Below are 109,936 nucleotides of genomic sequence, written 5' to 3'. Positions count from 1 at the left end.
CCATTATTAAGTGATTTTTGTTGTCATGTAACATTGCCGTTGCCGTAGATGAGGAGCTTTCTTTTTTTTTTTTTGGTCTTGGTCAATCATTCTCCTATTCGTTGTTATGATCGTTGTTATGATGTTCCGTATTCAAATAGCGGAGATTCACGAAGAAGTATTGCGCTATTTACCAGTGAGTGGTATCAAATCCTAGGCGCGGAATATAATCTCAAAGTACTCCAAAGACATAAAAATTGCAAATCAAGAAGGTGGTAAGACCCTTGCAAAATTCCCCAACAGCATAGAGCTTTCCAAGCTCGGAGCCGGTCAAGATCCAAACAACAAGGAGCACAAATTATTTATGAGACGTTACTTAGTGTATGTGCTGTGTGTAAAAGAAAGTAAAAAGAGACAGAGACACAGGAAGATTCTCAGAAACTTAAATTACACACAAACAACTTATTAATTAAAAACAAAGAGTTTGTAGTTATTCGTTCAGGTACAATCACTGGTAGCAGCACTCAGAGAGACTCTTGCAAATTAAGTAATACGCACACAGTACAAAGAGATATAAGAGCAGTCTTAACATTTTCAACTTTTATTTTTAACTGCTAAGGGAATCTAAAAAATGTTCCAAAAACTTTGGAGAGTACAGATAACAAAAAGTTTGGTGCCTGCAAGAATACATAGGCGCTGTATTCTAGCTTTAACCCTTAGGAAAATTTTGTAACTTTTTTCTTTCAAATATTTTTTTAACGTTGGAGTCAACTAATCTCTTGCTTTAAATACATTAGCGGTACCATGCAAATCACCAACTTTCTTTTAGAGCACTGCAGCTGGTTCTGTTCCATGCTTACAAATTTGGTTTCAACTTGGAGAATTTGAAAAGGAGCGGTTTCTTGAAACACAGAAAAAATTTTAAAGCTATAAAGAAAAGGAGAACTGGGTTCTGCTCAGATTTAGAGTGTCCATGGTGTTTAGCTTCTTGTTTCGATTATTCTAGTTTGCGTTCACACGAGAGAAAGCTTGATATTTTGAGAAAAAAATGTCTGGGGTTGGATCAGAATGCTTTCGTTGGAGACTGCTAGCTGCAGCTTTCATTGGTTTACTTGTTGTAGCTTCAGTATCTGTTTCAGCCCAATCAAATTTGAAACCTGAAGCCACAAGTAAAAATAAAAATGACCATGTTGAGCCAAATATTGTGATCAAAGTATCTGCTCCTAAAAGTCGATCAGGCTACAAACATGTTTGGCCGGTAAGTTCAGTCTAATACTATCATTTAATAATAGGTGTACGTATCCTTCCCTTTTTTTTTTTTTTTTTGTATGTGTGTGTTCGTTTCTCTGTTGTGACATGGACTATATAATAGATACTTTATGAAATTGGATTGACAGGATATAAAATTTGGCTGGAGAATTGTGGTGGGTACCATAATTGGATTCTTTGGGACGGCATGTGGAAGTGTAGGAGGTGTTGGTGGGGGTGGCATATTTGTTCCTATGCTTAATCTGATTGTTGGATTTGATGCAAAATCATCGGCAGCAGTATCAAAATGTAAGTGAAACAAACCCTTCTGTTGCGGATACAATCTTCGTTTTTTAAGATAATCGTAAACTTACTCTCAGAATGATTTTAACTCTCACGTTGTGTAATTTTTTTTTTTTTTTTTTACCCTCTCGTCTGAGCAGGTATGATCACTGGTGGTGCAGTTTCTGCAGTTGTCTACAATCTAAGGCAAAGGCATCCTACACTTGATATTCCCGTTATCGACTATGACCTTGCGCTTCTATTTCAACCTTTGTTGGTTCTGGGAATCAGTATTGGAGTTGCTTTCAATGTGATTTTTGCTGATTGGATGATCACAGTTTTGCTAATAGTTCTATTCCTGGGTATGTTCTGTTTGAGTGGCACTATTGTTTTTCCAGTGTTCATTTTGCACGAATATTTTGATAGGACTTTGGTGAAATGCAGTGTTGTCAACTAGGGCATTCTTGAAAGGAGTTGAAACTTGGAAAAAGGAAACCATAACAAAAAGGGTAATATTCCATGCTCATTGTCTTTAGTGACATAATTTATATTCCGTTTGTTGATTTCTAGTGAATTATTTTATGTATAATTTGTAACTTGTCTTTTTTGTGATTCTCCAGGAGGCTGCTAAACAATTAGAATTAATAGGTTTGGAGATTTTCAGTTTTTCTATCTTCCTTTGTTTTGCAAACTGATTATTTCCCAAATTAATTTAATTTAATTTAATTTAAGTATTAGGAAATGGGTATCAAACAGAAGAATGCAAATGCGATCCTGAGTATTTAAGTAATGGCACAACTCCAGAAGAAACCAGGGAACCTAAAAAATCAAAGGTAAGGGTACTTGTAAAGCCTGCAATTTTTCCATGATAAAATATTTTTAACACCAATATCTGTAACTTTATCAGGTCTCAATTATTGAGAATATTTATTGGAAAGAATTTGGACTTCTTGTTGCAGTCTGGGCTATAATCCTCGCATTGCAGATTGCTAAGGTAATTATCTGCTTAATTTTTTGTTTATTTTTCCTTCATTTGATGTATACACTTGAGGTAAACAGTAACTGATGAAGCTCCTGTATGTTTTGGACACAGAATTATACGACAACATGCTCAGTGCTATACTGGGTATTGAACCTTTTACAGGTACATCCACAACTGAAAAATTGAATAAAAAGATCTGTGATTGTTCATAAATTAGGATTAACATTTGCATTTTTCTCGTCTTTCAGATCCCAGTAGCCGGAGGAGTAAGTGCATACGAGGCAGTTGCCCTGTACAAAGGGCGGCGAAAGATAGCATCGAAGGGAGATGAAGGCACGAAATGGAGAGCATCCCAGCTTGTGTTTTATTGTGCTTGCGGTATAACGGCTGGTATGGTTGGTGGACTACTCGGGCTTGGTGGAGGATTCATTTTAGGCCCTCTTTTCTTGGAGCTCGGTATCCCTCCTCAGGTTCATAATTTTTAAACTCCGCAATGTTTGAGATATTATTATTCAAAGCATGCCGTCAACTTAAGCTTACGCATCCATGCCCGATTAACTTGTCAAGGCCGTCCATGCAGGTTTCTAGCGCCACAGCCCTCTTTGCCATAACATTTTCCTCATCAATGTCCGTTGTAGAGTACTATCTTTTGAAGCGTTTCCCAGTACCTTACGGTAGCCTACTAGCCAAGTATCAATTAAACGTAAAATGTTTTTGACCATGCTTCGAATTCAGACTACATGTGTATTTATCATTCTTTAATGATTACACAGCTCTCTACTTCTTTGCCCTGTCCATCATTGCTGCCTTTGTAGGGCAGCACGTGGTGAAAAAGCTGATCAAAATACTAGGCAGAGCTTCTATAATCATTTTCACTCTGTCCTTCATAATCTTTGTGAGTGCATTATCACTAGGTATGCGATCTCGTTCCTCATTCATTCAGTTACTGCGATTTCTCGCCGTGGATTATGAAATTAAAATTTAAGAACATTTAAACTGATGAATGGTTTTGCTTCTTTCAAACAGGTGGCGTAGGCTTAGCGAAAATGATCAAAAGGATTGAACACAAGGAGTACATGGGATTCGACAACATTTGTTATACATAAAGGTCACAAAATTGAAGGACTGACATCTAGGGGTGAAGTATTGGGTGCAAATGTTACTTGTTTGGACTAGTCATACGTAAATAATTTCTTTGGTGAAACAAAGGATTGTATGCTTGTATTTATCTATTGATTCACTACCTATTCAAACGAATTAAAGAAAATAAAATCACAATAGCTAGCGAATTGATGAAAGCCTTTCCTTTAATCTAGAACAATCTTTAATTCATTTTCCAATTGATCAGCGTTACCATCATGAGCCAAAGTGTAGACAAGGGAGAATGAAGAGTGAGATCCTGAAATCATATGTATTTTATACAAATCAACATCTGGAGTTGATCAGATTCATTTTCGGGGACGTGCATGCACACATTCGTGAATGTAAAATAGAATATGCAGTTATTTGAGTCTCCATATATACTTTAGAAATTTTAATAGTTTAGAGAAAGAGATAAATTATGGTTCAAGTTGGATCAGAACGACGTTGATTTGGATTAATAACAGCACTTTTAATTGGAATAATTTTGTACTTTCAGTGCTTCTTTCAGCTGAACTAAATATTTGAAACAAGAAGCTAAAGAAACTCAAGATGGAACGGGAAAAAGTTAAGCCCCGGACAGTGCCTTCTTTTTTCTATCTAGCAAATGAAATTTGGCCGGGAAATTTCACAGTGTTGCTAATAGTTCTGGCGCTAGGTATTATGGCTTAAATTGTAATTTTCTTTTCTTTTGTGTCTGTTGGATAAATTATTGTTTTGCTTTAACAACTAAGGCATTGAATTCAAGCTTGGAAAATGGAAACCTTCACAATGAAATTTAGTATCTCTTGTTGAATGTGATGAACTAATACTTAATCTGTAATAATGATTGTTAATGGGCTGATTATAAGTAAGAAATCACTTGATACATAAACTTTAACTAATTATAAGTAAGGCCCAACAATAGCATTTAAAGTAAGATTCCATTTAGTATAATTTTTTAAATAAAACTTATTTAGATAGAGCTTTTATTTTAAAAAAATAATTATTTGGTTATCAATAAGTGCTTTTATAAAAACTTATAAAATTACTTTAATAGATAATTTTTTTTTAAATTGTGATATAAAAGAAATTAGATAAGATTGTCAAATGAATAAAATATGTTTTATAATTTTAATATTTTGAAAAACAAATTCAATCTCTACTCACAAAAGTACAAAATTTGAGTTTTTTCTAGTAGAAACACAATAGTTTAGTTAATTTTTGAAAGATCAACTAAAAAAATAACCAAACAACAAGAAAATTTTTGAAAAAAGTATATGAGATTATATTAGCACTTATAACCATTAAATAAGTAATGCCAAACAAATTATAAGTCTACAATAAAGATTTATCTTTTACTAACTTCTTTTACAAAGAGATGGAGATTCACATTTTTAAAATGCGCAGACACGAGCAACATTTGCATTTGAAGGTTTTTAGAATTGAAAGATTTGTGGGTTTATTCTTTTCTTTGAAGAAAATATTACAGAACTCTGTACGCGATTCTTTATATTATTTTTGGTAACTAGTTGTTGCAATGAAACGATACAAGTTACAACAATAAATCTTTTAGTGAAAACCATCACTTTTATTCCAAGAATATTGACATTGTATCATCGAGAATCAATAATTAAATATGCGGAATCGTACCTAAATCCATAATGCTTAATTTCTCTTTAAAGTTGTATGCTTAGCATTCCAAATTAGCATGTTATCTTAGATAATCCTTTAAACTTTCTCTTTGTACTCTCCCTGATGATGGGATATCATAACATAATAAAATGGTATGTGTGACTTGAGGACCATAACCACTTATATGGATAACTTTTCTTGTTATCTTCAGGTATTCCTTTTTCAACCCAACATAAAAATACAAATTATCTTTATGTATCTACGCATTAAAGACCCATGTACCCTAATAGATATATTAAAATCCAAATTACTGAAAACTTTAATAGATCTTTTTTAATTGAGCTTAACATTATTTGACAATTCGTAACACATAATTATTTACGTATAAGCCTAGTATTGGATTAAGGATCCAACAATACATTTCAAAAAGAGTCAACACACATGGCTTGAAGTCTTTCTTCCGTTGCCCAAAAAATAGATAAATAAACAGTTAATTCAACATGACACACATTTGTTCACCAATCGCTTGTCTTAATTTGTATAAAGAATTTTAGTTGTCAAATGCAATTTGTCATAGGATTTGGAACTGATTCTACTTCTGGATAACTTTAAGCTGCATGTCACCAAATGTGGTATATCTTATGGTTTGGAACAAGTTCATAAAGCAAAATTTTCTTTTTTGTAGCTTGATTCGAGTTTAGTATTAATTTTTAGAGAACAAAATTTTCTTGATATGTTTGTATTAACCGGTTTAGTTGATTAAGGCTTTTGGATTCGCATCTCGGTTACATTAGAATTAGATATGAGTAAGGGGAATGGTGCTTTGCTTCGGGGAAATTGTTTGATCTAAAGCTTAACAAATAGGTGAAGGGTCCAATTATAGTGTATCCGGTCGCTAGTTCCACCTAATGCATGTTGCAGCAATTCAAGTGTGTGTGACATCTCAATTTTTTGTTTATTTGTTAGTGTGTGTTGCAGCATCCTAAGTGGTTGTAGTTTGTTTGATTGGCAAAACTTTCTAGGTGGTGCAGGAGGATTCGGGTTCAACCATGAAGTCGGGATACTATGTTAGAGAAATCACTTGATATATAAACTTTAGCTAATTATACGCTAAGGCCCAACAATAGCATTTAAAGTGAGGTTATATTTAGTATAACTTTTTAAATAGAACATATTTAGGTAGAACTTTTATTAAAAGAAATTTATTTATTTGGTTACAAAGAGTGCTTTTATTAAAAATTATAAAATTACTTTGATAGGCAAATTTTTTAAAGTTATGTTATAAAATGAATGAAATAAGACTGTCAAATAAATAAAAGATATTTTAAATTTTTAATATTTTGAAAAAGATTTTCAATTTCTACTCACAGAGGCCCAAGTTTTGAGTTTTTCCTAGTGGAAGCACAAAAGTTTATTTAGGTTTTTAAAGTTCTGCTAAAAAATAATTAAACAAGAAGAAATTTTTTAAAAAGCTTATGAGATTATATTAGCACTTATAACCACTAAATAAGATATACCAAACAAATTATAAGTCTTAACAGTTTCGTTGAATAGGCGAGACATGAAAATGAAGCAGACCCAACTTTTTTCAATGTGTATAAACTTGAAAAAAAAAAATGTACCAGTTTTGTTTGATCTTTTTTTACATGTTTGCATGACATAGATGAGGAGCGTCTCTTCCAAGTCTTAATGAAGCATTTTCCTTAAGAAAACGATTAGCCAAGAGAAACTGAAAGTTTCTACTTTTATTTTCACTGATGAGAATATGACGCAGCATAGAAGCGATATTAAATGTCGTTTTAGCATACGGGGACTCTCCCTAAGGAGAAAATATTTCAATTGAGAAAATATTGAATATTATTGATGAGAAGCTTGTGTACAAAAACAAACGTAACAAGCCTATTTATACTAGTTGGAATTATCCTCCTAAAAAACTTATAACTCCTTTTAAGAAAAGAAATATGACTTAAATAAACAAAATATAAAGCAAATCCTAATCAAAATAGAATTACAAATATTACTCAAATAAACTTAATAAAACAAGCTAAATCATAATAAAATACTAAATATTAGATTGACTCAAATACTATAATTTCTAATATATTCTATCCTATATACTTCCTACACCAAAATATACCTAGCTGTAGACGGTGAAACCAAGATAAAAAAGGATACATTGAATCACTACTAGGCGTATTAACTGTGTGTAAAAGAAAGCTTTAAACTTGCTAAAGCTGCTGGCTTCGAACCACGAAAAATGACTCAAGCATACATAAAGAACTAATATTTTCCGGTTTTAATGTTTCTACTGATTTCATTGTTTTATAAAGTACTAGTATGCAAAGGCAGTCCCTTTCTATACCTAGAATTGAGGGCTGATATTACATCACATTTCATTAAAAAAGGAAGCTGTAACAAACTATCAGGACAGTTGTCTCATTGTTCATGAATCATCATCATTCATCAATCCTTATCAACAAAGTGACCAGAGCTTTTGCTCCATAGAGCCAATCGGACCATGAATCCCGACCTTTAATCCATTTGCTACCCAAGGACTGTTCTTCATTCACTAAAGGCTCTGTAGAATTTCGAATAAGGGTGTTACCACCAGGAGTGCTTAACTGAGGCATTTCGTCGAACATTCAGTCAAATGCATCAAACACCTCCGCATTTTAACTATGCACACAAAACAACTAATAAACATAGAGTTTCATCTGTTCAGGTATAATTTTTTTCAACAGTCAGAAAGATTCTTCGAAATTAAACCCACACAGTACAAAGATGTACAGGGGCAGTCTAAAAAGTCTTCATTTTTCAACTTATATTTTCTAAAAATTTTAACAAAGATTCAAAAAATATAACGAAAAACTTGGTGACTGTGAGAGAATATATGCACGTATTCTTGCTTTACGTACAAAATTTTGTAGTTCCCTTTGCATTTTTAAAATGATTTAAGGTGGTGTCAAATCGTCTCCGCTTTAAATACAGCATGCAATCGCCAAGTCTCTTTTAGAATACTACAGCTTGTTCCGTTCCATACGTACAGATTCGGTTTCTGCAAACACAAAAAATTTTAAGCTATAAAGAACTGGATTCTGTTCAAATTCTTAGTGTTCACGGTGTTTAGCTCCTAGTTATGACAATTCTGGTTTGTGTTCATACTAGAGAAAGCTTGACATTTTGAGAAAAAAATGTCTGGGGTCGGATCAGAATGGTGTCGGTGGAGATTGCTAGCGTCAACTTTCATTGGTTTACTTGTTGTAGCTTTATTGTCTGTTTCAGCGCAATCAAGTTTGAAACATGAAGCTACAACTGAAAGTAAAAATGACCAAGCTGATCCTAATCATGTAATCAAAATATCTTCTCCTAAAAGTCGATCAAGCTACAAACACATTTGGCCAGTAAGTTCAATATATTGCTATATCACTTTACTGTCGAAGTAGCATTTTTTCTTTTCTGTAAGTTGTGACATGGTCTACATAATTGACACTTCATGAAACTGGATTGATAGGATATAAAATTTGGCTGGAAAATTGTGGTGGGTGCCATAATTGGATTCTTTGGAGCAGCATGTTGGAGTGTAGGAGGTGACGGTGGCGGTGGCATTTTTCTTCCTATGCTTAATCTGATTGTTGGATTTGATGCCAAATCATCAGTAGCACTAGCAAGATGTGAGTGAAATAAACCCTTGTGTGAGAATGATTTTAGCTCTCACTTGTAAATTCATTTTGATTTAATTTCGGATCACCCCCTCATGAATTAATTATCTTCAAATCACCCCTTATAAAAATTTCAGTTTATCCCCATTTTTGTTAAGAAGACAAAAAAAAATTTCATCAATCAGCCCTCATGTTTCCCTTATTTTCTGAATAAAAATGAGGATAACTTAGGGTTTTCAAAAGTAATGGGAGTAATTTGAAAATAGTCAATTTAAGAGGGGTGATCTAAAATTACCCATTCTTTTTTTTTTTTTTTTTCTGTATCTGAGCAGGTATGATCACTGGTGTTGCGGCTTCTACATTTGTCTACAATCTAAGGCAAAGGCATCCTACACTTGATATACCCATTATCGACTATGACCTTGCACTTTTATTTCAACCAATGTTGGTTCTGGGAATCAGTATTGGAGTTGCCTTCAATGTGATTTTTGCTGATTGGATGATCACAATTTTGCTAATAGTTCTATTAATAGGTATGTTCTTTCTTATTTGCACTCTTTTTTATTCTTCTGTTTGATTAGGTGTCTTGATAAGGCTTTGGTGAAATGCAGTCATGTCAACTAAGGCATTCTTGAAAGGAGTCGAAAGTTGGAAAAAGGAAACCATAACGAAACGGGTAAATTTCTGTACTTAAGTGTCAAATTATTTGAACTCATTTTTGTCTAATTCAGTTAAACATTCTTTGGTATATTTTCTGTGCTTGTTTTTTGTTGTCCAGGAGGCTGCTAGATGCTTAGAATTAAATGGTGAGTTGATAGATGCTCAGCTTTTTTATCTTCATTTTCTTTAATTTTCAAATTCCTTGTGCCCCAAGCCAACTTAATTTGTGAATCTGAAAATGGGAATGGAGCAGAAGAATTCAAATTTGAACCTGAGTCTTTAAGTAATGACACAACTCCGGAAAAAACTGAGGAACCTAGAAAATCAGAGGTAAGAACACTTGCAAAGCATGCAATGTTTCCATGATCAAACATTTTTAATGACTTGTACCTGTAACTCTTTCAGGTCTCAATTATGCAGAATATTTACTGGAAAGAACTTGGACTTCTTGTTGCAGTGTGGGCTGTAGTCCTTGCGTTGCAGATTGCTAAGGTAACTGTCTGCTTTGTCTTTATTTTTCTTCATTGGATGCAACTCATGAAATTCCTGTATGTTTTGGCCACAGAATTACGAAGTCACCTGTTCAGTGGTATACTGGGTATTAAACTTTTTACAGGTACCATCACAATAGAATTAAATTGAAAAGAAGAATTTGCTCATTTATCGAGATCATTATTTGCGTTTTTCTTTTCTTGCCTTTCAGATCCCTGTTGCTGGAGCAGTGAGTGCATACGAGGCAATAGCCCTGTACAAAGGGCGTCGAAAGATTGCATCAAAGGGAGATGCACGCACAAAATGGAGGGCACACCAGCTTGTGCTTTATTGTGCTTGTGGTATAATGGCTGGGGTGGTTGGTGGACTACTTGGTCTTGGTGGAGGTTTCATTTTAAGCCCTCTTTTCTTGGAGCTCGGAATCCCTCCTCAGGTTCACAATTCTTACTCCCTGAAAGAAAGCTGAAGAAGTTGTTTGAAGCATACCATCAACATGAGCTTACGCATCCATGCCCGCGTAACTTATTCAGTGTTCCATGCAGGTTTCAAGTGCCACAGCCATCTTTGTCATGACATTTGCCTCATCAATATCTGTTGATGCGAGATTCTGGTTCTCCTCGGCCTACGACCAGGATCTCTGCTCGATCAACTTCACCACGACCAGGAGGTCTCCGCGTAAGGCTTCTTCCCCGGAGGTTCCTGCGCACACAGACAAGTCAGAGTACGCCGGTTGTTTTCTCGGCGCAAACCCTCCGACGCTCAAGTCAGATATGAAGGTTCGGGGAACGCTTGCCACAAATCTTATGGCTCTTAGATTGTTTTCTCTCTTTTAGAATCAAAATTGCTAACCCTTTTACCTTCGTTGGCTACCTTTTTATAGGCTTCCTCTGAATCCCAGTTTTCCGCTTTTTTCGAGACGGTCTGGGGCTCTGACTGCTGCGTTATGGGCAAACGGGGGATCTTGCGTGTTACGCCATGGTTCAAGGGAAAGCGTGGCTGTCGTGGTTCTGTGAGATCTTGCGTGTTACGCCACGGTTCAGGGGAAAGCGTGGCTGTCGTGGTCCTGTGAGACCTTGCGTGTTACGCCACGGTTCAGGGGAAAGCGTGGCTGTCGTGCCTAGATTCTCGGGCTGGAGAGCATGTCTTGCCAACTGCCGTCGACCGGGTCTCCTCGCCTATCGACCTCTAGCCGGAATGGCCGTATACCTCTTATAGGGAATTGGCCTCGCGGATGACAACATCGTGGACGAGCAGGATATTTCTGCTCCTGTTCCTCCGCGCACCAGGCTTTTACGGAACACACCGGTTCGCAGGACTCTGCCATCAGATATCTGCTCGTCATATCTGCTCGTCATTCCTGGTCTCGTCGACGTATTTCTCCCAAACAGTATCTCTCCCAAACACCGGTCCCCCAGTTTCTGGTGTTGGGTAATGTAGTGGACCAGCAGTGGAAACTCGACGGTTTTTGCTCGCGTGGGACTGGAAAAGGCTGCCAAGAGTCGTGTCGCATTTAATTGCGGATGCGGTGATGTGGCAGAAATCTACCCCTCCATTTGAATTTCAAACCTACGGTTGCGAGATTCTCGGAATATGCGTCATTAAATGCTGGCAGCCCAAGAGTTTGCTTCTCAGTAAGAAAACCCAAAATCTTCAAACACGAACTCGTCATTTTCTCCATTCTTGTCTCTCCGGCGAATGAACCTCGGCATCAAAGCTGTCATCCCTGTCTCTCTCTGACCGAGTCCCTGCTTCAGGTATTTCTTCTATTTTCTCGGTATTGGTTAGTTGTAGGTAATTTCCTTTCTCTCTGCTTTGCTTGAGGTTGTAGTTGGCGGTGGTGTTTTGGTTAGAACTTAGGATATGTCGAAGGGTAAGGAGAAGGTCGTTGAGGTTGGTGAGGACGAACTAGGTTTTTTGCCTAGTCTGCCCGCTGATTCTGCTTTTGACCCCGGGGCCCCCTTAGAACCCACTAGGTCTAGTGTCGGGACTAGCGCTAGGAGGATGTCCCCCCAAACGACCTCCACGAGCGGAAGTAGTGGTGAAGAGGGATCTTCTGGCTCTGGAGGCACCTTGAGTGAGAAGGGGGAAGGTGATTCTGGTGAGGTGTCTCCATCTGGAACATCACGACCAGAAGAACGGGGTACAGTAGGAGGTAGAGCCTTGTCGCGTGATTATGCCATTGATTACATGTCGTGTACGACCACGTTTGACGAGCTCAATGACTTCCGACTTAGGTATAGTATTCCTGGTGAGATACCTCTTAAGATCCCAGGAAAGAAGGATACACCTAGCCGGCCTCCTAGGGGATACGTTACCCTGTATCTGGAGAGCTTTAAGTATGGGCTGAGGTGTCCCTTGCAGCCTTACTTTGCCCGGATACTTAACGGGCTAAATCTGGCTCCTGGTCAGCTGAACCCCAACGGGTGGAGAGTGCTCTCTGGTCTGTTCATATTGTGGGACAGATGTTGCCAAAGCGAGCCCACGGTTGATGAGGTGAAGCACCTGTACCAGCTGAAGAGCAGCCCTAAAGATGCCGGCTGGTACTACTTCCAATCTGGTACCAAGAGCAGGAAACCCATAACTGATCTTCCAACTGGTGGTGGTGGGACTTGGAAGAGGAAATTCTTTTTTGCTGGGGGTCCCTGGGGTCAAGTTGCACAAATAGACGGAAAGGATTGTCGCGTCCCACCCCGTTTCACGGTCCCAGGTTGCCTACTCGCTTTAGATGTCTTGTATCCATAATTGTTCTTGCTGTATTGGTTTGTCTCTAACCAAGTGTCTGTTTGTGCTGTAGTTTCCTGGGGTGTTCATTTCCCGCTCCGACCTGGTCAGCTTAAACGGGTCGAGGCTGTACTGGCCAATTCCTGCTCGAGCCGAGAACTGCTATCTACATACAACTTCCTCGAGTCTCGGTTGATACTTCCTGGCCATAAGATGGAGGACGCAGTGATTGGAGCTCTGACCAGGAAACGCTCTCGGCCTCCAACAACCGATAGGGACCAGGACAAAGATGCTCCCGCTGCGAAGCGAAAGAACATCGTGCAGCAGGTTCCTCCCTTGCAGGCTCTCCCTCCTGCCTCTGCTAAAGTCGGGGAATCCAGTGGAGCAGCCACTGATCCTGCTTCCTCTTCTCCACCTGTTGTGCCTCGGTCTCGCTTACCCGACAGCCGACCAGAACACTTGGTTCCCTATCTCAATGAGTTATCTAAACTCGTGAGCAAGAAGGACCTGGAGGGCTTTGACGGTTGTACCCTGGACGAGCTGGTGGGAGCCATGCAGTATAGCGCTTTCCATCTCAGCTGCATGGCCACCTACTATAAGGCCAAGGTTGGCCGTTACGACAGGAAGATGAAGGAGGACATTCAATCGGCGACGACCAGAGCTGACGTTGCCGAGAAAAAAGCGGGGGAGCTAAACGTTGAGAACCTCAAGCTGATAGAGCAAGAGTCTCTTGCTCAAGCAAAAGCCATTACCCTCGAGGAGGAGCTGACCAAGGTTAAGGAGGATCTCCAAGGGCAGAGGGCTATGTATGAGGCTCAGCTCGAATCTCTCCGCGATTCCCACCGAGCTCATGTAGAGAACTTGGAGAGGGAGACCGACAACCAGTACGACCAGGGACTTCGGCATTCCTATCGTTGTATCATGGCCGTCCTCGGGAAGCAACACCCTGATCTGAAGATGGATGACCTTACAGCTGGTGTTGCTCAACATATGGACGAGGAGGCGGCCAAGGAAGATGCCGAAGGGGTAGAGCCGATCGTGATTGAGGAGGGAGACTCTCCTCCTCGTGCAGTCCCTGCTGATGTTGGCGAGGCGAGCGCCCCTCTGGATGCAACTGGTGATACTCCTCCTGCACCTGAGGAGGTCCAGCCAACCGACGCTGCTGGGCTTACTGATCCACGACCTTCCTGATATGTTTCTTGTATTGTAATGAACAATGTTTGTGAAGATTATCTGCTTTGTTAATTATTAACAAATTAATAGAAATGTTTTTGATTACTCTCTTGTGTGGTAATTACGAGAGCCTGCTCGTCTTCGTCTGGTCGAGCTGGCTATGGCTTGGTATATGGTTTTGCCACCTGCCTTAGAAAATTTTCCGATGTTCGGGATTCTGCTCGCCTTTACGCGGTCGAGCAGATCCCGCCATGCTTGGCTTCTGTCTCGCCATAAGACAGGCTTTGAGACTCGGTGAGCCTTTGCGTGCCTTGAGTTTTTCGAGGATTGGGATTCTGCTGCCTTCTCGTGGCCGAGCAGATCCTGGCACGCTTGGCTTCTGTCTCGCCATAAGGCAGGCTTTGAGACTCGGTGAGCCTTTGCGTGCCTTGGATTTTTCGAGGATTGGGATTCTGCTGCCTTCTCGTGGCCGAGCAGATCCTGGCACGCTTGGCTTCTGTCTCGCCATAAGACAGGCTTTGAGACTGGGTGAGCCTTTGCGTGCCTTGGATTTTTCGAGGATTGGGATTCTGCTGCCTTCTCGTGGCCGAGCAGATCCTGGCACGCTTGGCTTCTGTCTCGCCATAAGACAGGCTTTGAGACTCGGTGAGCCTTTGCGTGCCTTGGATTTTTCGAGGATTGGGATTCTGCTGCCTTCTCGTGGCCGAGCAGATCCTGGCACGCTTGGCTTCTGTCTCGCCATAAGACAGGCTTTGAGACTCGGTGAGCCTTTGCGTGCCTTGGATTTTTCGAGGATTGGGATTCTGCTGCCTTCTCGTGGCCGAGCAGATCCTGGCACGCTTGGCTTCTGTCTCGCCATAAGACAGGCTTTGAGACTTGGTGAGCCTTTGCGTGCCTTTGATTTTTCTTACAGTTTCAAGTTCCATCAATTGCAGGTTTTGATTTTACATGAACTTCCTTTGACAATAAGGGTGAAAGATAAACGGTAATGAACATGAGCGAAAATAGCTTTCACATGTGTACAAATCTTACTGGAAGTATTTCCGGAGGTGTGCTGCGTTCCATGGGCGTTTCACCTCGTGGCCGTCTGCGCGAACCAGCTTGTAAGCTCCGGGTCCCGCTATCTGCTTGACTCTATATGGCCCTTCCCAATTCGGTCCCAGCACTCCTTGAGTCGAATCTTTGGTGCTCTGATTCACTCTTCTCAGTACCCAGTCTCCGACCCTGAATTGCCGTATGTTCACCTTCTGGTTGTAATACCGAGCAACCCTCTGTTGGTAAATGCCTGATCGCTTGGCTGCTTGCTCCCTCCTCTCCGTTAGCAGATTAAGATTCAAACATATCTGCTCGTCGTTCTCCTGCTCATTGAAATGATTTGTCCGGTGTGTGGTCGTTCCTATCTCAGCCGGCACGACCGCTTTATGTCCGAAAGCCAAAGCGAAAGGTGTCTCCCCAGTTGCGGTTTTGTGGGTTGTTCTGTATGCCCATAGCACACCTGGCAGCTCGTCAACCCACGCACCCTTTTTTGCTCCGAGCCTGGTTTTCAAAAGCCTCTTGATGGTCTTGTTGGCTGCTTCTACTTGTCCATTCGATTGAGGGTGAGCAGGCGAGCAATACTTCAGCTCTATCCCGAGGTTCTGGCAGAAATCCCTGAAGCTGTGATTATCGAACTGCCTGCCATTATCCGTTACCAAGGCATAAGGGATCCCGTATCGACAGACCAGGTTTCTCCACACGAAGTCTGTTGTTTTCTTCTCTGTGATCCTGCTAAGGGCCTCTACCTCTATCCACTTCGTGAAGTAATCTATAGCAACTATTGCATGTGTTGCTGCTCCTCGTCCCTTTGGCAATGGGCCGATCAGATCAATTCCCCATCGAGCAAATGGCCAAGGGGAGGCCATAGAGGTGAGCTTCTATGGGGGCTGGTTAGAGAAATTTACAAAACTCTGGCAGCTTACACAACTCCTGGTCTTCTCTTGCGCATCCCGGTGCATTGTCGGCCAGAAATATCCCTGCCTTAGAACCTTGTGGGCCAGGGACCTCCCGCCAGAATGATTTCCGCAAATTCCTTCATGTACTTCTCTCAGTACGTAATCCGCGTCGTCCTCATCCAAACACCGAAGGAACGGTAGTGTGTATCCTCGCCGATACAATACCCCATCAATCATCGTGTATCTCGAGGCCTGGGCTCTAATCTTCCGAGCTCGCAGCTTATCTGGTGGTAATGCCCCGTCTCTAAGGTATGAAACTATCGGGTCCCTCCACGAGCATTTTTGTTCTATCCGCAGCACCCCCAAATTCTGCTCGATACTTGGGCCGGACTTCACCTCCAGAGGGACCGACTTTGGCATTTTTGGGTCGGCTACTGCTGCCATCCTAGCCAAAATGTCTGCTCGACTATTCTGCTCCCTGGGGATTTGTATCACCTCCACTGCCTCGAATTTCCCCATCATCTGCTTGACTATCTTCAGGTACTGCTTCATCTTCTCCTCTCTTGGTTGGAATCTTTCATTGACATGATTCGCCACCAGCTGGGAATTAGTTCTGATCTTAACTCTGTCTGCCTTCACGGCCTGAGCCAATTCCAGACCTGCTATCAAGGCTTCATACTCTGCCTGGTTATTTGTGGCTGCAAATTCCAATTTTACAGCATAAGAGATCTCCTCCCCCTCTGGGCCTTCCAAGACAATCCCTGCTCCTGAACCCCGCTCCCCTGACGACCCATCCACAGACATCTGCCATACTTGAGTTTCGTCACTGCCTATAACTGCATCTTGTTGATCTAAGCATACTTCGGGCTCTGTGAACTCAGCTACGAAATCGGCCATTGCTTGGGCCTTTATCGCTGCGCGGGGTTTATAGTCTATGTCGAACTCGCTCAGCTCTACAGCCCACTTGACGAGCCGACCAGAGGCATCTGGCTTGTGCAGAGTTTGACGCAATGGCTGGTTTGTTATTACCGAGACTGGGAATGCTTGAAAATATGGCCTCAACTTCCGAGCAGCAACCACAAGGGCAAGTGCCCATTTCTCCAACAGTGGGTATCTGGTCTCAGCGTCGATGAGGGCCTTGCTGGTGTAGTATATCGGATACTGAACTCCTTCTTCCTCTCTCACCAGAACAGAACTGGCGGCCCGATCCGATACCGCCAAATACAGATATAACTTGTCCCCCTCCCTCGGTGTGGACAGCAGCGGAGCTTGTTGCAAGTATTGTTTCAAGTTCTGGAAGGCTTCCTCGCATTCTGGGGTCCATTCTGTTTTCTTTCCCCTCCTTATCACTTGAAAGAATGGCTGACACTTATCTGTAGCCTTGGATATGAATCTGCTCAACGCCGCCAACCTCCCCGTGAGGCTCTGCATCTCCTTCAGGTTTCGAGGAGACTTCATCTGCACAACCGCCTGGATTTTCTCGGGATTCGCTTCAATCCCCCTATGGCTCACCATGAATCCAAGGAATTTCCCTGACTCGACCCCAAAAGCACACTTCTCCGGGTTGAGCTTCATCTTATACTTCCTCAAAAGCTCGAATGTCTCCTCGAGGTGTCTGACATGTTCCTCCGGGATTTTGGACTTGGTGATCATGTCATCCACGTACACCTCCATGGTTCTCCCAATCAACGGCTTAAAGACTTTGTTCACCAGCCTTTGATAGGTGGCCCCAGCATTTTTGAGACCGAATGGCATTACCCTGTAACAGAACAAACCTTGGTTAGTGATGAAAGCCGTGCTCTCCTCATCCTGCTCGTGCATGGGGATCTGGTTGTATCCCGAGAACGCGTCCATGAAGCTAAGCAGACCGTGCCCAGCCGTTGAGTCTACTAACTGATCGATCTTGGGCAAAGGGAAGCTGTCTTTCGGGCACGCCTTATTGAGGTCTGTGAAATCCACACACATCCTCCACTTGCCGTTTGCCTTCTTTACCAACACTACATTCGATATCCACTCAGGGTAACTGACTTCCCGAATGAACCCTGCTCCCAGGAGCTTCTCCACCTCGCCATTTATAGCCTCATACCTCTCCTGGTTGAAGCACCTCCTCTTCTGCCTTACTGCCCGAGCACCTTTCTTTATTGCCAACTTATGACATGCTACCTCAGGGTCAATCCCTGGCATGTCTTCATGTGTCCAAGCAAACACATCAGCATGAGCCTGTAAGCATTTCACCAACTCCTGCTTTCGCTCTCCCTTAAGTCTCGACCCGATTCTGATCGTCTTTCCCGGGTTCTCTGGCCCCAGGCTTACGGTTTCCAGATCCTCTACAGGTTCTTGTCTGCCGTTCTTGTTTTCCACTCGGGTATCGAGGGATGTTATCTGCATTGCTTCCCTTGCTGCCGAGGAGTAGCAGCTTCTCGCGATCCTCTGGTCTCCTCGTACCACTCCTACTACCCCATTCACCCGGTACTTCAGAGCCAGATAATGGTTGGACAACACCGCTTTGCTCATCCTTAAAAATGGCCGACCTAGGATTATTTGGTAAGGACCTTCCTCATCCACTACGACAAAGTCCAGCATTATTGTCCTTTCTGTCGGGGAACTCCCAATTATGATAGGCAGTTCGACCACGCCCAGCGGGACCAGCTTCCCTCCTCCGAACCCCTTCAAGGAGGTGTTGGTGTATTCCAACTTCCGGTCGGCTATTCCCATCTCTTCCAGGGTTGACTTGAATAACACATCAACTGAGCTCCCTGTATCAATCAATATCCGGTCAAATTTCTTGCTGGCAACAGTAGCCTTGATGACTAAAGCATCCTCGTGGGGGTATAGAACCCCTTTCTCATCCTCATCCGTCCACATGATTGGCACTTGCCTGACCCTTGCTCGTTTGGCTGTTGGGGTGTTGAAGAGTATCTATTTACTGGTCATGGCGTACCTAGCATAATTTTTTATGGATCTGTTGGAATCTCCGGCCAATGTTGGGCCCCCAGCTATCACCCTTACTGCGGGCTGCTCGCGCCTCAGGTCTCTATCACTCTGCTCTCCTTCACCTGCTGTGGCCACCGTCAGGAAAGTCCCATCCACAAACTCGTCCAGGTACCAATTTCTCACCAGATCTTCGACCTGTGTCTTGAGATCTCTACACTCTGCTGTGGTATGGCCATGGGTGCCATGGAACTTACAATAACGTCCTCTATCCCTCCTGTTGGGTAGCTTTGTTATTGGTGTGGGGAGGTGCAGCAGCCCTCGATCCTTTATGGCCTCGTACACCTCATCCAGGGACATCTTCAAGGAAGTGTACCGCCCATAGTCCTGGTCCTGGTCGATCAGGTGCACTGCTCTTTCTCTGTTTGCCCCGCTCTGAGTCGGGGGCGGTGGAAGCACTTCTGGTCTGCTCGCTCTGCTACCGTGGGAATATCGATGAAGACCAGCAGATGTCGAATCATGCCTTCTCCAAGGCTCCCTAGCTGGGGAACGAGGAGGTTGCGCCCTGCTGCGCTGATACTGTGATGGCCTCTGATGAGGCTGGTAAGCAGTTACCCGACCTCCTGCTCCACTACCGGAGGCCTGGTGGTCCCTCCTCCTAATCGGTCCATTCCCCGGTAATGCTTTCTTCTCTTTCCTCCCCGACCCTTCTAACTGGTCTGTCTTAATCCGTGCAGCCTTCTCCTCTTCAATCTCGATGTCTCTTTTAGCCTGCTCGTATGCGGCTGCGTACGTTTGAATGGTTGGGCTTCTCAAATTGTACCACAGCCTTCCTATCTTCACCCCGTCTTTCAACCCCCTTAACGCCTGAGGGTGGTTGAAGGCTCCCAAATCGAGGACAGCCCGATGAAACCTCTTGATGAATTCCCGAAGGGTTTCTTGCTCCCCCTGTTTCATGCTTTTCAGCTCCATCATGTCATCCTCTGGTGCCATTGCCCCACTAAACTGCTCGGCGAATTCCTAGCACATCTGCTCGAAGGTTTTAACGCTGCCCCGAGGAAGTTTCCTGTACCATTCTCGTGCACGTCCCTCAAGGGATAATGGGAACACCCTGCACCTTTGGGATTGAGATAATCCTTGTACCCCAGTTATGTCGTTGAAGCGCTCTATGTGCACCAGCGGGTCAGTTCTTCCCGAGTATCTGAGGTCTGGGAGGCGGAAATCTCTCGGAATAACCGCCCTCATGATCTCTGCTGCGAGCGGTGATTCTCCGTCCAGCATTATCCTCCAACCAGGGGCCCTGTTCCTTCCTTGCATGTCGTCAATTACCTGCGCTAGTCTGCGCACTTCCTCCTCCAGCTGCCCTGCACGACCAGGGTCACGTGCAACAACTTGATCCCGCTCTTGCTCTACATCATGCAAGTGTTGCCTCAACTCTGTTTCCTCCGCATTCACCACCCCGTCGGCCTCGTCCGAAATCTGTCTTGCCGGGGACTGCTCTCTTTCTCTATGGAATTCTCCCCGCAGAGGCACGTTACTTCTCTCACCACCATATCCCCCGGTGGTTTGACTTCTCCTCGCACTATCGGGACCCTGTGCCACTCCTCCGCCTCTCACCCTTCCCTCTTGGGTTACCCTTCGCTCCCTCCGCAGCTCATACAGGATGGTTGTCAAGGTCTCCATCTGTTTTTCCATCCGTTCCATCCGGTCGAACATGACTTTTTCCCGTGCTTCACTGACTATCTCCCTCAGCGCCACGGGGTCGTGAAGCCTCCTATCGCCTCCTTGTGCACTACTTCCTCCTGTCTCCATTGCTTTTCACTTGCTTCACCCCTCTTCTTGCTATCAACAGAAGCTTTTTGCTCTGGTCCCCACAGACGGCGCCAAAATGTTGATGCGAGATTCTGGTTCTCCTCGGCCTACGACCAGGATCTCTGCTCGATCAACTTCACCACGACCAGGAGGTCTCCGCGTAAGGCTTCTTCCTCGGAGGTTCCTGCGCACACAGACAAGTCAGAGTACGCCGGTTGTTTTCCCGGCGCAAACCCTCCGACGCTCAAGTCAGATATGAAGGTTCGGGGAACGCTTGCCACAAATCTTATGGCTCTTAGATTGTTTTCTCTCTTTTAGAATCAAAATTGCTAACCCTTTTACCTTCGTTGGCTACCTTTTTATAGGCTTCCTCTGAATCCCAGTTTTCCGCTTTTTTCGAGACAGTCTGGGGCTCTGACTGCTGCGTTATGGGCAAACAGGGGATCTTGCGTGTTACGCCATGGTTCAAGGGAAAGCGTGGCTGTCGTGGTTCTGTGAGATCTTGCGTGTTACGCCACGGTTCAGGGGAAAGCGTGGCTGTCGTGGTCCTGTGAGACCTTGCGTGTTACGCCACGGTTCAGGGGAAAGCATGGCTGTCGTGCCTAGATTCTCGGGCTGGAGAGCATGTCTTGCCAACTGCCGTCGACCGGGTCTCCTCGCCTATCGACCTCTAGCCGGAATGGCCGTATACCTCTTATAGGGAATTGGCCTCGCGGATGACAACATCGTGGACGAGCAGGATATTTCTGCTCCTGTTCCTCCGCGCACCAGGCTTTTACGGAACACACCGGTTCGCAGGACTCTGCCATCAGATATCTGCTCGTCATATCTGCTCGTCATTCCTGGTCTCGTCGACGTATTTCTCCCAAACAGTATCTCTCCCAAACAATATCCATTGTAGAGTATTACCTTTTGAAGGGTTTTCCAGTACCTTACGGTAGCTTATTACCCAAGTATCAATTTAGTGTAAAATTCTTATGGCAAAGCTTCAAATTTGGATTATTTATTGATCATTTTTGAGTGATTTCACAGCTATCTACTTCTTTGCCGTGGCGACCATTGCTGCAATTGTAGGACAATATGTGGTACGAAAGTTAATCAATATATTCGCCAGAGCTTCTATAATCATTTTCACTCTGTCCTTCACAATCTTTGTGAGTGCATTAACACTAGGTATGCTGCTCATAATTCATGCACTTATTGCAATTTCTAGCAATGGATTATGAAATTTCTATTATGAACATTTAAACTGCCGAATGATTTTGCTTTTTAAAAAAACAGGTGGTGTAGGCTTAGCAAAAGTGATAAAAAGGATTGAACACAAGGAGTACATGGGATTCGACAGCATTTGTTCATATACATAAATTAAGGTTACAAATTGAAGTTACTAACAACATTTATGGGGGTTTGGGATTGTAGTAGTTGATGAAATAAGCTATTTTTTCTTTGTAGATGAAATAAGCTATTTTTTCGTAGATGAAATAAGCTACCAATTAAAAAAGCAATTCAGTATTTGGTAAATTATATTATTGCGTTTGCTATGAATTTGAAAAGAAGAGTATATTCTTTTGGTAAATTTTATTACGAAAGTGTTGTTTTATAATATAATTATCAAAATAGATATAATTTTAAATTGTCTTTTATTAGTATATTAGAGTTTGTGAAAATGTAAAACACAATTATTTTTTGTTGAAATATTAAGGTTATAATAGGAACTTTAAAAATGTGTGGTGGTTCGTTTAATAAACTGCATATAAAAAGTAATTTCTTACCTATTTTTAAAAACTACTGTGACAATGAAAAAAAAAAACTTATCAAATAAGTATTTTTTTTAAGAAATTCATAAACACCATTTTTGTTAAAACTTAAGAAATAAGTTGTTTACATCATTTCAATCTGCAATCTTGTATTCAGATCTTACTTGCTATGGCAAGTTACATAATGATGGAACAAGGAAATTTTACATGTATTTATTTGTTGATTTGTTATCTATTTAAAGGAAAAAGGAATCATATTACAAATATTGATGAACGACTTTAATCAAGAACGATTTATCTTGAATTCAATCCCCTGGTAATTAATAATCCAAGCGTGAAAAACTGCTTTTAATTATCTCAAGAAAGATACCAAGAGACTCAAAGGTTACATAGACTCACTCAGATCAAAGGTCACTTCCGTGAACTCTATACTGAGAATTTGCAGTGCCTTGGGTAGTTAATTAATTTCTTCTTTAGATAAATTTGATATGTTGTTGCAGCTGAAAATTAGAGAAAATTTAAATTTTGATATTTTTTGGAATTGAAAAAGTAATTTTCAAATGCAAAAACTATATTTTTGCAATTAAGACAGTATTTATTAAAACAAATTACTCAATATCAATATTTTTCCTTTTTTATTTTTTAACTAAGAGTATTATCGTAGTCAATAACGTATAAGTAAAGAAAGCATAAATTTTAGCGGAGACATATATAAGAGCACATATAGTCTGAGTAATTCTAAAAAATATGAGGACCAACCAAGCATTTGGCTCAAGTCCTAGAAACTGAAAGAGCATTAACCCTTAATTAGCCTCGCCGTCACTGCGGTAGGCCATACCAAGGCTTGGCTTATTGCCATAACCGTCATGAGCCACCAATGTTGACAAGAAAGAATGACCAGTGAGATCCTAAAATCATATGTATTTTTGTACATAATATTCTGAAACTTCTGTTCATGCATAATATCGTAAAATCATATATATATTTTACATAATATTCTGAAAGTAAACATGATTAAGACTACCTACCCATATATAAGGCCGGTCATTTGATATATTAGGAAGAGCTTTTCGAATTATCTTCATTGATCTTAGTTAGCGGAGAATCACTAGGTATGTAAAAACTTGGGGTCTGTCTTCACTGCATTTTCTTTCATAAAACTGGGATCACACGACAAGATTGTTTCCAAGGCCTTTCAGAGACTGAAAATGGAAATTGCTCACGTTTTTTTATCAATGAACTCTTCTTTCTTATCAAACAGGTGGGGTAGGCATGGCAAACATGATTGAAAAGATTGAGCAAAATGATTTGTCGATATTTTTTATATGAACTTTAGTCCTGGAATGTTTCCAGAATCCAGTTGCACTGACCATAAGTATACAACTTCACAACAATCAAATAGAGATTCCAACTTCATCAAGTACAGATGCAGTCAAGAAACGTAATGAAATAGTATTTTCTTTCTGTTTTCTTTAATGCTAAGCAATATAGCTCAAAGAGTATACATATAAATGAGGTTACAAGGGAGCCAAAATCCTACTATTAAAGTAAAGAAAATCCGAATTTGTTTTTATTCAGCATCACTGCTGGCAGTAGTTATAACTCGTATCTCTAAGAATTGGATACCTAATAATGCAAGCAGATTCAAAGTACCGGAAGCATTTGAATTTTGAAAACAGATCTTCCAGGATTTTTACTAATAATATACTAATAAACTGATTCACATTGTTTCCCTGCTTCATCTCCTTCTGCTTGGTTTGCCTTTCTTTTTTTCTCTTTTTTTTTCCTTTTTCCTTTTTCTGTTAAAAGTTTCAATATTCCAAATCACTATAAGATCTATAATTCATCTTTGGGAGCTTGATCCTTTTCTTTCAATTGTTCATCTTTTGGGGATTGATCTTTTTCTTTCAATTGTTCCTTGATAAATGCTGCTATGTTCTTTGAGCTGGACCTTGCTGAAACTTTGATCTGTCCAGAAAATGAAAGTCTTACATTAGAAAGATAAGAGTACATATTAGACAAAATAAATGAATAGGCATATATTATTAGACAATTACCGGATTTGCTTTATCACCAGCTGGGTAGAATAGAAGTGTTGGGTACTCTTCAACCTGCAATGACATATAACGACAATTCATAAGCTATCATCATTCTTTATGAACTATAATGAGGTCTAAAACGTTTCTCAATTGAGCTCCAATTTCTAAAAACTAAATATTGTCAGAAACATATCCTTTTTCTTTTCTCTTTTGTAAATATTCTGAAATGTATAACAAAATTGCAAGAAGATTCTGGGGACTAAGTTTCTGAAACACACACCTGCAGTTTTGGATGCTCATTTGCAGAAGCATCTATCTTTGCAATGACTAGATTGTCCAAACCCTTGAAGTGCTTAGCCAGCTTTTCGATTTGCTTGCTAGTTGTCTCACATCTGACACACCATGGTGTATATACCTATTTTGCATCGATTGAAACAAGGTATTTCACCAAAGTGCATAAAATTCCAACAGATCAGAAGTCCGATTACATGCATCAAAGCAAGAGTACTAATGCAGACAAATGAGATCCATTGTTCAACAAGATAAAGGAGAAGCAATATCCTCTATTACTTATGATTCCACTTTTATGGAGATTGTGGCATGCATGCTTCAGCACTCTGACCAGTCATTGGATCATGTTTTGAGGTTTATCAAACAACACAATACTTTACATATATTAGAACAATGACAAATGGTGCACTTGAATGATTTCATCTTCTGTTCAATAGGCACACCTAAATACAGTATAATGAGTATGATTATCGAATAGCTTAAACAAGATCTTATCACCATTTAAACATAAAAAAGAGCTATATGCAGACAGAAAGAACATATGCAAACCTCTAGAAGAACATCCTTGTGACTGTTCAAAACCAAGTCGTCAAATGTCTTTCCCACAACAATCTGCACGTTTGCGTTTGTCTGCAAGTTTGACACTCATCAATAAATTTGACATTTTAAATGAAAAAAAATTAAAGAATTGAAAAAGATGTCAGGTTGAACATTTTTTGAAATCCGAGATTGAAAAATAAAATATAAATTTAGATAATACAAACAGGATCCCAAGTGCTCATCCAACGAGTAAGAAATATCGCACTCACGTTATCTGGTATTGGCTGTGATTTCAAGTAAGGCGTCAGAGTACCATGCAGAAGCCTTGAGCAAAACTCCTAAAAATATCATTTCAGACAAAGTAATTAGCCTATGTAGATGTTTCAGAAAAGTACACACCAAACAGATGAGAAATTTACTTCTATGTTGCTTGGCGTGAGATCTGACTCCAACAAAAACTTTGAAATGGCTTTGTTATCAAAGGCAGTCACCTATCAGACAGACAAGAAGCTATCAGTTTACAGCTTCAGTTAAAGGATACTCAAAAGACAGCTAATAGTCAATATTGAAATCTAACCACAGTGTTCTTTGATTCTTCAAGCCCAAATAAAGTTAAAAATGGCTTCGCCAGGTCTTCATCTGCGATATCTACTGCTGTAAACATGATCTGCACCAAGATAATAACATTATCAGAATATAATTGCAAAAGATTATGGTTTTCTTTAGTAGCTTCAACAATTCTAAAACTAAATACCTTTCCCTTGAAATTTCTTGCTATATCTTCAAGTGGCTCAAGAAGACTCTTTAAATCATCAGCTTTTGCAAAGACATAAACCTGGATCACAAGCTTTACCTCGTTAGCATGCAAGTACAGTTAATGATCAATGCAAGTATAGCTTATGATCAACACAATCTTGGCAAGGCAAGAAATCAACTTAAGTTGTTACAGACGGGACTAACAAAAGGCAAAAATGGTGAATTATCTTTCCACAGAATTATGAGTGCTGTAATGTTGAAGCTCCCTCTCCATTAAGCAGTTTAATTCCTTGTTTAACTCATAATCTTATTTGGGAAAAGGTCCAAAGAATAATATTTGTGTAAAGAAATAAAACAAGATAAAAGCTTAAACGAAAAATAATAAGTTGGAATTATTGCAACCTGAAGTTTGATAGGGCTGGAGTGAACACTGGCAGAATTTATATCAGTCAGTTTGGTAACTAATGGAAACTTGTTGTAGTTCAAAAACTGCAATATTTTGTCCATTATGAAGGTCTCTTCTGCAAAACCAAACAAATTTATTTTTCATTAACTCAGGAAATTCTTGCTCATACTGTATGGAAACAAGAAAACAACTAAGGTTGAATGAATTTTAAATTTATGTTGTCTAAAAATTTTTCAAAGTTTGGTTTCAAATTAACAATATTATATAAGATATGATACTGATGAAATTTCTTAGTTAACAAGCTGACCACATTTGGTAAATGCAATAAAAACAGCCACTCCCTTGAAGCATTTGCTAACAAAGCATAAGTTTTAACAAGATGCGAAAGTAGTAACCAATCAAAAAGTATTTCAGGGCAAACCAATATGCCAACAACAGAAATATTATTGTAAAATCACCAACTCACCATATCCAGTGTATCTATCTGGCTCACTTTTAACAATTCCAAGGAAGTGGTCGGTAGATTTGATATCAGGGTACAGGACTTTGGCAACCTCAAAGTTGCTTGTTTCAACAAACTGGATTTCATTATCTGCAGCTGCTGTTTTTACAAATTCTTCATAATCGGATCCCTGAGAATATTTGTGTGTCATGTAAAATGAACACCAGTACATAAGCAAATGCAGCTGAAACATATCTTATTTAAAACGATCTTGACTATTTATTTTAAAACATTAGCGACACAAAACAATTTGTATGACAAGCTGAAAGATGAGAAAGTAGCCATGAAGTTCCTAAACTATATAAACTGACCATGAAATTGTTATAGGATGTGAGATAATGCTCATATCACTATCACATTTTTTTTTGTTTGGCTACATTATCACTTCAAAAGTGGGCAAGATATTATTCAGAATGACAAGCTCACTACTAGTCTACCACTTGAAGGAATCTGAACCGCATGATCAACCAAACAATTGGTAATCCAAAACATATTACCTAAGCAACAGAGAAAAAAAGAGAGAGAGACTTCACATCTAGACAAATTTCAATTCGCAGAGTGCTTTCAAAAATGTTCAATTGCTACATTTGACTTCATATACAATTATAAAAGCAAAGCAGCCAATTCTTGGTCCAACCAGTTTTGCCAGTAAGAATTACTTAAATCTGGGTCTGCATCACTTGAAACAAGCCAAGTTTGACCAGAATGTTAGAATACACCAAATAATATTAGCTTTGTTGTGTTACCATCCACAGGGTGTACCGTCTTTATCATCAACACCCTAAACTTAGAAGCAGAAAATATCAATTTAGCTAAATTAGGGGATACCTGTCGAGAAGCTAGGCAATGACCCAGCTTCATTAATCAAAATAAATTCCATCTCTATGATTCGTAACTGTATTCATCTGAGCAACATATTAAAATTAATTGGATGCAATCATTTTATTCTGCATGATTTTCCTCTGAAACCAAGTACAGACACCCTTTGGATTAAAAACAGCATTAGCAAAAAGAACTTGTACAAAAGTAGTAGTCTGATTCCAAATCAGGATCTAGAATTTCACGAATACTATGAGCAAACACAAAAAATAATCCAAAGCCACATACCTCAAATTTCTTAAACATGCCGAGAACAAAAGTTTGGTACTTCTTGAGAAATTCTTCTGCCTCATTCACAGTGTTTGTTCTCATAACAGGAGCACCAGTCTTTTTCCTAGCCCATACCACAATATCTTGCCTGATTCCGCACAACCCATTTAACAAGTTAACACACATATTAAGGTTTTAGTAGCACTACCCACTTATTTCTAAAATCAAACTATTACAATCATACAAAAAAGGAGGGCACGTATACTTTGGTCAAGTAAAGGTGCTGCTCAAATTTAGACAATTAAGCATAAATTCACAAAGAAAACAACCCAAAAATTACATCTTTATGTTATTTAAGGCCCTAGACAACATTTGTAGGAAAAAAGAAGTTATAAACGGACAACAAAATAGAACAAAAAAAAATCAATAAGCAGAACTTACGCAGAAAATCCACCGGTGTAAGCCTGAGCGGTGCCATTGACGAAAAAGAGCAAAGTAGGGAACCCTTTGATCTCAAGTGCAGCAGCAGCCTTGGGGTATCTATCAGCGTCAAGCTTAGCCATCAAAATAGGACATTTCAATTCCTTAAGCAAAGTAGCAGCCTCAGCAAACTGAGGCATGAGCTCAGCACTCCTTGGACACCAAGGGGCATATCCAAGAACCAGAACAAACTCATTCCCTTCAGTAACCTTTTTCCAATTCTCTGTGTTCAACTCAACAACTATCCTCTGTGCCCTTGACAGCACCTGTGCCTCAGAGAATTTCGAGTCCGCATCATCCACTTGAGAATCTTGTTCATGTTCTTGCTCTTCTTGATCAATTGCTAGTAACTCATCAAGTTCATTATCCACGTCATCGTTATCATTACCATTTTCAGTGTCAAGATCAGAGGCAATGGCAATGGTGGTGGTGGTGAAGAATGAGATGAGTAGAAGGAGAGAGAGGGTGAAAAGGATGAATCTTGAAGTGGGTTTTGCGGGAAACATGGAAACCGAGTGATTTTGATTTCTGGGTACTTGAGAATATGCAGTGAGATTCAATAAGAGATCTGGACTTGTGAGGGTTTTGCGTGAAAAGATTTTTAACTAAAACAATGCGAAATGAAGATACAAGGGGAGCTGTCGACAGTCAAAGAAACTACTAAAGTTATGGACGTGCACCCCTTTGGTCCTCTTTTTTATTCTTGTTTTATTTATATTTATTTTTTTTCCAAAAGAAATACTAATTCCAATGATCCAAAACTTTCGCTTTTTATTTTTTTTTATTTTTTATTTTTTTGGGTCAAATATCCGATTTTACCAATTAAAGAAGATAGTGTGGTATAATTTTATTGAGATTAAATTTTCATGACTTTTATTAAATTAATTTATTTTTGCCATAGAATGTTAATGTTTACTATATTTCCATTTTTGCTAGCCTGCTTGTCTTAGTAAGCCCGAGTTACCATATGAAACACAATTTTATATGAGAAGAGACAATAAAATATTTAGTTGACTTATTTAAACGCTTACTTTAAGATTTAATGCACACACGGAACCTCATTGGGTTTGGAATGCAGCAGCAAGAAAGATGGACTCTAAGCAACAAGCATAGAATTATACACAATCTCCTCTGTTGATTTACATTCTTGGCAAACATTATTTCACTTCCATGATCCTTTCAAAAGACTAAACATATCGTACGTGCAACATAGCTTTGCATATTGCTTGCGTGAACCTTAAAAGGACTATGAATACATCTCATTTTTCCTTATGAAGTGGAAGAAACCCAGGCCGCAATCCAGAAAATACAATAACAGGAAAAACATGAGCAACTTATACAAAACTCAACACTTCATCAACCAACATTCGGTCTGATCAGTCATATGTGCATGCATTCTTCTTGAACTTGATGGGCTTAGTGCTGAGAATGTCGATGACTAAAGGGCAGGTAATTTGCTTCTTGTGTGTTGTCTTCACCAGCTTTCCCACAGCTTCTCCTCTTGATCGGATTCCAAACTTCAGTGTCGACGGAACTTCACCTCCGGTTGGAGTAATTGTCAAACCTGATCCTGCCCCGTAGAGTGGAACCTTGTTACCTTGCAAGTTCACCGACACAGTTCGGTGACTTTTCCTTGGCTGATAATATTTCTTCAACTGCAAGTCATCACAAGTTGCAGCGTTGCAAGATGATTAGGGCTTTTGCTTGTTAGCATTGAGAAGTTTAATACGACCGAAAAAACTAACATTTTTCGTTGTTGTTGACATGTTTGAGACCAGAGTTCTCACCTGCCCAGTTGCAATAACAATCTCTGAGTAGACGACATCGATAGGCGTGGAGCTGACATGAATGCCAAATATTGTAGCAGGGTTGTACACGCTTATCTTCAATGAGCCATTCATTGTTAGCATCTTTGTTGGAACTCCAGTGGAGTCTGAACCCTCACCGACATAGAAGTTGTGCATTGATAAGCTCTGCAAAGATCAAATGTCCTTTAGGCAGCCAGAAAAAATTCAGAATGCATATGATATGAACCTAAAATTTGATTACAGACATGAGCTTTTGTTACAATTAATCTCATCTCTTAGCCAATCCAATTGCCTCATTTTAGCTACAAAACACAGTGGCAGCTTCATTATAGAATTTTGAGATTATTCCACTACAAAATCCGTTTATTAGCCTTGCGCATTTTAACTACATAAAACCAAACAGAATTAAAATTCCTTCTGTATTAAAATCATTCCTTGATTACTCATGCTTCAACTTTTCACCCACCAAAGTTATTTATTTTTAATTTTTGTTTTTGTGAGCATAGCATGACTAGAAAAAATCACCTAGAAGGTTTTATGAGTTAAACTAACCTGAGTTAAATATAACAAAAAAACAAAATTAGATACCAAAAACAAGAGAAATTAAGGAACTAAATTAGCATACCTTGACAGTAATCTCTGCCTTGACAGTGTCAAGATCAGAGGCAATTGCAATGGTGGTGGTGGTGAAGAATGAGATGAGTAGAAGGAGAGAGAGGGTGAAAAGGATGAATCTTGAAGTGGGTTTTGCGGGAAACATGGAAACCGAGTGATTTTGATTTCTGGGTACTTGAGAATATGCAGTGAGATTCAATAAGAGATCTGGACTTGTGAGGGTTTTGCGTGAAAAGATTTTTAACTAAAACAATGCGAAATGAAGATACAAGGGGAGCTGTCGACAGTCAAAGAAACTACTAAAGTTATGGACGTGCACCCCTTTGGTCCTCTTTTTTATTCTTGTTTTATTTATATTTATTTTTTTTCCAAAAGAAATACTAATTCCAATGATCCAAAACTTTCGCTTTTTATTTTTTTTTATTTTTTATTTTTTTGGGTCAAATATCCGATTTTACCAATTAAAGAAGATAGTGTGGTATAATTTTATTGAGATTAAATTTTCATGACTTTTATTAAATTAATTTATTTTTTTCATAGAATGTTAATGTTTACTATATTTCCATTTTTGCTAGCCTCCTTGTCTTAGTAAGCCCGAGTTACCATATGAAACACAATTTTATATGGGAAGAGACAATAAAATATTTTGACTTATTTAAAAGCTTACTTTAAGATTTAATGCTCACACGGAACCTCATTGGGTTTGGAATGCAGCGGCAAGAAAGATGGAGCTAAGCAACAAGCATAGAATTATACACAATCTCCTCTGTTGATTTACATTCTTGGCAAACATTATTTCACTTCCATGATCCTTTCAAAAGACTAAACATATCGTACGTGCAACATAGCTTTGCATATTGCTTGCGTGAACCTTAAAAGGACTATGAATACATCTCATTTTTCCTTATGAAGTGGAAGAAACCCAGGCCGCAATCCAGAAAATACAATAACAGGAAAAACATGAGCAACTTATACACAACTCAACACTTCATCAACCAACATTCGGTCTGATCAGTCATATGTGCATGCATTCTTCTTGAACTTGATGGGCTTAGTGCTGAGAATGTCTATGACTAAAGGGCAGGTGATTTGCTTCTTGTGTGTTGTCTTCACCAGCTTTCCCACAACTTCTCCTCTTGATCGGATTCCAAACTTCAGTGTCGAAGGAACTTCACCTCCGGTTGGAGAAATTGTTAAACCTGATCCTGCCCCATAGAGTGGAACCTTGTTACTTTGCAAGTTCACCGACACAGTTCGGTGACTTTTCCTTGGCTGATAATATTTCTTCAACTGCAAGTCATCACAAGTTGCAGCGTTGCAAGATGATTAGGGCTTTTGCTTGTTAGCATTGAGAAGTTTAATACGACCGAAAAAACTAACATTTTTCGTTGTTGTTGACATGTTTGAGACCAGAGTTCTCACCTGCCCAGTTGCAATAACAATCTCTGAGTAGACGACATCGATAGGCGTGGAGCTGACATGAATGCCAAATATTGTAGCAGGGTTGTACACGCTTATCTTCAATGAGCCATTCATTGTTAGCATCTTTGTTGGAACTCCAGTGGAGTCTGAACCCTCACCGACATAAAAGTTGTGCATTGATAAGCTCTGCAAAGATCACATGTCCTTTAGGCAGCCAGAAAAAATTCAGAATGCATATGCTGTGAACCTAAAATTTGATTACAGCCATAAGCTTTTGTTACGATCTCATCTCTTAGCTAATCCAATTGCCTCATTTTAGTTACAAAACACAATGGCAGCTTCATTCTAAAATTTTGAGATTATTCCACTGCAAAATCCGTTTATTAGCCTTGCGCATTCTAACTGCATAAAACCAAACAGAATTAAAATTCCTTCTGTACTAAAAATCATTCCTTGATTACTCATGCTTCAACTTTTCACCCACCAAAGTTATTTATTTTTAATTTTTGTTTTTGTGAGCATAGCATGACTAGAAAAAATCACCTAGAAGGTTTTATGAGTTAAACTAACCTGAGTTAAATATAACAAAAAAACAAAATTAGATACCAAAAACAAGAGAAATTAAGGAACTAAATTAGCATACCTTGACAGTAATCTCTGCCTTGAAAGGCCTGCTGGCACCCCAAATAATCAAGCAAAAAACAGTAAACAAAAGCACAAAACTGAAAAGAGCAATAAAGGCCTGAAACCTTCTTACAAAGCCCTTATCTTCAAACTCATCATATTTTCCTTCTTCCAATATCACATTACACTCAGGCCACCCTTTATCGTTCCTTTTTCTCGTCCCTTTCCTCCCAGAAGACGACCGGAAAATGCCTGAAAACCTGCTGGCAGAAGAGTTTCTGGAGTGCCTGCCGAAAGACGGATGTGAAGGCGACTCCATGGGGCTTGGTTGCAATGAGGATGACTTGTCCCCATCCTGAGAATCCCTTGAAGGGCTTTGCACATAGTACACAGGACGTTTTGGTGACCTTGAGGGTGATGATGGTGCCAAGCTTGTGATGTCAGACTCAGATTTTGCTGATAGCATCATTTTTGTTGAAATTTGTGCGGCAAATGCCAAAAGCTGAACAAATTATGCTACGCAGTTGACTGAATCCTACACTTTTGAGTGAACTCCTGAGCTGAAGGTCAAACTTCTGTAAACTTTTTACTTGAAAGAGACCAACAAGGACTTGAAAACAGAGCTCAATAGGGTGTGTTCAGTAGCGAGGAGTGAGTGAATACTGTTTTCCGACTTATAGTAGTTCAATTTCAAGTGAAGAAGAATGAAAAAGATGGAAGCACAAACGGAATTTTGCTTGCTCTGTTTCCTCTGTTGTAGGAAAACAGAGTGTGAGAGACATTCAGTGAGGTTGTTTTGTTGTCAAGGACAATGGGATAAAAACAATGCATGTTAAGCTTTTGTAGAGCAACAAAAATGGAGTTCACAGAAATCGGGGGAAATAACATCAGTATCCGTATTTTTCTTAGATTCTTAAATAACAATATCGTTTATCCATATATGACAAACAGGTCCCAAACTATTATTTTCTTTACTACTGTCATCCAGTCAAATGCCTAGTTAAATGATCTTAGTTTGAAGTAATTCTATTATATCATGCTTGAAATGTTGTAGTTTATTTTGAGCTAAATTTAGATATGTTTTAAGTTATTTCACTAAATTTAAGTAAAATTTTGACTCAAAATTTAGGTTGATAAGTGAAACTAAATTTTAAAACTCAAATCTTAATATTTATGAGTATTTCATATATTAATGATTTGATTAATTTCTTTTAGATAGGTCTAAATGTATTCAGTGTTAAGTACATACTCCTAAAATATTACAGCAGAAATTCAATATCTGAGGGAAATGTTATCATTTCATTATGGATCGAGGACCTATTTGTTATAAGTGTAAATTTAGTACCATAGTGAGAGAACATCAAAAGAATCGGGTGTAAATAATATTTCCCGAAAAGTAGTTGTGGGCTTGCGCTCGACTCGAGCCTAAACCCAGACCTTAGGTTTGGGATCAAGTGTCGGCAGCGTAAGAACTAAGAACGTGATTTAAATTCGGTTCAACTTTTGTCACGTAAGCACTATTATAATTTATACGGGTGTGTGCTTGTATTTTTATTTGTTATAAAAAAAAAAAAAAAAAGAGTAAGCAAAGTTTGAATTAATTTGTTTAGCCTTTTACATATATATATAATTGGTTAAAAAAAGTTACTTAAAAGTTACTATATAAAAGTAGTTATAATACGGACATATATATATATACACACACACACACACACATGAAAATATTTCTCCAGTAAGCATCAAGAAACTATTTGAAATTCTTTTTTATGATAAGGTAATTTTGATATTTTAAAGTATTTTAGGAAATATTAAAATGATATATTTGTATTGCTTGTTTGGTACTAGTGGAGTTTTGAAAACACTACCTACCTTAGAATTGTTATTTGGTTCTCTATTTTTTTTTTTCAAATCATTGTCGAATTCTTGTGAATAATTATGCCAAATGACAACCAACCCTATAGTATTTTTATTAATTATTATTAGCAAGTGGGTATAAATATCATTATCTTCCATCACTAATTGGAGAACAGTTGAAACTTGTTCTCAAAGAACCTTGAACCACCAGAATTATACATGTATTTTTGGATTTTCCTTATGACATCGTTGTCATATTTCTGGATTCATGAAAGCATTTCTTGACAGATTTAGCAAGTTTCAAGTTGATCAGTTGATATATAATTGCCTATATATTTATCTTGCTTCAAGATGTAGCCCTTTTAAATGTAAGGTATATTGAATAAATGAATATTTTCATGTAATTTCCGAAACAATGTAAATTAATACTCAATATCATAAATTCAAAATTCACAAGTATCTTTTCTTTTTATGTTTTGCTAATCACCCAAAAAATCGATATAAATTTTATTTGATATTAAGGTGTTAGGTACTGCTAATAACGTGTAGTCAATATAATTTTTAAATTAAATTAATTTTTAAATCATAATAATTAATATTTACTAAATAATTTAATATTATAACTCTTAACTTACAATTGCAAATTAGAATAACGAGAAAAGGCATGTACACCAAGAACTAGAGAAAAAGAAAAAGGAAATGCACACAAACAAACATTTCAAAGTAGGTTTTGTGGGGTTCAATTAAATGGAGCTCTGGTTGAAGAAGACAAACAGAGATGGTGGAAAGACAGGAGAAGTGGACCATATGTTGGTCCATTTAAGAGGCAGCTAGACAAATCTATTAATAATTTCTCTTCCTGTACTAATTAAATTTATTTATTTTTATTTTTTAAATTTCAGTATATGGACCATTTTTCCCATTCCTTTTCGTGGGAACTGACAAATTTAATTTATGAATATTGTTTGGTGAATTTCTTCAGATTGACTAACCATGTTGATGGGGACTACACAACTTCACCAGTTAAGAGTGTGCTCCCTATAACTCGAGGCACGCCTCTCTCACTCTTTTATAATGGTCTAAAAAGATGGTAGTAATTTGCTTTGAATTAATGCCTTGTCTGTAGAAAACTTTGGATTGAAATTAATTTTGTTTTTTGTTTTTTTAATATTACATTACAATGCAAAATCCACTAAAAATAAATAAATAGAAGGGCTTATTCTAAAATTAAAAGAAATTTTACTCCCACAATCAAATAAAAAGTACTTTTGAATTTTTATGATACCAACCACCATGCCAATGAGTAATTAACACTCCATATGGTTAAGATTATCGTATCTTACACCGTTAATGAAAAATATTTAATATATTTATTCCTAAGAATTTGATTTTCCCACACTAGATGGATATATAAACAAATCATTGTTTAGAGTTTATTTTTCCCAGTAAATAGCTATTAGGAAATAATAATAACTTGTACTATCAAAGTCAACTAAGATGCCAAAATTGAGAAAAATTTCTCCCTTAATAATATTGTAATATGATAGTAGATTTCCCCTTTTTAATGGGTTAAATTTCGAATTATTCTCAATAAGCACCTATGTTATGCTATCATTGTACATTTGTATGCACCTAGACTTCTGGAATTAAGAATTTCGATTGCAACGCCATCATATTGTAATTTAACAATAGATCCTCCCTATTTTTAATATTTGTATATTGACTTAATTTTTTAGAAAACTTTAGATAGATGTATTCTTTAAAAGTTGACATGGAAGTGAGGGATGGCAATGGTACCCACAAATCCACCCAAATCCCCTCCTTCCAAAATCCGTCCGCTGCCGATAATTTTACGGATTGTTGGCGAGTTCGATATTAGAAATTGAAACCCACACGACATTATGGATGGGTTTGATATTAACTAAATATCTTATAGATACCTACATGGATATCCACCAAACTTGTAACTTTTTTTCCCAAATATTTTTAATGTAATTTTAATTAAAAAATAATTAAATCTAAAAATATATAAATTAAATAAATGTAAAGTGCAAACACGTTAAGTGTGGTGTGTGCAAGTTGTAACTCATAACTTAACTTAAAATAAGCCCACACTATTTTCTTTTCATCTGCGAGCAGCTGCTGCAAAACCTAGCTATCCAAACTATTTTCCTTTAACCCATGAGCAACAGCCACACACCCATTTCCCTTTCACCCACGAGGAGCAGCCACACACACCCATTTCCCTTTCACCTGTGAGCCGCAACCGCACACCCATGAGTTTTTGATGGCATCTGTGATTCTTTTTATGGATTTATATATTTCTTACTTAAATTTGAGAATTTGTATTGAATTGATGTTGAAATTTTAATTTTTTATTTATATTGATTAAATTTAGAATTGAGTGTGTTATATGAAATTTTAGCTTATTGATATAAATTTACATATTGAATATTTATGATTTTAAATGTAAAAACCCGCAAAAAATCCATTGAATACTATTGCGGGTTTGGTTATTATCAAAACCACAACAGGTGGTTTTCTTAAAAAATTAAAACCCGCAATGGGTGCAAGTTTGGTAATTTAAATTATCATGACCCAATCCATACTTGACAAGATATTATCCGCTTTGGGCCACACCATTTTATTTTTTTGTGCCCATACACTCCAAAACGCGTCTTGTCAATTAAGATGTGGATTCTTTTAAATTCAGCATCTCTTCTGTGCTTTGCCAATGTGGGATTCGTATAGAGTGTTACATACACTCCCCTTAAGGACTGAGCGTCCTCCCTGAGGTTTACCCCACCATCGCTCAAAAGGACACGCAGAGCCACTCTAATACCATCTGTTATGACCAAACCCAGACATAACAAGATATTGTCAGCTTTGGGCCTTAACAAAACCCGTACGGTTTTGTTTACGACCCGCTCATACACCCCAAAACATGTCTTGTCAATTAAGGTGTGAACCACCCCTTATAAACCCAACATTTCTCCCGTGCTTTGTTGATATGAGATTCGTCTAGGGTGTTACATAAATTTTGTGATGGTGCGCCGGCGGTGCCCATTACCATCCTTACATGAACTCAAACATCGGGACGCGGACGTAACAGGGAATTTAATTCTGGCCGGGCTAAAAGAAAAATTCGATAGTATATCTCATGTATCAATGTTGCATTAAATGTAGGACAAAATGAGTCTTGGTCATTATGATAAGAATTTGGACATCATGCAGCCTATGTGTATTTATAACAATATATATTTGCAGTGAAAGATTTTACCTGATTAGCTTTTAAATAGTTTTATTTAGATAGTAACTCGATTTCGAATTCGAATCGTAGAGGCTAAAATATTAATTTGGATTTTGTCAATCCTCGTAAACTACCTTTTAAATAGTATATTTAGTTAAGACTTAGTTACTTATACATTCTTTTCCAATAATCACCAAACTTTAATTTTTTATTCATCAGGAGGTGATTAGAAATTCAAATCACATAATTTATACACTCCACCAAGAAATCTGGGATTCATTTTAACAATTTGGTGACCTTAGGTTAAAGTAACTGCCACTTTTTACTTGGTTGCTTGGATTATGTCTTCAAGATTAAGATTGAAACCCCATTGTGTTCTGACCAAATCAGAATAATTTTGCCTTGTTCTAGTGTTCTGTGTACATTTATGTAGTTACAATTGCAGTTTTATTTCTAGGAAATATATTGTCGGTTATGTTTGTGAAGGAAATTAATCACAATGCCGGGATTCTAACATTTCATATATCTGGTTAGAGCCTTTTGTCTTGTAGTATTTCGTATTTTAAACAGTGCGATAAAAGTGATGATCATATCATTTTCATGAAATCTCGTTGATATTTTGGCTTTAAGATTGAAAAAAAAAAATCTCAAAAGAGATTTTTTTGTTAAAAAGCAAAGTTCAACGAATGCGAAAAGCATGATGCTGATGCTTCACAAAAAGCAAAAAGCAAAATGGCAAAATATCTAATTTATTTAAATTTATCCCCCAAATGACAAGAATTACAATATCAGACAATGAGTCTACCAAAGCAAAAAAGGTTTTCTTCATTTTTGTTTTTGGCCCAATGAGCAAAAAAAATCATATTTAGCTGGATAATTCTTTTTTTTTTCCTTCAAAATGGATGGTTTAAATCTCACTGATTGGAAATCCAAGTTTCAAATCTCGTCAAAAGAAAAATATTTTTGTTACTGTTTTGTCACTTTTCCCTATAAAAGGATAATCTTAAGAAATAAAAAATGATATCCTCACAATGATTCGGTTAAAGAAAGCAATGAACTACAGGCCCCGACATATTTGGAGCTCCTCCTCATCATTCGTCTTTATCTTTTACCATCTTTATCTATCCCCATTACCCCCATAAGGGCATAACTGATAACTCAAGCAAAGAGGTTTCAAGAGAAAAAAAAAAAAAGAAACACAAAAAAGTAAAAGCAGCTAAATATTAAATTGAAAAAGTCAGAAAAAAATGATGTATGTGCTACTGGCTCATTTGTATGACTCAAGTCACCACTTATATTCGGACTATAAAGAGGCTTCTGGGGTTTGAAGTCTTTGCTTTTTTCAGCACACGAGATTGAGAGTTTTAACTCTTTTCTGGGTTCTCTGAAGATACGAACCAACTTAGTTCATATATCTACATATATCAAACTAAGTTTTGGTTTTGTTTTTTAGAGTTCAAGAGGAGATGCTGGAAGGCAAAGCTTTGATTGAAGATACAGATATGCCAGTGAAGATGCAGTTGTATGCCATGGCTTCTGCTTCTCAAGCTCTTGATGTTTATGATGTTTTTGATTGCAAATCCATTGCTGCCCACATAAAAAAGGTACTGCCTTTCCCTTCTCTCAACACTCCAAGAAATGATTTTATTCTCTTGTTTCTTGTTTACTTTGGAGCCGAATGTTTTATGTTTATGGAATTTGGCAGGAGTTTGACAAAAGATATGGGGGAGGGTGGCAATGTGTGGTGGGATCAAATTTCGGTTGTTTCTTTACACATACTGAGGGGACATTCATTTATTTTCAATTGGAGACTCTCAAGTTTCTCATCTTCAAAGGTTCTTCTTCTCCTCCTCCCACCAGTCATTGATGCCAAGTCCATTTGTTTGTAGGCAGAAGTTCTTGGAAGAGAACAAGTGAACACTACAAGAGGGAGACACAAGGGCATGGGGCGCATGGGTTGTCGTTTTTCTGTTTGTTTTTTTGGTATTTTCCTATGCGATTTAGAGCCTTGTAACCGGGAATGTAAAAAAATGCCTATCTTGTGTAAAGAAGACGATAGCTTAATTGGTCCTGTTTGTCCACTTCTGTTTCAATATATTCTCATTTGCACCATCTTCATCACTTCATTGACTTCATGGGTGGTTTAAGATTAAGAGCTCTAATGAAATGAAAAGATAATGTGGAATGAATTATTAAAAACTATTAATAATATTGAAACTGTTAACGCTAATTAGGAAAGGATGTCGTATATTTCTTAATATAACCTTGGACACTTACCCCACTGCATTCATATCCCTTAAATTGGGTTGAGGCATTTAAAGGCGCAAGATCATTCCTGACCAATCATGTTTGGCAAATCCAACAAATTATACCATATGAATGAAAGCCAGGGAACCAACAGAGACTAATGCTAATTTAAGATGGGGGGAATCAAATGAAGAGTATAAATCAAGGGGAGGAAAAAAAAATGTTAAAATAACTAATTTGGTGCTATTCCAAAATCCATGTTCATATTCCTTACAGGGATGCTCAAGTCATTATGACATGCTAACTACCAGCTATGATTAAGAATAAAATCAACTTTTCAGGACTCATGGAAATTGTTCAAAGAATACTGATCAAAATCTCAACAGTCCATACAATTTGGTTAGCAGAATATTGATCTCTTTAATTTGAAAAATCAATACTCCAATTTCACTTGCCTTCTTCACAAAATCATATGACTGGAGTCAACAAGGGCTTGTTACTAAAATGTGCCACCAAGTTTTCGATTACAAGGTCCGCCATTGCCTTGCTGGTTTCCTCTGTATCACTTCCCACATGTGGCAAGAGGACTACATTATTAAGGCCTAGCATTTGTTCAGGAACTTCAGGCTCATTTTCATATACATCGAGCCCAGCTCCAGCCAATCTTCCTTCAAGCAATGCAGATACCAGCTCCGGTTCATCTATATGTGCACCTCGTCCAATGTTGATGAGAATGCCACTGGGACCTAATGCATCAATGACTTTGCGATTGACAATGTGGTGAGTTTCCTCTGTTAGAGAGCAAGCCACAATGAGGATTTGACAATTGGAGGCTAAGTCAATAATGTTTGTGTAGTATTTATAATTTGCATGTGATTTCTCCGACCTGGAGTGATAACTAATTGGGCAACCAAAAGCTTCTACTCTCTTTGCAATTGCTGTTCCAATCCTGCCCAGCCCAACAATGCCGACAGATTTACCACTGAACTGAAGGAGAAAACAACAGATAAGGTAATTAAATTTCAGAAGCAAAAACAGATGGAAATATTAAATGAGAAAATAGTAAATTCATGAAACACATCAACAATCCAGATATATTTAGCATGCCCTTTATACCTACAATTGAAATCTCCCTACCCAAGCTAAGGTAATCAACTATGAACTATGGAGAGATGTCATTCTCCCTCCACCATATTTACTCCAATATTGCTAAAATCACCTGAAAAGGCACCACAAATCAATTCAACTTGTCTCTTCGCTGAATCTATCTTGAAACTGTTTGGATTGGCAATAAATCGCTTTCCATCTCATTCATAATCTATGCTTATCGGCGCACTGGGCTCTCCTGAGACTTAGAAGACCTACGTATTTATGATCTAATATATGCAAAATGGAGATTCATAAACTTGATCTTCAATGGTACTCAACCCCAAACTAAGATGAAAAACAGTTCAACTTCCTAAATCCAGTGATTAAACAGTTTGTTACAAAATAAAACACAGAACAATACAAAGAAGAAGATACAGTAGCATTGTGCCGTACTATACAAATCAAATCAATCCAGAACTATCACACTATCAATCGAAATTTGCATGCAGAAAAGACAAATTCATGAACCAGAAGCAAATTGTACCTAGTTAGGAATGATATCAAAATCAAATCCAATGAAAATGAAAACTTTCCTAATTCATTCTCATAAACTGTCACTAAATACAAACCAAAGCTCAAAAACAAAAGAACCCAGATGACAAACCTTAGAACCCAATTCGAAGTGACCATTTTTCCACTTGCCAGACTTAACAAACTCATCAAACTCACAAACCCTTCTCAGAACAGCCAAAACCAATCCAACAGCCAAGTCTGCCACGTCATCAGTCAACACATCAGGAGTGTTAGTAACTCTAACAGCCTTGTCTTTACACTTGTCCAAGTCAATCTTGTCCAATCCCACACTGTAACTTGCCACTATCTCCAAGGTGGGAAGTGAATCTATCAGCTCTGCATCAGCCCCACATTTTGTGTCACCTACCACAGCTCTGATGGCACTTGAATTCTCTTGGAAAAATTTGTTTTTGCAAGATTGAGTCCAGAGTTTAAAGAGAGTGAAGCGGGCTGCGAGTTCTTGTTCGAGGTAATTTGACATTGGAGTCGTCATAAGAACACCTATTTTCTCCATTTTTCCAGTGATTTTTCCGTTTGAATTTCCCTTGAAATAGGAGTCGTGAAGGCAAAATGGAGGGAAAATTACAGACAGATCCTTAACCTTAGGTGTAAATACAATTAGTTGTGCACATGCTTGAATTGTGACAGTTAAATACCCCTTGTGAGAATTAAAAAAACATTTAGGATGAGATTTTGGCACTGTCTATTATAATGAGTATTATAATAAGTACAGGCAAGTAAAAGTTGCGGGATAAGATTTAAAAGGTTTCTTAAATCTTAGTTACAAAATAAGTAAAAATTATTGTTTCTTTAAGTATATTCTCTCATTTATTGAATTCTTATCGTACATTTATTTACTCTTACATAATTAATTGAGAGGTACACATAACACATAGATAAAAATTTAACGAGAGCACTCAAAAATTTAACGGGATAAGCATTGAATTCTTATAAGTCAATGCTTATGGTTTACCAACCATTTCGGCTGTTCCATAAATAACCCAATAACAGATGGCTATGCCTAAACGTATAATGTCTTTTGGAAAAATTCTAAGATCTTCTAAAATTTTCCCTTGTTAAGACCTATTATTTTTAATGATTCACATTTGATTGAAGAAAGAAAGCCTATGCAGTCGCCTACTCAATTTGATAATGACACATTCAATAATATAAATCATTAAAGTTCATGAAAGCATAAAATGATAACAAGATTAAGCTTGCAGGATGTTTCATGTAATATTATCAAACCACCGGCGTTAATAATGGTTTCTTCCCAAAGTGAGCCTGCAAGTTTCCAACAACAAGATCAGCCATGGCCTTGCGAGTTTCTACTGTTGCACTGGCTACATGAGGCAACAGCACTACATTTTCAAGGCCAATAAGCTCTTCAGGCACATCAGGCTCATGTTCAAACACATCAAGTCCAGCGCCACCTAATCTTCCTTGAAGCAATGCAGACACCAGCTCATGTTCATCAACCAGAAGGCCTCTGCCAATGTTGATAAGCACACCTTTTGGGCCTAATGCATTAATGACTTGTCGATTTACGATGTGTTGAGTTTCTTCTGTTAAGGAACATGCAACAACCAGGATCTGGCAGTTTGAAGCCAAGTCAATGAGGTTTGGATAGTATTTGTAGTTTAAGTTTGGTTTCTCAGTTCTGGAGTTGTAGCCGATAATGCAGTCAAATGCTTCTGCTCTCTTGGCAATTGCCGTGCCTATTCTGCCCATCCCAAGAATGCCAACTGATTTTCCAGTGAACTGATCATATGCAGGCAAAAGAAAGAATTAGTGTAAAAAATAGATAGGAAGCAAATTGGAACGGATGACAAGAACCCCAATTAGAGAACTATGTGTACTAGAGCTTCATAGAAGCTTATTCAAAGTTGGAAAAAAGCTGCACAACGAGATTACAATATTTGACTTAGCACAAACACTTATACAGATCGGCAGTTAAATTTTTTCTGAAATTCACTCATTCATGTTAACAAATAAAATGAGACACACTCAACCTTCAATGATATATTTCAAATGCTAATAAAGAAACAGAAACTAAAAACCTTAGTAGTCAACTTGAACTCTCCCTTCTTCCACTCCCCACTTCTGACATATCTATCACTCTCACAAATCCTCCTCAACACAGCCAATATCAACCCGATGGCTAAGTCTGCTACATCATCAGTCAACACATCAGGAGTGTTAGCAACTCTAATACCCTTCTCTTTACACCTAGCCAAGTCAATTTTGTCCAAACCTACACTGCAAGTCGCCACAATCTCTAGTTTAGGTAAGGATTCAATCAGTTCTGCATCTGCCCCAGCTGCAGCACTACCAACGACAGCTTGAATGGAATCTTTATGAGTGTTGATGAACTGTTCCTTGTCTTCAAAGTGCCATAACTTGAACACCTTGAAGCTTTTTTCAATTTCTTGTTCAAGATAATTTGATACTGGGCAGACCATAAGGACAATGATGTTGTTGCTGTTGTTGTCCATGTTGTTGTCCATAAGGACACCTTGAAGCTTTTTTCGATTTCTTGTTCAAGATAATTTGATAATGGGCAGACCATAAGGACACTGATGTTATTGCTTTTGTGAGAGTGAAGATTGAAGCTGATTCTCAGAGGAGTTTTAAGCGGTGGAAGAGGACATGTGTCTCTTGTTTTGTATTATTCTGCATGGTTTGCTTGTCTTGTTGTGAAAGTTTCATTTATCTCTTAGCGGCAAAAATAGGAGAAAATAAGTCACAGTAACTAGCAAATTTGCAGATAAGACAATCTGCAAGAGGAGAGGGGAATGAGGGTTTTGTACTGGAGTGTTCAATTAACAATATCAATTCATACAGCTTTATTTAAGAAGTGCTTGCTCCAAATATATTCCCGAATGCACTCCAAAAGTTGCAATCATACTACAGGAGTCAACAATGGTTTATTCAGAAAGCATGCCTCCAAGTTCTCAATCACAATATCAGCCGTGGCTTTGCGACTTTCCTCAGTGCCGCTTGCTGCATGAGGCAAAAGCACTACATTTTCGAGGCCAAAAAGCTCCTCAGGTACTTGTGGCTCATGTTCAAATACATCAAGTCCAGCACCAGCTAGTCCTTCTTCAAGCAATGCAGAGACCAATTCAGATTCATCGACAAGAGCTCCTCTTCCGATGTTGATGAGAAAACCCTTTGGACCCAGTGCATTGATGATTAAGGGGTCGATGATTTGGTAAGTTTCATCGTTTAAGGGACAAGAAACAACCAGATTTTGCAGTTTGAAGCCAGTTCAAGAAGACTTGTATTTGGTGTTTGGTATTTCTGCTCCGGAACGGTAACTGATGAAGCAGCCAAATGCTTCAGCTCTCTTTGCAACTGCCATGCCTATTCTTCCTAAACCAATGATGCCTACTGATCTTCCAGAAATCTAAAAGAAAGTAAAAGAAGAGCAGGCTGTTATATAACAATTATATAACAATTACATTGTTATGGTTGTCTTGGAGTTTGAATCTAATCTGATAAGAAGTGTATATATATATACACACACACTCTCAGCATTTACCATCTGTACATTTGAATTGCAAACCCAGGAGAAAATGTACCCAAAGACAGGTAATTAATCAAGAAAGAAGGCCACACACCTTAGTAGTCAACTTATATCCCATTTCTCCATCTTCACTCCTCACAAACCAGTCACACTCGCAACCTTCTCAACACTGCAAGCATCAACCCAATGGCTGCATCAGCTACATCATCTGTCAACACATCAGGGGTGTTGGTGACCTGAATTCCCTTCTCCTTGCACTTAACCAAATCAATCTTGTCCAACCCCGCGCTGCAAGTAGCCACAATCTCCAGTTTAGGCAATGAATCTATCAGTTCTGCATCTGCACCGACCGCTGTTGCATGCCACAGCTCGGATGAAGTCGTTATAATCATTGAAAAACTTTCTTTTGTCCTCAAAGGTCCATAACTTGAAGAGCTTGAAGTGCTTCTTGAGTTTTTCTTCAAGGTATGTGTTCATGGGAGAGGTCATAAGAACACCTTTAGAATCCATTTTGTTCCTTCAATTTTTCACTTTATTGTTTTGGTAGATTGGTAGTTGATGTGTAAACATCTTCTCTGCTGATTGTTGCAAATCAATATTTTTGGAGAGGAAAGAAGGTTGATTTAACCCTATAGTTCTTTAAAATTCACACTCCGAAACAAGAAAAAGTTGGTAGATAAGATTACTACTTTTTTAGCTTAGTGTATATCTTCACTAATCACGACTGCATATCCTTGAGTTGTTTTTTTCCATCCTTTTATCTCCGGATTAACCATACCTCCTGACCATTAAGGTTAGATTCTGAGCTTATTTTGTGTCCATTTGAGATTAGTTTTATGAGGTTAAAAGTGTTTTTAAAAAGTTAAAATTAATTTTAGTGTTTGAAATTTTTTTTAAAAATAATTTTTACTAAAATTATTTCATGCCACAATAAATTTTATCAAATATTTAACTTTTTTTAATAAATAATATTTAACTAATTCTACTCACAACTACTTAGTTCAATAGTACAACTAACATCAATCATTTTAGAAGTATCCGTGATGTCAAATCAACATCATATGCAACTGCTGCAATTTAAGAATTTAATTAAAACATGTTGCTGAAGATCTTAAAGTAATTGGCTAAGGCTTCGGGACAAATTGTACCAGGGCCTTAAAACAATGTTCTTTAGATAAAACATACTTAAGTAGCAGCAGCAGGATGGAGCCTTCAATCGGTCTTAAACTTGCATCTTTCATGAAACAATCAAACTACTGGAGTAAGCAGCGGTTTGTTCAGAAAATGAGCTTCCAAATTCCCAAGTACAAGGTCAGCCATGGTTTTGCGGGTTTCCACTGTGCCACTTCCTACATGTGGCATAAGGACCACATTTTCTAGACCAAAGAGCTCCTCAGGTACATGAGGCTCATTTTCAAACACATCGAGCCCAGCTCCGCCTAAACGGCCTTCAACCAGTGCAGACAACAGTTCACGTTCATCCACGTGAGGACCCCTCCCAATGTTGATGAGAACACCTTTTGGTCCCAAAGCATCAATGACTTCACGATTAATGATATGGCGGGTCTCTTCCGTTAGTGGGCATGCAACGACCAGAATGTGACAGTTGGAGGCCAACTCAACTACACTAGGGTAGTATTTGTATTTCAAATTTGGTTTCTCTGTTCTAGAGTAGTAGTTGATTGGGCAGCTAAATGCTTCAGCTCTCTTAGCAACTGCCATGCCAATTCTTCCTAGCCCAATAATGCCAACTGTTTTTCCAGTGAACTAAAAGAAATAAAAAACAATAAATTGCTATTAATGAAATTCAAGAGGCAAAACAATGACACAGAACTCATAGGTGGTGGTCATTAATCCAGAGAAATCTGACGTATTCAGAAAAGCATCACAAATCACAAAACAATTAAAGGCCAAATAACATGCAGATATGAAACTCCCCCCAGTGCTCTTAATCATACTAGGTATTCAGCAGATAAACTGATATGAAGTAATAAAAATAAAAAGATGAGAACCTAATTACGCACTGAATATTGTCTTTATTCATACATTCATGAAAACAATTAGGCTTTCATTGATATGGCAGAGAGGAGGGATTTCTCAAGGGGAAAGGAAATGAAGACAAGGCAATACATGATCTATTTTTTATGGTGTGGGGTGGGAGGGGGGGGGAGGGGGGGGCGACGGCGCTACAGTCCAGCATGACAATGAAGATTTATTAAGCACCAAGTTTATCACATAGTTGACAAGCAAAACTGCTCTCGCTGAACATGAGTTGACCTCTTAATTCATCAAATCAGGAAGCTGATAGAAGTTAATTGGAGCAAAGACAGCCTTGCACACATGAAGTGCAAAGTCCTGTAATGGTCAAGGTAAAAGTACATATAAAACAATGGCCGAAAAAATTCTAATAACTCCCATAATCATAAGAAACACGCTTTTTCTCGGTTTCCCTGTAGCTATAACAATCAAATTCATACAAATCTTAACTCCATGTCTTAGTCCTAGCTTAACTCAAAACAAACATATCTAAACTTTCCAACACCAGCTGCTTAGTAGCCAGAGTAATACTCATTCGGCAAATATCACCCTCAATTCAGATACCCAATCAAAAATAAAAAACAATCAGTAGGTCTGTACTACGCATGGCAAGTCTAAACCCTCAAGTACATCCATAAGACAATTCCCCTTCCCTAGAGCTGCTTTCACATGCATAACATAAAATACATGGATCCTCAAAACAAAAGTACGTGCAATGTTTCAAATAAAGCCTTAACATCAGTAACATTCAAAAAAACAGAACCCATAAACAATATAAAACGGAAACTTTCTCAATTAGTACCCAAGGAAATCCCATTAAGTTCTTTCACTTTTCTGGGTATAACAATTAAAGTCTCAAGCTATTTCTCAAGTACCATATACATTAGTATTCTCACAGTCCATGGCTATACCCAAAATGTTAATCACACACAATGGTAGAGCCCAGTGTCAGATCCACCACTGAGGTTTTGTACCCTCTGCAAACGAGTAAACCATTTGAGTGTACAAGTGGAGTATGAGAATAGAAGAACTCCATCTTAAAGGATAACATCACTTAATGAAAAACCAACCCTTCACCGAAAATACAACATAAATCACACAAATCAACTCTAAAGAAGGGGAAAAAATAAGAGAAACAACTAAGCAAAACATTCTGATACAAATTAGTGCTTAAAAACTGAAATCAACACCACTATCTCATCACGATATAAACACCACCATCGTCTCAAATTTGCAAGTCTTCCAAACAAATTTTGTCAAGCTATTTAGTCAAAATCTACATAGGTACACAATCTAACACACAAAATTTATGGTACTAACTTTCAGACTGCAGAAATTTTAAACGGTGAGTGATAAATGTTTTTTCATCCAGCAGCATCAAAGAGACACAAATTGTTAGACCAATAGTCAGGCAATTTCAACCACCAATTCATGGAAATCCAACACGCAGGCACCCAAAATATATATATATACATACACAAAACAACAACAACAACCACATATTTTTACAATCAGTGAACAAAATATACACGAACCTTAGTGGTCAGCTTATAATCCCCCTTCTTCCACTTCCCACTTCTGACATACCTATCGCTCTCACACAACCTCCTCAACACAGCCAACATCAACCCAATGGCCAAATCGGCCACGTCATCAGTCAACACATCAGGGGTGTTAGTAACTCTAACGCCCTTTTCTTTGCACTTGGCCACGTCAACCTTGTCCAATCCCACACTAAAACTCGATACAATCTCAAGCTTAGGTAAAGCATCAATCAGTTCAGCGTCAGCACCGGCCGTCGCGTTCCCGACAACCGCACGTATGTTGTTTTGTTGTGCTTTTAGGAACTGGGTTTTGTCTGAAACCGTCCAGAACTTGAAAAGATTGAATCTTCTCTCGAGTTCCTGCTCTAAGTACGTGTTCATGGGACAGGCCATCAAGACACCGATTGACTCCATTCAACTGAAATCACAAAATGAACCCACGTTGGATTTTCCTCAAGGTTAATGGGTTTTGTTGGATTCTCTTAAAGGATGGTGATAATCAATTGAAGCGTTGTGTTGCCTTTTTTTTTTTATGATTTCCTAATTAAGAGCATAGTTTTTTTATTTTGCATCAAATAGGACCCTAACTCAACTCTTTACCCATTTAACTTTGGTAAATGTGGATCCTTTTGATACAAATTTTAAAATTGTGGCATTCCTTGAAAAATTGAAATACTTCAGGGACTCAATTTATTACCAAATTTAACATGTTCCGTTCTCTTTGTGTCCTATATTTTTGGAGATTTTTGGATTGGTTGATGGACGGTGGTGCTTTCTGTGCTCCGAGCGGAAGAAAGCGATATTCCCACGCATACTCTCTTACTGTACAAGCACTACGGCGTCGTTTTCTGATACCCAAAAAGTTTTTTTTTAGAAACTTATTAACTCAAGATCCTAAAAATATTGTATAATTCTTTATATTTTGAAAAATGTCTAGAGATACTACTACAATTAAATGTATAATATTCTTGTCCTTATTTTTCTATACGTTTATAATAATACATTGGCAACAATATGCTTATTATGCTTAATGACATTAACAAAAAAAGGTTAATTTATTAAATTAAAGATTAAATAAATTTTCTATTATTGAACACTAAATTTAAAATAAATTTATTATTATTATTAGGGTTAGTTTGGTAATTAAAATTTTTTATAGACAATTTTTAGTAAGACTGCAAGATATTACCTGGAATTTTAAGTTGATTGGTATTAATTAATTTATAAATAAGTATCAAAAAGACTGTTATAGGAGATGGAAAAATACTAGTTCTTTTATATTGATAATTATTGATCAACTTACTAATTTACTTTTATATTAATTAATTTTCTCAAGATTCTAGCAAGTTATTATTGTTGTAATAGTAAAAAAAAAAAAAGATAAAAGCATGACATATTTAACGGTAAAAATGTTTTGAGACAACTTTTAAAATATATGAATTAAATTGATACTTAATTAAAAAAATATATAGAGAAATGGTATGCTTGAGCTTGACTAATCGTGCTTTCTCAAGTGTAAGGGTAATGATAACATTGATAGGTCCATCAATGGACCCTCATTGATATCCAACTTTAGCTGAAAAAGAGATGAGATCGGGCAAACTTGATTTTAGCTGAAAAAGGAGTTTGCCCAACGTGGCAATAAATTTATATTTTGTGGCTTAAAATTGATGGCATTGGTTGTTTTAACAGACAGGATTGAGAAATGCAACCTACACTTGACCTCCGACAATCTTTTTCTGCTCAATCGGTAACTGTTTTGAAGGTCCGTTTTTGTAAAGTGGATTTGAAGCAGCCCTCAGATACATCCATAAGTTCACAATCTTTGAAAAAACTAAGTCTGCGCAAAGTCTGTATAAGTGAAACGAAAGTCCAAAAGCTTACTGGTGACTGCCCTTCACCGGAAGATTTGGCCTTTTCTCACTGTTGGGATTTGAAGTTTTTGTGCGTCTCTAAAGCTCGCTAACTGAAGATAATGAAGATCGCTACATCATTAGGTGGATTTCAAAGTGTCAAAATTGTTCGAGCTTTGTATTTGATTTTCTTCTGCATTTGACTTATTTTGTTTCATTGATTCTTTATTTATGTATTTTGTGTTATTCCTCCATTCAGGTCTCTAGTGGCATATTTCCTTCCAAAACTCGAACTATCTGCTCGGAATAGTAGTTGCGAAAGGTTTATAGGGCACCATAGGGTGCAAGATCTTACACTTCAATTCCGAATATAATTATGGCTTTATTTGAATGGTAAATTGGAATCTCTCACTTTGTCAAAATATTTGTAACTAGCAACTTGCAAGCATAATGTCAAACAATTACAACAGAGAATTAAGCTACTCATTAAGGCGTTGGTATTCAAAATCAATAGGGCTGAGGCAATTCCTTTACAAAGTCCTTGAGTCAACTGAGAAACGGAATTTACTTGTAACTAGTACTTGGTGTTGGTGGAATTACCAGCCTCATTCATGATCGACGCCCTAATGACATACACAGAGAAGTAAATATGGTTAAAACATTTACAGCTCCCACGTAAATAAGGAGTTGCGCGGCAGCTATAAAATGAGAATCTAATAGAATATAGAATAATGACATACAAATAAAAACTAATCTTAAGAAAAAGACAGAATAAATTGGGTTAGTAAATAATACCACTACAAAATCTCTTAATATAAGACCTGATCCAAGAAAAGCTCTAAATTTATTATATTAAAATACGAGATAAATGAATCGAAATTTTTTTCATGATCATATTGAACTGTCTATGAAAAATTATTTATAAGACAAATATTAATCTATGTCAACGACTATATATGATCCCCAAAATAAAAATATTGATCATAATTTTAACCATTAAATTTAGAAAACCTAAATTTTAGATTTTGTTTCCCACAAAAATTATGTTCCCTATATCAAGATTCAAGAGCCGGCTTACTAACCAATATTCTAACTTCTCCCATAGATAGAATGGGTTAATATGAAAGAAAAATGGTAGAAAGTCAGTAAGTCATGATATTGCTTCCCTGTCCATCCTGGATTTTTGCTGCTTTGACTTTCCAAATCAAACTACCACCGTCCATTTATCGCATTCTCAAATTTTCAAATGGTAAAATAACATCATAGTTCCTGTATTTTCTTGGTTTATCAAATAAGGACACAGGATATTCAATTATGTCAAACGAATTGCTAACCTTATCCAAATGACTGAAATACCCTCTAATATCAAGCAAATGCCAAAAATTTGAGATGGCCAAAATCAATATTGTAAAAGGGTAATTTGGTAATTTAAGAAAAACTGTGGACCTATTTGAATAAATGAGAAAATATATCATCGATTGAGAAATTACAAACAAGGGGGGGGGGTTTGAGTATTACATCCCCATTTTTGGAATAAAAAACAGAAACCATATTTCCACTTTTGCCCTTTTTTCTTTGTTTATTCTCCTTAACCCAACTCATATCGTAGAACATGCACCCCACGTTCCCTTAACGCGCACACTCGCACACAAAAGAAAAAAAAAACTAAAACAAAAAACTTCTCAAAATTTGTCAAAATCACTACATCATTAACCAAAAAACACATTTCTGAAAAATCATTTGCAAGCCGATCTTCTCCCCCTTTCTTTCTTTCTTTTTTTTTTTCTCTCTTTCATTTGTTCCATTAATAACAGAGTGTAATTTGCAACATTATTTGCATGCATTAATTAGCTGCCATTGGTGTTGTTTCTTGTTCGTTTGTGCGGAACCCTTTTGGTGTGGGTAACAACAAAAGAAGAAAACATCGAAAATGGTTCGTGCATTGGAGCTAGAACAAGAGAATTATAGGTCAAGGTTGTTTCATTTCAAAGGGCTGCATGATACAGGAAGGCATGCAAAGAGTTTGAGCATCGAGAGTGCGGGTAAATTAGGTGATGCAGCATCTTTTGATGAGGCGCCACCCACGTATAGAAGTCAGGGGCCTAGAAGTGATCACCCCATGGAGAAGCAGCAAATTGGAAGTGCTTTTGGTCGAAACATGATTCCTAGGTCTCCGCTGACCAAGGATGATGCCACGGCACAAACCCATGAAAGACTACAACAGGGTAATTAAAATAATTAGATCATGATCACTGTGTTATGTAAATGTGACATGAAAAATCTTTGTAACGTGTTACCTGTGTGAGTGTGACTTTGAACAGATATGGAACAAATGAAGGAAAGATTTGCGAAACTGCTTTTGGGAGAAGACATGTCTGGTGGAGGAAAGGGAGTTTCATCTGCTTTGGCACTGTCAAATGCCATTACAAATCTTGCAGCTTCTGTATTCAGTGAGCAAGCGCGTTTAGAGCCAATGTCAGCTGAGACAAAGGCAAGATGGAGAAAAGAAATTGATTGGCTTTTATCTGTGACTGATCACATTGTTGAATTTGTTCCTTCTCAGCAGAAATCCAAGGATGGAACAAATATGGAGGTAACAATTAATTAATCTGTCTCTGGTTTGTAAAATTTCTTTGTTTCCTTTTCTCTGGAATCAAATTTTCACAGAGAGGTTCGTGTTTGTTTGATTGAAAAGATCATGGTGACGCGACAAAGAACTGATCTTCACATGAATATCCCTGCATTGCGGAAGCTTGATGCAATGCTTGTTGTAAGTATAGTCATTTCTCATTCAGATTGTTGATTTCTGCATACAATTGACTGTTGTTCAATGGATATCACAAAAGAAAAATGTCCTTTAACGATGTCTTTTTTCCCCCCCTCTGATATATAGGAGTGTCTAGAAAATTTTAAGGACCAATCCGAGTTCTATTATGTTTCAAAAGATGCACCTGACTCAGAAAAAGGAAACACCAAGAGAAGTGATGAGAAATGGTGGCTGCCTACGCCTAAAGTTCCCCCAAATGGTCTGTCTGACATGGCAAGAAAATTCCTGCAGTACCAGAAGGATTGTGTAAACCAAGTGCTTAAAGCAGCCATGGCTATAAATGCTCAAGTTCTTTCCGAAATGGAGATCCCAGAGAATTACATAGAAACTTTGCCCAAGGTAAGAAGAAGCCTAATTAAACTGTTGCTTACAAATTCTTGTCTGTGACCAATTTCCTCACTGTTTTTTATGGTTGTTTGCTAGAATGGGAGGGCAAGCCTTGGGGACGCAATCTACAGGAGTATAACTGTTGAATACTTTAATCCTGACCAGTTCCTATCGACAATGGACTTATCATCAGAGCACAAAATCTTGGACCTAAAGAACAGAATTGAGGCTTCCATAGTGATCTGGAGGAGAAAGATGAACCAAAAAGACGGAAAATCAGCTTGGGGTTCAGCTGTAAGCTTGGAGAAGAGAGAACAGTTTGAAGAGAGAGCAGAGACCATCTTACTCATTCTCAAACAATGGTACCCTGGAATCCCTCAATCTTCTCTAGACATCAGCAAAATCCAATTCAACAAGGTAAATATGTTTGTTTCCTTTTTAGTAATTGGCTATACATTATGTGATGTTCTAAGGACTTATTTAACGATTTGTTCCCGGCTTTAACAGGATATTGGGCAGGCGGTTCTGGAAAGTTATTCAAGAATACTTGAAAGTTTGGCCTTCACAGTCCTGTCGCGAATTGAAGATGTACTCTATGCTGATTTTGCCACTCAAAATCCATCACAAGCAGCACTGATGAGAAATTCTTTGAGGTGTACCTCTTTTTCAGCAACAGACAGGTTAATTACTCCCTTGGATGAGACAGAAAGGCCGAGCTCAGTGGAGGGAATGACACTACTGGATTTTATGGGTTGGGGTTTAGGTTCAGATCAAGCTGAGAATGAAGGGAAGAAGGAACCAGAAGAGGTTGCTGATGAACCAGTGAAAGATGACGAAAAGTTTACAACACCAAAAGGTCCAAAACTTACTCACATTGTGACCAGCAAGAGGGTTTCTTACCTAGAAAGCTTAGGCGGTCTACGAAGCCCCACTGCCCGGCATTAAGTAACAACTGTAGGGAAGAAGGCAAAATATCAAAAAACAGACAAACGGAAACCAGAAAAAGAGGGGCTAATATAAAAGAAAACACAAAACAAAGAGAGAAAGCCAGACCTGCGAATGTAAATTTCCATATGCACATAAATACGCAGAGTCCTTTTAGTTGTGTGATTAATTGTCTCTTTTCTCACAATCTTCCTTACTTTTGTAAATAGGGAAAAACGAGTAAATTCACCGTGTTTCAAGCATTCCAGATTTGATTTCTGTCATTACAAGTAATTGCTTTCTAGTTCATAGCTACTGAAATGTGATTTTTTAATGGCATTTTGCAACAAATTGTGATTGCGTTTAAGAGTTGACATTCTTTTTTTTCATTATATTATTATAATCATGCCAATATTGCTATGGCTCAAGGCGTCCAAGGCACCAATTCATCAAATCTAAATAGTAAGCTATTGAAATTATCGCCAAAATCGGAAGCTCAGAAACCATCTAAGTCCAGCAAGGGTAAACTCGGATGTAGGAAACATCTGTAATTACATGATAGCGGGAATAAATCATAACTAAACAACAAAGTTTGATACTCAAGTAGTCATGCGCATGAATTTTCAATTGAAGCAAATATATTGGCATTAATAACAAAGGAAGTCTTAAGTAGGATGTTGGACAAACCTACAGGTTTACAATAACAAGAAGATACATACAATGAAAAGTTAAAAATAGGAGGATTGAAAACTAATTTAGATCTTGCCACGTGGTCCGAGCTTTGGTGGAAGTTGAGGGCCCTTCTTGATTGGGAGAATGTCACCACTAGCTGTAGCACTGAAGTAAGCAAGGGTTGAACCTCCTCCCAATATCAAGAACTTGAGCAATAATCCTCTCTTGGTGAATGGAGCTGCAAATGTCTCAAAGAACTTGCTCTGCAATTTCAATGTATACATATACTATAAGTTACCCTTCAACATTATAAAAGTTCTACATCGTAGGACACAACTAAATTTTACGGCAAAGAGATGAATCTTGCAAGACTTAACTTGAGATTAACTAACTCATGGATAACTGGTATACAGAGACATTGTGCATTCCTTTACAAACTTAGCTCTTTTTCGTTTTTCATTTTTCTGGTACATGGATGTATGCTGAAATCGTAACGTCATACTATTTTTCTGCTTCTATTACTATTGAATGTTCATACTAAAAATAGTGGAACAAAGCTTTCATAGCTCAGAGCACCCGTTTAGTAAGCGGGAGGTCTTGAGTTCGACTCTCAATGAAAGCAATCGCAATGTTTTCAATTATTTATGAATGATTCAATGATTTTTATGTATGCTCAATGATCCAATGAAGTTCACAGGATAGATATTGTTGAACTTATAGTATATCATAGCTCATATTTATTGCAAGAACGTAGAAAATTTTCAGCTACTCGAATATTTGTTTATTCAACACACTATCATTCGAGTTTTTGTCAACACAATGGCAATATGCAATTGATTTTGTTATTAAACAAACCTGAAGAGAGTTGTACGGTGAAGGAGCATCTGATCCGTACAAGTCCCACTGGCCCGTAGTGTTGCCCAAATCCTCCAAATCAAAGTACACACTCTTATCACCATACTTAGCCACTACAGCACCAGCCCTGCGTCATACCAAATTGAGCATATATAACTAACAATTTAACTACATAAGCAAAGCTTGAAGGCAATTCATTAAGAAAAATATATACTTGAAGCTTTTGGGTCTCAAATTCTGGCGAGTTGGCTTGACGGTGAGCTTAGTTCCAGCAAGAGAGCTGCCTCCAAGGCCTTTGATGGTGACTGGTTGCACAGCAGCTATGGTTGCAAGAGATGCCATGGCCTTGGTTTGTTGTAAATTCTTGACTTGCTTACTTGAAGCTGATTAAGTTAGCCGGAGAGTGACTGTAATGTTGTATGCATATTTGGTTTTTTGAACTTCTGCATGGATGTCAGCGGGACACGTGGCGAACCGGGTTTTGTTTTGAGAGATATGGAATCCCATTTAGGCGGTGACATGTGGACGAGAGCTGGATAAGCCTATCCTTCTTCGATATTCTAACAAATTGTTGCGGTTCAGTGACGTTTTCTGAAATGTCCCACTTGGATATATAAAATGTCTCAGGAGAAAAGTAAAATCACTAGCGAGAATAGTAAAATAACAATAAAAATAAAAGAAACCTTTTAGACTTTTAGACGATCTTTTGAGCTGGTCTGGTTAAATGTATTGAGCTGGACTTAAGATATTGGATTAAAGTGATATTGCTAATACTTACATTCAAAACAAAATGACAATAAGTCAGAGTATATCTTTAGTATTCAAGGTTTATCCATTTTCAATTATATTGATCATTAATTAATTAAGATGTGGATTCATTATTTAAAATACGAATATTTATATAAATAATGTGAAATGTGAGAAAAATAGTGAAGAGAAATACCGAAGTGGCTAATCACAATAATTGACAAATACAAGACTTTCAATACACAACATGAAGTGTTCAGCCAAGGCAACTAGGTAAGTTTCTAACTGTTAATAAATCTGCAATCTCTCCTAATCTCTCCCTTTCCTCCTACTAAAACCTTGTAATTTGACAGCTTCAAAAACCCAGATGAGAACCTATCAAAGAAGTGTTGTGTGTTCTGTCCAAATGCAGTCACATAAGGCTGTGTTCTGGGATCTTTGGCAATCTCAGAATCAATCTTCAGTAACCCTCTTCCACTTTGAATGTCAATGAAGTATTGATTATCAAAATATAAAGTAGTAGCATCATTTTGGGCAAATGATATATCAGATAACGTAGGATTGCTGCAAATCATCTCCAGCATTCCTGAAAATGCTAGTGACAATGTATCATCCTTTATCGGCCACAGCCTGTTTTGGAAGTTCCGGCAATGGCTTACGCCTAGAGTGTGAGATCCTGGAAACACATAACAAGAGTTAGAAAAATGTAACATATTAACATAACATATCCGATGGCCATGCCATCTTCCAATTTGGCTCCATACTGCATGTTTATTGTCAGTCTCTCTCATAAACCTCTGCATCTTTTAAAATCTGGACCAACAATCCAATGTACAACGTATTGCGAAAAGGGGAAATAAATTTTTTTTAAAATGCACACATTATTAGCATTTGGAAGAAAGGTGAATTTTATTTTTAGTACAAGTTGTGTACCCATGAGTGCAACTCCATCTTCCAAACTAATGTTCTTCTGAAGGAAAACCCAGTGAATTCGCTGACAGAAATATCGTAAGTCGGAAGCTGATTATCGGCTCTCTCCTTCTTTCCCGAAACGGCATCTCTTCTTCCAGTTAAAACCTCTATGTATGGCCCTCCAGACTGGAAAGTGGAAACAAAAAAGTTTCTTGAGTACAAATATAAGTTCATAGAATTTTTTTCAAAGTTTCCTTGTCTTTCAAGAAACTGATGTAGCTCACCAGGTATACAGCATCCCTTGCAGCTAACTGGATAAAATCAGCACAAGAAACTGTTTCAGGACAAATTGTTTCAAGGGAACTCTTTATCTCATTGATAATATCAACCTTCCGGATTCCGAAATTCTTGTCCGATAATGTTTCTGTTGTAATCCCGTTTGAGTTTCCGAGAAGAATTGATCCATCACAACCCTGTAGTAAAATGTAACAAACATAAGCAAAGCTTGGAAACCAAAGATCATATAAATATATTACTTGTGAGACAAGAAAAAAAAAATTTACATCGACTTGACAATCATGAAAATCCAGTCTAAGAATGGCAGCAGCAGAAGAAATATCACTCAGCATATTTCTTTTCATCTCCTCTTTTACTGGCATTTCTGCACTAGGGCAACTCTTTTTATAAAAGTGAAGCACAAGTACCCCATTTCCACCTGCAAACAAGCAGCAAGAACCCCACAAAATCAACACCATTGTCAATTCTCTTAATCCCATTTTCATTTTTCAAAAATCACAAAGAATTATAAGGAGAAAATTTTTGTTTTTTAAGTAAATTTTTATCACATGGGAATGCCAAGTTCATTTAAATAATGGACTTGTTTCATAGTTCAGGAATCTAATGACATTTAATGAGCGTGAAGTTGAATGTTGGTGGGAATGTTGCATCGGAAAATTGGAAAACGTTGTTGGCTAGTAAATTTTTGTTTCTTCTTCTGAGTAATTGAAACTGTTAAAAGCTTTTTTATGTAGCATTTGATGCAAAAAAAAAAAAAAGACTAACTTAGAGTCTATAAAACAAGAAAACAAACAAATCCCCATCATTATAATAATTAGGACACTAAAAGTGGAAAATGATTTTGAATATCATTCAAGCATTTAAGTGTGGGGTACTTTTGGAGTCAGACAAATTTAATTCCCACCTCCAAAATAATTTAGACAAGATTTTATGGGAACAAAGAAGCCTATGATGTCTTTCCTTCTATATCAAAATTTCACTGTGTGTGGGTATGGGTTATCTGGCGATTTTATTGTTTTGAATGAAAAAGCATTTATGAAAGGAAGAGGTTGCTGAATTTGGCCAACTCTTTGAATGTTGAAGATTGTTTTGTGATGCGCTAATCCATGCTATGTGATGTGAATGTTTTAAGAGCAAAATTTAAGCTTATAATAGATAATTTCCACTTTAACCAATAAGTGCGTACATCAACTGGTATAAAATTGTTATAACTTAACCAACATTCTCAATTTGAGATTTGGGAATGCAACTGCATTAAATACTTGTTGGGAGAGGTTTGCCATGCTAGTGGTCCTACTTGACTCGAATCTAGATTAGTCGAAAGCTAATATGATTTTCGGATACCAAATGGTTTAATACATTGAAAAAAAGATAATTCTCACTTTAATCTTTTTTTTTTCTTGTCTTTTTCTTTCTCCATTTATATGAACAATCAGCATGCATGTTTAAGGCCACTAAAGCCTTTGCTGAGTGGTGGGTTTGAGTCCCCCATATGAGGGTTTTAAAAAAAAAAAGGTTCTCTGAAAAATATGTGTAAGGATAAATATATCTTTTTAAGTATTAGTGTGGAAGTTTAGAGTTAGAAGTCTTGCCTTTAATTAACCTAAATTTTTAGGTATGTTTGATAGGCTCTTGTAATGTACTATAAATATATAAATTCAGACTTTCCATTAATCGTATAGTGTAATATCTCTATATATTGTACAAATTAAGATAAATACACATTTAAGATTTAAATTTTTTTGTTAGCATAAAATAAAAATGAAAATTTCTACGAAAGAAAATGAAAATATGTTACATCACACCATAGCTTTCGTCCAAGTCGGCCAAGCCGGTCTAGGCCCAAAATTAAATGTGGCCCAATCTACAAAATGAACTGAAAGAACAGAAATTGGAAGCACTTTTAAATGAGAAAATAAGTGTAGGCCTTTCCACACCCCCTTCTAAATTTCTTATCAAATCCCTCCTCAATTAAAACTACATAAATAACTAAAAATAAATTTTCTTTTTTTCATTTTAATTGAAAATTTTATTAAAAATTAAATAAATTATTCTTTTAAAAATTTCTTACATCCACCCTATTGTATATTAGTTTTTTTTTTAGGATGAAATTTAAAGATAAGACAAGTGATTTCAATTTATGAATTAATATTTTATAGATTAAAATAGAATATTTTAGGAAATTGAATTTAAAAGGGTGTGATAAGGATTTTTTAGGACTGTTAAAACTCCATTCAATTAAAGAAAAGAAACAAAAAAAAAAAAAATGCAATTGCAAGAGCAACAAAATCAGTTTCTCTGAATTATCTTTCATTCTTATCTTCAAAGCCCACGATGTCCGTCATCACCTCATCACTTCACTCTCTGAAACTCTCATCTCCCAAATCTCGCTTCCTCAATGGCTCCACTCCTCTTACTCGCCTCTCAAAACCCACTTCCACTCCGCAAAATCTCCCCTATGCTTCGTTTCCTCAAATCAAGGCCATGAAAAAAATGCAGGGCAGAGTTGTTTGTGCATCAAGCGACAAGACAGTTGCTGTTGAAGTTGTGCGTTTAGACCCACATCCAAAGTACAAAAGAAGAATCAGAAAGAAGAAGAAGTATCAAGCTCATGACCCTGAGAATCAATTCCAAGTTGGTGACCTTGTTCAGCTTGAAAAGTCCAGGCCCATTAGCAAGACTAAATCTTTTATTGCTGTGGCCATGCCCCCAAGGAATGCGAGCAAGAAAGCGGCTGGTGAGAGTAGTAATGCCGGTAATAATGAGCTTGGGATCCCTTTAGAGAGTGAGCAACAACTGGAGGCTTAGCTGCTTTTGTTGTTCATTTCTTGTGATTTTGTAATGCTTTAATACTGGTTAAGATGTTAATTTTTATTTGATGGCTATGAAGTATGAAATGTGTTTATTTTAACTTGATGGGTGTGAATTTGATTAAATTGTGGTTATTTGTGTTTGTTTGAACTTTCTTTGAATTGGGTTTTTCGTCAATTTTTAAGCAAATGAGGGTTCAGCTGGCTTAGTTTGAGGTCTTTGGATGGTGGATTGTTAAATTGAATATGCTAATAGTGTTTGATGTTGAGTTTTTGTGGTAATTTTTGAATGTCAATGCATAGACATGTTGCTTTGAAATGGTGTGGGTTGTAAGGTTTTCACTATCATCTATCAGAAAAAGAAAAGAAAAGAAAAAGTGAATATGTTGTGGCTGAAAGTATCAAATGGTGGTTGAAATGATGTTTTACATTTTTAAATATATTCTATTGCTTCAACATAGCTATGGAATGAATTTCTCTGATTGGTGGTAAAAATGGGAGTTAGCTTTGGTAGAATTGAAGTGTTGTTTGCTTGGTTTTGCAATGTGTATGAATTTCTTAGAATTAGATCTCTGCTAAAAGCTGTGTGTCATTGTTCAGATTTGGCAATTGCCATGGTCATTGCACGAAATTTAGATTGCTGGCTGATAAATACTTTTTCCTTGAGCATGCATTAATGATACCACGAAACTTACTTGTAAACTTAGCCATCCGTTAATAATACCAGGAAACTTATTTTCAAACTTAGTCATCCATGATGCTTATGGATTAAACTCCTATTGATGTTGTCCTGACTTGAGAAGTGTACCTAAGATGTGTACTTTTAGTTGCAATAATATGTAGTTGATGGCCTTTGGAATGCAAGACTTTTCTTTTGATTGGCTCCTGCTGTAATTAACTGGTTGAGGTTTTGCCTATAATATGATATCATTACAAACAAATTCCACATTATAGAACACAGAAGTGTTTAATTGAGATGGGGAATCTAGAAGTCTTGAAAAACATGCCTAAGGTTCAGGATGATTCTGATTTTTATTCAGCATTTCAGTATAAACTGCTAGAATTATTGATAACAAAGGGAAAGTGAATAGATTAGATAGTGATTCTTAAGATATTATTTTTAACATAAAGATAAAGACTGGATGGTGCTCATCGTTGTAGCATCATGCCTAGTTTTAGCAAAGCTTCCTTGTGATGGTTGATTAGTGGATGAGAAAGTCAACATAAATGTCAACATAATGTCAACTCTCATTTAGGATTCTGATGTCTCTGTGCTGTATAATTTGTTTCTTTGCTTACTATCCATTGAGCTTTGAAGTTAGATAACACCATTTTTGGGAAGTGACATGATGAGGTGAGACAGCTACTTCACCATGAATCTACCTGAAACACCACTAGCATGGTGATATAGTTAGATTTGATTCTGGAGCTATATCTTGTATTCACACAATATATTATGGATAGCCTTTATGATTTTGATGCGCTTCTTTCCAGTACTATTTGATTCTATGTTCTCTGTTTTTTATAGCACTTATGGATATGGCAATTCTATACACAATGATATTTCACTTTCCTAGAGTTATACAAGGTTTTGAACCACATCTATCTCAAACTCTTCTCTCCAAATTGGCAATTACAAATTCTCCTGAACATACCAGCCTTCCATTCTAATCAACAAACAAATGAAAACAAGCTCGCATAATAACATCTGATCTACTAGAACTAGTAAAAATTAATTTGAATGCCTATGAGTTTTAAAACTAATGTGTTTTTTTACCTAGTTTATAGAGTTTAGCAATCAAGCATCTTCACATTGCAAGCTTGTCTTAATATTTCGCAATGTGCATGATATAAGTGTGTTAACAGAGTCCACAGATTCCATGGTCAGCTTTGCTGCAGGAGAGTTATTAGTTAGGATTTGGAATGCTATACTAAGCAAAGATCCTCCTTCTGTGATCTTCTCCTCTTGCCTAGATGTGATTACTAGTGGTCTTGACTCGAGTCCGTCGGGCAAGATTGAGAACCCGGATGGCAATATGGCAATGTTGCTTGAGTCACATCCGGTAATCACAGACTGCATACCGGTAATATCTACTGGAGCATAGACCACCATGGATTCATAAGCATTTGTGTAACTATCTTGCAGCAACCACATGCTGTTCTCTTTTGATTTCATTGTCTGAAATTGAGAACTCAGTTTAGGTTAGAACCAGAGATAAATATGAATAAGTAGAGAAATGATATGATTTAAGTTTGTATTTCTTTCTGCTGGAAATATTTAGCTCAACCTGAATATTTACTGCATTGCCTCGGTCTTGCCCTTTAGCCAAGTTTGCAATTGTCTGTACGGGACCTCCATTTGACATGATATCCCACTATGATTAACCCAGCAAAAATTACCAAAATATTATCATTTATAAACATTAAACTATAGTTAGATTGTCTACCTTAGTGCTATAGTAAATTGATGATGATTATACCTCATTTCGATGAGCTTCGTCTCTTAGGAAATCAAATAGGACATTAGGAGATACAGGCAACCACACAGAAGAAACTGCACACAAAATCACTCCAAGGGGTTCTCCAGGATCATTCAAGTTCTTCCTAGAAGAAACCCTTATGTCCTCTCCTGTTTTGCTTGTGACCTTATTCCATACGTGATAGCTAGAGGCACCGATAGCACGACAAAAGCTCCACGTCATCCTCTGCGCCAACTTCAGAATGCTTTTTCTACCAGCCAGTGTTGCAACGCCTAATGTTATCAATCAAAGCACAGGTGTCGTTTCTATCTTGTTATTAAGAGAAAATATGTCAATGCAAAATATGAAGAAAAATTCTCGCTTACCACTAGAATCCTTTGTAGGAACATTTGTGGCCATGAAGAAGACAAGGCGTTCACATTGGAGCTGCAATGTTGTCATCCAATGCCTTGCACCAAAAGCTAAACCACTGTTAACAATACTGCGATACATGGTGTGCACTGTACCTTTCTGGCATTCCAGGTGCTCTACCCAGGTCACCTGAAGATTATTATTAAACCACTGTCACAATCTTGATTTTACAACACAAAATTGTATGCACGGCTCCAATAATTTCGCCTCTGCAATTTTTTTTCCTTTCATTTTTGAGTTATTTTCCAAATGCCTGACCAAAATTCAATCATCATAAGCAATTTTATGGTTCATTTCATATGATTCCACAGTCCTGTTGAAGCTCTAGGAATACAATGTGACAATATGCAAATTGCAATACCTTGCAATGGCCATTTGATTTATCTTCAACGATGCAACCAGACGGCCGCTTTCTGCACTTAGCAAGAGATGCATCGATGTTTTCTTCAACCTTGTCGATTGAGACATCGACAATTGCCCATTGTTCAGCGCTTAGCTGCTTGCAATACCGAACAAAATAAACTTCTCTTGTTGGCACCATAGGGGTAAGCATTTGAAGCTCCGCAAACATCTGCTAGCAGCAAATACAACGCGTACGAATGTAAAATGTGTACTTTAAATTATCTGTATCAATTTCGACATTCATTTTGAAAAGTGGTTTTTCTTTTTCTTTCCTTTTTTTTTTTAACATTCCTCAGAATATGTACTTTTACTTTCAGTAAATACTTTTAAATACTTGAATTGAATAAAAAAGTTATTTTCTAAAGTGCTTTCAGTAAAAATTAGAGGAATGCCCCCACTTTATCTCATATTCATGCTTTCTGAAAGTGCTTTCTGAAAAATACTGCTGTAGTTCTCCTGAAAGTAGGAAAGCGACTCTTCTTCTTTTATGAGATTCTCTCACAGTAACCTATGGATTCTGATATCATTAAAAATAAGAATAAAAAATATAACACTCTTTAACTCGTAATCAACTCACCAATTGCACTGCACCATTTCTATTAGGACCTTCACCGCCGCAAATTACATCAACTGTTGCTGCCTTCGAAATTAAGCATGGAAACATTGCCTTCCATTGATTCTACAGAATCCAAACAAGATTTATTAACATCACCACATAAAAAAAAAAAAATTGCTAATTTAAATTCGCACGTGACAAAATTTTATTACATTATCATGTGAACGTGTGGGACAATGAAAGTACTAGGGGATTCTTACCACATCCATGAAACTTTGAACAAGCTTAGGAAGATCAACAAACACAACTCCAGCGTCTCTTGAGGCTTCAATGGATCTGTTAGACTTCCCATTGCTTGAATTCTCAGCAGAAAATTCTTTAACATACTCATCATAATTAAGAATTTCTCTACCAGTCTCCAAACTTCGAATCCAAAGGGGACCACCGGCAGTAGCCATCTTCTTTAACTCCTCCATTCCTTGATTAACAAGCTCCATGATTCTGGATTTATCGATCCCGAAAATCCCAGTGTAAAAATCTAAAGAGCTTCTGTTTTCTTGATCATTTCCAGCTGAACATGAGCTTGTTGATGTTGCCCCTGGCGGGCATTTCCCCACAGCCGCTCTTAGCTTTTCTACCTATACATATACACACACGTTCATATAATTTTAATAAACGATGTGAGTCGTGTGACAATGGGTTAATAGCGCCATAACTTTATGTATTCATATATTTTACCTCGGCTTTGAGCCTAGCATTTTCGATTCGTAATTGTTGTTCTTCAGTTGTCATGGAAGTGTCTCTGCTGGTTGTGGCCATGCCACAATTAGGGCAACAAGCTTTATTAATGGCCTCTCTCATGGCTTTGTTCTCTTCTCGGAGTTTCTCTATTTCTGATTTCAATAATGAATTTTCATGGCGCTCTTGAATTGTCTGTGATGCAGTTAATTTGTTTAATTCCATTGTACACAGTTAACTATTAATTTGCAAGGAATAGCGCTCACAAGCTTATGATTAAAAATATTAAATTAATTACCTTGATTTGTGTTCGACGATTTTGGAACCAAAACTTGACTTGCCTAGGGGCAAGGCCTAATTGCTTGCTCAATTGCTGCCTTTGTTTCTCATCCGGATGTGGTGACTCTTTAAAAAGCCTGCGATATTTGAGCATTCTTGTTACTTCGATTCACAAGCAGTTAATGAGAAACAAAAGTTTGTTTAGTATATAATAATTAACAAGATCCAAAGCATGATGATGGTGTTAAACAAATTAATTAATGCATGCAAGTTGAATATACATCACTTGAAAGTCATAAAAAGACGATATTGCTTTACATCCACGTTTGTTTTCTATACCATTTACGCACAAAACATAGTAAAAAGAAAGATATATGATAAAGTAAGATCGCGCAATCTTGAGTTCTTAGCTTTAACTTTATAATCTTGTTTCTTTTTCATTAACCATGTCACTAACATTAAAGTTTACATGAATTTCATGCAAATTATAAACAAGTCGTTTTTAACAAGGTACGTAAAAGAATTGAAAATTAAAAGCTAGATACACGTACGCCTCCATTTCTCTAATCTGCTCGGCTGTGTGACGATGGTACTTCTTTCTTTTCTTCTTCTTGTTCTTGCTATCACCATCACCATCACCATCACCATCATCATCATCACCATCACCGCCTCCATCAAAGTCGGCATCTGATCTTGATCTTGTGTGGCCAGAGTTTTCGCTACTAATCTCCACCGTTGTCTCTTCTCTTTTTGATCCTCCTCCGGCTCCTCCACTGCCTTCATATCCTTCCTCCACTTCATTATTCGCAGCGGCGCTGGCGCCTGCGCCCCGGAATATTCCAGCCTAAGAAAATTAATAATCAATAATTCATCAATAACAAAACAAACCCCCATCAAGTGAAGAAAAAAAGAGATAGCAGAAAGCAAATAACAGGAAAAAAGAAATAATAATAATTAGATTAATTAGGGTATTCGGAGTTACAAGGCTTAGGGAGAGAGCAGGAGAGGCAAAGAAGTCTTTGGTGCGAGAAGTGGGTGGGTTGTTAGACATGTCGACGACGCCCATGGCAATGAGAAATTCTGTAATTCTCTTGAAGGGGTTGCTGAAATGGTTGTTTTAAGGAGCAAAAATGGTGATGAAATTGAAGAGAGATAGAGAGAGGGAGAGAGAGAAAGAAAGAAGGAGATGTGGGGTATGCTTTGATTTAAGGATATAAAAACAAAACTAAAATGAAGTCTAAGAACACACTAAAAGAAAAGAAATTGTGTGTGTGTGTGTGTGAGAGAGAGAGAGAGAGAGAGAGAGAGAGAATGTGTTTGCTTATTTTTTTCTTTCTATTGAGAAAAATTAAAAAGAAAAAAAGGCTGTTGGGAGTTGACTGGTAGATATTCTGAGTGGAAATGTGAGGACTCAACTAACTTTTGAAGCAGTTGATTCTTGTTTTCCAACGGTATTTTCAGTTTGTTTATTTTCATTGGTGAATGATATGATGGCTTTTGTTGCTAGCTAGGCTTCGCGGCTCGATCAAGTCATTTCACTTCAAACACTACTACATACTACTCTGTATTTGTTTTCTTTCTTTTTAAAAAAAAAAGAAAAAGAAAAAAGAAAATAATTAGCAATGTATTGATATGATCTACTGCCACTGAAAACCTAAATAATCGTACTTATAACCATGTAATAGTTTGGAGGTAAAGTTTAATGTCAGTCGATTAAGGATGGTTTCAAGAAAGTGTATGTGTTGGCTGTAGATGATAATATGTGGTCATGATTTCTTAATTATCATAGTCTGGCCAAGATTTGGTTTACATTAGTTTTGCATTTTTATCAAAACCTTCCTTAATTAATTTCCTCAAAACTTTTCGTAGCGAAATCGCATTTTAGTTGAATAAAGATTTGGTTAATTGATAATAGTTGGTGAATGTGAGGTGGTGAAGTTAATATTTTTTAGTTTAACTAATTGTACAACATAAAAATCTATTTGCGGATACAATTTCCTCAGCAAAAAAGCTACCAAAAGATATCTACCTTATGTTCTTAGTTTAAATTTAAAGAATTAGCAAATATTTTTTTATTACATCTACATCTTATTCTTTTACAATTTCTAATTTTCTATAATAAATATCTTGTTATCTCCCTTATTCTTTTGAAATATCATTCTTAGGCAGTCACAAAATAAATCACCTTTTTCTTATTAAAATATTATGTCAAATAAATAATTAATTATTATGGGATTTTAGAAGATAAATAGTAAAACATAAAATTTAATAATAAGAAAAAGTTGATAATCTCCCTTAAATTAAATTACTTTTAAGATTTTTTTTTTTTAATAATAATTTGGCGTACAACATGTGATACAACATGAAGAGTCATTATTATTAAGCTATATTTGGTTTTAGGGGGACAACCTAGCATTGATAGGGGCGGCTTTGGGGTATTAAAGAAAGTGCAAGCTTTCATGACTTTCATGCCCAAGAATTATAACATGTAGCAGCAGCCATAGGAACTCGATTTTCTTTGACTTTATAGCTTTAAATCACCATGTTTATTAATTAATCTAAAACGTAGCTTTGGTCCAAATTTTTTTACTCAAAAGATATTCTGAAAGTTGAACTATTTTTCCTCGTTACTGTAATATTCACACCTAATGGTCTTAATATTTTCTTAAGCAATTTCATTGCAATTGGATGTTAATATATACTAAAACTCTAAAATGTTAAAAATTCTACCTTTTAATAAGTGATAAAATGAATCAATCAAAATCACAATATTCATGTATCGATTTTTCTTGCCTTTATTGATTACTAAAAGAATCGATCAAAATGATGAAATTTAACTAAAAGAATTTATCAAAATGATGAAATTCAACATGTGCATCACTTTATTTTATGATATAACAATCTTAATTTTTTTAAAATGATGAGAAATTCCAATAAAGCTCTTTCGATTACCATATAGTTAATATTTTTTCAAATTTTCGAGAACACATATATATATATATATCTAAGACTCATACCACATTTGTTTGCTGTTAATTTTCCATCAACTTAAATAGATTCTCTTGAATTAATTATATTTTTATATAACATTCTACCTTAACAAGAGTAAAACATTTTTGACATATGTACCCAAAAAAAAATAAAACTCATCTTGTACAAATAATGAATTCGTAAATTTTTACTTTTTAATATATTTCATGGGTTAGATATATGTAAATATATGTTAAATATTAACACGTACATTGCATTTAGATCTTAAATATGTTTTAGATTTGTGTGAGTCAAGACTCAAAATCATCGAAATCAACACGACCTCACTTATCGTATTAGACATTAGTATTTACTAAAATTATATCACTAACAAAATTTAAGCAATTGCCCAAATTACAATGGATATTAAAGAAAAAAAATTAACAAAAGAAGGGGGAAAAAAAACTAATTGGATAAATGACTTGGCTTAGCCAAGCCACATAAGAATGAGCCAATTAGTCAACGTTATAGATAATGTGTGAGGAGGCCACATGGTAATATGTGACTGTAAGGGCTACGCTGGCTGCAGTTGTTTTATTACTATTAAATTGCTTGGTGTCTTTATATCATTTAAAGGTTTGAATGAAGTGAATGCAATTAATGAATTTGCATCCAAACTTTCCCATAAAAAAACGTTTTTTTCCTCCACTGTCTATCCAACAATGATCGGTCAATTCTTTAATCCTGTAATCTTTAGACTTCTAAGAAAATAACATCATTATTTTCATTATATTTTATTCCTCAACAGTTGCATCAAATATATGGCAACCAAACTTGTATTATAAACTAATTAGCAAATCTTTAGTTTCTTAGTTATTAATTTTTAATTGAATGTTGTATCGGTTCTTGAAAATTAATGGTGAAATGAAAAAAAAAAATCAGTAGCTAATTTTTTTTCTCTAATTTTCTTATTTTTTTTTGAGGATTTATTGTTATTATATTCTAATTTATTAACAACTAAAGTACTAAACATTAACATATATTACTCGAATAAAAAATTTATAATAAGACAGGATCTTAATTCATATATATAATAAGATTTATTGATTACTACTAATGCTCAAAACAGGATGAAGGAAGAAATTTATAAATATGTACAATGATACCATTTGAGCCATCTCTATCCACATTTAAAGTTTTGGTGGCATCTAAGTTATAATTAATGGCATCTGCACTTCAAACATTGTATGAATCATTGTTTTTGTTTTTCACATTTCAAATGTTGATTTCTATATAAATGGTAGTTGGGAACGGTAGATAATATGAAGCAATCACATGGTTTTGTGATAATATATGAAGGAATCACAAACCAGAAGGGAAAAAAAAAAAAAAAAAGAGAGAGAGAGAGAGAGATGAATTTATTGATTTGAGGTTGCTTTTCGAATTCTTCTCATACTCATTATCTCTATCTCTACTTTATCTTTTCTTTTATCAACATTTTATGCAACCGTTTTGGTTCATAGACAAACGAGAAATTAACATAAGAAATCTTAGTTACAAGCAATTACCAGGCAAGAGGGTATCTTGCTTTCTTTATTTTCAAGTCATTAATTACGTACTTTAGAGGTTTCTTATGAAGCAAGTTTTAATAAATATGAGATGGAAAGAGAAGAAAAGAGAAGAAAATGGCATTTCATGGTGGGGAAGGTTAGAAAAGTTGGGAAATTTTTTGATAAATTTAATCGGGGAAAAGAAAACATAGAATGATGATGCATTAGAAAGGCTACAAAAGAAAGAAGAAAAGCTTACAAATAAAAGGAGAAAAAAGAGAGGGGCCAGCAAGAACAATTGGCCGCTTTCCTAAATCTGGTCTTCATTGAAAGTTGACAAAACAATTAAAGAAATTAATGACCAAAGATATCCATTTTGGGAGTCCGTAGAATTTGAATATAGTGCTAGATTTAAGTTGTGCTAGCTTATTTTCTAAGCATTTTGTGGGACGCATTTATTTAAAGTTAATGTATAATTAAGATTTTATTAAATATATATATATATATTTGTTTCGAATAATAATTACTAATCACAATTTCATGAAATCGGAGTCTACAGTGATAACAAATAGGTAAATAAATAAATGGCAGTTTAAAATAAGTTTCAGCAAAGGTAATCTGATCGAGAAAAACAAATTAGCACTTATTGTGCAGCTGTGTTCATCACTGATATTACCTTCCATTACTGGTAACAAAAGTAAGAACTCGTACGCATAAACATAAATTAATACCTTCTAAAATTGTAATTTTCATCGACCTATTAGGACTAGAAGAAAGACGACGTATAATAATTAGAATTCGTTCTCCAAGTTAATCTACAAGTTCTGAAACATAGCGTGACACGACATGATACGCCATCCAAATATCACATTCATAACAAATTGAAAAAAAGAAAAAATATCGACTCTTTATGGTATATCGGTGTTTATTAATATAATTAATCAAGTCAAATAAGGATGCTATGACATAAAAACTGAGGAGTACAGATCAATGACAGTCTGTTATTAATTTTGGCATCACTGAAATGAAGCATGAAAAATGAAACCTATGAAAATGATAGAATTGATTGGAGGGGTTGCATGCTAATTGCTAGCTAGCTGGCGGCCTGGTGAATTCGAATAGTTAAATTAAATCTATCCAACTTTGAGAGAAAGTTAGATGTTGAAGAGTAGATAAGAAACCATATTATATATACCGTACTGGACATGGTAGTTTAGGAAGACAGATGGGGGGAAAAAAAAATATACGCAACCCAAAAGAAGAAAATAATTCCAAGGCATGCAAAAATTGAGTAGGTTTACAAGGAAAATGTAATAATAAATGCTGAAGAATTTTTTTTTTTTTTTTTAATGTACATTTTTCACGCCACTCATTCATCAATACTGTAAACCCCATTTGCTTTGCATGGAGGTCCTGTAACTTTCAGAATATGGAATAAAATAATTTGCCACCTCTCTCTGTCTGTTCGTAGATCGTAGTAATTGAAACTTGTTAAAGGAAAAGAAAGTCGGAATCTCTCTCTCTCTCTGTCTCTTCATGGCTTTTAACATTTTACAAACTTCAAGATTTCCATTAATTAAGAGATTAGGTATCAAGTAAGAGATATTGAAAGTTGATGATTATGAAATGAATTTATTATTGGGACAATTCAAATCCATTTAGGTAAATCAATAATCATCTACAGGAAAAATCATTTAAAAGTTTGTTTTAAATGAGATTTGGATTGGAACAATTATTTACAATATTGAACTGTGAACCGTCCGCGACGCGAAGAAATAATTTAATTATAAGAAAAAGTATAATTAATTGACACACAAGGACTGCCGTTTCCCGGTTGGCTAAAACCAAAATATTGGAGGCAGGCAGCTGCATGCAATATTTCTAAGAGGTAAATGATAGGCCAAAGCTGAAAATTTAACATCGGATGTTTAAACAATCGAAATATATATATATATATATATAATGATGACAAAGTCCATTGTAAGTTTTGTCTTGTTTTTGTTCAAAAATCATTTTCCCGATAAAATAAATACAGGCATGTAAACTTGACTCTTTTTTTTTTGTCAGTATATATATACATGTTCCAATTACCAAGCAATATACGAAAAGTTTTCATATAAACGAGTGATTTTAGAAAGTAAAATGATTATAGGTAGCTAATATCTGAAAGCAAACCATTACTCTATCAAACAAGTTGTATATTATTAATAACACTATTTTAAAGTTTCTCTGTTATTTTCTAAGTTAGAAGGAAGATGTATGAATAAATTTATACAAACTTATTGAGGAAATGGGCTATTTGTCTTTTGTTTTAAACTTTCAAACACTTGAATTTTGTAAATATTTGTACGATACTTTTAGCTAAATCGATAAGAAAAAAAAATATTTCTCATTTTTATTTGAATCAAAGTGAAAAAAAAAATGTGGTTCACTTCAACCAAGTTTAATTAAATCCAATCATATTAAGATAGCGCGTACAATAATAATAACAACAACAATAGCACAAATATTTAAAAATTTATATTATAAAACTTATCAATATTGAACCCCAACCCTCTTTTTCATAAAAATTATAAAATAAATTGGTTGGACATAAAAATTTTACTTTTATTTTTAAATTTTTTTACAATTAATTTGAATAAATAGCAAGAAAGAAGAAAGAGCGTGTTATTATATATATATAAAAACAAAAAAAAAACAAACAAACAACTACCAGCCTTCAACTAACACATAAAATTCATGATCTATCATTCCATCACATTCACGCATTAATTAAGAAGAAATGCCAATTGGGTCGTTACAAGTAAATTGGTATACACCTTACATAAATTAATTAAATTGCAATAAATAAGCAGCAGCTACTTCTTTCGTACGGGCAATTCGGTTTAGTGAAAGAAGAAGTGATCAATATTCAAAAGGAAAAATATTTTATGGAGAAATGAAAAGGCTGTACTTTGGAAATTTACTATCTTATACAGGCAATTTGAAAGTGGATATATATAAAAATGACACTAAACAAACTAAAATAATGAAAGTCACAAGCCATTATATATACATATACTTTTAAAGTAATAAAAAATTAGCATCATCTTATTCCGTGTTAGATTAGATCGAGTAACTCAACAGTATATTAAAGAGGGTTATTTTTCGCCACCCCCCGTATGTTTCGACAATTATTACCGTGCACCCACTTGTTTCAACAATAATTACCGTGCACCCATTCCGTTAAATTCTGCCGTTTAATTTAACGATTGTGACAATTATTTTGGTGAAAGACGATTTTGTCCACAATTTGAATTTCAAATTATTAAGTTACAAAAATGGCATCAATCACTGATAGTGTGCTCATTGAATTGGCAAACATCCTCTGAAAAACTGGGGTTGCAGGCAAAGGATAATAGCCAAAAATTCAATTATAATATACAGATAGAGTATGAAATAGAAAAAAAAAAGTAATTTATAAGCCTAATGTGTCAATGTGTCATCCCCATTCACATAAGAAAAGTTTGATTTGCGAGCGAGACCAGTAGAAAGGCACAAAACTTGGTAAGGGATGGGCAACAACAAAAAGCTCCAATCTTGCGCCACAAACAGCACTACCAATTAGGTTTGCAGCAGTAGGCATCACGCATGCATCACAATAATCTCAATGTCCCTAAAATTTCACAACATCATCGATAGCATATGAGCAAGTCCAGCTCATATAAAGTGATATGGACCTAGAGAGCATTATCTAATAAATACAGTTTGGATCCACTGGAGTCTGCATGTAGAACCATGGCTTCTATGTCTACAATAGTAAAAAGGCAGATCCAGAACAAGTATATGCTCATGTCAAGTAATCAATACTACTTGGGCATTTAAAAAATTAAATATTCATCACTAAACGAAGATGACGAATCAATTATTGAGACATAAGATGGAAGCAATCAATTTCTGTACATTATTGACATTAATTACCAAATAGAGCATGGCCGAACAATTTCAACACAGGAAACACATAAAACCGGGAAAACTCATGACCAACCTCATAAAATCCCACATAAATATCACTTGCATGCATGTAATCTAACATGTATAGAGTAATTCTTCAACAAAAAAATCCATATGAACAACATAAAAAACTCACCTCAGTGCGTGCAGACTGAAGCTGCAAAACCCACTCCCACCCTCTTTCACAACACAATGAGCTGTGTAATCCTCAAGCTTCTTGAAAAACGAGCATGTGGTAGGTAACGGATCAAGAAATTGGCGCGAAATTGTCTCCAACACGCAACCTCCATTTTGCTTCAATTTTTGCTTTTAGAGAGTACATTTTGCAAAGATAAAGCTGTTTTTTTTTTTTTTTTTGAAATGACAAGGTAGTTCTCTTCCTTCTCAGTTCTCACTGTTCTCTTTTTTCTATGCAATAGCTTTGACTTAATTTTTTATTTGTTTATTACGCAATGTCTATTTTACCCTTATCTAGTTAAATTAAATGGCATAATTTAATAGAATGGGTGCGCGGTGATCATTGTTGAAACAAGTGGGTGCACGATAATATTTGTCAAAACATATGGGGGGTAGCAAAAATTAACCTTATTAAAGATAAGTCTAAACTTTCTGACTAACGCAACGCGTATTATCTTGAAATGACTAACGCAACACGTATTATTTTGAAATGACTAACACAACGCGTATTAGCTTGAAAATTTGATACATTGTATGGTATTACGAAATCTTGTATTTGAAAATTGACCTCGGATGAGGTAAATATAAGATGCAATTAAGTTTCAAGGATAAATAAGAAAAGACAATTTGAATTTAATTATATGAAAGAAAATGTCAACATTAGCGGTGAGTTTAATATAGCTTAATTACTAGTTATGATGTAATTTAACTTATTATGGGATTTGAATTTAGTTTACGTGTCATATGTCTTTTTTTTTTTTTTATGAAAGAGAATTTCATTAAACAAGAGAGTCAGTCAACAAATGACATAACCATAGAGGTGGAACATCCCTCCACTCTTCAAGACCTGATATAGAACCCCCCACCCTAGCTACATTGTGGGCAGCGACGTTCGCAGATCGACGTACAAAAGAGAATCTCACTTCTCCAATTAATTGTGCTATAGCTTTACAATCCGCAATAATTAAATCAAATCCATTAGAGCTAGCAGATTGAGAAATTAAAACAGAATACACGTTTAAACAATCTATCTCAATAATAATTTTAGATAACTGCATATGCTTTATCCAACTAAGCGCTTCACGGACAACCAACGCTTCAGCCTCGCGAGGGTGAAAAGGACCAGGGAAATTCTGACACTTTGCTGCAATAAAACCACCTCCAGAGTCTCTAACCACCCCTCCAAAGCTGACTCTTCCCTGAGATGTCAATTGATGTCTTAAATCTCAATTATTAACGTGTCATATGTCTTAAATCTCAATTATTAATCAAACTGATTGAGAAAATGATGTCAATTGAAGTTAAAAACTAGCAGAATTAATTTAGGATTATTAACTCAGTAGTTTGTTAAATTTCTAAAACAAAGATATATATAACTCAGTGGTTACAATAGCACTAATTTTTAATTTATTATCTACCACTAATTACAGTCTTGTTAAATAACAACAAAATCATATCGAATCCAATTTGTTTTTAAAAGCTCTTTTAGATAATCTGATTAAACAAGATAGTAAGAATGTAAAGATTAAGAAATCATCTCCTGAGACCTCGGATGACTTTGGTAGCAGTGCAGTGCAGTACCTCACTTCGGCCTAATGGGCCAAATCAATAGCTGGCCTAATTATTCAAACTGGGCCTAATCAACAGCTGCGAAAGCCCATAATTAAGATAAAAAAATTTTGAGTCCAATCAGAAGGCACCTTTAAAGTGAATTTTAAATATTCTAGTATTAAAATATTTAATCCGTCTATCAACTCTGTTATAAGAGATTGACTAGAAACCCTTCTCATGAAGTTGAGCAAGTGGAAAATGTTGAAATATGTTAATTATTAAATAGACTGTAATATAATATTTCATTAAAAAAGAAGAATTAAAGAAGAAATGAGTGCCATAATTAATTAGCTCAGTGCTGATTTTTCATATTCTCGTTGACACATCCAACACAAAAGCCCAATAAGCTATAAACGATTTTTGTGGTGCATAAAAAACACACACACACTCTTCTCTTCCTCTCCCCTCCACAACTACAAGGTGAGTAAAACCCAGTTCTGTCTCTTCAAAATTATCATTGTTATTATTATTAATTTTATTTTTCTTTGATGGTATCATTTGAATATTTGATACCTCCTTGAGCTTGGAAATAATAACCCATTACCGAAAATTTGACTTTTTTAATTTATTATTTCAAATTTGTTTTCTGTCATATTTTTTTGGTGTAATTTGTTGTTCTCTTTTCAGGTACTCATGGCTTCCATAACTGCATGCTTGCCTTCACCTTTGTTGGTTCAAGGAAGACAAAAGCTATCCCTATTCATAACTCTTCCAAAGCTCCCACTTTCTCCTCTTAATGGTAAACTTAATTAATCTAGTCTTTTGTCAATTTGTTTGATCTTTCTGTAATGTGTGTATGTTAAAACTTGAAAGTGATACTAATATGCTAATACTTGTAAGGAAATGGATCTTGGTACAGTTGAAATTTAAGGTTAATTAACAGTTGGTAAGGATTTTAAGCTTCAAGCGGAAACTTGTTCACAAGCAAGTCTGGATAAAGCATTGAGGTTCTTAATTTCAAATTGAGGGTTACGTTCAGTATTTTTTTTCCTTTAAAAAGCATGATAATGGGAATTTGGGTGATTATTTATAGGTTTAATGGTGACAATTTGGTTTGATTGTGCTGGGACTAAAAGCTAGTTTGAAACTGGTTACCTATAGGTTTAATGGTGACAATCCGGTTTGATTGTGCTGGGACTATAAGTTAGTTTGAAACTTCTTTATGTTTGAAAAGTCAATATAAAGCCAGACAGAACTGCAATCAAGTATTTTTCAATGTAAAATCTGCAAATAGATTCTCTTGGAACTTGGTTGATGGTTCTCTCTTCCAAATTTAGGCATCAATAGGTATTGAAGATAGGTATTGAAGATAGACAATTCAAAGGTGGGAATTAATTTCTGAGAGTGTAATGCTACGCTTGCAAACCCTGTCCTTGCTTTTGCCAATGTTGTAGCAAGATCATTTATTTTATAGGTTCAATTCGGTGTTCCATTCTATGCTTTGGCTGATTTCTTTTCATTGTCGGTTCATATTTTATCATATCACAGAGAAGCAAAACTGTCTTGCAATTGTTGCGAAGGCCTCTGGGGAAAGTTCCGAGTCTTCAACCTCTCTTACTGTTTTTAAGTCTGTTCAAAATGTTGTGAGTACCTCTCTAAGACTGTTATATCACCTTTGTGATCAAGTGAAGTTTGCTTTTGTTCGGATAGAGATCACATTTTTTCCTCCCTGAATGGGTTTTGATTTGCTTGAAATAGTGGGATAGCTCCGAAGATCGGCTAGGTCTTATTGGATTGGGATTTGCAGGTATAGTGGCTCTATGGGCGTCGGTAAATCTGATTACTGTAAGTGCTACTTCTTATGTTTGACTAATATGCATAATTCTTACTCACTATTGTTATGGAAAAGTGAATATGTTAGTGACGGAGTCAAAATTTTTTTGAAGTAATATCCATTTGACCAGACTTGAACTGAACAAGCCACTAAAAGTATGCCCATTTCTTTTCTCATGTAACAATTTATTAGTTATCAGATTAAAATCTTATTTCATTTGGTCAACAACATTTTATAGATCATTCAACTATCTGATTGGACCATTTTCACTGGTTAAATTTTTTTCGGGTGGATGTCTTTCAACTTAGTTTTGCTACACATATTCACATGATTGTGGTCATTTGCTTTCAGCCTAACAAACAGTAGATTGACAGTTTTTATCCTTGTTGATATGAACAGGCTATTGACAAGCTGCCAATTATCCCAAATGCACTAGAACTGATCGGGATATTGTTTTCTACAGTAAGTGTTATTGAAATAATTATATGGCATGGTTGTTGTGAATGGGAGAAGAAAATAAAAGAAAGCTTTTGAAGCATTAATTACCTTTTGTTGATGTTAATATGTACACGGTTCTCATCTTTGACATTTATATTAACTCATTCTCTCTTCTTTCCAGTGGTTTGTATATCGTTATCTCTTGTTCAAACCTGATAGGTGAGTAAATTTTGCCGCAACTGCTTTGGTTTGATTTCCAAAGAAACTGAGGCCCTTTGGTGCAAGATGTTTATATAGCCAAAACAACAATTTGCATTTAAAAGGTTGGATAATTTGCACGGCTTTTTCTTCAGTTTTTGTTGCCTGACTCTGATTTTCTGCTTTGCTTACAGGGAAGAGCTATTCCAAATCATCAACAAGTCAGTGTCGGATATCTTGGGCCAGTGAATTGCTTAGTAAATATAATAGTCTCGTGTAATTGAATATTTAATATGAATTTCAGATTTCTTTTTCCCCTCCTTTCGGTCTGGATCCTATATCTGTACTACTTTGGCAATTAAAGCATGGCGTGCATGTGCCATTTGATAGTCCAAGCTTTCTGTAACATCAAAGATAAAGCAATTCTATGGGCTCTTTTTCCACTTTGGTAGATAAGGACTTCAACTATAATGTAGCATGTTGTCAATCTTTGATTTTCCCCCCCAATCTTCTGTTGATGTTAAAGATTTTAATATTATAAGTAATGGCCTGATTTTTTTTTTTTGGGGAAACATTATTACCCTTATTATTGACTTTTTATTTAATAAATATTGATTATATTCCAGTATTTATTTTATAAACAATAATATTCTTACATTTGAAGAGTACTTCTGTAATTCCAAAAAGAATTAAAAAAATTTAAGTTATATTTGACAAAAAAATATGTTTCATATGCTTTAAATTTGTTAAAATTTTAAGTTATGTTAGATCCAACAGTGTTGAAAGTAACAAACAGGGCATTATATATAATTCTTCAAATACAGAGACTTGACGGATAATTAAACTAAAGTCTAGGGATTAAAGAATTTACCCAAATTTTGTGGTGGTAACCTCACCTGCTCCCATAGGTTGAGCGAAACCCACCAACGAGATTTTCCCGCCAATAGCTGTTGCTTTGCTCCAATACTCTGTATCATTAGAAAGTTCTGTTTACTTGTTCCTTTAAAATCTCATTCGGCTCACCATCTCCCATCTTCTTCAAATCTTCATTTTTCCTTTCTTTTCTTTTCTTTTTCTTTTTTTCTTTTTTTCTTTTTTTTTTGGGGATAAAACAAAGACCAATATGGTAATAATTCATGTTAAAACAAAGCCAAAAAGATCCAATCTCTTTCACTCCTCATTCACTTCTCTTCTCAATTACCAGAAAAACAAAAACCCATTTCTCAGTCACTACAATTATCACTCACAAGCCATTCAACAAAACCCAAACACAGATCCCCGAACTACCCTTCTTTCTTCTTCGAAAGAATCCAACATACCAACCCATCAAATACAATCTTACTATGTCTCTCTTTTACAATCTTGCATTGCCCAGAAAGCCGTAAGCCCCGGCAAGCAAATCCATGCCCTTATTTCCCAAATGGGTTTTGGATTTCACCCTGTTTTAGCTACAAAACTAGTACATCTTTACAGTGCTTGTGACTGTTTACACAATGCGCATCAACTGTTTGATAGAATTCCTCAGAGAAATTTGTTTCTTTGGAATGTGTTAATCCGTGGGTACGCATGGAATGGGCCTTATGAGGTTGCGATTGAATTGTATTATAGATTACTTGAGTTTGGTCTAGTGCCTGATAATTTTACGTTCCCATTTGCGTTAAAAGCGTGCTCAGCGCTTTCTGCTATTGAAGAGGGGAGGAGGATTCATGAAGATGTGATAAGGAATAAATGGGAGACCGATGTGTTTGTTGGTGCTGCACTTATTGACATGTATGCAAAGTGTAGTTGTGTAGTAAATGCTAGACAAGTATTTGATAAGATATTGGAAAGGGATGTAGTCGTTTGGAACTCTATGATCGCAGCTTATGGACAAAATGGGCAAGCGGATGAGTCCATAGAGTTGTGTAGAGAGATGATTTTGACGGGTTTAAAGCCAAGTGAGGCAACACTTGTGACCGTGATATCAGCTTCTGCTGATATTGCAGCTCTTCCTCAAGGGAGGGAGCTTCATGGATTTAGTTGGAGACACAGGTTTGAGTTGAATGTTAAGGTTAAAACTGCATTAGTTGATATGTATGCCAAGTGTGGTTTGGTTAAGGTTGCTAGGAATTTGTTTGAACAGCTTAGGGAGAAGAGGGTTGTGTCTTGGAATGCGATGATTACTGGATATGCAATGCATGGTCATTCTACTAAGGCGCTGGACCTTTTTGAGAAGATGAAGGATGAGGTTCAGCCAGATCACATAACATTTGTTGGTGTTCTGTCAGCATGTAGTCGTGGGGGTTTGTTCGATGAGGGGAGGATGTTTTTTGAATCTATGGTGAGGGATTACCATATTGATCCTTCTGTCCAACATTATACGTGCATGGTTGATCTCCTTGGCCACTCTGGTCGATTGGATGAGGCTTGTGATCTTATAATGCAAATGAGAGTGAAGCCAGATCCTGGTGTGTGGGGTGCATTGTTGAATTCATGCAAACTCCATGGACATGTGAAGTTGGCGGAACTAGCATTGGAGAAACTGATTGAGCTCGAACCACATGATGCAGGAAATTATGTTATTTTATCAAACATCTATGCTCGGGCAGCAAATTGGGAAGGAGTTGCAAAGTTGAGAAAGTTAATGATTGACAGGGGAATTAAGAAAAGCATTGCTTGTAGTTGGATTGAAGTTAAAAACAAGGCTCATGCATTTCTTTCTGGAGATGCTTCGCATCCTAATTGTGACGAGATATATGCAAAATTAAAGTGGTTAGAAGGACGAATGAAAGAAGCTGGCTATGTCCCAGGTACTGAATCAGTTTTCCATGATGTGGAGAATGATGAGAAAGCAAATATGATTTGCTGTCACAGCGAAAGGCTGGCAATTGCATTTGGGCTTATAAACACACCAGATGGAACCAGGCTTTTGATAACCAAGAACCTCAAGATTTGTGATGACTGTCATATTGCAATCAAGTTTATCTCAAAAATAACAGAGAGGGAAATAACTGTCAGAGATGTCAATCGCTACCATCATTTTAAGGATGGGATATGTTCTTGTGGTGATTATTGGTGAGTGGAACAAAGAGAAGCCTTGTAGACAATTAAAAGTTCCGGATTTGTTAGGTGACCTGTGCAGTTCACAGTTTGGTTAGTGATGCGGAAATTTGTTGATTCACTCAGTTCAAAGTTTGGGATTGCAAAGAACTGAAAGAGTGAAATCTGCTCAGCAACAAATGCAGATCTGAAGAAAAAAAAATTGGTTAATCTACTGCAAGTGTGTATGTTTTCGGAAAATTTGTGATGCATTATACTCAGCAAGTTGACTCTGACTGTAGGAAGGCATTCTCGGGCTTGGTGAGTGTATTTATGGCTCTTGCCTCCTGTATGCAGAAATTATGAGAAAAGAACTAAGACACTCCGTCACAGGAATAAGACTATTTAAGTGGAGAAGGGAATCACTAATAATTGTAGGTAGCGGAAGTGAATGTAAAACAAACATAAGCATCTGAAAAATAGCCAGAAAATGCAACAATTTCACTTTCTTTTCGAGTTTTTATTCCACTATGGGGAGTGCATGTTTATTCAATGTATGAAGTATTGACTCATCATCATCAAGATGAAATTAATGAAAGTTCAAAGTGCCACATTGTTTCTCTTCTTGCATACTCAGTCATTTTTTAAGCATCATCTATCATTAAAAAAATGTCTTACTAGAAGATTAAAATAATAGAAAATATTGAGCTTTAAATGCCGTAATATGCTTGACAGATGTTAATAGATATGTGCGGATTTACAAGAAAAGCATTTTTTTTAACTATCTTGCTAGTTTCATCTAATAGATTGCAAGCACTCTCCATCTTTTGGACTATTCCATTTCCTTTATCTGTTCAACATTAGGGGCATGGGTCTTTACAAGGTTCGCAATGATGTGATTCTGAAAATAGACAGTAGATGTAAAAACAAGTAAAAAGAATACTACTTTAAAGCAGAAGAAAATAAGATCACTAGTGTAGGTGGATGGAGTATATTGCCTTTTGAGGGTCATCATAGTCAGTCACATTTTTAGTTCAATTCATCAAGAGTAAGAACATGAATTGAGGTAATGAGTATGCAAAACAGGATGCGAATGTACAGGAATTCTGCAAACTCAAACTATTATGTGCCGGAACTTATTTCATGGAAAGGAGATACCTCTTTGTCTGAATGATGAGCTTTGAAAATAGTATTGCAGCTGCTTCCAGTCACTCATGTTGCAGTACCATCTTTTACAATTGAGTAGTCAACATGTTGGCATTTACCTGTCCACAGAGTTGTAGCTAAAGAAATAGCAATTCTTTCCTACAGGATGAAAGAAGAGAACGAACAACAAAATAATCATAGCATTGATAAACCTTCTCTGGGGCATAGATTTATATCTTTTAGATGCTTTTTATGTGCTCACACGATCTAATAGTAGTTATTAAGTAAGTATGATGAGGCACAGAATCTTACCTTTCAGGTTTCCAAGTATGATCTTTTTTAGACAATCACTGAAAATTGTCAAGACAAGCCTTTCCTGCTCGACATGGACATCTCCATTGCAGCCATGGATTGGAATCCAGTCTGATTTAGAAGTTCCCGATAATTCATCTGTTTCACTATATAGTCGAATTGTTTCAGGAGACGAACTCCTGCCTTCTTTTAGATCAATGCCTTCGGATATGAAATCATCTTTATTCCCACTCAAATGATCATCAGATGTCTCTTTCTGAACATTAGATCCTTTCTGGAAGTTTTCCACATCCTGGACCTCAGTAATATCTGCAGTCAGGTTTCCTCTGACAGCTTGAATATATGATGTGTCATTTTTGCCTGAAAGTTGGGAAGGCAGACTTCAGATGAAAATTTTCGTTTTGCCTAACTAAAAGCTATTACTTGAAAAGAACTTGAGACGCGAAACAGGTCGAAAGATAGGAAGTTTTGAAATTCTAGAATCACTGATTATGAGAGTTATTTAACTTGGCTTTGGCATGCATATCAAGTTAAGGTGAAATTGAGGAACTCATTTTGTTGAAAACAGTCATCCCTACCAAAAAAGAATCAAACAGTGAAAAGAGAACAGAAATTTGTAGATGAGGAGTGGAATCTAGTCCTCCATTTACCAACAGAAGTCTTGGAAAAAGTAACAACCAGTAAGTAACTGAATATGGTGTGCCACAAGAAAAATCCTGAGAATACATTTGTAGTAGTTACTGATAAGAAAGCTAAAAGTAAGAAGCTATCAAGTACTTCACTTCTTTGTATGCATGTTCATGGTTTCATGCGAAAAATTATAAGAAAACTTGATTTAGAATGCACTGTTTTATCATAGTTCTTGTTGTCTTCATCTAAATGATTGTCATCATCTTCACTCGACGCTTTTTTTCCTTTTTTCAGGATTTGCGTATAGATCTCTCAGCTTACCTATAACTTATAACTTCAGATATATTATCTTTTTCTAGTTTTTATAATCAAATTTCTGCTCCATTTCCATCTATATTCTTTCATTCATCTTCTTGAGCTATATTCATCCATGTGCAAGGAACTAACTTAATCACAAGCTAGAACTGTTATAAGATGCTTGTATTAATTAGTTCTTAACATGAGAGAGGCATGCTTAAACTGATAGCAGATTTTGATTATAGTAAGAAAAGTGTATTAACCTCTTTTATCTGTATATATATACCTAAAACTATTCTGGTAGCCTCTGATACTAGCACCAACGTTGAGCAAAGCTCTGCCACATCTCGCGCTTGAATGATGTCTGTAAATGACGGCTTTGAGCTGAAAGGATCAGCAATACTAATTAGTGAAATGAAGAAACGACATTTTTAAAAAATGAAGTGATATAAGAATCGTTATGAAATATAAGTACCTGAAATGAAACTCTGAAGAGCCTAGTGTAGCAGAACTATCAATGGGGTCTATAGGATCAACAGACCACGCAGACAAGGAACTGGAAACACTAAAAGGATTCACCTGCTAATCATAGGTAAAGAGGACGGTACTATAAACCAAGGAGAAGATGGATGAGTGAAGGCATAAACCATTAGTATCAAGACTTTGTAGCGAAATGAACAGGATGTAAAGCACTATAAGCATGTGACCATATTTAAGGACAGAAAGTTAAATGCTAATATTCTTTTATAACTTAACTAATGGAATAAAAATCAAAGGTAAGATCTTATCAACCAAATAAAATGGAGAGTATTTGAAACAGGATGCAAAGAATTGCAAACCTTTTGATGGTTTGAAAGCCTTTGAATTGAAAGATCCTCATAATTTGAATCCAGAATTTTCTGAAGTTTTCGCTTCCTGGATGCCTGTAAGATGCTAGGGCCTGACAACCCAACAGCAGCAGATATGGCAGCATTCGCCTGCTTGATGCACATTTTTCTGAAATAATTTTCATCATGCTTGTAGATGTTGGCCTCACCATGGTTCCCACTGGAAATGGCCTTCTGCTCCTCAGATCCTTCAAAATTCTTGCTGATGTTGGTATTACTATTGTCACCACCAGAAACAACAATGCTGTTCTCATATCCTTCAGAATTATTACAGATTTTGCTATTATTATAGGGGCGTCCGGAAAGAGTCTCATGTTCAACATAATCTTCAGAATTCTTGCAGTTCACACATTTGCAATTTTTTGAGCAGAACACTTTAGCATGGAAGCATTCACAATATTTCTTAAGGCACTTGGTTTTCTTGCAACGGCATCCCCAGTTGTGCTTTCCAACCTTTGGTGTGTCCTTTGTATCATTCAACACAAACCATTCCACATCCCAATACAAATCAGGAGATGCAGTGGAGAAAGATCAGTTAAGGTTTTCCTACTAAATGGAACTTTTATTTTTTAATATAGAGCAAATGCGATTTTAGAACTAAATGAATACAGCAAACATCCCAACATTTGATTCAGAAAAGAAAAATGCTCCAGAGGAGGAGAAAATGAAAACCTAAAATACATGTGCATCTCACGAGCTATTCATCCACACCCCTTCTATCTTGGCATTCCTCCTAAAAGTATTGACAAAGGGTAACTGCATAATGTAACATGCCATGAAATTACTGGAAGACTGCAAGACTTAGCCTACAAAACCTTTTTAACTCACCATCCCAAAGTTTCCCATCGACTAACAGCAGTAAAAGGATGCAAAAGCACAATGTTCTTCCACAAGACGGACATATGATGCAAATATCACTACGTCAAGAAGCATATTACACACATTACATATGGCCATGAAAGCTTGTTGAACTATCAATGATGCTCGAAGCAGATAGAATACAAGAACAAGTAAGTATGAACCACTAATTGCCCCACTTATGTTTGCAAACAGTACAACATTGATAGTTGTAGGCAAGTGTGTCACTAAGCATAATTGTCAGCATTAAGCAACGATACTATCAGCTACGAAAACATGGAAGTCCTTTCAATAGGAACCTAAATCAGTATTCAGCAAGTCCTGAAAGTGAATAAACTACCTGTATGATCTCATTCTTATAAATATGCCATATATATAGACGCATATGAATCCAGCAACTGACTCAACAGGTCTTGGAACAAAGATCCATTTACATACCACATCTTGAGCACCACTTCGACTGCTACCAATCTTTGGCCTGAAAGCATTCGGGTTTCGCTCTAGGATACTTTCCATAGCATCTTGCCTTAAATCCTCATTCTCAACATTGTTACCGCAGCAGTTGCAACCGCATCCATCACAGTATGCTCCAGCAGCAAAGCACTCACAGTACCTGATGACCATTTATGAATAAGCATTTTGCTAGTAATAACTAAATCTATCGAAAGCAAATGCAACGCAAACTCTATGCTAATTAGCAATTACAATACAGATTCTCATGATTCACTCACAATTTCAAGCATCGTGATTGCTTGCAACGACATTGTTTTTGAAGCTTAGGAGCACCATATTTTGTTTTCATGTTTGCTTGTTGATGTGATCTTGGGGGCTCCGCTTTCCTGCTTCAGATAAAACCAATTAATATATGATAATTAAAAAACATAAACACAAAAGTCAATTCTTTTCTTTTTTAAAGAAATGAAAACGAAAAAAGCTCACGATAGTGAAAATGGACTGCTAGAATGCATCGTCGTATAAGGCTTTGGAGGCGAAATTGGAAGCTGAGTTGAAGGCATTTTGGCGACAGGAGACAAGCCGAACTCAGTGAAGACTAGCTGCATTACGAGCCTTTCTGGTGAGAAACCTGACGACTTTGTTGCTTTATCAACTGATTTCATTAGTTTTGGCGGGAAAAGTGATCTATCTGTAACTGAATCGGTTGATTTTCCAACTAACTTCGACTGTTTTGGCGGGAAAAAATTGAGAGTAGCATGCGGTGCCATAGGTAGAGAGAGAGTGACTGTGTTCAAAAAAAAAAAATAGAAGAAGGTTTGCCTTCTGTTTGGCAGCTGAGAAAATGCAGAAGAAAAGAGAGAGAAAAATCGTCAGAATTTCTCTGTTTTTATAAGCAACGAAAGGAAACGCAACGAACTTTGCGTTCAGTGTATTGAGAATCAGGATTTGTTTTATTTTTCTCTCATTTTCTCAGCAACCAAACAGAATCTAAGAAACTTTCAGATTGAGAAAAGTTTAACTGCGGTAGGGGGAGAGTTTTCGGAGCGAAGGTTTGTTTGATCGGAAATTTTGAAATGTGATGACGTAAGTCGTAAAAGAATGGGTATTTATATGCACGTTTAATTTTGTAAAACAGATGGAGAGACACCCACTCAATTTTTTCTTTGAAATATTTAAGTCAGCTACCTCAAAGTTTATTAAACTAAGCTCGTGTAACCCGTAAATTCCTAGATTGTCTATTATTTACACATCATTTCTATATATAATCTTCTGACTTCTCATTAGGCTCTTTTTAAATTTAATTCAATACTGTAAAAATTATAAGGGTTACATGTAATAATTTTTATTTTTTTATAATATTAGTATATGTGGATAGAGCGACCTTTTGTAAAACTAAAATTAAAAAATCAAAAGACTGTTAACTAAACTAAAATAAAATCTAAGATAGTCCATTTGTTGCGAAATACATTTTTTTTTAACCCATGCTCTACTAAAAATAGAAAATAAAAGTACCATGAACTTTGATTTCTATTTTTAATCTTTGAGAAAACAATCGTTGTAAAATTGTACTTTAGACATGATAAGTTGTGTATATTTCAACGACATTATAACCAATATTTTAAATTTTAATTTGCATGCAGGACAAAGATGAAAATTCGTTTTAAATTTTATTGTCAAATATCATGACGTTCACTTTTATTATGAAAAAAGACATGACGGCCCCATACTTTTGTAAATCACAAGCGTAAATAGTATGCCCCGACTCATATTATGTACGACATGTCGCCTTCTGTTTGACGAGAAACAACAAGATGTGTCGACGGTAAGATGCCTTTATACTTTGCTTCCCAGCAACAACTCACCTAATGAGCTAAATTCCACATGATTTTAATCAAAGTAAGAGATCATTTGTTTTTTCACAAGATAATAAACCATTTCAATTATTCACATATCCTTACATGTTTGTTTTCTCCAAAATTGAATATAAGTTATTTGTATATTTGGGCAAAACTAAGGAAAAAATTAATTTAAAAATCATGCTTAAGTCTGAATCTATACTATATATATAGAATTGTATTAAGTATATAATTGATTCTCATAATTAGATTTTGAAAAATTATTTTTTTCCTCATTTTCAAATTTTGTTGTAGGATTAGATAATTTTACTGAAAGTGACTTTTAAAAATATTTACCTTTTAATTTTTCAAAATTAATTTTAAGGTTCTAAAAAATAATCACAAACAAGCCATTTATATAGTTAGTATTAATAATAAAATATTGGAAATTATAATGAAGGTTGTTTATGTTAGGAGGAAAAAATAATTATTGGAGATATGATGATTGATATTAAGATTAAAGCATATTTACATCGACATAAACTACATATACAAAGTGATGTGTCACGTAACGCTTTATTATTATAGATATGTAGCATAATTAACACTATTGATGCAAAAGTCTGATCATGTTACGGAGCGACTAGATGCCAACGATAACACTTAAATTTGTTTTAGTTGGATAACATTCTGAGTTGCAGCTGCTCACTTCAAGCAGACACTAGCGACCTTGCACATTTTGGCAAAATTACTTATGCTCACATAAAACAATTAAGGAAATGCCTAATATTTTTCCAACTTGAACCTTCCAATGCTCAAGTCAAATAAATGAACTTTTTGGAAAAACTTGTGCCGCAACTCATGCGGCTTGCTTATAACTACTTTTAGACAAAAAAAAAAAAAACCTTTAATGGAAATCTAGAATAAGAAAGCTTTGAAGAATTTTAGAGAAGTTAAGAGTGATAGAGTTTTGTGGTAGAAAGAGATAGATATACTTAGCTAGTTTTGAATTTTCAGGGACTTTTATAGAGGTCCAAGACTCTTATTACTAGATTGAGAGAATAGCCTTTAGTGGATCAGGGTCGTGTTTTGATTCCTCGAACTAGATCAGCCAGTTAACTCTTGATTGAGTCTCTAAGTTGACTTAGTTTAAGGTTCTCCTTGCAGGATCCTTGTGTGAGCACACTTACCAAATGCACCTGCTCGCTTCTTTATAACTCGAGAAAGTCAGCCACGTGCTCCATTCAAACATATCTTGAGGAGGCTTTCTCCTGCCCCCAATGTCGATGAGAGCACGATTTGTGCGAAGACATGTCCAATCGTGTTCCCTTTTTTATCTCTCAAACAAGCACTTCACATTTGATCAATTGAAGGGGAGTCACCCAAATACAATAATATTAAATATATTAGACTTTTCAAACAATATTATTGTATTTTATTTTAATTTTATAACTTAATAAAATTATTTTTTACTTTTTTTAATATATTACCATCAAAACACTATTGATATTTACAATAAAAAATCAGTCAAGACTTTCCTGAATAATCTTACTACAGTACAGTCTGAATGTCAGCCTTTACCTAAAGGTGGAAGGAGGTCTTTCCCTCACTATTAATAAAATTACTTTTTACTTTATGTTAACATATCTAATATCTAAATGCCCTCTCAATGGGGATAGAAATGGGGATCCGCCTGCGGTACCACAGTGGTACTGTGCCACATCCTTTGTCTTTTGTGGCTGTAGTGTTGTAAATTTTCATATAAACCCTTTTTACTCATTTTTATTTAAATTTTGATTCACAAATATTAAGCTAATATCCACTTCATTCATATGAACATTTTAGTTAGCACCTTATACTATTTATTATTTACAAATTCTTATTATATATTGCACTTATATCACAATACCCCATTTGTGAACCGAAATGCCCATGTCGAACCCACAAACCCGACCCGGATGCTATTTCCATTTCCAGCCACTTCATCGGCCAAGGTTGGTACTGATCGGAAGATCATGTGACGCCGATCATCTCCATGCCATCCTTGTCGTCAGAAAGCGTTCAGAAAGCTGTCGATTGAAGCCATGAAAAACTGCAGAATCACCGCTTCAATTCGTCGCGATTTCTCCTGTTTCCGGTGACGCCACCACTTGGGTTTTGTTTCCCATGATTCTCTCTGTATTTTTCGACCAATCACAGCCACCGGGGGAGTCGATTTGCCATTGATCGGCTATTGAAGGATTCACGGTTTTGGGAGTTCGATCCGGCGCCATCACCGCGCGTGGGACGTCACCACCGCCACCGTTGGACTCAGCTAGGCCAGAAGTGTCTAACTCAAGTTTCCCGTCACCGCCAGTTGAAATCCGGTCACCATTGGTTGGCATGGGCATTTCAGTAATGTTCACATGGATGCAGTTGAAATTAACTTAATATTTATAAAGTAAAGTTTAAATAAGAAAGAGTGAAAGGGGTTACATGAAAATTTGTCACAAAAGACAAAAAAGAAGTGGTACGGCAGGCTGAACCTAGAAATGGTTGGAATTCTTATTCGAAATGCACTTATTTCAATTTTATTACATTAATTTGGTATTTATTGATTTAAAAATTTATTATATTTGTAAATTGAATAAAACAAAATATTAAAAAGAGTTATCAAGACGACGACGTCTCACTTGTCAGCAAGCCCCATGAAAATTCACAGTGAAAATAATCAGATCGATCCCTCAACCCGAACCTTTCTCCAAACCGATACTAATTTAAAGATCGTTGATCGTTCATTCGTTTCTCTCTCTCAACAAAAGTTTATTAAGCTCAAATCTGATACGTCGATATCATTATTCATCAACAGCTTAAGAGGTGAAAACAAAAGAGAGTGATGATTCGGCTTTCGGTTTCAATCTCATAGCATTCATCGTCATCTCCAATCTCTTTAACGGTACGAAAATAAAATGAACTCGAATAAAGACTTCATCGTTTTTTAGGATTTGCATTGTGCAAGATTTATAATTTAATTTAATTTAATTTTTATTCTTTTCTCTTTTTATTCAATTTGGATCTCCAAGTATATAGGTTTTATCTCCACGTGCTAATTACAAATGTGAGTGCTTCATTTTGGTTAATCAAGATTATCGTATATGATTAACGTGTTAGAGTTAGCACATTCTGAATCGTAGATTTTTCTCAATGATTGGTTAATTTGTCTGTCGAGTTCTGAATTGTGTGTTTAAATGGCAGATTTTTGGATGCTGTGCTTTTGGATCAGTGGATTTAAGCTCTGTGTTGTAGCTCGGGGATGGCGTGGTTTAGTGGGAAAGTGTCCTTGGGGAATTTCCCAGATCTTGCTGGGGCGGTGAACAAGTTCAGCGAGAGTGTGAAGAATATCGAAAAGAATTTTGATACTGCCCTTGGGTTTGATGAGAAGGCTGAGAAGTCTGCAAAGCCTGAGACCAGCAGCAGCAATGAAGGTAGTTTAATTTTGTTGTTCGTATTTTTTGTTGTTGCACTATTAATTTGATTTTTGATTTACTTTTGTTTGCTTGGAATTTTCTGTTAGGATCAGCCTTCAAATTTGGGTGTAAACTTCATGAGGGTTAATTTGTGCCATTTTGTTAATGTGGATAAAAAATGAGTTCAACAATGTTCTTGGTCAAGCTTATTTAAGTATAGAATTTATGATGGACATGCTGGAGAGTTTCTTTGTTTTTCATTATATTATATTTGTTCTTTCTGATATTGGATCAGTTTAAAGCCTTCAAGAGTCAAAAGCATGTCTTTTATTCTTTTGTGATAGTTCAGAATCCAAATTTTAGACACATTGTGTATTAATGTCTCTGCTACATTCAGGATTATGGCCTGTTATGTCCTTTATGGGCCATAAAAGTGAAGGAAGTAGTCCCACTGAATCATCAGGGAAGCCTCAAACTCCACAGCAACAATCCAAACCTGAAGAAAAAGTTGGAGTTGAAACTGAAAGATCAGTGCATTCTGCCACTGGGGAAGTCTATGCTGACAAACAAAAGGCATCACCAAAGACAGAGAAAGATGATGAGCACCCAGATACTGCTGAGAACTTAGATTTTGTGGTGTCAGAGCATGGTAAAGTTGACTCTGAATCAAACATAGTGCCTAATGATCCTTCTGAGTCTGCTATTCAAAACATTGATTCTTCAGAACCTGTTGACAATCAGCAACAGAAAGTGACCTCGGACCTGGGAACTTCTGAAGAAACTGAGTCAGGGGAAGCCAAGTCAGGACCTTTTGAAGCAGACCAAATTGAGATTAGTAGCAGTTTACGTGATGAATCGGATAATGTTGCTAATGCATGTCAAAGCAAGGATGAAGGGAAGAAAGAAGAAAGTAACTATGAAGAGAAGAGTCAAGCAGAAGAGATGATAGAGACTGGTTCTCCATTTCAAGCTGAGGTATCTACTACCATCCAAGCTGAAGTTGGGGCTGAATCCTCTGATTCCCAATCTGTCAGTGCTGAGGAGACTGAGAGAGTTCGTGAATTATTGTCACCAAGTGTGTCTTCTCCAACGGCAGCTTCAGAGATAGTTTCTGCACCAGTTTCTCCTGAACATGGTGAAAAAGATAAAGCAGTTGAAGTGGAACAGCAAGCCAATGATAGTGGGATTGTCAGTGAAGAACAGCGCTTGAGCTCAGAAGCAAATGTGTCTGTCTCAGCAGATTCTGTGTGTGAACTGGAGAAACTGAAGAGGGAAATGAAAATGATGGAAACTGCACTGCAAGGTGCTGCAAGGCAAGCACAGGTACTTAATGTTCATAATTTTGTTATTTGGGAAAAGTGACTTGCATGTTGGATCCTGCTCGTCCTTACTTTGAAAGTAGAAACATGATAACTTACTGATGTCTTGTTAAGCAATTTATATTGCAATATTCGTCCCTTTTTCATTTAATTTCAGCAGTTCATGTGATTCAATTATTTTGACGTTCCTCTTAGGCAAAAGCAGATGAGATTGCTAAAATGATGAATGAAAATGAGCACCTAAAAGCTGTGATTGAAGATTTGAAGGTATGTGAGGTTATTGCTGATTTCATTTTGCTCTGAGTAGGTATGAAGGTCATATCTGTATTATTGCGTTTTACTTTTGCCAACAAAGTAGTATTGATTTTTCCTTCATGAGTGCTCTGAAGATGTATAAGTAAGACAAAATGAATTGTATCTCTACCTCCTTTCTCTCCTAATCATTGCCTTTAGAAAAAGAAAAAGCATATATTTTAATAGCTTGAAGTTTTGGATCAGAGAAAAACCAATGATGCAGAGCTTGAAACTTTGCGGGAGGAATACCATCAAAGGGTTGCAACTCTTGAAAGAAAGGTATGCTTTTTGTTCCAAACCCTTTTTTTTCCTGTTTTCGGGGGGGGGGGGGGGGGGTTCCATGCCCATCTCTACATTGATTCCATGTCTGTGATAGGTTAGGAACATCACTTAACGCCAGTAGACTGTTTTCAGATGGGAGTCCTAACTTGTGAGTTGTTGGATTAAATTCTCTTCATTTTCCTTTTCAGTTACAGTTTTAAACTAACAGTCTGAATCTTATTGGAAGAAGAATCATATTCATATGCCCCTCTGATAGCATGTCATGCTTATCTTTCTGTTTTCATCCCATGATTCTGTCTTTAGTATGTCAAAGGTTTGACTGCTGCATTAGTTAGTGTGCAATTTCCAGCATAGTTTTGATATATTTAAAATGAGCAGAAAAATGATGATTAATGTAGTTGATAATGTTAGTTGAGACATAGATAATGTTAATACATTTAAAATTATCTAAAAGAATGTGATTTTTTGTCAGTAGATAGCCTTTACTGGCGAGATAATATATTGTTTTCTTCTTAACTCATTTTCTGGTTTAAGTCATTGCAACAGTTAATTTCTAGTTGCCTTCCGGCTGGAATGATTGCAGGTATATGCTCTAACAAAGGAAAGGGATACACTTCGTAGAGAGCAGAACAAAAAAAGTGACGCAGCTGCTCTTTTAAAGGAAAAGGATGAAATAATTAATCAAGTTATGGCTGAAGGTGGAGCTTTGTAAACTCTACATACATATTTGATGCTTTGTTCTCTACAGTCTGCTTCTTGTTTGAGAAAATTTTATTGCTTTATCTTGAATCTGCTCTTGTGCTGTGTACTAATTTTCATTTTTACGCCAATATTCCAAACAATGATAAAAATTCCCTTGGTTGTTATTATGATGTCATTTTAACACCAATGAGTAAAGTGTCATTTCAACACCAATGAGTCAAGTTAAGGGAAATGGATAAGCCTAGAAACTGAAAATCTTTGAGTTTTGAAATATAACGTTGAATTCAAATTCAAAAGAAAAGGGTGGCCATTTTAATCATGGGAATTTGGAGAAAAACTTCACTTTTTTCCTTTTTTTTGGGTAAATTGTGAAAAATCAGAATTTTTAAAACTACGGAAAGTGATTCAACCATTCCTTTCCCTATCTTTAGCTTTTTCTGCCTGGTAGATGCACTGTATTTGGATTTTACATATTTGATTGACATCAGCCTATATTAATGTGATTGGGCCCTTTTTTAACATTTATCTGTCATTGCAGGTGAAGAGCTTTCAAAAAAGCAGGCTGCTCAAGAAGCTCAAATCCGGAAATTACGGGCTCAGGTACACTTGCAGTTTTACAGATTGTTTGGTTTTCCAAGGACTTTATCTTAGCTGCTCTTTCTAATCAATAGACTTTTTTTTTTCTTTTATTCCCCTTTTCATGAGAACTAGATTAGAGAGCTTGAAGAGGAGAAGAAAGGTTTGGTTACCAAACTTCAGGTAATTGGATTCTCAAAGCATTCTTTTTAATTGTAGAGTTAGCCGGTACATTAGACTGAGCTGCTATTTTTTTTTGGGTCTTCATATAAATAAAGATAATATCGATGTTTTGGCATATAACGGCAAAATCTAGTTTACTTCTGATCTCCACAGTTTTTGATGTCTTGTGATGTTTTTGGGTTTAATTAAACTCAGTCTATTTGTACTTGGGAATTAGTTTTTATGTAACCTAATTTTTTAAAGTCAGATTAATTGTAATTAGTTTAAAAATTAATTCTGTCGCACTTGGGAGGAAATGAGATTTCTGAAGTATTGGGGCGAAGGGACTTTTTTTATTACTGCATAAATGAACTTTGTAGGCGTCTTTTGTTGACTAAATAACACTTCTGAATTTTGTTTTGATGAACCACAATATTTTGTTGAAGATTTGGATTATCTTTGTCCTCCTAGGTTGAAGAGAATAAAGTGGAGAGCATCAAGAGGGACAAAACAGCTACGGAGAAGTTGCTCCAAGAAACGATTGAAAAACACCAAGTCGAACTTGGAGAGCAAAAAGACTACTACACAAATGCTTTGGCTGCAGCCAAGGAGGCTGAAGAATTAGCTGAGGCACGTGCCAACAATGAAGCAAGAGCTGAACTAGAGAGTCGTCTTAGAGAGGCTGGGGAACGTGAAACTATGCTAGTTCAAGCACTTGAAGAATTAAGGCAAACTCTAAGTAGAACGGAGCAGCAGGTTTTTGCTCTGTTCATTGAAATTGTGGGTTTGAATCTGGCTAACCTTCAAGATGATGTTTTGAGTTTACATGTTGTTGCCTTCTGATTCTGCAGGCAGTTTTTAGGGAAGACATGCTTCGTAGAGACATTGAAGATCTTCAAAGACGTTATCAGGTGCATTGGATTTCTTGTGACATTCTTATTGTTATTTATTCAGTGTTTTCTGTATGCTTACAATTTATTTTTTGCTGCATTTTTGTGTAGGCAAGTGAGCGCCGGTGTGAGGAGTTGGTTACTCAAGTACCTGAATCGACAAGGCCTCTGTTAAGACAGATTGAAGCCATACAGGTGAATTGATTCCTCATGCATTATGAAAATCTCCCTGCCCCTCAAATGATGATCATTTGGTTTACATGTGAGTTTTCTGTATTGTCTCTTTGCTCAATTGGTTACAGGAAACAACTGCCCGGAGGGCAGAAGCTTGGGCTGCTGTGGAGAGGTCTCTGAACTTGCGACTCCAGGTGTCTCTGACATTATTCCTGTGCAGAATATAGTAAATGAGGCTTTTACACATCTCTGGTTTCTAATTATTGAAATTAAATTCCCAGGAAGCCGAGGCCAAAGCTGCAGCATCTGAAGAAAGAGAACGTTCTGTCAATGAGCGCTTGTCACAAACTTTATCTAGGATTAATGTTCTTGAAGCACAGGTTTCTTTTGCTTTCCATGGATTGTTTATGTTGGTAATGGAGCACATTTTATGAATGTTAGCTTATGCCAATAATGTACTCCAGATTTCATGCCTGCGAGCAGAACAGACACAGCTAACCAAGTCCCTTGAAAAGGAGAGACAAAGAGCTGCTGAGAATAGGCAAGAGTACCTTGCAGCAAAGGAGGAAGCTGACACTCAAGAAGGGCGTGCAAACCAGCTTGAAGAAGAAATCAAGGAACTGAGGCGGAAACATAAGCAAGAGTTACAAGAAGCACTTATGCACAGGGAACTTCTTCAGCAGGTGATGCTTTTGTTATTTATGTTATGTGTGTGTGTTTTTAAGTGGAACTTCTCCTTCTTTTCTTCAGTTTCCTTTCTCCATCAATCTTTGCTAAGATTCATAATATTTTGGCTTTTAGGTTTTGGTCTAGGTTTTCTTGAAGCAATATGCTTTACTAAATGCATCTGATGTAAGCATTCGGTAAACATCAACGGTTCTGTTGGAATATGTCTTTATAGATTTGGCTGCTGTTTCTTTAACCATTGAATTTTCTTCTGGCGAATGATATTTAATTCTCACAGTGAGAAAGACACCTAAATGATGACTTTAATTCATATTTGAAACATTTCAAAGCTGCACGGGTAGTGCTGATTTGAGTAGAAAAGCTTCATCGTCTTGAAATCATTCACTTCATGTTAATGTTATACAAGTCCACTAAAGTTCTTGATCCTTGCCAGGAAATAGAAAGGGAGAAGACTGCTCGGGTAGATTTGGAAAGGAGAGCTTCTGCTGAATCTGCTGCTGTATCTGAAAAGACTCCTATAGCAAGGCACACCTCAGCTTTTGAGAATGGTATGATGCTTTGCTTTTATGAAGTACTTGGTAAATATTTTGTACCTCCTATTCATTTTGTTCTTTGTACAGGTAGCCTATCTCGGAAGCTCTCAAGTGCTAGCAGCCTTGGCAGCATGGAGGAAAGTCATTTTCTGCAAGCATCATTGGACTCATCTGACAGTTTATCTGATAGAAAAAATACCGTAGAGCCAACTATGAGCCCATACTATGTGAAGAGCATGACACCTAGTGCTTTTGAATCCATTCTCCGTCAGAAAGAGGGGGAGCTGGCTTCATATATGTCTCGATTGGTATAGCTTGCATTTTGAACACCCATTTAAATATTATTTGGTAATGTCTGCATGGCATTTGGAATTTGACATTATAGTTCCACAGAGCAGTGCCCTCTTGTGACATTAGTAGGGTATAAATGCTATACAATGTGCATTTCTTTTATTTTTATAAAGCTTTAATTGACCATTGTTTATACTTCACATCAGGCATCAATGGAGTCTATCCGGGACTCTCTTGCCGAGGAGTTAGTCAAAATGACAGCACAGGTGCATGTTCAAGTTGTTTTCATTTTAAGGATCTCAATAGAGTTGCTATATATTAGCATTCACATTTTTATGTTCAGAAAGCGGTGAGTTTGAAATGTTTTTTGTTTGTCAGTGTGAAAAGTTGCGAGCAGAAGCTGCCATTCTACCTGGCATACAGGCAGAGCTAGATGCATTAAGAAGGAGGCACTCAGCTGCATTGGAGCTAATGGGAGAACGTGATGAGGAGGTAAATACATTTTTGCAGTTTGAAGGGTTACGGTATTTCTTGATTGATAGAGGACATAGTATAGAAGTCTTGTTGCATCCATTATCCTGACATCTAATATGATTTGCTTATGTTTAGCTGGAGGAACTCCGTGCTGATATTATGGACTTGAAGGAAATGTACAGAGAGCAAGTGAACTTGCTTGTGAATAAGGTAATTTTGCCAACTTTCAATTCATGAATGATAATACTCCATATGTAATGGCTTCATGCCTATTTCATCTATTGTGATACCTTCCTGCGTTTGTTGACAGATCCAAGTAATGGGTTCATCGATGGGTAACACCTGACAAGTCTAATCAGATTTGTGGTATTTTTTTTTCAGTTAGATATTTGATTTAAGGCATACAGTATAGTTCACGGTTCGCTCAGTAAAACATGATTGGTGGGTGGTTCAAAAATTTTCCCTCAACACAATCATTTGATGTCTGTTTGGTGCAAAAGTGTTTTGGCATCAGAGAGCAATTCCCTGTCAAAACCTACATCTGTATTGTATTTGAGAGGAATTTGTTTGTACAGCAAAAATGTTATTGTGACAACCCTTTCTATGTTTCTATAGCTTGATAATTATTCTTGTGCTTTTACAGACGAATTCTTTTTTTAGTCTTTGTTCTATTGAATGTGGACCTGTTTGATGACAAGCAAAACATATGATGATAAACGTGAAAAAATAGATGATAGCTTTAATTGAATGCTGTTTGAAATAGATGTTGCTTGCTTATCGTCTCTTTTAATCACTACTTAATCAAGTAAGTTTAATTTTCATGGAACAACAAATTTCCTCACAGTGATCCTGCAAATTCTTTGGTAGGTGACGTGTCGTGCGTTAGTGATGCAAGGCAAAGACCTTGCTAATCAAATTAGGTCAAATCACGAGCTTCTCCTAAATTTGACTAAACGTGTGTCATTCAATCAATGTTTTATTAACATATGAACTTGGACTCTCCGAGGTCGAAGCATTAATTGTCGGTCGATTTTCCACATTCCTCTAAATACTATGCTATTAGCTAATAATACATTCAAATATTGTCAAATTTTCAAGTAACGTTACAATGCAACCAGAAGATGGAGGAAAAAAAAAGAAAAAGAAAAAAAGAGAACTAAAAGAGTGGGTGCGAAAGAATAGAAAATAATTTAGGAATTTTTTTTTAAAAAAAAAAACCAACTAGATGAACAGCACTATGTCACGGGATGAGTATGTTGCGCAGCTAACCCGTGCGGCACTTAGACAACTTTGCCGAATGTTGCTAAGTAAGCCTAGAGCTTCTCGGAATAGAGAAGAGAGCAATTGAGCCAAAGAAGAAACTTGTATTGCACAAAGAGAGATTACAATGCTTGTTGTAGTGTTTGTTGGATACAAATGCCTAATGCCATCCCATATTTATAGGGGAGGCTTGCCAAGCTCTAGAGATTCTAGAGAATTCTACCATGTTCCTAGAATTCTAGATATTTACATGTGCTGGAATTCTATGGAGAATTCTAGAGTATTTACAAGCTCATGTGCTAGAGTTGCCTAGAATGTTCTGGAATTGGGCCAAGCTAGCACTCTTGGCCTTGTGTTGGCTCTCTAGCCCGAAATTATGGGCAATTGGGCTAGCGAATTGGGCGGACCGTAACATCCTCCCCCACCTAAGCTCGCGGCGTCCTCGTCGCGATCTCGTCCTTGCTCCTTGGGGGACTTGTTCCGTGATTTGTCGTTAGTCTTCGTGTGCTTCACTCTTGGGGAGGTTCCGCCACTTGCTCCGCTTGTGGTTGTTTCCTTCTTTCGGTTGGTGTTGCGGCGTCCCCTCTTGTGTTTCCGCAACCCCTTATGCTCGGATGGCTTTGTGCGTTGCTCAGCCACTCGTCTCGGTGGGAGCTTCGGAGGCATAGCGTCCTTGCCTTTGTCATGGACGGCTCGTACTTGTTGTGGGACTTGGCTTGGAGGGCTTTCGGAATCCTCTCCCTTGTGGTGTTGCCGGATGGAGACCAAGTGGTCTGGATTCTTCTTGAATCCTCGTCTGCACTGCATGACTGAGAGCGCCTTTTTTGTGGGTTGTGCGCGCTCGACCGGTACCACGCATGCCTTATTCCCATCGAAGATGCTAAGGGAGTTTGTTGCTGGAAGTGGGAAGGCATGTACCTTGTCGAAGAATTCCATGCCAAGGATCATTGCGAAGTCATCCATCGGCACAATCGAGAAGTCGAGCTTCCCATTCCATGTCCCAAGCGTAACGTGTACGCCTCGTGTGGTTCCCGCAAATGGCTTGGCGGGTGAGTTTACAGCCTTGATGGTGCCTCCGTGCTGCGTTACCTTGAGGCCTAGACATTTAGCCTCTTCTTCGGAGATGAAGTTGTGCGTTGCTCCGGTGTCAAGGAGCGCACGAACGGTTCGGCCATTGATGAGCACACTTACGAACATGAGCCCTTTCCTTGTGGGTTCTGGCGGTTGGCTCACGAGTGTGCTAAGGCGTTGGAACGAACCCAAGTTGTGTTGGGGTTCTTCCGTAGTTGGTGTGCATTGGCCCTTGAGTTGTGTTACGAGGGCATTCAACGACTTTTTCTCCGGGCAGTCGCGTACCCAATGAGGGCCATTGCAAATGAAGCATGGGCTTCGAGGCTTGGGTGGCTTCTCGGACTTACTTTGCCCGTCCTTGCCGCTTGGAGGCTTTTTCTTGCTCCATTCCTTGCAATTGCGGTTGTTGTCCTCATGGCTCTCTCCCCCACCTTGGTCATAGCTAGACCTCTTGTCCTTGAGCTGGGCGGAGTATTCGGTGAGCGACTCCGCAATGGCGATGGCGTCGTCAAGTGTTTGAACACCACGCCTATCAAGCTCGGTCTTGGCCCAATCCTTGAGGCCATCTTGGAAGTAGAAGAGTGAATCTTTGTCGGACATGTCGCTTATCTCCAACATAAGGGTAGTAAACTCGTTGATGTAGTCCCGAATGCTACCCGATTGCTTGAGGCGACGTAAGCGCGCTCGCGCTTTCTTCTCCGCATTGCTTGGGGCGAACTGCTTTCGGAGTTCTTGCTTGAAGTCAGCCCAAGTGTCGATGGTGCAAATGCCCTTGCCCATCTCGCCATGCTTGCGACGCCACCATAGTTGTGCAGCGCCTCGAAGATAGGTGGGTGCAGTGCCCACTTTCGATGCCTCATCTCGGACACCCATGGCATCGAAGTATTGATCGAGCCCAAAGAGGAAATTATCCACGACTGTGGCATTGCGTGTGCCATCGTAAGTGTCAGGCTTTGGCACGTCAATGCGGCGCGCATCACTCGAGTTTGCGGAAGCTGGACTTGAGGAGAGTGTGCGCTTGTGCCATGCCCAATCCGAGCGGACTTCACCCACTTCCGCACGGACAGCGCGTAGTTCGTCCTGAACAAAACTACGAAGTTTTAGCAACTCATCATGAAAAGAACGAAACTCACCTCGGAGAGTGTTCACTTGCTCTTGGATGAGAGCTTTGGTTGCCACCGTGAACTCGGCGTATTCCCCCTCGAGACCGTCCACTCGTTCCTCCAATCCCTCGAGGCTATCTTGAGCGGCGGACAATGCGATTTCGAGAGTGGTTACACGAGGCTCCAACGCATCCACGGATGGGGCCTTGGACTTGCCGCGAGTCTTGCCTTGGGCGCGTTCTCCCTCTCGGCCGCGGCTTGGTTCCGGTGGAACATCCACACCAACAACACCCTCTTGTGCTACGTTCGAAGGGTTGGCCATTGCTTCGTGAGCTAACTTGCGTGTGTGCAAACCTTAGCTCTGATACCACTTGTCACGGGATGAGTATGTTGCGCAGCTAACCCGTGCGGCACTTAGACAACTTTGCCGAATGTTGCTAAGTAAGCCTAGAGCTTCTCGGAATAGAGAAGAGAGCAATTGAGCCAAAGAAGAAACTTGTATTGCACAAAGAGAGATTACAATGCTTGTTGTAGTGTTTGTTGGATACAAATGCCTAATGCCATCCCATATTTATAGGGGAGGCTTGCCAAGCTCTAGAGATTCTAGAGAATTCTACCATGTTCCTAGAATTCTAGATATTTACATGTGCTGGAATTCTATGGAGAATTCTAGAGTATTTACAAGCTCATGTGCTAGAGTTGCCTAGAATGTTCTGGAATTGGGCCAAGCTAGCACTCTTGGCCTTGTGTTGGCTCTCTAGCCCGAAATTATGGGCAATTGGGCTAGCGAATTGGGCGGACCGTAACAACTAGCTCTTTTCAACAGATCCCAATATTCGCTAATTAACACATCGGATAAGTTTTTGCACTGCACCATATCCACGTGTCCATAGACAACTGGACAGACAATAAACATCCCATATCCCACAAACGACGAGATCTTGCTCCTAACAAGCTCCAGGTGTTCGTCTCCTAGCTCCAGACCTTTGCTTCCTTTCTAAAAAACCAGTAATTGAAAAACGAGTGAACGCCTGGCGCGCACGATAGCGTCAACCACAACCTCACTCCCCCGTCTTTACATTTTCTTTAAATAATAAAAAAAGTTTAAGACAAAAATAATAATAATAATAACGGTTCCGAAATCCTCGCTTTGATTTCCTTTTCTTCAGTTTAAAAGCCTGAGACTGACACCATATTTCATCGGACACTTTACACCATCGGCGCATTATAGCCTCCTCTCTTCTGTCGCTCGCCTTTCTTGTTCAGAGTCCATTCTCTTCGTTTCGCATTTCCACTCACCTGAAAAACAAGTACTGAATTTCACTCATCATTCTCTACTTATTTATTTAACATCATTCATAGTTATTATTGTTCACGTATGAAATCTGATTTTTTTTTAAAAAAAACGAATGCTTAGAGACGAATGCATGAATTTTCAATTTTCATTGTTTTATTTTTTGACGCTTACAAAATGGTGAGCCTCTTTGTTTGTTTCCTGATCCTGCCGAGCAGTGTCGTTTTTGAAGCTTCAGTTTCGTTTTTGTGTGTTTTGAGACAAAATGTTGAGAGTCTCTGTTTGCGGCTGATCCTGCAAAAACGCTGACGTGTTGGTGAAAATCTACATTGTGGTTGGATTTTGATATAATAATCTTAAGAGCTTTTATACGTAATTTGATGAATCAAATGATTCTGTGTTTGTTGCTGATCCTCTGAGTCGGTGCCGTGAAGAAGCTCAGTTCTTGTTTACAGTTATAAAAAGAAATGTTTATTGGTCGCGTCAATTCTCTCTTTTTTTTTTTTTTTAATTTATAAATCTTGATTAGAGCTAAACATTATTGCTTTTGTGCTTAATATCTAGTGTGTTTTCCATTTCTCTATTGATGCAGGTACACGTGAGCTTTGATTTTTCTTTTTCTTTTTTTAATTTGAGTATTTAGATCCTTCTGGCTCAAAATTTTCATTCAAGACTTCCGATCTTGAAATAAAATAATATGAAATAAATAAGACAATTTCTTTAGTCAGTTGGCTTTGTACTCTAATCTGTCAATGCAACTTCTTCCTTTTTTTTTTTTTTGAGCTTTAGTTATATGATTGAGTACAATGTTGAATTTAAAAATGTAAGGATATTCGTTAAATGGTTTGATCTGATGGTTGTTGCAGTTGGCTGCTGATTACTTTGTAAACTTGAAGGGAAATTTTAATCATTTCGGGATGCGTGGGCGTCATGGCGATGTGTCCTGGATGTATAAGCGTGCATCATCGAAAGATGTTGACGATGAGTATGGAAAAGAAGAAACCACAGGTAATTTTAATTTGTATAGTAACCAATTGCATTTTTTTATTCATTTTGGAATTTTATCTATATTTAAGTTCTGTTATGTGGGTAGTGATTGACTTTCTGTAATCGAGCTTTTGCGAGGTATTCTAATTAGGAAGGGATTTCATTGACTGCACAATTAGCTAAATATGAGACTTAAAAGCATTCAGTTTTATCAATTTCTTTCAATGTTGCACTTTCACTTGATAAGGGTGTTAAGGATACAAGAAGTAGTTAATGATATTAAAATAGGCAAGTTGCAGAATCTGAGAATTTTTTTTCTTTGTTCTACATGTTCTTGTATCTGTGTCGCTGTTGAGTAATAAAGCAGTGTGCATAACTCCTTTCTTTTTTATAAGACTTGTCTGATCTTTTATCTGCCATTTTGAAATAAAATGATAGTTGTTGTCATAAATTTCAAGAGTTGTTTAGCTCAGCTAGTCTTGATGGGCAGTATATACAATTCCATGGCAGGAACAGCATTATTCTTGCAAAAGCAAACTACCAAAATATAATTTTCCCATTTGTTACACAAATAGTTATGTGGCTAACAATTGGAGTGATTCTTTATGTGGCTTGTAGTACGGATGCCAAATGGTTTGGGCAAAGATATTGGAAACCCTCCCTGGAGCCGGTCTTTGCCGCATGTACTTGTTGCAATTATATCTTCATTCTTATTTGGTTATCATCTAGGGTGTGTCCCAATGAAACTCATAATCCTTTCTGATTCTTCAATTATTGTATATGAAAAAGAGATAGGAAATCGATTTATTCTCTTTGTTTTTGTCTGTGTATTGCAGAGTAGTTAATGAGACGTTAGAAAGCATTTCTTTAGATCTTGGCTTTAGTGGGAGTACCATGGCTGAAGGTATTGTCTTAGGATTTCCTTTTTGCTTTACTTCTCTCTTCGAAGAATTACTCTAACATGTTGGTTATCGTCAAGTGAAGGTCTGGTGGTGAGTACATGTTTAGGGGGGGCCTTTGTAGGATCTATGTTCAGTGGTTGGATTGCAGATGGTATTGGACGGCGCAGGGCATTCCAGCTGTGCGCTTTACCAATGATAATTGGGGCTTCAATGAGGTAACTAAAATATAAATTGCATTTTTATGTTGCCATCTGCTTGTGTTTCGGGCATCTATCATGTTCCTTTCTGTAATGACAGAAAATGCTGCTTTTTTAGTTTACGAGATGAAAATTTGTGCAAACAGTTTTATTTTATTCCAAACTAAGGGATATCTATCACTTTTCACAGATCTTGGAATTGAATGGCTGATATTGATCCATACATATATAATGTCTGCAAAAATTCAGTGTGAAAGGGTGTTACATATATTAGTTTATTTTTTCAATTCAGTCATATTCTCCTATCAAAGTAATTATTGGTAATTTGGTTATGCTCAAGTCATTTGGTTTTTGGAGGAACAACTTAATGTGAAATTTGCATCTGATCTTAGGGTCGATTTCTCTGTCCTGTTTTTTTTTTTTTTAATTATTATTTTATAATTAAGATGCTTAGGAGAATCACTAGGGTTGGCTTTTTTTGTATTATACTTGAAGTCTTCTAAATTGATACCATGAAAGCTTCCTGCCAATAATGCTGTTTTATTCACAAGTCAGATCAAACACTTTTATCTTGTACTGATTGAAACTATATAAGGCTTATAGAAGTACTTAAATATAATCTTGCAGTGCTATAACGAAAAATCTCTGGGGAATGCTTCTTGGAAGGTTATTTGTTGGGACTGGAATGGGTATTGGGCCTGCTGTTGCAGCTCTCTATGTGTCAGAGGTATGGGAGTTGATAGTTATGTTCACTTGCCTTGATTCGCAGTCACCTATACTTGGTTCCACTGCAGGAGTTATTATTTTTTGTTGTTCTTATTTTTTCCATGGGAATTAACTGTTCTTCGTCCTTAAGTAGGTTTCACCAGCTTATGTAAGGGGTGCTTATGGCAGCTCTACCCAGATCGCAGCATGTCTTGGAATTTTGGTGGCGTTATTTGTTGGACTCCCAGCTAAGGAAATTTTGGGTTGGTAAGAAAAACGTTATTGAAGCTATGGTAGTCTTCGAACAAGATGTTTGACCTTTAAGTTGTTTCAATTTGTTTAAAGACTTATTTGAAGTATTTTGCGTATGTAGTCTAGGAACACTTATATCTTATTTACTCATTTTTAGTGCTCAGATGGTCCAGCTGTGAATTCTATATGTAATAACTTCATGCTGTCCTCAGGTGGCGAATTTGTTTTTGGGTAGCTACTATTCCTGCTGCATTCCTTGCTCTTTTTATGGAGTTTTGTGCAGAGAGTCCTCATTGGCTTTTCAAGGTCATCTATTCATTTGTGTATCATTCATGCTTTTAATAATATGCATGCTTTTACTTCTATTGTTTGGATTTGGCTTTTCCTTTTTATGGCTACATGTGAGGTGTCAGCTAAGCTTAATGCTTTTTTAGTATATTTCAGCAGGAAGGCTGAAATAAAGTTGTTTGTTACTTGAAAAAGAGATTAAATTTGGGAATTATATACGGTTACAGTTGACTCTGAAATTACTGGCAGAGGAATATTACCTGAAATATATCTATGCGTTAACCAAGTATAACAATGACTTTTTTATATGAGTGTAGATGATCCATGTTAGACCAGAATAGTGATCTAGTTTTGAATTTAAACTGACTATACAGTTTATCTTCTAATTTTTGTGGGATGATATGCAATTGATAGGAGATATTGTACTTTGTTTGGACTCTGGTCTGAATTGGAAATCTCTGTGAACTCTTAGGGGCTCCATCTATGCTATAGCTACTGGGATTGAGGATTATAAATAAATTCATAACCAACCATTGGTAATGCTTTTAACAAATAAATTTTTTTTGATGTGTTTCCTTGAAGGGCTAGAACATTAACAGTAATAGTCTCTCAAGGGACTGGAATTTATTTACATCAATGATGAGGGAAGTCATTGTTTAGACTGCATTCTAGCATTTTTTTTTTCCCACCATTTTCCTATAACTTGTGTTTGTCCTGAAATACAATCCAAGAACAGCCATGCATAAATTCCTGTTGTCAATGGAGTTTTTATTGATCATGTGATGAGATTTTTCCGGACTTCTTACATGATTTCCTGCATCCTTTCTTTTGAAACTCAACCTGCTATACAAAATCGTGCTTACCCATCCAAAAATGCTTTGGCTCCTCTATTCAACAGACGACATTGGCAGTTTATTTGTGCTCCTTGTTTTATTCATCAGAGAATGTTGCACCTAACTGTTTGAAGTAATTTGATAGACTAGACATTAATTTATGGGTTTTGGCTTCAGAGAGGAAGAGGCGCTGAAGCTGAAGCTGAATTAGAGAGGCTTTTCGGAGGATTACATGTAAAGTACTCAATGGCCGAACTGTCAAAGTCAGAGAGAGGAGATGAGGCAGATGCAGTGAAGTTCTCAGAGTTGATCTCTCCTCGCAACTTTGGAGGTAAAAATGTTAATTTGTTTCAAATTTCATTAGTCATTGTACCAATATGTTTCCTTCTAAAAGATTACTATTTTACTTCTCTATATGCAGTGGTTTTCATTGGATCTACCCTTTTTGCTTTACAACAGTTATCTGGCATAAATGCTGTATTCTATTTCTCATCAACTGTCTTTAAAAATGCCGGTGTTCCTTCAGACTCTGGAAACATATGTGTGGGAATTGCAAATTTATCAGGTGCACATTGTTATACTCCCAAGTGTTTTAACTTTGTGAATGTTGTTAAATTTTTATCTTAACCAGTATTGTCTGTGGTTTGTTAGGGTCGATTATTGCAATGATTTTGATGGACAAGCTCGGTAGAAGGGTGCTTCTTCTTGGAAGTTTTTTGGGCATGGTAAAGAATTTTTTGATAAACAGCAATGAACTTTCTTATCTTGTGAATGACATTATTTTGAACTAAAATTATGTTGGCAAATCTCTTGAACATGCATGTATCTGTATTTGATTGTTGAGATTTCAGCATTGCGTCTACAAGTAATAACCATGTAACCATCAACATATTTAGGTGTTACACTTTTCAGAGTATAGAGTAGTCTATACTCTGGAAGTCTACAGCAGGTGATGACTGTGTTATATAGTACTTTGATTGCCACTGATTGGTAACTGCAAAATTTACTCATTCCTGAAAAGCCTATGCTTGATTATGTTAAAAGCATTGCAAAGTTGGTTCAAGAATTTGTTGATTCTCTTCTTGATATGCAATTGGTGCAACAACATCATACACTGTTGTATTTAGAGGCCTCATAACTCAGATTTTGCATCATGTAGACTACTATCATAATTTGTTTGATATTTGCTTTATGCACTTCTGGTTCAGGCAATCGCAATGGGTGTTCAAGCAATTGCTGCGACTTCCTTTGTATCAAGCTCTGGAGCATTGTCACTATCTCTTGGAGGCATGCTGCTGTAAGTTAATCCCTGACAAACTGGAGGGGCAGTAATGCAAATAGATTAAAAGAAAGAAATGTATGTTATGCTTTTTTTGAAATACCTATTGAATAATATAACGGCTAAGTAATTGACATTTTGCTGATAGCTACTTGAAAACATTTTTTATTGTGACAAGAAGCATTTATGGTGTGAATTTCTTGACTAAACTTTTTTTTTTTTTTGAAAAGAATTTCTTGACTAAACTTTCTGTAAGAAAATGATCAGTGTCTTAAAAATGTGTTTATTCCATTATGTGATGTGTAGGAGTCAAAATGAGGTAGGCCGTGCAGGTAGCTTATTTATTTGGTTAATGACATTAATAATATAAAGGATTGTAAGGGAAGTTGAGTATTTTATTGGGACAAAACTATGGTGCAACTGTGGTACCATACCACAGCTGCACCTATCCATTGGATCCAACTGCACACATGCACTATAGCTGGATCCAATGGCTAGATGCAACTGTGGTATGGTACCACAGTTGCACCATAGCTGGACCCATTTTATTGGTAATATAATGGCATGATTTTAAAATTTAAACTTTTATTGCAGGTTTGTCTTGACATTTTCCCTTGGTGCCGGTCCAGTACCTAGTCTCCTCCTATCAGAAATATTTCCCAATCGAATTAGAGCAAAGGCAATGGCAGTTTGCATGGCTGTGCATTGGGTAATTGCTTCTGCAGTTCTTCTGTTACGATTACGTAGACAGATATTTCTTTCCCTTAATTAGCATTTTGGTGATGGCTGGTTTGGCTGATAGACTAACCAGCTAATGATTTAGGATAAAGTTTAATCTAATTTGTTGAGGAGAACCTGCTTTCCGTATATTGGTATATTCACAGATGATTTAAAATTGAACCATTTCAATTTGCTTTAAAACAAGCTCAGGAAATTTTTTTCTTGGTTAATTCGATGCAATGCTTGCACTGTGCATTATATCATTTCAGTGATTCACTGCTGTTTGTGACAGGTGATAAATTTTTTCGTTGGTCTATTGTTTTTGCGGCTGTTGGAGCAACTCGGGCCACTAATCCTCTATACGATTTTTGGTTCCTTTTGTTTTTTGGCAGTCATCTATGTTAAGAGGAATGTCATGGAAACTAAAGGAAAAACACTCCAAGAAATTGAGATGGCACTTCTTCCTCAACAATAGGATTATTTAGGTGTTTTTGTTTTTTTTTAGCTCGACAGTGTTATTATTATATTTTTAATCAAAATTGTTAATGTAGTATACTTGTTAAACTGAATATTGCCTTGGAATGGTATATTAAGCTTCTGCATTTTTCGGTCCACGACGGTTCAGGTCCTCTTGAAGAACAATTTTGATTAAAAATTTGTTCTTGCACCTGCAATTTTGACAACCCCTGGCACGGTGGAAGCCCAGAAACTTCAAATTTATTTGCTCTTAGGCACGGAGCCCTGCCACGCCAGATTTTAATTTCAAATTGCTACGATCTACAAATATATTATAATAAATTTTATATACATGCTTATTATAATGCAGCTTAGAAATCTGTCTAGTATTGGCTCACAAATTTGCGCCTAGAGATATTTACTGTAATTCAAAATGTGAATTT

General features: G+C 36.9%; 17 protein-coding genes and 1 pseudogene across 23 annotated transcripts; 9 read left to right on the top strand and 9 right to left on the bottom strand.

Moving 5' to 3' along the window:
• Window positions 1-676: 676 nt before the first annotated feature.
• On the top strand, window positions 677-3,790 carry LOC102614288 (sulfite exporter TauE/SafE family protein 3-like). Its single transcript, XM_052445010.1, has 12 exons — window positions 677-1,237; window positions 1,377-1,536; window positions 1,671-1,871; window positions 1,954-2,018; window positions 2,130-2,157; window positions 2,242-2,342; window positions 2,417-2,503; window positions 2,603-2,653; window positions 2,740-2,961; window positions 3,072-3,165; window positions 3,265-3,405; window positions 3,518-3,790. Exons 1-12 carry the CDS (start codon window positions 1,028-1,030, stop codon window positions 3,595-3,597), a joined length of 1,440 nt encoding a protein of 479 aa, XP_052300970.1. The 5' UTR covers window positions 677-1,027; the 3' UTR covers window positions 3,598-3,790.
• A 4,646-nt stretch (window positions 3,791-8,436) lies between these two features.
• Window positions 8,437-21,988, top strand: LOC102613991 (sulfite exporter TauE/SafE family protein 3-like). Its single transcript, XM_052431244.1, has 14 exons — window positions 8,437-8,646; window positions 8,757-8,916; window positions 9,237-9,437; window positions 9,516-9,580; window positions 9,683-9,710; window positions 9,818-9,894; window positions 9,970-10,056; window positions 10,130-10,180; window positions 10,268-10,489; window positions 10,599-10,649; window positions 11,938-11,946; window positions 21,528-21,561; window positions 21,657-21,797; window positions 21,906-21,988. The coding sequence occupies exons 1-14, from the start codon at window positions 8,437-8,439 to the stop codon at window positions 21,986-21,988; spliced, it is 1,419 nt and encodes a 472-aa protein (XP_052287204.1).
• Window positions 21,989-23,823: 1,835 nt separating this feature from the next.
• LOC102614761 (protein disulfide isomerase-like 1-6) lies at window positions 23,824-29,182 on the bottom strand. Its single transcript, XM_006465553.3, has 12 exons — window positions 28,446-29,182; window positions 28,023-28,152; window positions 26,880-27,045; window positions 26,410-26,528; window positions 26,006-26,086; window positions 25,829-25,918; window positions 25,671-25,742; window positions 25,521-25,589; window positions 25,261-25,341; window positions 24,701-24,835; window positions 24,439-24,492; window positions 23,824-24,349 (listed from the first exon to the last, which is right to left on the bottom strand). Exons 1-12 carry the CDS (start codon window positions 28,988-28,990, stop codon window positions 24,218-24,220), a joined length of 1,674 nt encoding a protein of 557 aa, XP_006465616.2. The 5' UTR covers window positions 28,991-29,182; the 3' UTR covers window positions 23,824-24,217.
• A 399-nt stretch (window positions 29,183-29,581) lies between these two features.
• On the bottom strand, window positions 29,582-33,783 carry LOC102622098 (uncharacterized). 4 transcript variants are annotated; one of them, XR_008056678.1, is made up of 5 exons: window positions 32,973-33,780; window positions 32,330-32,515; window positions 30,918-32,197; window positions 30,272-30,457; window positions 29,582-30,139 (listed from the first exon to the last, which is right to left on the bottom strand). XR_008056678.1 is itself a non-coding variant. In XM_052445009.1 (4 exons), exons 1-4 carry the CDS (start codon window positions 33,420-33,422, stop codon window positions 29,861-29,863), a joined length of 915 nt encoding a protein of 304 aa, XP_052300969.1. In that variant the 5' UTR covers window positions 33,423-33,781; the 3' UTR covers window positions 29,582-29,860. The 4 variants fall into 4 exon arrangements, 3 of the variants coding, with proteins under 3 accessions (XP_052300969.1, XP_052300968.1, XP_024952261.2); XM_052445009.1 differs by lacking the exon at window positions 30,272-30,457 and having other exon boundaries at window positions 29,582-29,933; window positions 31,992-32,197; window positions 32,973-33,781; XM_052445008.1 differs by lacking the exons at window positions 30,918-32,197; window positions 32,330-32,515 and having other exon boundaries at window positions 32,973-33,783.
• Window positions 33,784-39,115: 5,332 nt separating this feature from the next.
• On the top strand, window positions 39,116-40,169 carry LOC102615068 (dynein light chain 1, cytoplasmic). Its single transcript, XM_006465554.4, has 2 exons — window positions 39,116-39,661; window positions 39,763-40,169. Exons 1-2 carry the CDS (start codon window positions 39,524-39,526, stop codon window positions 39,922-39,924), a joined length of 300 nt encoding a protein of 99 aa, XP_006465617.2. The 5' UTR covers window positions 39,116-39,523; the 3' UTR covers window positions 39,925-40,169.
• Window positions 40,170-40,527: 358 nt separating this feature from the next.
• LOC102622397 (uncharacterized) lies at window positions 40,528-44,585 on the bottom strand. The gene is made up of 4 exons (XM_052431243.1): window positions 44,027-44,585; window positions 43,215-43,727; window positions 42,058-42,669; window positions 40,528-41,291 (listed from the first exon to the last, which is right to left on the bottom strand). Exons 1-4 carry the CDS (start codon window positions 44,471-44,473, stop codon window positions 40,773-40,775), a joined length of 2,091 nt encoding a protein of 696 aa, XP_052287203.1. The 5' UTR covers window positions 44,474-44,585; the 3' UTR covers window positions 40,528-40,772.
• Window positions 44,586-44,726: 141 nt separating this feature from the next.
• LOC102615641 (hydroxyphenylpyruvate reductase-like) lies at window positions 44,727-46,257 on the bottom strand (annotated as a pseudogene).
• Window positions 46,258-46,541: 284 nt separating this feature from the next.
• LOC102615944 (hydroxyphenylpyruvate reductase) lies at window positions 46,542-49,613 on the bottom strand. Its single transcript, XM_006465555.4, has 2 exons — window positions 49,068-49,613; window positions 46,542-47,262 (listed from the first exon to the last, which is right to left on the bottom strand). Exons 1-2 carry the CDS (start codon window positions 49,488-49,490, stop codon window positions 46,744-46,746), a joined length of 942 nt encoding a protein of 313 aa, XP_006465618.2. The 5' UTR covers window positions 49,491-49,613; the 3' UTR covers window positions 46,542-46,743.
• A 2,913-nt stretch (window positions 49,614-52,526) lies between these two features.
• LOC102616233 (rop guanine nucleotide exchange factor 12) lies at window positions 52,527-55,291 on the top strand. Its single transcript, XM_006465556.4, has 6 exons — window positions 52,527-53,154; window positions 53,251-53,522; window positions 53,625-53,699; window positions 53,823-54,095; window positions 54,180-54,500; window positions 54,591-55,291. Exons 1-6 carry the CDS (start codon window positions 52,860-52,862, stop codon window positions 55,026-55,028), a joined length of 1,674 nt encoding a protein of 557 aa, XP_006465619.2. The 5' UTR covers window positions 52,527-52,859; the 3' UTR covers window positions 55,029-55,291.
• A 336-nt stretch (window positions 55,292-55,627) lies between these two features.
• LOC102616527 (photosystem I reaction center subunit VI-2, chloroplastic) lies at window positions 55,628-56,947 on the bottom strand. Its single transcript, XM_006465557.4, has 3 exons — window positions 56,749-56,947; window positions 56,535-56,661; window positions 55,628-55,942 (listed from the first exon to the last, which is right to left on the bottom strand). Exons 1-3 carry the CDS (start codon window positions 56,874-56,876, stop codon window positions 55,763-55,765), a joined length of 435 nt encoding a protein of 144 aa, XP_006465620.2. The 5' UTR covers window positions 56,877-56,947; the 3' UTR covers window positions 55,628-55,762.
• Window positions 56,948-57,446: 499 nt separating this feature from the next.
• Window positions 57,447-59,191, bottom strand: LOC102622699 (peroxidase 40-like). 2 transcript variants are annotated; one of them, XM_025102176.2, is made up of 4 exons: window positions 58,757-59,191; window positions 58,478-58,666; window positions 58,215-58,379; window positions 57,447-57,957 (listed from the first exon to the last, which is right to left on the bottom strand). In XM_025102176.2, the coding sequence occupies exons 1-4, from the start codon at window positions 58,973-58,975 to the stop codon at window positions 57,943-57,945; spliced, it is 588 nt and encodes a 195-aa protein (XP_024957944.2). In that variant the 5' UTR covers window positions 58,976-59,191; the 3' UTR covers window positions 57,447-57,942. The 2 variants fall into 2 exon arrangements, with proteins under 2 accessions (XP_024957944.2, XP_052301053.1); XM_052445093.1 differs by lacking the exon at window positions 57,447-57,957 and having other exon boundaries at window positions 58,052-58,379.
• A 1,553-nt stretch (window positions 59,192-60,744) lies between these two features.
• Window positions 60,745-61,401, top strand: LOC102616824 (30S ribosomal protein S17, chloroplastic). Its single transcript, XM_006465558.4, has one exon. The coding sequence runs from the start codon at window positions 60,825-60,827 to the stop codon at window positions 61,296-61,298; it is 474 nt and encodes a 157-aa protein (XP_006465621.2). The 5' UTR covers window positions 60,745-60,824; the 3' UTR covers window positions 61,299-61,401.
• A 1,437-nt stretch (window positions 61,402-62,838) lies between these two features.
• Window positions 62,839-67,464, bottom strand: LOC102617125 (homeobox-leucine zipper protein GLABRA 2). Its single transcript, XM_006465559.4, has 11 exons — window positions 67,149-67,464; window positions 66,718-67,010; window positions 66,186-66,303; window positions 65,888-66,082; window positions 65,410-65,787; window positions 65,171-65,272; window positions 64,553-64,762; window positions 64,146-64,320; window positions 63,781-64,052; window positions 63,589-63,675; window positions 62,839-63,479 (listed from the first exon to the last, which is right to left on the bottom strand). The coding sequence occupies exons 1-11, from the start codon at window positions 67,230-67,232 to the stop codon at window positions 63,099-63,101; spliced, it is 2,295 nt and encodes a 764-aa protein (XP_006465622.2). The 5' UTR covers window positions 67,233-67,464; the 3' UTR covers window positions 62,839-63,098.
• A 9,202-nt stretch (window positions 67,465-76,666) lies between these two features.
• Window positions 76,667-79,328, top strand: LOC102617418 (protein CURVATURE THYLAKOID 1C, chloroplastic). The gene is made up of 7 exons (XM_006465560.4): window positions 76,667-76,887; window positions 77,095-77,206; window positions 77,956-78,050; window positions 78,166-78,252; window positions 78,641-78,703; window positions 78,861-78,898; window positions 79,072-79,328. The coding sequence occupies exons 2-7, from the start codon at window positions 77,101-77,103 to the stop codon at window positions 79,124-79,126; spliced, it is 444 nt and encodes a 147-aa protein (XP_006465623.2). The 5' UTR covers window positions 76,667-76,887; window positions 77,095-77,100; the 3' UTR covers window positions 79,127-79,328.
• A 409-nt stretch (window positions 79,329-79,737) lies between these two features.
• LOC102617710 (pentatricopeptide repeat-containing protein At4g21065-like) lies at window positions 79,738-82,515 on the top strand. Its single transcript, XM_006465561.4, has one exon. It carries the CDS (start codon window positions 80,001-80,003, stop codon window positions 81,933-81,935), a length of 1,935 nt encoding a protein of 644 aa, XP_006465624.2. The 5' UTR covers window positions 79,738-80,000; the 3' UTR covers window positions 81,936-82,515.
• A 128-nt stretch (window positions 82,516-82,643) lies between these two features.
• Window positions 82,644-87,539, bottom strand: LOC112495999 (protein tesmin/TSO1-like CXC 5). The gene is made up of 9 exons (XM_052431552.1): window positions 86,965-87,539; window positions 86,757-86,864; window positions 86,464-86,638; window positions 85,120-85,632; window positions 84,756-84,859; window positions 84,567-84,664; window positions 83,354-83,713; window positions 83,054-83,200; window positions 82,644-82,796 (listed from the first exon to the last, which is right to left on the bottom strand). The coding sequence occupies exons 1-8, from the start codon at window positions 87,246-87,248 to the stop codon at window positions 83,157-83,159; spliced, it is 1,686 nt and encodes a 561-aa protein (XP_052287512.1). The 5' UTR covers window positions 87,249-87,539; the 3' UTR covers window positions 82,644-82,796; window positions 83,054-83,156.
• A 3,448-nt stretch (window positions 87,540-90,987) lies between these two features.
• On the top strand, window positions 90,988-98,794 carry LOC102617992 (golgin candidate 5). Its single transcript, XM_006465562.4, has 20 exons — window positions 90,988-91,251; window positions 91,551-91,780; window positions 92,160-93,085; window positions 93,277-93,348; window positions 93,580-93,654; window positions 94,241-94,355; window positions 94,898-94,959; window positions 95,071-95,118; window positions 95,569-95,853; window positions 95,949-96,008; window positions 96,099-96,182; window positions 96,290-96,355; window positions 96,443-96,541; window positions 96,626-96,844; window positions 97,282-97,396; window positions 97,469-97,689; window positions 97,879-97,938; window positions 98,051-98,164; window positions 98,282-98,356; window positions 98,457-98,794. Exons 2-20 carry the CDS (start codon window positions 91,609-91,611, stop codon window positions 98,490-98,492), a joined length of 2,904 nt encoding a protein of 967 aa, XP_006465625.2. The 5' UTR covers window positions 90,988-91,251; window positions 91,551-91,608; the 3' UTR covers window positions 98,493-98,794.
• Window positions 98,795-102,545: 3,751 nt separating this feature from the next.
• On the top strand, window positions 102,546-109,651 carry LOC102618273 (probable plastidic glucose transporter 3). 3 transcript variants are annotated; one of them, XM_025094867.2, is made up of 14 exons: window positions 102,546-102,890; window positions 103,741-103,882; window positions 104,480-104,591; window positions 104,698-104,765; window positions 104,846-104,978; window positions 105,588-105,687; window positions 105,820-105,932; window positions 106,130-106,223; window positions 107,216-107,369; window positions 107,460-107,603; window positions 107,690-107,763; window positions 108,247-108,335; window positions 108,912-109,026; window positions 109,430-109,651. In XM_025094867.2, the coding sequence occupies exons 2-14, from the start codon at window positions 103,792-103,794 to the stop codon at window positions 109,520-109,522; spliced, it is 1,380 nt and encodes a 459-aa protein (XP_024950635.2). In that variant the 5' UTR covers window positions 102,546-102,890; window positions 103,741-103,791; the 3' UTR covers window positions 109,523-109,651. The 3 variants fall into 3 exon arrangements, with proteins under 3 accessions (XP_024950635.2, XP_006465626.2, XP_052299942.1); XM_006465563.3 differs by having other exon boundaries at window positions 102,547-102,890; window positions 109,330-109,651; XM_052443982.1 differs by lacking the exons at window positions 102,546-102,890; window positions 104,480-104,591 and having other exon boundaries at window positions 109,330-109,651.
• Window positions 109,652-109,936: the final 285 nt, after the last annotated feature.

Source organism: Citrus sinensis, chromosome 7 (genome assembly GCF_022201045.2).
Source record: "Citrus sinensis cultivar Valencia sweet orange chromosome 7, DVS_A1.0, whole genome shotgun sequence".
NCBI lineage: Eukaryota > Viridiplantae > Streptophyta > Magnoliopsida > Sapindales > Rutaceae > Citrus > Citrus sinensis.
Note: the sequence above shows the minus strand (reverse complement) of the source record. Positions and strands in the feature narration are given on the sequence as shown.

Excerpts from the sequence above, each read along its gene's own strand:
- LOC102617710 (XM_006465561.4), top strand. The coding sequence starts at position 80,001 with ATGGTAATAATTCATGTTAAAACAAAGCCAAAAAGATCCAATCTCTTT.
- LOC102615068 (XM_006465554.4), top strand. The coding sequence starts at position 39,524 with ATGCTGGAAGGCAAAGCTTTGATTGAAGATACAGATATGCCAGTGAAG. Across the intron at positions 39,662-39,762 it reads TTGCTGCCCACATAAAAAAG|GAGTTTGACAAAAGATATGG; the intron begins GTACTGCCTTTC and ends GGAATTTGGCAG.
- LOC112495999 (XM_052431552.1), bottom strand. The coding sequence starts at position 87,248 with ATGGCACCGCATGCTACTCTCAATTTTTTCCCGCCAAAACAGTCGAAG. Across the intron at positions 84,860-85,119 it reads GGCTTTCAAACCATCAAAAG|GTGAATCCTTTTAGTGTTTC; the intron begins GTTTGCAATTCT and ends TATGATTAGCAG. Across the intron at positions 83,714-84,566 it reads GGCTACCAGAATAGTTTTAG|GCAAAAATGACACATCATAT; the intron begins GTATATATATAC and ends CCCAACTTTCAG.
- LOC102617418 (XM_006465560.4), top strand. The coding sequence starts at position 77,101 with ATGGCTTCCATAACTGCATGCTTGCCTTCACCTTTGTTGGTTCAAGGA. Across the intron at positions 77,207-77,955 it reads CCCACTTTCTCCTCTTAATG|AGAAGCAAAACTGTCTTGCA; the intron begins GTAAACTTAATT and ends ATCATATCACAG. Across the intron at positions 78,051-78,165 it reads TTAAGTCTGTTCAAAATGTT|TGGGATAGCTCCGAAGATCG; the intron begins GTGAGTACCTCT and ends TGCTTGAAATAG.
- LOC102616527 (XM_006465557.4), bottom strand. The coding sequence starts at position 56,876 with ATGGCATCTCTTGCAACCATAGCTGCTGTGCAACCAGTCACCATCAAA. Across the intron at positions 56,662-56,748 it reads TTGAGACCCAAAAGCTTCAA|GGCTGGTGCTGTAGTGGCTA; the intron begins GTATATATTTTT and ends GGTATGACGCAG. Across the intron at positions 55,943-56,534 it reads CACCGTACAACTCTCTTCAG|AGCAAGTTCTTTGAGACATT; the intron begins GTTTGTTTAATA and ends TTGAAATTGCAG.
- LOC102614288 (XM_052445010.1), top strand. The coding sequence starts at position 1,028 with ATGTCTGGGGTTGGATCAGAATGCTTTCGTTGGAGACTGCTAGCTGCA. Across the intron at positions 1,872-1,953 it reads GCTAATAGTTCTATTCCTGG|TGTTGTCAACTAGGGCATTC; the intron begins GTATGTTCTGTT and ends GGTGAAATGCAG. Across the intron at positions 3,406-3,517 it reads TGTGAGTGCATTATCACTAG|GTGGCGTAGGCTTAGCGAAA; the intron begins GTATGCGATCTC and ends TCTTTCAAACAG.
- LOC102622397 (XM_052431243.1), bottom strand. The coding sequence starts at position 44,473 with ATGGACAACAACATGGACAACAACAGCAACAACATCATTGTCCTTATG. Across the intron at positions 43,728-44,026 it reads AGTTCAAGTTGACTACTAAG|TTCACTGGAAAATCAGTTGG; the intron begins GTTTTTAGTTTC and ends GCATATGATCAG. Across the intron at positions 42,670-43,214 it reads AACCATTATTAACGCCGGTG|ACAGTGCCAAAATCTCATCC; the intron begins GTTTGATAATAT and ends TCATTATAATAG.
- LOC102617125 (XM_006465559.4), bottom strand. The coding sequence starts at position 67,232 with ATGGGCGTCGTCGACATGTCTAACAACCCACCCACTTCTCGCACCAAA. Across the intron at positions 66,304-66,717 it reads CAGATTAGAGAAATGGAGGC|GCTTTTTAAAGAGTCACCAC; the intron begins GTACGTGTATCT and ends CAAATATCGCAG. Across the intron at positions 64,763-65,170 it reads GAAATGGTGCAGTGCAATTG|ATGTTTGCGGAGCTTCAAAT; the intron begins GTGAGTTGATTA and ends TGCTGCTAGCAG.
- LOC102616824 (XM_006465558.4), top strand. The coding sequence starts at position 60,825 with ATGTCCGTCATCACCTCATCACTTCACTCTCTGAAACTCTCATCTCCC.
- LOC102618273 (XM_006465563.3), top strand. The coding sequence starts at position 103,792 with ATGCGTGGGCGTCATGGCGATGTGTCCTGGATGTATAAGCGTGCATCA. Across the intron at positions 103,883-104,479 it reads TGGAAAAGAAGAAACCACAG|TACGGATGCCAAATGGTTTG; the intron begins GTAATTTTAATT and ends TGTGGCTTGTAG. Across the intron at positions 104,979-105,587 it reads ATAATTGGGGCTTCAATGAG|TGCTATAACGAAAAATCTCT; the intron begins GTAACTAAAATA and ends ATAATCTTGCAG.
- LOC102617992 (XM_006465562.4), top strand. The coding sequence starts at position 91,609 with ATGGCGTGGTTTAGTGGGAAAGTGTCCTTGGGGAATTTCCCAGATCTT. Across the intron at positions 93,349-93,579 it reads CTGTGATTGAAGATTTGAAG|AGAAAAACCAATGATGCAGA; the intron begins GTATGTGAGGTT and ends GTTTTGGATCAG. Across the intron at positions 96,542-96,625 it reads TTAATGTTCTTGAAGCACAG|ATTTCATGCCTGCGAGCAGA; the intron begins GTTTCTTTTGCT and ends AATGTACTCCAG.
- LOC102613991 (XM_052431244.1), top strand. The coding sequence starts at position 8,437 with ATGTCTGGGGTCGGATCAGAATGGTGTCGGTGGAGATTGCTAGCGTCA. Across the intron at positions 8,917-9,236 it reads ATCAGTAGCACTAGCAAGAT|GTATGATCACTGGTGTTGCG; the intron begins GTGAGTGAAATA and ends GTATCTGAGCAG. Across the intron at positions 10,181-10,267 it reads GGGTATTAAACTTTTTACAG|ATCCCTGTTGCTGGAGCAGT; the intron begins GTACCATCACAA and ends CTTGCCTTTCAG.
- LOC102615944 (XM_006465555.4), bottom strand. The coding sequence starts at position 49,490 with ATGGAGTCAATCGGTGTCTTGATGGCCTGTCCCATGAACACGTACTTA. Across the intron at positions 47,263-49,067 it reads ATTATAAGCTGACCACTAAG|TTCACTGGAAAAACAGTTGG; the intron begins GTTCGTGTATAT and ends TATTTCTTTTAG.
- LOC102616233 (XM_006465556.4), top strand. The coding sequence starts at position 52,860 with ATGGTTCGTGCATTGGAGCTAGAACAAGAGAATTATAGGTCAAGGTTG. Across the intron at positions 53,155-53,250 it reads CCATGAAAGACTACAACAGG|ATATGGAACAAATGAAGGAA; the intron begins GTAATTAAAATA and ends GACTTTGAACAG. Across the intron at positions 53,700-53,822 it reads AGCTTGATGCAATGCTTGTT|GAGTGTCTAGAAAATTTTAA; the intron begins GTAAGTATAGTC and ends TCTGATATATAG.
- LOC102622098 (XM_052445008.1), bottom strand. The coding sequence starts at position 33,422 with ATGATGCTATCAGCAAAATCTGAGTCTGACATCACAAGCTTGGCACCA. Across the intron at positions 30,458-32,972 it reads AGGCAGAGATTACTGTCAAG|AGCTTATCAATGCACAACTT; the intron begins GTATGCTAATTT and ends TGATCTTTGCAG. Across the intron at positions 30,140-30,271 it reads TTGTTATTGCAACTGGGCAG|TTGAAGAAATATTATCAGCC; the intron begins GTGAGAACTCTG and ends GATGACTTGCAG.
- LOC102614761 (XM_006465553.3), bottom strand. The coding sequence starts at position 28,990 with ATGTTTCCCGCAAAACCCACTTCAAGATTCATCCTTTTCACCCTCTCT. Across the intron at positions 26,087-26,409 it reads CCAGCCCTATCAAACTTCAG|GTTTATGTCTTTGCAAAAGC; the intron begins GTTGCAATAATT and ends CTTGTGATCCAG. Across the intron at positions 25,342-25,520 it reads CACAGCCAATACCAGATAAC|ACAAACGCAAACGTGCAGAT; the intron begins GTGAGTGCGATA and ends TCAAACTTGCAG.
- LOC102622699 (XM_052445093.1), bottom strand. The coding sequence starts at position 58,975 with ATGAAAATGGGATTAAGAGAATTGACAATGGTGTTGATTTTGTGGGGT. Across the intron at positions 58,667-58,756 it reads TTCATGATTGTCAAGTCGAT|GGTTGTGATGGATCAATTCT; the intron begins GTAAATTTTTTT and ends ATTTTACTACAG. Across the intron at positions 58,380-58,477 it reads CAAGGGATGCTGTATACCTG|TCTGGAGGGCCATACATAGA; the intron begins GTGAGCTACATC and ends TCCACTTTCCAG.